Source organism: Ursus arctos, unplaced genomic scaffold (genome assembly GCF_023065955.2).
Source record: "Ursus arctos isolate Adak ecotype North America unplaced genomic scaffold, UrsArc2.0 scaffold_18, whole genome shotgun sequence".
In the NCBI taxonomy this organism is placed as follows: Eukaryota; Metazoa; Chordata; class Mammalia; order Carnivora; family Ursidae; genus Ursus; species Ursus arctos.
Window position 1 is genome coordinate 8,699,869 of NW_026622852.1, and position 144,179 is coordinate 8,844,047.

Here is a 144,179-nt window from a genome sequence, read left to right on the forward strand (position 1 = left end):
GCACCAGACATATGTACTGCTGCTCTGGAACACAGCAAAGGGAGAGCACAAATATGGTACCCACCAGTCTCTGTTCCCAAAGTATATTCCAGCAGGCTCCTAGTTGTGTGTGCTAAATTAAACATCTGCCCCTCAGGCCGACGCTTTACTATAAGCAGGTGAGCCTCCTTCACTTTAAGTCTGGGCATGATCGGCTACCTCTGAGTTGGGCCCTGGGGCAGTGGAATCAACACCTGAGTCCCTAAAGAGGCTTTTCTCAGATCACTACCATCTTGAGTGTCCTGGGACAAAATTAAATATTATAGGGCTCATTTCTCAGGTTTAGGTCCTAAAAGTTAAGGTGACCAATGCAAGGTTTGAACATTTCATTCCCCAGGGAGAAGCTCCAGGTTTGAAGACCCTTCTAGTTGTGGGTCACTGTGCTGGGGGTGGGATTTATGAGGAGATTGTGTCCCAGCCTTTCCTACCCACTTGATGTGGTTTTGTTCTCATTTGCTGGTCATGCAATGGTCACTTAGTTTTTAGGTTTTAAGGGAAGTTGTTCCATATGTAGCTATAGACTCGGCGTGTCCATGGGAGGAGGTGAATATTGCCATCTTGAACAAGAACTCCCCCCCCCCAAAATAATTCTATTTATCAAAAGGGGTCCTACAGCTTTACAACCGCAGTTCAGATGTGACTCTGGAGAGACAGGTGAGGTCAGCCTGGCAGCCCCTTCACCACATCAACACTGAGCTCATAGGTTTGGCTGTGTTCTGTGCAGGCTATGGGCATCCCCCAACAGACAGCAGACGTACTGGGGAAGAGTAGTACCTCTCTCTCAAGATTCACACAATATGGCAAAGTCATCTGATTGAAATATCAGTAAACCATCCCAGACCACTTTGTTTCCTTTAAATATAGTTACAGTAGAGTTCATACCCAGGAGTGGAACTACACAGTAATTGAATACAAAGTTTGGTGGCCTTGCCCGTGGCCTGCTGGGACAGGCCCATTTGAGCTCTGCTTCAATTCTGTCGACTGATCAGAATTCCAGGACAGGGCCAAAAGTTCCACACGTGAGCACATAGGCTTTTTTCAGTCAACAGGTGGGTGCTGACACCCACACTCCCACCCCACCCCCACCCCCAGGCCCTGGCAATTTGGCACACATGGCACATAGATAAGAACCCAGAGGGGCAAAAAGAGCCTGGCAGTGTTGCCAGAGCATCTGAGTTTGAGGACACCCTCTCTAATCCTGTTTGTGGGCGTTCTCTGAACCAAGCTGAAATCTGCTCAAATCCCTCTGTCTCACCCCTGTCCCAAGACCCAGCCAGCAGCCAGATGGAGACAGAGAATATTGGCTAAGAGTGTCCTGGTTCAAGATGGATGGACTGGTCTTCCACCTGCAGCAGAACAGTGACTGTGGGTCAGGCCCTCTGGGGCCAGGGACAGCAGCGGCCGGTGACAGCCACTCCACAGCCAGACCAGCCTGTGGGCCTGCCGACAAGAAATGAAGCTGCATCAACTTCGTATGCCTTTCAATCTGCTCAAAACAACAGGGGCATTTTTAAAAGCTTTCCTGAGTGGGTCTTTTGAATGTCAAAAAGATTTTCTTTCCCAATATAAAATAAGAAAATTACTCACGTAGTAAAAATATCAGAGAGACTCTTTGTTCATAAACCCTCAGGAACTGGTTTGGGGTGGGAGGGAGAAGAGGAGGATCTGAGGAGTCATTTGCTGGGCAATGGCCAGCCCACGCCCATCTTCTCAGACCCAGCCTCTGGATGTGCCAATGGGCCAAACGCAGACCCTGTATGGAAGCAAAGCAATTTTGCTATCAAAATCCTATTATCTGAAGTACTCAAGGCTTTGACAGAGTTCTACCTTTGGTGGCAATGAAAAAGGGGACCTGAGAGTAGAATGGAGATGTTAGGAAAAGAGCCAGCTAGAAAAATCATAGGGCCCTATGCTGTCAGGGCTGGGGCAGACATATTGTCTGGGAAACTGGGTGTCTAGAGTAGTGGGGATTTCTCTCATCACACCAGGCTTTACTCCCCTCTGACAGCAGAGCTACTCCACAATAGGAGAACGTGCTTGCACACCGCAGTCTCCTATGGATGACCTCAGCCAGCCTGTGCGGGCAGATGGAGATAGCTTTCTGCTGCTCGTCCTCCCCACCACGTCCTCCAGGGGGGCTCTACCACCTACAGCTCCCCAGGGCTTCCTTCGAACTAGCCCTTGTTCAAAGCTCCCCATCTTCCATTCCAATGTTTCCTAATATTCAGTAATTTAGGTACCATCCTTCATGACTTTCAACATTTCCAGTTATCATTGATGCCATTATTTTCCAAATGTTTTCCTTTAACTGACTAGCTTTAACTTAAATATCTGCATTTTTAATGGAAACTTTTCATCAGTACTAAATGGAAACCAGGATCACTTTCCAGCAATAGAAGAGAATATGAAATACTGGAGTATAACAAGAAAAAAGCATTTATTCAGGGACCCTCACCCCCCAAAAAAAGCCATCATGCTTAACATCTGTGATACTATATTATTCTTTGGGAAGTACTCTTCCTGTCTGGGCTTACTTGAGCCAACTGGCTAATCTCATCAATTTATTTGAGGGGAGATATGTGCATCAGTATTCTTTATCTAGTATCCTTCCCAGATAACAGCAGCATATTCCTGGATACCTTCATGGTAATCCAGAGGAGAAAAGTAGAAAAGCAAAAATTCTCAGAATTGAACCATTGAGCTCCTGTGACTGCTAACCCTCTTCCTCTCTTCTCTAAGCTTTACCCTTGAAGACTGAGGAATGAATGAATGAGTGAGTGAGTGAATACAGGAATAGGTGAATGAATGAACATATGTTACTGAGCAGAGTCATTGGGAAATACGTTTTTGGACTATATAAGTTTCTGTTAAGTCCACTTACAAGTAAGGACTCTCATTATGCAACCCACCCATAAATATTGGGCTTTTCATTTCTGTTGCAAGTATCTACAGAGTTCAGATGAGGACTCAGGCCTGGTGCCTGAGAGCTCCTAGAAATTCAGCATGAGAACTCCCAGCTTAGCAGAGGAATAACCAGACTTAGGGAATCCCAAACAACCCCTTGAGTTTTGTCAAGCCTGATAACCTTCATAGGTAGAAGCAAAAGACTATTCCGAGGTTCAATTAACGTGCAATCTTAAGATCTGAAATTCAAGTCTCCAGCCCAGAGCCTGGCTTCCTGCTGCAATGGTAGTCAACACACAGATACCAAGAACAGCCTGTCCCTGCCCTGAGAATCCAGAGCCTGTCAGGGGCAGGGGTATCTGCCTGATGGATTGCTCACTGTCAGGAAAGGTGGCCGCACACATGGATGAGATACACAAGGTGGCTCGTAAAACTTATGAGCCATGTTCTGTGCTGTGACCTGGGTGAGAGATGGTTCGGCTTCAGTGGAGGGATAATTAAAAACAATTAAGTGTTACTGGAGAGATGGCAGAATTCAGCTCAGCCTTCAGGGGTGTGCAAATCTGCTCTGGGAGAGGGCCAGGAGCCTAAGGCCAACACCTCATTTACTTAAGAAAAACAAAACCACCGCTGCTGCCACCGCCACGAACAACAACAGATTGTTGAGCTCTGGGAGAGCCCACGTATTGACCAGTTGGTGCCACCCACGAGGCTTCATCCAATGGGGCCTGACGAGCATGGTTGCCCTCCTGTGCTTGCCAAGATGGTCGACTGTCTGCCTGTTGGAGGCACACCGTGGGGTGCCTTCACTGTACTCCCAGACAACCCCTACACAAAAGCAGAAAGAGCCAGTCACACCCATCATCTCATTCCTTTCTCGATTTCTTGGCCATCATCTTAAGGAGAAGGGTCCAAGGAAATGAAACGAAAAGAAGAAGAAAGTGATTCAGAGAAGCAAGATGGGAGACAGTATTTAAGGACGGAGATAGGAGCACAAGAAACATGGGATTCTGGGGGATAAGGTGGAAGAAAGCCAGGACAATCCTGCAAAGGCAAGGAGTGGGTTCTGATTTCCTATCAGACCAGTAGGAACAATATATTGCCTTGGCTTCTTAGGAAACTGGGAATACTACTACTCAGAAGGCAGTTGTGGGTACCTAGCAGGTGGTCAATAAATGACAGCCATTCTAACAATCATTTATAATTACCATTTTGTTGTTCTTAGTACTACGACTTACTTGATAACTTTGAGTCCCTCTCTAACTATAGGCTTTTTCCTGGGAGGGGTGGGAAATAACAATGGTTATCATGCCAGAATTATATAAAGAAGAGGAAGGCCTGGATTAAGATTAACTAGACCAAAAATCTTGTAGAAAGCATGAAACTAGGGATTCCAATTGTCTGGGCTCTTCACTGCTTGCATCCCCAAAGGAAAACAAGAGCAAAGTTTTTACACACACGGTGTTAGTTATTTTCATCACCACCTGCTTAGAGTTCAACCGGTGGGGTGGTAAGGGGGTGTGGGGGGTGTATATCACAGCCATCAAAATATATTGCAGGTTGTATTCCTTCTGACTAAGGAAGGCAAAAATGTATCCAGCCCCACCCCAGACACCTCAAAGAACTTCAAAAGCTTTTAAAAACTGTCAATAGAGAATAGAACCTTTGTCTTATAAACATAAATGAAGTTCTTTCTAAAATAAACAGGAGTAGTCTTATAAGGAGAAAGTACACATAATACGAATTATATGTGGAATCTGTGAGAGTAACTATGGCGTTGTATGAAAGGCAAAGGAAAGCCTGTGAGAGTAGATGGGTCTGTGTCTATAGACTGAAGGGAAAATCTAGAAATAAAGTCACTTTTGAGTTTCTCTTTTATCTTGCGGGGGGGCGGGGGGGAGCACAATAGAATTCAATCACGAATCCATTAACCACCAAGCCCTCCTAACTTCACCTAAATGTTTCTCCAGTCCATCCATTTCTCTTTTTCTTTTGCTGCCAATATGTTCCAAAAAGGTGCAATCAATTATTTTATATCCCACCGTGAATGCTTCCTAACTGGTCTCTCAACATTCATTCTTATTTCCCTTTCAACCCATTTCCCACATGCCTGTTGGAGTCGTAAGGTAAAATTTAAAACCCAAGCCTCACGCACTCGATTAAAATCCTTTTCAGACACATCATTGTTCTGAGACTAGAGACAAAAACCCTTCACAAAGCACTGCAGGACCCAGGCTCCATCTACACCTCAACAGCTTCACCATCCCCTCGCTGCCCAGCACCCATGGGGCTGGATCTGGATGCCAGACCTGTGTGAGAACACTTCACTGGACCTAGATCTCCCTCCATTTCCCTGTTCCCTTTCACCTCAACTCACTTCTGCCAGGAAGTCTTCCTGACTTCCCAGCCCTGGTCAGGTCCTTCTCAAGGTACTTTGTACTTCTCTATTCGTAGCATGTATCCCAATTTAAAACAAGTCATTATAAAATTAGTATTTGCATGTCTATTTTCCCCTGATATGACAAAGGACCTATTAGGGCTGGGATGGTGTTGGTCCTATCACAATTTCCCCAGAGCCTAGAAAAGGGTCAGGTACATCGTAATAGTCACTATTTATTGAGTACTTAGTATGTGCTAGAAACAGTTTTAAGAACTTTTATGTATTAACTATAATAACCCTCATAAAACCCTATGGGTTATGTCTCACTATGATTCTGGTTTTCTATTTGAAAAATGCCTAAGCACAGGGAGAATAAGAAATTGATCAAAGGTCGTGTAGCTTTGAGTGGTAGACCTAGAATTGGAATCCAAACAGATGACTTAAAACCTTTCTTAATTACAATTCCACATCACCACGGAGTTGGCATTCCATAAATATTTGTTAAATTGATTTGTCTGTTTGGCAAAAGATCTTTATCAAGCAAGTTTGCAATATTTTTAAAAGCTAAAAATCTATGAATCCTCTTCGCCAAAAAGTGGGCCTCTGGCTACAAACACGAGCACATATGCCCTCACAGAGTCCATTTTGCCTTCATTTGCAGGGAGTATATAAACTTGAGGCAAATTTGTAGATAAAAAGGAGCCTGAAGTAAAAATTTCTGGTCCAGATTAATACATGGTGACAGCATCTCTTAGACCAATACTGGTCAAAATTTTATAGGCACATGATTGACAGATTGACTCAACAGATGAACTTGTTAAAAGCACAGGTTCTGATTCAGGAAGCTGGGGTTGGAGCCTGAGATTCAGCATTTCTAAAAAGCTCCTAAATTCGGCTACTGCCACTGGCCCACAGACCATACATTGAGCAGTGAGGTCAGAGACAACCCTCAAATAACAGTTTGAGACTTTTGAGAAGACCGGGGAGTAGTTAATTTGAAATGGATCTCTGTGGGTAGTACCTTGAATCCAAACTCCCAGTAACAGTAATGGAAGAGAATCATTTGCTTTAGTCACTAGATTATCCAGAAACACCAAAACATGACTGGATTTCTTGCTGTATGGGAGACCACAACACCTATGCACAGAGGTGGACTTTGCAAGAATCTGCACACACAGCCAACACTGTCCACAAGAAGCATGTGGATTTGCTTAAATACTTGAGTACCCAGTAGAGGCCCAAGCATTTTCTGCCATTAAAATAGGGTTTTCAAACTATTCTTTGGCAGCTACAACCACTCTTCATATTAAATCTTTAATGGACACCAAATCAATAAAATAAATTGAAAAGAACAAGGCAAGAATGTCTTCTCACCACTCCTTTTAAACGCTGTACTCAAAGTCCTAGCTAATGCAATAAGACAAGAAAAGGAAGAAAACTGACAACACTGAATGCTGGTAAGGATGTGGAAAAACAGAAATTCTCATTCATTGCTGAGGAGACTGAAATGGTAATGGCCACCTTTTTTTTTTTTTAAACCACCTTTACCCATTTCACTCCTATCCCCTCCTTGTCTATGGCAACCAGGAATCTGTTCTTGAAGTTCAAGGTTTCATTTTATTTTTTAAAAAGACAATATTACCTTTTCAAATAACTGTTAGAAATTACACAGAACAGATGACTTCAGCTTCCTGGTGAAACAAAGGAAAGGAGAAAGGAGGGGAAAAGACCTCGGGAGACAGCTTGGAAGTTTAACACAAAACTAAGCCATGCAATCCAGCAAATTGTGTACCTTGGTATTTACCCAAAGGGGTTGAAAACTCATGTCCACACAAAAACCTGCACACTGATATTTATAGCAGTTTTATGTAGAATTGCCAAAACTTGGAAGCAACCGAGACGTCCTTCATTAGGTAAGTGGTCAAACTGTGGTATATGCAGACAGTGGAATATTATTCAATGCCAAAAAGAAATGAGCTATCAACTCATGAAAAGACATGAAACAGCCTCAAATTCATAGAACTAAGTGATAGATGCTAATCTGAAAAGGCAACATACTGTAGGATTCCAACTATAGGACATTGTGGAAAACACAAAACTACGGAGACAGTAAAAGGATCAGTGGTTTCCTGGGTTTCAGAGAGGTAGGGATGAATAGGCAGAGCGCAGGACTTTAAGACCAAGAAAGTACTCTGTATACTGTAATAGTGGATACAGGTCATCGTATATTTGTCTAAACCCATAGAATGCACAACATCAAGAGTGAACCATTATGTCAACTACGGACATGAAGTGGTTATGATGTGTCAATGCAGTTCACCAATTGCAATGAATGGACCACTCTAGGGAGGATGTGGATCATGGGGGAGGCTCCGTGTGGGGGCAGAGAATACACGGGAAATCTCTATACCTTCCCCTCAATTGTGCTGTGACCCTAAAACAAATTTTACAAGTAAATTGAAAAGTAAAATCGCTTTCTTGTGGCTGGGGGAACGTGGAGAAGGAAAGCCACAATGGTGCCTTTCTGGAAAGACCTCCCCAAACGAGCAAGCAAACACAGATTTGAATACAGAGAACAAATTGGTGGTTACCAGAGGGGAGGGGCTGGAAGATAGACAGAATAGGGGAAGGGGATTAAGAGATACAAACTACAAATAAGTCATGGGGATGAGAAGTACAGCATAGGGAATATAGTCAATAATATTGTACTAACTTTGTATGGTGACAGATGGCAACTACACTTATCATGGTGAGCACTGGGTAATGTATAGAATTGTCAAATCACAGGTTGTGTACCTGAAACTAATATAATGTTGTAGGTCAACCATACTTCAATTAAAAAAAAAAACAAAAACCTCCCCACTCAGCCACATTGATACCTCTAGGGTGCCTCTTGAAAAACTCTCCCAAGCTCATGTGAATGTCCCTTGAAAAACACTGCTAAGTCACATGGAATGAATCTGCATTACTAGTAGTCACTTCCATAGTTGGTCTCTGAACGTTTGGCTTGGGGTGCCAATGCATTCACTTCAGGAATTGAAGAGTTAAGAACTCTAGCTGCAGAGGTCCTTCCTCCTCCAAGATTTACATCTGCTATTCTAGAAGTCTATGATTCCATTCTTTTCTAACTAAATTAGGGCCGGGAGTTTAAATACAGCATCAAACATTGTGATATTTGTCCATCCTTCCATCTCCCTGGGTAAAGAGGCTGTTTTGTTTAGGGGGCTCTGCCGTGCCAGAAGTCACTGGTAAGGAGTCTGGTAATTATGCTCCTGCTGCTGAGAACCTAGACCTGCCCATTCTTTCCCCCTCTTTCAACTCCAATGTGTGTTTGGGGTTTTTGCATTTTTTTTTTTTTGAGACAATATTAACTTTTCACGTAACTGCTAAGAATTGCAAGGAGCAGACAGCTGCAGCTCAAAGTCGTGAAACAAAGAAACGGAGGCAAAAGAGGGGGAAAAGCTCCACTGCTGAGGCTGGGTGGTTTTTTTTTTTTTTTTAAAGGGAGGGAGAAAAAGATTTTGTATTTCATAACAGAGCATTACGACGATGTAGCCACACACAATGAAAACCTTGTGTTTTATTAAAATGAAAAAGCTTGCTCAAGGCCTCCATTACTCATTTCCGGATGGAATGGCAAAACTTCAAGTTTGAAAAGACTCAAGTAGCTACAATCAAACTTTCCCTGGTAGCAGCTGATAACACAGCACTTTCCAGAAATCCATTTTGTAGATTGTGCAGCTCAGCTCTTTTCAGGACCCGGAGGCTGAGCTCTGCACAAAAGGGGTGGCAGCAGAGAAAGCCCAGAAATACTTTGGGCTAGAAGAGGCTGTCCCCCTGTTGTAGGGCGAGAACTAATGGGGGTGAGGCTGGGTCAGTGCATGTAGACGTAACTACCATAATGCAAAGGTCAATGTTTCACTACCCCCCCAACCTCCCGCTCAAAAAAAAAAGAAAAGAAAAGAAAAAAGGAGGGCAGAGACGCCCCAAAGCCTACTCACCCAGCTCATTTTCCCCATCAACCCGAGGGCCAGTGTTCAGAGACGCAGAGGAAGACGTCAGGTATCAAACAGCAAACCTCATGCCAGTTCCTCATTTAAGTTGGAGAACAGGCACCTGGTCTTCATTAACATTGCTGCTGTACTTAATGCGTTGCAGGTGTGAAAGTGTGTGGCTGAAATCTGACAAAACACCTGTCTTTTGTGGCACCATTAGATCTGCCTAGTGTGGGACACGACCCCCTCGGGTGTGCTTTCTCCTGCCTTGAAAGCCACAGTAAGCATTGTCCTGTAATTACAAAATCAGAGTCATCATTGCTGGGAAGAATTCCTTAACAAATTATACCTAATTAGTCTGAAATTACCTTTAATTCATGGTGAAACCATAGGCTTAACTGTGTTCTATAACACCTTCCTTTTTATCTTTATGCAAATATGATTATACACTATCAAACTGGCACCACCAGGCATAAAAAACAGCTGCAGCTAGTTCTTTGGTTACTAAATGGGAACTGGACGGGTGCCATTGATTATGTTTTCTGGAATGCTGCATCAAAAAAATAATAATAATATCAGCCAGTTCCTTCCCTGCGAACTCCAGTCTTCTTCCCCGCCCACGGGATCCTAATTGAAAGCTGTGAGATTGATGTCGCTTGCCCAACCCCCCCCACCTCCTCACCACATTTACTGCAGACACATGTGTACATCTTGCTGCCGCCCAATCTTTTAGGATGTCATTAAGTGTCAAAACATGTCTCATTTCATTTCTGATCACGGCATCTTATCAGATGGCTTCTTCAGTTCTCATTCCCATATCGGAGCTTCAGGAACCTTCTGATTCAAGGCTCTTTGGTTCACATACTTTGGTTTCAAAGATGGTTTGCAGAGAAGGCATTCACCGAAGAGCTTTACATATACTCCTTATTTGATCCTGGCTACAAAACTAGGCACTTGGACTACTATTATCATAAGGCTTTGCATACGAGGAAACTGAGGCAGAAAGAGCCTTGCATGAAGTCGGCCAGCCGGAAGAGACAAAGCCCAGATTCTGATTCAAACCATCTGTCTCTGGTTTGCTCTCACCCGCTCTAATACACACTCCCAGTGATGCCCATGGTCCCTCTGATCGACACTGATCATTTCCAATACTCCTGCAACACTTCTGAACATACCATTGTAGGAATTTTTTTTCCAGTTAGTTGGCATGTGATGGTGTAAAGTATCATTCTTATCAGAGGAAGAAATCATGACTAGCTCCTCACTTGGTTCCTTACAATTAGTATAGTAATTATATTTATATATATAAAATTATACATATCTTATATATATAATTATATTCTATTTCCTTCTCCACGCCCCATGAAAGCATTTACAGAACCAAAGCTGTGTTTTCTGTTTCTAAAACCAAACAATGCTGGGTGTTATCACTGGTACTGGTGTGTGTGTGTGTGTGTGTGTGTGTGTGTGTTTAATTAGATTACACGTGAGTAACTTTTGCTCTAGTATGAAGAATTTTTGAGATTCTTTCTCAAATGAAGCCAGAGTTCAATTCCTCAAAAAGCAATCAAAAAATACAAAATGCTTTTTCAGATGTTTAAGATTTGCTTCTTCTTCCTCCATGCATTGGATAATTCCTTGGAAAGTCGGCATTGGCTTCCAAACAGTCCTTCCCATCCTGACAGACCATCATATTCCTGACTTCAACCCGCCCCCAGCTTCTCTGAAGATTGCTAACTTTAAAAAAGAAACTCAGACCACATCTAGGTTACTTTCCAGCAAGCTATGCTTTTGCAAGTTTAAAAAAAAAGAGAGAGAGAGGGAGATTAATTTCTTGAACAATTTCAGGCGTGGTATGCAAAGCCAAACACATATCAGGTGCAGACATTGTACCAGGCCGCTCGGCAGGAGGTCCTGACAGTGGCCTGGAATGCAGTGGTGAACTGGTTAAAAAAATAATTGCAACAGGACTGGCAATAAGGTTTTGGCTGAATACTACTTTTGCTCAGTATCAATCAATTAAAATAAAAGCATTTTCTTGATGGTTGTTCATAACAGATATCCAGACCCATCTGTGGCTATTTTATTTATGGCATAGCTGTTCTTCGCCAACAACAAGTTGGCTAAAAATCAGCTTTTAGAATCTTAATCAGAATCAAAACATTGTCTTCTCATTTGACGCCTCCATTCAAGTTCATGTTACTGCCATGCAGAAAATGGAATCTGCTTTCTGGAGGCCGACCCTCACTCCTGCACCATGGTAATCTCCACAGCCGGCCCACAGCTGCGGGATGAGCTGTATTTCTTTACAGTATTTTTATTAGGCTGATTCCCACAAGTTTAAGAACGTTGTAATTGGAGACACTTCAGGGTCACATTAGATTGAGCCCAATAAAATAAGAGGAGGAAACTGAACTCTCCTAACCCCTTTCCGTGAAGTTCAGAATTTTCAACTCATTTCAAAGCAGAGGATGTCCCTTTCCAAGTCTTTCAAGTTCTGTAAACACTGCAAGTGCTACTGGCTTCCTTTTAATCAGTGAGGGCCACCAGCTTACGCTTATTATTCCTAATTATGAGGCCCTCCGCAAGAGAACATTACTGCTGACAATTTGCGCTAGCAATGATTCAACCCAATTGGTCGCCGGTGCAATCCCCTGCTTTTCTCCTGCTCTTAATGTTTATGATCACCTATAACCTTCACACTTTGGGGTGCCATGCCCCCCAAATAACTTTCTGTGACGCTAGTTAACAATTTGTAATTACTGTAACCATGTAGACCATGGCTGGGTCTACTTGATGCCGAAACATCCTATTGGAAAGGGGGAGATTTGGTCTAACATCTGGATGTTTGAGCTGCACAAAGCCAAACATCTGGATGTTCCCAAATATTTTTTTTTTTCAGATTTTTGGAAACATCTACAGATTTTCCCTCATGTAGACAAAACATCCAGATGATAAACTGAAATGTTTCTCTTTTCATCTGGATATTTGACCACTGAATTTTCTTTGAGTCTTCTAGGTGAGAATACCCGTCTAGCTGGGTTGTTTTGTTTGTTTGTTTGTTTTTTAAGATTTTATTTATTTATTTATTTATTTGAGAGAAAGAGAGAGAGATCATGGGTGTGCTTGAGCAAGAGGAGGGGCAGAGGAGAAGGGTGAGGAAGAGGGAAAGAATCCCAAGCGGACTCTGCACTGAGCACAGAGCCCACCTTGGGGCTCAATCCCACAAGCCTGAGACCATGACCCTAGTGGACACCAAAAGTTGGTCACTTAACCAGCTGAGCCACCCAGGCCCCTCTAGCTGTTTTATAAGGCCCTTATTACGCCAAAGTAACAGGGGAAACACATCCTCTAGCTCCAAGGCACATCTTTACAGTTTTTCAGTAATTTGCAATAGCCTTTCAATAATTTCGCCATTCTGAAACACAAATTAAATCTTTCATTTTTTAAAAAAGATGTATTTATTTATTTGAGAGAGCGAGAGCAGCGGGGGGGGGGGGGTGCCAGAGGAAGAGGGAGAGAGAATCTCCAGCAGACTCCCTGCTGAGTTCCGGGCCCAACCCAGGCCTCAGTCCCATGGCCCTGAGATTATGACCTGAGCTGAAACCAAGAAGAGGCTGCTCAACTGACTGAGCCACCCAGGCGCCCAAATCTTTCCTTTTTAAAGAAAAATCTCTTCACAACCTAGTCTATCCTTAAACCTAGGAAGAAAAGAGTTAAGTGTTGGATCACAGAGAAGGGAGTTTCTTATCCAGTTTTCACACCTTACAAAAATATTTTTGTTGCCACTAAAAGTTATTTTTGAGGCTTCTGTCTCTATTTCTTTCCCAGGAATGCTCGTTTGGTTGCCTCCGACGGTCTTGCATCCAGAGACTGGCAGAGCTCCTCCAGGAGGCGGGTATATTAGAACATACAACACTCTGGTTAGATGCACTTCATTCAAACCTGTACCAATATGTAAACTAAAGAAACTGCAAATTTTTTTTAAACAACAGCCTCTGACCCAGAAATTGGTGGCCACACTAAAATATGTGAATTCCCTGAAACGATTTATAAATACTTTTATAAATACACATTTTGTGGGGAGGAGAAAGAGTGCTGAGAGATCACCTCTGTCTCTCAAGGAGAGGTTTTCAACGTGCGCCTTCTCCTTACTTGGTATATTTTTTAAACTTCTAAAATTATTTGTGAGTGGGGAGAATAGATGCCACTCAGTGTGCAAAGTTGTCCGTGATGAAAATTCCGGTGTACTGTATTCCCACTGTTGGACTGCATTCAAAGATAATGTGAATTCAAAGACGTCAGAGGCACTTTGTATATAGTCACCCAATTCATTTATTCCCTCCCAGCGGAGGTTGGTGATTGCAGGAAATTTTCCACTCAAGCTCTGACGGACCAGAGGCTGAGCTTAAGGAGTCGGAGGAATGTCTTGGAAACAAATGGCAGGAAATAAAACTGGGCCCCACGAGTGACTAGAACTAGGATCTGTGAAGCCATTTCTCTTCTCTGTCCCTCTGAGACCATGAGGCCCCTTCTCCACACGCTGCCCATCTTCTTTCTCTCATAGAAGAGGAAAAGAATAATATCTACGTTAAAGGTAGAGCGCACAGAGAACACCTGTCACATAATGAACACGAGTAAATGGCACACATTGTGGTTGTGATTAATTATCTCTTCACAAACCAACTCTTCTGCTTGCTCCGCGCAGATGACTTCTGAATGGCCACATTCAAATGACAGCCCTCAGCTCCCCGGGTTTGTCTGTTCATATGATTCTCGTGCTTGGTTAACTGACTGGTGATTCTGAATCTCAATTTGCAATCCTCAGGGGAGCGAGCGGATCTAATGAGCCCAGCTTGGGCCAGGTGTGTTCCTCTGGCCCCATCAGCTGTCACCTGCCCAGGGATGCCATGTGCCCACTCACTCAGTCACGAGTTTGCCCGGGCAAACTCCTAGGGAAAGAAGAGTAGGACGGGGAGAACACAGACGACATTCCCAATACAGGTATCCCAGTTCAAAGCTTTTCATCATATGTCTTTATAGTCTAAAATTAGAACATACGGGCTGGGCACCAAGAAAAAATTTTTAATCTCCAATTTCTACTCAGAAAACATAGATCTAAATATTTTGATATATATTTTTTCATACATTTTATACACATATTTGTGCCTTTTACAAATAAAAAATTATATTCTGCTTATTGTCTGTGCTCACTTTTTCCCACCTAATAACATACTGTGAACATTTTTCATGTTTTTAAGTATTTTTCTGCATTATTTTTCTTAATGGCAGGATAAGATTAAGTAAAAATAAAATATATAATACAATAACGTATTACTGAACAGTTAGATTGTTTCAATTTTATAACTTATAATGGGTACTCTAACACAACCTCTTTTGCATTAATCATTGTACATGTCATTTTTCTTTATTTTTAATTAAACAAGAAGTAAATGTATGCATGATCATTTTATTTTCTGTTTTAATTGGACTATCTAGAGGTTTGTGTATTTTCTTTCTTCTTTTTTTTTTTTTTTAAGGAAACACTTCTTGGATGTATTTATCATCTGCCAGTCATTTAAAGAGATTTCAATGGGGGGGGGGGGTCAAGCTAAATGAGTGAAAGATAAAATTCAAGGACATAGTAAGATTCCAGGATCTGATGAGGATGTTTGTTGACTATATTATCATTATTATTATTTCAGTGAAATTAATGGTCTGTTCTGACCACATCAAACTTTCTGAGGCTCTGCAAACCTACTCTGCTCTCCATCATGGCTATGTCATCTACCCACTTATAGAGTGTAAAGATTAATATCTGATCAATAAATCAATAGTGTCAATTATATTACTTGGACCCTCATCTATTTTGCCTGATCCATGTGTCAAGTAGAGAGGAGAGGCCTAATACAGTCTTACTATTATCGGACCTGACAATTTCTCCTCATTTCCTGACGTTTTCTGCATTATCTATGACAATGATATATTCAGAACCTATTATACATTCATCGCAGATCGAAATTTCAAATACCTACATTGACTTTCTTTGTCCTATTCTTTATTACTCAACATAAATTCTACTCAGGCATATACTGATATTGCTAACCCTATTTTTTTGTGTCTGAACTTGCCCAAGTGATTGCTACCCAAACTTTTAATTTAATTTAATTTAATTTTATTTTATTTTATTTTATTTTATTTACCTTTTTGGTTCCTTTAATACAGCAAAAACTATGAGGCTGCTTTAATTCTGTTCAATATCTTTGTGTTTCTTCTACTCAGGATTCACCCTATTTATACAAATAAGAACTGATTCATTTCACTAAAAGAGAAATCTCAAAAAAAATTCTATCATGGCTTTCCTACAAATACAGAAATGAGCACGTGTTACAGAAGCGATTGAACTCATGAGGGAATGGGACAGATGTTATAACAAGTTCAGAAGAGAATCTGGGGGCGCTTGGGTCTCACAGTTGGTTAAGCATCTGCCTTTGGCTCAGGTCATGATCTCAGAGTCCTGGGATTGAGTCCGGAGTCAGAGTCAGGCTCCCTGCTCAGCGGGGAGCCTGCTTCTCCCTCTCCCTCTACCCACCACTCCTCCTGCTTGTGCACTCTCTCTCCCTGTCAAATAAATAAATAAAATCTTTAAAAAGAGAGAGAGAGAATCTGAAGAACAGGCACATTTATTTATCAGGAATATTAAAGTGAAGGTGCAAATTCAGGCCAACTGGTTTTGGGGGGGTTGTGAGGGTAGATCGGGTCAGGACAGAATTTGTGTGTCCATAGGTAAGAATTAATTTGCATTGCTATCAGTTACCTACAACTTACAGTTCTAAAATAACTCAAACAAAATGAGAGGCTAGAATTAGTTCACCTGGAAGGGCATGCTCCATGGAAACAAGGCCTAGATTTCCAGGAAAGCACACATTTCCCTACCAAGTTCCTCCTGTCGTTTTTGAGACTTTTTGTTTTTTCAATCCTTCCTTGATGTTTTATTTTCTATCCATTTTATTCCAGTTATTTTTCTCCCTCTCTCCCCTCTAGTTATTTATAAGAAATTAACTCCTACTTGTTACATTTTCAACTATTTAAAAATTATTTTCCTCTAATTATTAACTTTAGATAGAAACAGATGCCTTCGATGAGAAAATGACAGCTTTTATTTCTTCCTACCAGTTTTTGTAATATAGTCCAGGATCTGAGGTCTACTTTCTTGCTTTCAAATCATCATTCTTACTTTAATATATATATATTTTTAGAATTATTAACATTTTATTATTTCCTTAATTTACCATTAAAACTTATGTTTTTACGATGATAACCCTCATCTCTCTGAATTTCATTACTTCCCCCTTTTTTTTTTTTTGAAGATTTATTTATTTTAGGGAGAGAGAGAGAGAGAGAGTATGAACGGGAGGGGCAGAGGGAGAGGGAAAGAGAGAATCTCAAGCAGACTCCAGACTGACCACCAGGCCACCGAGGCACCCCTCATGACGTCCCTTTTCTTGAGTGTGTGTGTGTGTGTGTGTGTGTGTGTGTGTGTTCTCGTAGTTGTTATAAAATTTGGTGTCTATTTTTAAAAGACAACACTTTATTCTTTGTGGGCTTTTGTATCTCTAATAAAGTGTTTCTGGGGGCGTCTGGGTGGCACAGCGGTTAAGCGTCTGCCTTCAGCTCAGGGTGTGATCCCGGCGTTCTGGGATCGAGCCCTACATCAGGCTCCTCCACTATGAGCCTGCTTCTTCCTCTCCCACTCCCCCTGCTTGTGTTCCCTCTCTCGCTGGCTGTCTCTATCTCTGTCAAATAAATAAATAAAATATTTTAAAAAATAAAAAAATTAAAAAATAAAGTCTTTCTGTTATTTTTGAAAGTGAATAAAACCTAACTACAGTATAGAAATCTTCAGTTACAGTCTTTTCTTTTCCCTTTAAAACTCTTAGGAAATCACTTCACTGGTGCTTCTTAGTACAGAGGAAATAACGTGAGTGAGCTGGATGTTTGGGTGGGTTTCTTTCTCTTGTAGATGACCAGTCTTTTCTGCCTAGATGCATGTCAGCTTGATTTTTCTTTTCATCTTGAATGTAAGACTTTCCTCAGAATATATCCATTAGTTGAATTATTTTTATTAATATTTCCTGGGGTTTGTTGAGCTCATTCAGTTTGCAAAACCAGAACTTTGTCCACTAGCCCAGCCAAGTGTTATTTATTTTTTTCAAATATTGCTTCCCTTCTATTTATTCTGACATCCTGTTCGGTAACACTCACTCTCTCTAAGCCAGATCTCAGTAATAGAGCCTCCAAATTACTACCTCGTTTAATTGTCCCTAGTTCTTTGTCATTTAACTGCATTCTGGGAGATTTTTACTTTAGCATATATTGTATATACCCTTGATTTGATTTACTATGCTGTTATTTCTACTCCAATTGCATCTTTAAACCCTGTTCTTCACTGTTTACTTTAAAATAGTTATTTTTTCTTGTAACTCATTTTAAATTTCTGCTTGCCTCTCAACTCCGTTCCAATTTCAAATCTGTTTATTATATTATCATCTCATCTTACAAGTTTTATTTTATAAAGCTCGTGTTTTTCCGATATTTGCAAAACCACAAAATAGTTTAGGAAATATATTTCTGTTTCCTTCAATTCAATACCTTTTTCAAATACGTTTTTCTGTATGAGTCACACGATCCCTGTGGCGTGTGTACATGCATGTGCACGTACATGGGGTGCGTGTGTTTGTGTGAGTGCATTTGTATGTATTTGAAAAGCTGAAACCTAAAACTGGAGGAAAAGAACAAAAGGAACCAGCAAGATAATTTGTAGCACATAACCCTAGAAAGCTTCATACATTGATTCTTCCAGGTACTTCTAAAAATAGAACCGCAAGAAAAAAACAAAAACAAAAAACTGAAAGATAAGGCTAAAAACAGGAACGATGTTGAAAATTTTTGTAAGAATTTCTTCTGACACTCCATTTATCCAGCCAAGACAATTATCCTACCCTAGACAGCACTTCCTGGGGAGACCATGTCAAAACCAGTGAGAATCCAGAGTCAGGGTCCTCTGACCCAGCCGAGGATAAAGGTGAGATACTATTCTGAAAATGGGATTGGGAGGGCAGGCAAACAACACTTACTGAGCTAAATGATTCCACCCCCCAGCATCCACACAACAGATTGGAGCTTCCTCTCTAAAAACGGCCCCCCAAAAAGACCATCAGATAATGACACTCCAAGGCCACCAGCTGACAAGGCCCTGCCCAAGAGAGAGAATTTTGATTTTCATTTTACATATGAACGTACGGCCAAAGTTCACCACACATTTGAGAAAAGCCTCTAACAGGAAAGACCGGCCAAAATAAACAAATAAAATACACTAGGAGGAAACAAGGACAATGCAGCCAGCAGGAAAAAAAAGTTTAGAAAAAATTTTAAATAGTATTAATAGTCTCAAAGTAATCAGAGGTTTTTACATCGTGAAATAATAACATGCTGGCATTTTTTAAAGGAACATTCAGAGAACAATTAAATTTAAAAAAAGGTTTTAAAAGAAGGGAGGATAGCTAAGGAAATCTCCAGAAAGTGAAGCAACCACACAAGAAAAGATGGAAAGTAGGAGGGAAAAACGTTTAATCAAATCAGAGAAGGAGTCCCAGAGGTCCAACATCTAAATAATAGGAATTCCAGAAGAAGGAAAATTAAAAAATAAAGAACAAGAAATCATTAAAGAGATAATACAATAAAAGTTGCCATCTCCAAAGAAAATGGGTTTCCAAATTATGAAAGTCCAAGCACCGGCATAACAAACAGACCAACTACAGGGCATGTCTTTGTGAAATTTCACAGTACTAGGGATAATGAGATGAGCCTAAAGGTCCCCCAGAAAACTAGTAAGTCACTTCAGAAAAATGGAGAATGAAAGTGTCATTTGACTTAGCAATGTCAGCAACTAAATGATAAAGGGGCAAGATCTTCCAATTCTGTCAGGAATTATTTCCAAGTCAGAACCCCAAATTCCAGCCAAATTATAAATCAAATATCAAAGCCAAGTAAAAATAATTTCAGACTTTCAAGGTCTCAGAAAATGTCTCTCCCATTTCTCCAAATTCCTCTCCCAGGAAGCCATTTGTGGATGCCTTCCATCAAAACAAAGGAGTAAGCCACAAAAGAGGAAAACAGAACTCTGGGAACTGGAGGTCCCATCCAGTTAGAGACTAAGAGAAATGTAGAAAATGGTAAAGGGATATCCCAGGGTGACAACCGTGCTGGAAGCTTAGAGGGAGACAGGAGAATAGAGTGCCCCCAGGAGCTATATGCCAAAGCTGTTTGACTGTAATAAGGAGATTTACTTTTAATGTGGAGAAATTAGCAATAAATTAGTTATAGGTACAGAGAAACCAAGCAAATAAACAGAAAGAAAGCAACCGTCAACTCCAGACAAAACAAAAAGTTGTATAAGAAAGAAAATGATACAAATGATATAAAGGACATGATACATAAGTGGCTCAACTGTGAACATTATTTACATAATTATGCTAATGTAAATACTAGTTAATAAAGTGTTAATATGACTATAATGAGAAATGTGGGAGAAGGAACCTATCTTCTATAGTAAGAAACAATATCTAAAAAATTAATGGCATAATGTGTGAGTTAAATTTGGAGGTAGCTACTAAATGATTGCCTTAGAGGAATGAGAATTGGCAACAAGGAAAAGGAGACTGGCATAAGTCTTTTTAAACTACTATTAAATATATTACTTTGATAAAAATTTAAGTTTAAATTTACAAAAAGGGAAAAAAACTAAAAGGAACACACTCAAAATACATTTTTTCCTTCAGATTATTTAAACTATATGTTCATTTCTTTCTGATTCTGAATTATTTACAGAACCCATTTTTTTCCCCTAGTTTCTCATATTAAAATAGTAAAAAGCCTATTCAGGACTGGTATTTCCCTCAGAAACAGGGTGGGAGACTCACCTTGGTCTGTGGTCTGAAGACATCTTTTAGATTTTCACAGTGATGGGATAGAAGAACATAGGACAGAGATAAGGTCTGGCAATGCTGGCTGGGCTGGGGGAAGGGGTTTCAACAGAGGATTTTATCCACCTTCCCAGTAAAGCTGCTCTTCAAGTTGGACCTGCTGTGGGGCAGCTTCCTTGCAGGAGCAGAGAGATGCTCTTCCTGACTGTTCAAGAGAGTACTTTTACCTTCTTTGTCATCCCTCTGCTTCCAGTGACCTGAAGTTCCCAGGCCCAGTTCTCCAAGCAGCTCCTCATCTCATCAGGGGAGAAATGTGCCTTCTTGGGAAGCCGTTCCTCTATAACAAATGCCACTGCAGAAGCTGGCATTTTCATGTGACTGCCCACATCCATGAATCTGTACATCACATTTCTTCACGAAGCTCCCTGCTGCATCACTTAAGGTCATTTCAGCCTAAGAAAATGACTTTCCCAGGGCTGCTGCCCCCAGTGCTTCTGGAGGCTTCTGCTCCGGTCATCCCACCTTCTGAAACTCTCACCTCAATTCTATTGGTGATGGGTGGAAAAGGGGCTCCAAATGCTGCTTTTTCTACTATTTCACACCTTTCCGTCTCTGTTCCAGCCTCTCTAAGTTCTCAAGTTGCCCGTAAAGAACCAAGATTTCTTCCTCTTGCTTCTCACCAAGTCACAAAACTCCCTTGGAAATTAAATAGTATTCCACTTTGAGAGGTCCTTTGTTTGGAACTTGGTTGAATCTAGTACGAATTTCTTATAGCTTCTGACATTTGAATAGTTCTATTTTCCAACTGTCAATGCTGAGGAACACTTTTTTCATGAATTTTAAATTTTTCTACATCTTTTCCACAGAGGGATATCTAACTATTAATGTCAGCATAAATTAGGAGATAGTATCTGTTTGAATTAGGTTCAGTGGCATGTTATAGGAAATGCATAACAAGATAAACATTTATTCCTCCCTCACATGAAGAAATCAGGAAGTAGGCATTCGTAACCTGTTCTGATAATCCTTTGCATCTCATTGCTCTCCCATCCCTAGGAAGTGATGCTTTAACTCATGATCCCAAATGGCTGCTAAGATTCCACACATCAAATCTGTGTTCCAGGCAGGAGAATGGCAGAGGGAGCAAGAAACGGGGTGAACATTCCCTTTAAAGGACACTTTCTAAGTTATCACCCAATTCAGCTTACATCTCATTGGCGTGAGTTTAGCCTTGCAGCTTCACTGAGCTCCCAGGGAGACTGAGAACATTGGAGTCATCAAAATTTTTTAGACATCAAGTGAAAACTGGTGTTTCTAAGGAAGCTAAATGTATTCTATGAAAAGTTTTTTAAAAGGATAAAAGGAAAGAAAAAAAAAAAAGTATGTGACCTCCAGGATTCACAGGCTTTGATCTATCATGAGATTGAACCACAGAAGAAAATCAGATAATATAAAGAAAAGCGTAAAGGACAAGTCATGGAAAATGTGCTATTTCCACAAGAAAACTAAGCTTCCGTTCTCCGGGTCTCTCCATAATTGAGGTTGGGTATATTCACACAAAACCAAAATGGTAACCCTTATATAAATGTAACATCTAAACAAGCAATCATAATTTGGTTAATATATATTTAAATTAGTATATTTTATGATTTCTGTCAAACTCAACTCTTTTTTTTATTTTTTAAAGATTTTATTTATTTATTTGACAGAGAGAGACAGCCAGCGAGAGAGGGAACACAAACAGGGGGAGTGGGAGAGGAAGAAGCAGGCTCCTAGCGGAGGAGCCTGATGTGGGGCTCGATCCCAGAGCACCGGGATCACGCCCTGAGCCGAAGGCAGACGCTTAACAACTGCGCCACCCAGGCGCCCCTGTCAAACCCAACTCTCAATATTGAAATAACTTCTTACAGCTTAATACCTCCTGCACCTGTAGGGCACCCGGGTGGCTCACTTGGTTAAGCAACCACTTCTAGGTTTCAGCTCAGATCATGATCTCATGGGTCATGGGATCAAGCCCCACACTGGCTCCATGCTCAGCAAGGAGTCTGCTTGAAGATTCTCTCCCTCTGCGCCTCCCCGATTCGTCTGTGCATGTACTCGCTCTCTTTCTTTAAAATAAATAAGTAAATCTAAAAAAAACCAAAAAATACTTCCTAGACCTTAGTAAAAATCCTGCTAAAAGTAGAAACCTAATAAATTTATATTAAATGAATAGTTGAGTAAATGAAAATTTCATATATATAATATACATTTGTAGAGACAATTATAAATATATAAATTTATGTGCTTATAATTATATATAAGAAATTATATATAAATGTGGATACATATTTATAAATCATATCTGTTGACATCATAACTTTAAAAAAACATATTGCCATGTGCTAGTTATCAAGTATTTATGAAATGTCTTTTCTATGCATGATATAGTAACATATGTAAAATATTAAAAAATGGAATACTTGGTTTATGCTATCCTGGATCTTAAAACTTGATCATCCTTGGAGTACTTTAAAACCAATGTCAGAAGGCAGGGTGCCTGGGTGGCTCAGTTGATTAAGCTCTGACTTGATTTCAGCTCAGGTCATGATCTCAGGGTGGTGAGATTGAGCCCCACATGCACTGTGGAGCATGCTTAAGATTCTCTCTCTCTCTCTCTCTTTGAGCACCTGGGTGGCTCAGTTAGGTGTATGACTTCTGGTTTTGGCTCAGGTCATGATCTCAGGGTCTTGAGATGGAGCCCCAACTCTGACTCTGCGCTCAGCATGAAGTCTGCTTGGGATTCTTTCCCCCTCCTCCTCCCTGCCCCTCTGTTCCTACCTCCACTTGTGCTCCCTCTCTTTCTCTCTCCCTCTCTAAAAAACAAAACAAACAAACAACAACAACAACAAAACAGTGTCAGGAGGCAAATACTGTCAGCAGCCTTATCTTCTATCGCCAAATCCCAGGGATGAATGCCATCAACCAGTGATAAACCAATATATTACGTAGATCAATGAAAAAAGGAGAAAGTGCAAGAAATGTAGACTCTAGTCTCTGGTCATTTTTCGCCCAAATGCATAGATTCTGATAAACTTGAATATCAAAGCATAACCTATCTACGACGGCATTTTTATGCTGCATACAGCTGTGGGACTTTTCTCACCATGATTATGCTATTAGCATCATAAGGTGTTTACAATGGTTCCCAATGAGAGCAAATGATAAAGCTTCACAACATAGGTAAAACGTACCCCTAAATAAACTATTCTCTTTTCCTTGGTTTACACTTTCTTGTGCTCTTATCGTAGTATCTAATCCTTCACGGATCCAGACAACATTCTAGAGAGCTCCAGGCTTCACATTTGAACTCTGCCACCTCAGCTCTGTCATGGCTCTTACAGATTCACAGTCTCCTTCTGCCAGTCTAAAGGGCCAGAGAACAAGGTTGGGAACTGAGACATCAAGTGAGCAAGAGAGCCTGAGTCATCACCATTTTCACATGTGGCTCCAATGAGTAGCACCCTTGTCTGACCCATATAACAACCCAAGTGCAACATATGGGTCAACCACACTCTAGAAATGGCTTCTGCCACTCCTGCAGCCTGATACTTTGATTGCATTGTGGTTGCTCTAAAAGCTCTAATGCAGAGCTCTGTGGATTCTTCTCTTTACTATGTGGTTTGAAGCTGGGCGGAGGGGAGGAGACATTGGAAAGAAAAATTGCCCAGTGCACCATGACAGCTGGATAATTAGGCAGAGCAGGCCAGTGCTTACGGCATTTGTCATTCAGCAATTGTTCGCCCTCCAGGTTCTCTAGCCAGGTGCTCTGAACAATGAGGTGATAATAATGTCTTCATGTGACCTGAGCCCAGAGAATGTTCAAGCTCAAATAGGCCAGGCAGCATCCCTAGTGGAATAAAATGAGGACTACATTATTTTCGAAGTGTTCACTGGTCTATTTGCCATCAAAATTAAGGAACTTACATGTTACTAAAAAATAGGTTCAACGAAAGGAGAGTTCTAGAAGAAATTTGTAAATTTTGGTCTCTGAAAATTTGAGATTCAAGGTGTGTGACTTTATTTTTGAGAAGAGGGATTTAATGCCAACTAATTGGTGGTGGGCTGGAGAGAGGAGTCTCTGTAAGAATTTATGAGATGCTCGTAGCTTCTTCTAGCTTCTGTTTACCCAAACAAAGAAGAATATCTCCCATTTTTTAAAGAGATTAAGTACTGTAAATTCTGGCTATTTTGTTAAATTGTTAAATACTACCAAGGCACCTTGGTGGCTCATTTGGTTAAGCCATCGACTCTTGATTTCAACTCAGGTCGTGATCTCAGGGTCGTGAGATTGAGCCCTGCATCAGGCTCCACACTGAGCTTGGAGCCTGCTTAAGATTCTCTCCCTCTCCCTCTACTCCTCCCCACTACTGTCTCTGTGAACTCTCTCTCTCAAAAAAAAAAAAAATGTTTTTAATTGTTAAATACTATGAAAAACTCTATTCCCTACCAGTGCTTACTTCCTCTTCCAGCTGTACACAGAGGTGATAAGAAAGGCCATCACAAGGCTGTTTTAACACTCCTCCCTCTACCCCCCTCTTTCCCCACTCTGGACTATTCCCTTTCGAGCCATTATCTCCTAGGGCACTCAGCATACACCCTGTTTCTCATGGTGAAAATTCAGTTAATTCAAGTCTGCATCTCAGTCCCTTTTTGCTCTTAACTATATTGCTTTGTGGACTTATTTTCATTGTGTTTCCTTTCACAACACTCCATCTTGGCATGGCTTACCAGTAGGAATAAGGTAATTTTCTTTTTTGTTGCCTTCTTTTGCTTTCAGGATCCCTCATGGCACATTCATGCTCTGAACTACACTGGATACCTTGGGGCAATGGATACTTTAATATCTCCAGACCAAATACACTGTGACTATTTAGGATTTCAGGATTCTTACCTGCACTTGACCCCTATTTTGAAAATGAACCTAGCTCACCCTCTTCTCTAAAAAGTGTCCCTTCTGCACCATCAGTGGTCAGCTCCCACAGCCTTTGGTATTACTAGGTGACCCCCCCGCTCATCCTCTACTCCCTACAGCTGACGGGCATGGGATTCAAGGCCTTCAAGCAGGTTCCCTCACCAGGAAATTTGGAAAAGTACTGAGGATGCTTGAAAACCTGAGCTGGTGTCCGTAACTAGCTATGTGAATTTGGAAACCATGGGGAAGCCATGGGGCAGCCATGTGCATAAAGAAGTAGAAATAGCCTGTCTACTGAGAGATAGCAGGATGTGGGAATAGAGAATATGGTACAAGAAGCATGTGGGCTCAGACAAAACAAGACCAGAAAATGGCTGACTTGGTTGCTTTCTTATTCCCCCTCCAGTCCTCCAGAAGCCAACCTCTCTTCCTACCTACAGGGACGATCTGGGAGACTCCCCTCCGATCTAATCATGATTTCTGGGGTTTTATTAATTCTACTTAAGTCAATTTGAAGGGGGATACCGTTTCTTATTTTGACACGGAGGTGAAAGTTTTATTTGAAAATTTCTGAAGAGGAAATTGTCTTTGTTTTGGAAAAGACCTTGATGAACGAAAGGCTCAGATTAGAAGATGAGGTCCACGGACTTGGCAGGTGTTAAGGCAACAGAGGAGAGCACTTAATTCTTCTGTATGAGTAGGATTTTTTTCTCTTCTGAAAGAGAAGGAATAACAGCTATTAAGATGGCTCCAGTCTAAAAGACTTCACAGAGTCCATTGAAAATTCCCTGATTGTGGAGTTAGGCCATTTTAAACATGATGACATCCAATGTTCAATTTGAAATTCTTTGTCACTCCAGGGCAAACACTCCCCTTGTCTACATTCCACCCTCCTACCTTCTGTACCTCCCTAAGCTTTGTTTGTGTGTGAATTTTTATAGAGATTGAGCAATGGGATGAGTTTCACATGTTTATTATGACATAGAATTAACTGTGAGAGATCAGGAACCCAGACATGGAGATAAGCGTAATCTCCTGGTCTAACCTTTTAATTTCTACATAGTGTGACTAGGGATTAAGGGCCATCTTATTAGAACCCACTGAACCCTGCCTCATGTGTGCAACCCATGAGAATTGAGAACATTGATTCAGATACAGCCCCTTAGCTGCCTGCAAATTCATTTGATTTGCAAACCTACTAAGCATCTCTAGTTTGATTCAAGTCTGTGTGGTTGTCCAAATCTCACTTGAATCTAAAAGCAACACTTCGAACACATTATTTGCAAAGGCTTTGGAGGTCTTCAGGTTCAATGTGCTGGAGAAGTAAACAAAATGAGGACCCCAGTTGAAATAAATTTACTGAATTACTCCATGAACTTGAAGCCAAGATATATATTAGAACTGAGATTTCACTTTTAAAATAGATTTTTTTTTTGCTTTCCAAAAAGATTTGCGCTTTCACTTAAATAGCAAACTCATCTAATGCATTTAAAATATGATTTCATTTTGCAAAATTGATTTACAAGCAACTTTTCAGGAACCCATCTATTGACTAAGGAAAGATATATCTATTATGCAAGGCACCATACTTAAGTATGTTAAGGACTAATCCCAGTCCATTATTTCTTAGCATATCTAGTGGGTATTTTGTTTGTTTTATAGCTTTTTTCCCTCTTTGATTTACATTTATGAGACAATCGAGGAGAGATGATGTGAAATGGTTTTTATTTTTATGAGCCAAAGGAACCGCACCGACCACAAGTAGCAGAATGCGGCCACAACTGAATTATGTAGGTCTCTCTCAGCAGACTGAAAATTAAAAGAGTATATTGTCCCTCCTTTCACTTCTTACGGTGAAGGCATGCCCTAAGGATGTGCACTGGACAATTCCGCCATAAATATGAAGTTGTGGTTGCACCTACCATTGCTCATGTTACCAACATAATCCAAAACCAATTTACATGTATTAAACTTCAGCTAAGTTTTGGGGGTTTCATTTGTGGTTATATGTCAACCACTGATATGACCCCAATGAGTCAGCCAAAATATTGAAGAATGGCCGAATTCACTTCTTTCACGACTCCATGATAATATATCACAAGAGTGTTAACATTTAGGTGTGCCCACCCTCCCTAAAAGAACATGAATATCAAGACCATGCATATTTGCCTCAGGTTACCTAAACCTGTGCACGAATGTACTGAATTGACTCAGTAAATATAATCCCTTCACTACTGCTACCCTAACTTGCCTATTATACACACACACACACACACACACACACACACACACACACCCCAACCTCAGATGGTACAAACTGGCAGCACGTGACCAATGCCAGCCCACAAATGAGCCTTGTTTGGTTCATATGTTAGAGACCACACCGTTATAAGAGCATTTGAATTCACGTTTGAAAATTAGGAAATGGCACACAGAAATTCACGTTTCTAGCTCCTCTTTAAAAAAATCTGGCAGCACTTGGCAGGAATTCCACGTGGCAACAATCGGCTGGAGCTGAGATGCAAAATCCCCCAGGGGCCCTCTCGGCTTTGCCAGAGTCCCCACCATACTTCATTACGTTGTCCACGTCACACGTTTAGCTTCCCTGCCTCTGGACATTTGGGCTTGCATCCTTTGTCCCCCAGTGTTTCCCTCCTCTGTGCCTTCTGAAAGCCCCTTCTCTCTGAGCTTACTAAAAGCTAAGCTGCTTCAATCAGAAAACCTCAGGAAATCCGAATCCCGTTTTTACTTTTATATTTCTAAAATTTCAAAACAGCATCCCTATCTATAACTGGGAGCCCTGAAACACAGGTGCATGCCACTTTAAAAAACACAGACTTTAATCATAAACATATTTAGGCATTTTTGCTACAATACAAGCTTTCATCTACCTAATTGATTTTAATCCAATTGATTAAAAAAGTAACATAATTGTTTAAAATTATTCTCTTTTTGGAATCTCACATCGTGGTAGAAAAAGGAAACATTGCACAGATAGCTTATCATCTAGTTTGAAGAACAGTGTGCTTTTTAGTGTGTAACAGAAGGTTAAAAAGTCGACTGAAAGTATGTAAGAGAAAGGAGGTATTAACAATAGTGTTGGCTACGTTTGGGAAATGAAAGCTATTATTTGCAGGAAAAACTCAGTGTAATCAAACGTTGGGTATAGCCAGTAATGCTAAGGTGTTATAGACATTCACTCGTAGCTATAAAACACCTTGACTATTGAAATTCCTGAACCCAAAATAATAACTTTGTTATTGTGCCTCTGAAATGTATAATCCCCAATCTCTTGTTTTCCCATTGAAGCAATTGCTCGATGCTGCCTGCTTTCCAGACAGTTCTCCTATTGCTCCTCGGCAAAACATTACTGTATTGGAGAATATGGTTTGCATCACAAAAATGTTATTTTTACTCCAATTAGGGGCTGTAATATTTTTATATTGAGATTTCCTTGGTATAGTCAAAGTATACCTCATTGAGGAAAATTTATTTTTACGTAACTTTTCAGGTTGTTATGAACTCAGTAAAGTACAGCTGAATGACATTGTGCTTTCTGAGGAGTTCCAAGTCCCCTGGAAAACATCTCCTTTGTTCTCATCAGACAGACAATGAAACGCACCATTATTAGCCTATTTCAAATGAGAGAAGTAAGATTCCAAGTCATCTGCTGAGTTTCATATGGCAAATTCGTGAAAGAAAGATTCTCTGGATTGAAGGCAAACAGTATATCTAGTTCTCAATCTTGATTACCTCCAGATCTAAACCTTTTTGTAAACCATTTTAACATCAATATGTCTGCACAGAAGGACTGCAGTTGTTGATCCCACAGACTAGGGGCAAAACCACAGGCTTCGAAGATGGATTTCCCTAGAAGGGAATCCAGCTAGGTGATTTAATCTCCTTAAATCTCAGTATTCTCATCTATAGCGTGGGTGTGATGATCCCTTCTCATTAGTTTGGGCAGGATAGGAATAAAAAGACACACTGGTTAAATCTCTCTGTTACAGCAGACTAATCTTACCCTAAGTTAGTGGAGTAGTTAGCTACTTATTCAGTACGTTGTTACCCTAAATAACTCCCTGGTTCTCAAATGTGAGCGTGCATCCGAACCACCTGAAGGGCTCATGAAAATGCAGATTACTAGGACCCATCCCCAGAGTGTCTCATTCAGGAGCCCTGAGAATCTGAATTTCTAACGAATTCCCAGGTAATGCTGAGGCATCCAGGGTACGCCCTTGGAGAAGTACTGCTTTAACACGGTAGCTAAGTCACTAAGCGTAATGCCCGGCACGGCGGGCACTCAAAACAAAATCATGATTACTTCTTTTCTTATTGAAATCCTATGGGCAGGTACAAAATTACTTACAGGTTTTCAGAAGAAATTCTAATAAAAATAAGGATAAAATAGAAATATCGGATGTCCTTTAATTCCTTGTTTATTCAGTAAAACATCCATTTGACAGTGTAGTGAGTTATTACCTGTCAAAGCAACATGCTGACTTCACCATTGTTTTCTATTTCTGTTTCTATAGGCAATTCTGGGCTTTCTCCATTCTGGCAATTCAAAGGAACTCATAAAAGATAGGTCCACCTACTTTACTAAATAGAATCCCTTGGCATAGATGACACTTGATTGCTTTTATATTATATGAGTGCGTGAATACCTCTGGCACTCAGAAATGATAATATTCTCCCCTCCCACATCAAATCAGGAAGCCGGGTGCATTAAAAGCGTTTAAAAACCCGCATGTCTAAAGTTAAAGCATGACTAATGCATTGGAGAAATTGTTCAACAACAGTTCATCCTGGTAAAAATATGACTTCTGTAGCTATGCCAAGGTTAGTGTCGGGTTAGGTTATCTGCACTTCAAGGGCCAGATACGTGTGCATGTGTGGGCGCGAGCATGTGGGCATGCGTGGTGGACGTGAGCTGCCCCTTAGACAGTTATGGACACTCCCAGGCATGACTTTATAGAAAGATTCCCTAGAGGAGAGCTATGTTCAGCTCTCTGGGTAATTTGGGGTAATTTTGTGCCCTCCATATTCTCTCCCTATCTTCTCCTGACACTCTTTGTCGCGCTAGCTACTGTTTTTCTCCAGCCCGCTAGGTTTTCAATAAGTTTCCTGTTGTGCATTGGGATAGCAGTGTTCATGGAAAATTGCTTTGCCTAGGTGATCTGAGCCAGCTCCCTCCCACCTTTTCTTTTCTTCTCTTTTTAATAATTTAGAGACAAGTAACGAAGTGCTTACGGTGCAAGAATTTACTCCAGAAGTCTCCAGACCATTCACTGACATTTTGCAGTTTAATCCCCTCTTCAATTTCATAACTGGTGCTCAGAGCAGAAGCACACAGAGGTGTGTGCTTGAAAAGACATTTGGAGCCTTTCGTTTTAAGGTTTAAAACCATTAACCAACAAACTCAAAATGCCCTCAAATTCATATGGACAACTAGTACATTAAACTCTTCAAAGAACTTGGAGAATTAAAGCCAAGACTGGTTCAATAAGTACTTGTGAAGGTAACAAAAATTGAAATCAGAATTTTTATGGGAGCCTATTATTAGTAAGAAAACCTTGAGAGTTAAAGTAGTTCCTTCCCCAGGCTCCAGACAGGACTCTATCAAAAAGTATCACTTTCTAAAAATAGCTGTTTTGGCCTCTGTGTCAAATTATGTGATCAATGGCACTTATGCAAAATGACAAGATGTTAGCAATAACCTAACCTTACATGTGTTAATTCTACAAAATCTCAAACCTGTGACTTAAGTTCTATTATCATCCCCACTACCCACGTAAGGAAGCAGAGACTCAGAAATGTTGAATAACTTGCCCAAGGTCACACAGCATGTGAGTGGCAGAGCCAAGATTTGAACACAATTGTTGTAGGTTGAGAGACTCTCACAGTGGAAGCTTCTGAGGACAGAGGGGAGAGAACCCCCAAAAATTCCTCCCCAAACTGCATCCTGGGAAAAAAATAATGAAATACATTTAAAATAAGCAGAAAGCCCTAGCCTCATCTCTTTTAACTTGATTGGTGATCAAATTCCTTTCTGGTCTTCTGAGGAGGTTCCTGAGAAGCAGCAAACGGGGACAATACCAATCACCCAGCTGTGCTTCTTCCAGGAGACTGGTCAGCCATTTTACCTCCTCATTTTAGGGCCTAAATTGGGGCAAGGACTAGAGGCCTTGTGGCCACTGCCCTCACACCCCTACCCTCTGGGTCTCACAGCTCTTGAGGTCCAGGAACACAGAGAGAAAGCCACCAAGAAGGAAAAAACTTTGAACTCTGTGTTCCTCCAACAAAAACTTCATCCCCCTAGTACGGTAGCTTCATTGTATGACCTGAAAATTCCATGTAGACCTTTTCAAATACCAGAAACTTCCTTCCCGAGTTTAGAATAATGAGGAAGGTGTTGTGTCAGTAGCACAAGGGAAGAAAGAGTGATGCCAAGGTCCATCATTCATGTCCCCTGAAATCATCTGAGTAGCTCAGGGTACCCAAAGAGCTCAGGTCCCACCTTTGACACACGTGATCATTACTGAAATACCTTTTACGCACTCACTTATCCCACACATATTTACTGGGGGCCCAGGCCCGCTGTCCATGAGTTGTTAGGAGGCTAGACTTCTCTGTGCCTTGTTTTCCCTCAGCCGGAAACAAAAACTACCCGCCACTCCTTCCCAAGGGTGCCACGCAAACTTCTGAGATATGAAAAATGTGGGAAAGAAAGTTTCTGCAAAGCCCCGAGCCTTAGAAAAGCACACTTTGCCGCCACAGCACACACACGCTCCAGCATCGCTGGCTGCCAAGTAGCCGGCCAAGACAGACTCAGCAGGAGCGCTGGTGTCTCCAACTAATGGCCCGCTTTAATTCCTCTCTTCCCTGAACACTTTTAAACTTTTTTTCTGGAGTCAACCCAAGCTCGGCAGAATTTCCAGATCCGTGGAAGTGCAGTATGCAGGCAGCCCATTTCCTGACAATGCTGCAAAGCTTCAGGGAACACATTTTGTTATTTCCACATTTATGAGTCGAGCCCGGGCCCTGAGCCTGACTCCTGACCAGGCCGTCCCCCACCTGGGAGTCCCACAGGGCTGACGGGGGGGAGAGGGGAGAGGGGTGACGGCGCGAAACAAAGGAAGGAGCATGCGCAGACAAGTTAATAAAAATAAATGTTCCAATGGCTGCCTAGACAGCAACACTGGCATCCAAGGGATCTCTAAAAGGGACTGAGGTGTGAAGATCATTTTCTGAGCCCTATTCAAGACTCTTCCCATGATAACGTCCTGGCATTGGTGCAAAGAAAGCGAAGTTTTGAGAAATGTGGTTCAAACTAAATGGCGCATTCTCTAAATGAACTGTTTCTTAAAGCGACATGAAAAATGAGACAAAGAAAGGATACAGTATTTCACCAATAATAAAAATACTCAGCACTTATATACACAACATGCTAGGCACTGAGCATCGTACAAATGCAAACGTAATCGGGAACAAATTATTTTTGAGCAATTACAAGGCGTCAGACATTGTGTTAGCTACCAGCAATGCAAAGACAGATAAGACATGGCTCCAGCCCTTTGAGGAATTTTTAATCTGGTTTTAAAGAAATCAAAGAAAAAGGAAAGTTGGCCATGTTGACGGATGGTATTTAAGAATCAGGAGTTCTTTGATCTACTCTTGGTTTTTGTGTGTGTGTGTGTGTGTGTGTGTGTGTGTGTGTGTTTTCTATTTTCTGGAGAACCATTGTTGATTGGTTGAAGGAGCTTGTCAGGGAAAGAAAGGTCTTCTTGTTGACAAGATAATTAGGAAGGAAGGAGCCCCCTCCATTTCTAAATTATAACTAAAAATCTTTGAATGGAGGGGAACAAATGTTAAAAGGTGAGTCAAAAATAAAACCGGACCCAGCAGAGTACTCGTTTCTATTGAACTTTACTGTGACAATATGGCTGGCTTTGTCAGTATGGCTGATCCTGCCATATACATGGAAACTGTTACTTATCATCCATATGTATCATGATGTCAAGTAGGACTTTACCTGTTGCCCTGAGATTTCTGAGCACCTGGGAGTAAAATTCCAAAAATTCTAGTTTCAAGGAATTATGGACCATTTACTTCCTTATGACTTACTGAGAAATACCAGAGCAGAGCCAGGCCCACAGACAATACCTCTTTCTCCTTCCACTATAGTCCCAACGAAAAGAAAACTGAGAGGTGAGAGGAAGTGGCATCTGTGGGAGGGCAGCACTGAAGAACAGAGATTAATTCCTGTCTTTTTGTTGCAAAAGGGTTGCACAGGGCTTCTTCCTAGTGGGAGAGGGACCCCTGGCAGGAAGTTGTTAGGCAGGGCATTGTTGGGGCAAAATCTGATGTGTGGAAGAAGAGAAGCTGGAATCAGAGAACCGTGGAGTGGGAAGCTTCTATAGGTCCTCCAAAGAGCTCAACCCACCAAAGCAGGAACATCTGGTTGATTATCTGCAATACAGAGAGACCACTGATGGATGCCACAATCTATAGATCACACCAAGGAGATGTCTGCCTCCCCATCCCACCTTCCCACTCTGACAACAGATGGTTAGGACAGAGAAGAGGAAGAGGTAGGGTGATCTTATAATTTGTTATGTAAGCCAAGACAATTTTGAGAATTAAGGGAGTTGCTATTAATAACCATACCAGAACACTGGAAATACCCCGAAAACTGAGATGTATGATCACCATGGTGGGGACAAGAGGTATATAAAGAGCAACAGTGGTGTTCCTCCATCTCCTACCATCCCTGCTACAACTTCATTCACTTGACCAGAAGTAGGCTTCATCTATCCTCGGGGGAGAGCAGAGGAAGAGTTTCAAAACAAGTTTGAGACTGAAGTTTACCAGTGAACAGAACTGAGCTCAGGTATCAGAATGAGATTTTGCTAATGACAAATGTGGTTGAAATTGATAGGACCTGTCCAAGATGGCACTAAGGAAGCTACTACCCATAGGGAAAGGTGATTTTCAACACAAAACCATTGGAGAACCGGAAAAAAAATATACGTCACTTTCAGGTTTATACTAAGAAGCTGGGACTTCAGTAAATCAGTTTCAAGTACATAGCAAAGCACAAAAAGTACTTATTGGCCAAACAGGACAGTCAATGTAGTGTAAAGGACTATAAATGTACACTGATAAATATAAGGACACCAATCGAATAAGAAGCAAACAGCAACATATGTAAATGCATTCCTTAAGAAATGAATAAGACATAAATACACAAAACTCAGTAGAAGTGCCCAAGCCAGTACATGCAGTTCAAGCTCTAGCGTTTTCTGTTTCTCACTGGGGATCCTTATATGACAGATTTAACCCCCTCTGTTTCCATTTCCATATCTATAAAATGAGAATCAAATCATTGCCTCCAAGAGTTGGGAAGTTATATAAGAGCATTTAGAAAGCCACTTGACGGTAAGGGCTAGTTGTGGTGTGTTCAACAAAGTCTTCAGCTTTCTTTTCCTCTACTTCCCATAATAATACTCCAAAGTTCTTTGGAGAGAGAATGGAATAATGTGCTTTACAGTACCCAGCACAGCGCCCAGCACAACAACAATCGATTCCCTTCTCACCCGGATTGCTGAGCTACCATGCAGCTAGACTCTTGACAGCACCCAAAGAGTGTGCCATTTCATGTCCTTTTACTGTGTTCCTACAAGTCTAACACCCTGGAACAAAACTCATGAACATGTGTGTGGACTTCGGAGTGGAAGGAGGAGAAAGTTGCAGGTCCTCAGAAATTCCTCCTCCATAATGCTCACACACTGCCATCAACCCAAGAAAGAAAACAGGTGAGAAGGAAGGGATCAGCTCTACAGGACTCAAGGAAAAGGACATTAATATATGCTTTCTTCTCCCAACAAAATCCCACACACAGGCAAGACTGGTTCAATTAGAATCAGTTTGAGTATACAAAGGGAAAGTAAGATCAAACAAACAAGCAAGGGTACAACGTTCAACCAGAGAACTATGTGGAGATGAGGTAAATCTTGGTATTGGAGATGGCTGTGGGGATATCTGGATGAATGGTACATAGATGAGTCTGAACTCTTTCTTCTCTTGCATCTACTTGGGCCTCCTTTGTACATTCCCCAGTAGAATTCACTTGATATTGAGCAGTGGCCATTCATCTAGTTTCCAGTAACATCTACTGAGCAACTACGGTGTGCCAGACACTGTGCCAGGTACTACACATACTTTGGCCCATCCCAATACAGATATGACTCTGTAGGGCAGAAGAGAGGAAGGGGTTGCTTCTATCAAGGTAGGACTCAAAGTAGAAGCAACTCCTAAAGGAAAGACCACTAACTAGTTATAACATTAAAAGGTAACAAAGCCTGGACTCATTTCTAAATATTTTATGAGAAAATGACACTGCCTAATTCACATGTTCATTTTTTATTTTAAGGGTATTATGGCTATTACCTGGTTAAGGTATAATACTGTGTTAAACATTTGATGACCCAAACTGGGCAATATCATTTGCCTCTGCATGCATTTATGTATCTATGGTAGGCGCGGGGAACAGTGGTATGTCATCATGAGACGCTCTAGAGAACACCACCTGGGTCTTCAGTAATTTTCATCCAGATGGGGAGGTTGATAAAAGTAGAGAGGTCTTCTTGTGATCAAAACTGAACTGGAGATCAATGGAACAGTATAGAGAGCCCAGAAATAAACCCACACTTACGTAGCTCATTAATCGATGATAAAGGAAACCAGAATATACAATGGCAAAGCAATAGTCTCTTTAACAAATGGTGCTGGGAAAACTGGACAGCTACATGCAAAAGAATGAAACTGGGCTACGAAAATACACAATGTACACCACACACAAAAATAAACGCAAATGGATTAAAGACTCAAATGTGAGACATGAAATCATGAAACTCCTAGAAGAGGGGCACCTGGATGGCTCAGTTGGTTAAGCATCTGCCTTTGGCTTAGGTCATGATCCCAGGGGCCTGAGTCAAGCTTCTTGTTACTGAGGTATCTGCTTCTCCCTCTCCCTCTGCCCCTACCCCTGCTCATGCTCTCTCTCTCCCACTCTCAAATAAATAAATAAAATCTTTAAAAAAAAAAAATCTCCTAGAAGAAAACAGACAGTAATCTCTTGGACATTGACCTTAGCAACATATTTATGGGTATGTCACCTGAGGCAAGGAAAACAAAAACAAAAATAAACTATTTGAGGCCACATCAAAATAAAAAGCTTTCACAGCAGAGGAAATCATCAACAAAACAAAAAGTCAACTTAATGAATGGGAGAAGATATTTGCAAATGATATATCCAGTAAATGTTAATATCCAAAATATATAAAGAACTTACACGACTCAGTATCATTAAAAAAAAAAAACCCAATTAATCCAATTAAAAATGGGGCAATTGCCCTAAATAGACATTTTTTCAAAGAGGACATACAGATGGCCAACAGACACATGAAAAGATGCTCAACATCACTTATCATCAGGGAAATGCAAATCAAAACCACAATGACATAATACCTCCCACCTATCAGAATGGCTAATATCAAAAAGAGAAGAAATAAGAAATGTTGGTGAGGATGAGGAGCACTGCTGGCAGAAATATAAATTGCAGAAATATAAATTGAAAACAATATGGAGTTTCCTCAAAAAACTAAAAATGGAAGTGCCATTTGACCCATTTCTGGGTATTTACCTAAAGAAAATGAAAACACTAATTTGAAAAGATATATGCACCCCTTTATTCATTATTTACAATAGCCAAGATATGAAAGCAACCTAAGTATCCATCGATAGATGAATGGATGGAAAAGACATGGTATGTATGTGTGTGTGTGTTTGTATAGATAGGTAGGTATGGTATTTGTCTTTCTCTAACTTATTTCACTCAGCATAATATCCTCTAGGTCCATCCACGTTGTGAATAGCAAGATCTCACTCTTTTTTATGGCTGAGTAATATGCCGTTGTGTGTATATATTGTGTATATATGTATAAATAGTGTATATATAATTATAATATACACATACCATATATATATACACTACATATACATATATGCATATATGGTATGTGGTAAATATGTTATATGTTGTCATGAATAGCAAGATCTCATGCTTTTTATGGCTGAGTAATATTTCATTTTGTGTGTATCTGTGTGTACTACATATGTATGTGTGTATATATTCATATATGCATATATAGTATATATATGTGGTATGTGGTATAATATGCGTAGTAATAATACACATACCATATATCCATATATACCTACACATATATACGTGTATATGGCATGTGGTAAGTATGTGGACATATATATATGGGCGTGTATGTGTCTGTGTGTGTATGTGTGTGTACACACAATGGAATATTACTTGACCATGAAGAGAATGAGAATTTGGCATTCAGGACCGCATGGATGGGCTTAGAAGGTATTACACTAGGTGAAGTAAGTCAGGCAGAGAAAGACAAATGCCATATGATTTCACTTACATATGGAATCTAAAAAACAAAACAGATGAGCAAACAAACAAAAAACAGAAACATTCATAAATACAGAGAACGCACCAGTGGTTGCCAGAGGACAGTGGGGTAGGGGGCTGGGTAAAATAGCTGAAGAGGATTAAGAGGTACAGACTTCCAGTGGTAAGACAAGTAAGCCAGGAGAATGAAAAGTACAGCATAAGGGTGCCTGGGTGGGCTCAGTTGGTTGAGCGGCTACCTTCAGCTCAGGTCATGATCTCAGGGTTGTGAGATCGAACCCCACTTAGGGCTCTCTGCTCAGTGGAGTCTGCTTCTCCCTCTGCCCCTCCCCCCAACTTGTGTACTCTCTCTCTCTCTCTCTCTCTCAAATAAATAAATAAAATCTTTAAAAAAAAAAAAAGAAAAGAAAAGTACAACATAGGGGATATAATCAATAATATTTTTTTCTCCATTTTTAAAAAATTTTTTTTATTACACTATGTCAGTCACCATATGGTACATCATTAGTTTTTGATGTAATGTTCCATGATTCATTGTCTGTGTATAACACCCAGTGCTCCATGCAATACGTGCCCTCCTTAATACCCGTCACCGGGCTAACCCAGCTCCCCACCCCACTCTCTTCTATAACCCTCAGTTTGTTTCCCGGGGTCCATAGTCTCTCATGGTTTGTCTCCCCCTCTGACTTCCCCCTCTTTAACAATTTCGTGTGGTGACAGATAGCAACAACAGAGTGGTGAGCATTACGTACGTAATGTATAGAATTGTGAAATCATTATGTTGTGCTCCTGAAACTAATAGAACATTGTATATCAAATATACTTTAATAATTTTTTTTAAATGGAACTTGGGGTTACTACTGGCATTTAGCAGACCAGGGCCAAGAAGGTTAAAAGCCATGCGATTCACAGACCTGTCTCAACGAAAGGAGGGTTGAGGGAGAAAAAGAAGACCTCTTAAATATATGTTTTAATACCAGCCATTTATCAGATGCTGCAGTTGGAACTTATATAATCTAATTTAGTCTTTAAAACAAGCTATGAATTCTTCCATCAGATATAGCAATAGCTCCCCCACTGAGAGATTCTTCGGAGTCTAAATCAGTGTCCATCACCAGATTCTTTCCAATGGACTAGGCATGTCCCTCAAATTGGTGCCTGAAATTGACTGAGAAAGGATTTCACAGACCTATGTAAAGGGAATTATCTGCTTTCACCATCATTTCATAAAACAAGAAACACTGAAACATCAAACAAATAAGAAGAACATAATCTCAGACTAAACGATGGTCAGTATTGGATGGGTTTAGTGTTACGGAAAGCTCACTGGGTTATTCGTTTTTCTCACTCCAACCCAAAGCACTGACAGCCTCATCGTGGTCCGTGTTCCCTCTGCGCACCAGCATTCGGTGACCGTTGACCTAAACATCTTGGGCAATTTGATCTTGGCAAGACTACTCCTTAGAGAACGAGGTAAAAAGTCAAAGACTAATTCATAGTTCAGGGAATGCAGAAAGGTCCCAAACCAGTGACCCTGAGGGAGCTGGGTGGGAATGACAAAAGGCAAACAGCAAGTAGCCATCTTTGAAAAAAAGGATATCTAGGGTTCCCCGGAGCTTCCGTCTGCTTTTTAATAGGATTATTAGAATTAGAAACCTATCCTCTGGAAAATTCACGCCTTAGGAGTACTGTTTTCTTCTTTCCACACTTTGTCAAAAGCTTAAAGGCTTTTCTCTGACTCCCAGTCTTTTGTGATTTCCTTTGGCTTCCCTTCTTTCTTTCCGCTCTTTTGTTCTTCTCTCCTCCCCTCTACATAATAGCAGTGTTTTCTTGGTCATCTTGTAGTAGTCTTCTGGCTCACCAATAGCTTCTTAGAACTAACTGCGGTTTAGTGAACACAGTCAGTCAAGGCCACTGGCAGTAGAGATAGAATGTACTAGCAGCAGAACAAAGAGTCCATGGGTTTCAGAATAAGTGGGGGTATCCTGGTTTTGAACCGCAGCTAGAGGACTTCGTGATGGCCGTTACCTAAACTCTTTGAGCCTCAGCTTCCTTATTCTACAAGATGTGTTTAGCTTTATCCAGCTCACTGGGATGAAGATGAAATACTGTATATATCGAGCATAAGTTGCTTTCAAGAAATGCTAGTTTCTTCTTCATCTCCCTTTTCCCTCCCTTCGGGATTTGTGAGGAACATTCTGCCATTTGCCTATCTGGGAGGTCTTTGCAAGGCTTTTAATTTTTTCATCTCCTGTCACTCTATGCTCTCTGTGACAGAAGATAGGCAGGCTCCAGTCCAGGCAATCAACCAAGACCCACTGGTTTGCATAAATAATTTTCAAACACAGCTAACAACTCACAGCCTGCTTCTTCTTGCCTTTCAGATATGTTCCCAGATGAAAGGACCTCAGCTTCAGTTCAGCATCCTAAATGAACAATTTTTAAGGGCTCATCTAAAAAGATCAAACTGGGGAGAATTCAGTATGATTTTATCTGGATTGATATAATTTGGGATTTTTCTGTTTGTTGGGGTTGGGTGTTGCTCTTGTTTTTGGGTTTTGTTTTTTTTTTTTTTAGATATTGAATAATAGCTCATTTAAGAGAAGTATTCATTAATTCAATGTAAAGGAACTAATTCTTTTCTTTCTGCCTGTATTTTTCCTAATGAGGAACAGTAAATCGATACCCACTTCTTATGGAGAAGCAGTAAATCTTGGCAGTAAGCCAGACTGTTTGGGTTTAAATGACAGTTCTGCTACTGACTGTGTGACTGTTAAAACTACTCCATTGCTCTGTGCCTAGATTTTCTCACCTGTATAATAAGATAATAATATTTATCTAGGAAGTCATTGTCAGGAATCAAAAGTAAATACAAGGGAAGTATTTAGGACATTGTTAGGCCATGGTATGCACTCAGAGATTATGACTATTGTTAGGTAATAGCTTTTCAACAATTAGTGAGTACCTACTAAGCATTAGGCACAGCCTTAGAGACTACGAAAAATTAAAAAAAAATGGATTGCCATCTCTGCTTTCAGAGATACTGTATTTAAGGAATAAGGGAACTGTTGGAGACTATTTATTAGCTTACAAAGCGCTTAACACAGGCAAGTGATACAATTATTATTATCCTTGTTATTTTGCACATGAATAATGGGAGGCTTAACATTAAGTGTCCTGTTCAACATCACTTAACTAGAGAGCATCAAACCAACATTCTTTCTAGGACCTGAGGCTCCAGATACTCTGATATTTCACTTCCAGCACTTTGTGGCTCACAAAATGTCTCAGAGAATATCTCACTTTCCTTTACCTTTTTAAGAATTCAGTTGGTGCCGAATAATCCAAGTGAAGCCATAACAGTTATGCAGAGAGGCTCTTTATCCCCAGTTGTGTGGGGCTCAGTAGCCCAGGGCATCCTTCCACTTCAGGGAGGAGCACCTGGCAACAGAGACTTGGCCTTGTCTGGAACCACTGTCAAAAGCCTTCCTTGCCCACATGAGTCTGAAACTGCAATCAGCTCTCTAAAGGAGCATTAAAAGCTTTGGATCGATATTGAGATTGAATAATTGAGCCTTTAAATGGTGCCTGTCTATGGGAACAAATGTATTTATTGATGATAGCAGAAGAAAACACCATGATAAAAGAGGCAAGATTCATGTGCTGTTTCTTTTGGTGTCTCCAACTCATGCTTTCACCATCATAACAAACCCAGTGTCTAGCACAGTGCCTGGTACACAGTAGGGGCTCAACAAATATTTGTTGGATGAATGAATGACTCTGTCCTATACAAACTATTGAAAAAGTCTTGAAAGTCAGCTTTTGACAATATTAAATGAGAAACATGGTCAACTTCTAAGAATACTTCGTAGAATAGGGGTGCCTGGATGGTGCAGTTGGTTGAGTGGCAACTCTTGGTTTTGGCTCAGGTCATGATCCCAGGGTCCTGGAATCGAGGCCCATGTTGGGCTGCCTGCTCAGAGCAGAGTTTGCTTCGGACTCTTTCTCCCTCTCACTCTGTCCCCCACTCCTGCTTGCACACGTGCACATGCCCTCTCTCTCTCTCTCTGTCTCAAATAAAATAAAATAAACAAAACCTTTAAAAAATGAGAATACTTTGTAGAACTGTCCAAGCCTTATGACTGGGTTCTTTTGTGACATGTATTAACACATCCTCTTCAGGTCTTGGTTTTCTATTTTGTCAAGGGCAAGAGCTGGACTAGGTTAGTTCAGCTCTCACTGTCTGTGCATTCAAGTATAACTTTTATATTTACATGACCTAAAAATTAGGATGAAAAAAATGTCTGATGAAGGTGAGATAGGCAGACATAGCCCTGTGCACCTCTATCCTTCATGGGCAACCTCTCTCTGGAGCTTGCTCTGTCCTGACTAAGGTCCTTGCCCACTAAAACCTGTCCTTAAAAAAGGTGTTAGGTTTGGGGCACCTGGGTGGCTCAGTTGGTTAAGCATCCAATTCTTGATTTCGGCTCAGGTCATGATCTCAGGGTCGTGGGATCGAGCCCCACGTTGGGCTCCAGGCTCAGTACAGATTCTGCTTGTCCCTCTCCCTCTGGTCCTCCCCTGCTTTCTCTCTCTCTTTCAAATAAATATAATAAACTCTTAAAAAAAGTTTTAGTTTTATATTAGTTACCAATTGCTGCATAATAAATTACCCCAAAAGTTAATGGCTTAAAACAACAAATACCTAGTGTTCTCACAGTTTCTTAGATGTAGAATCTGGGCATCAATTTAGCTGAGTGCCTCTGGTTCAGGGTTTCTGTTAGCTAGGGCTGCAGTCACGTCAAGCTTGACTGAGGCAGAAGAATCTGCTTCCAAGCTCACTCATTAGGCTGTTACCAGGCCTCACCTTCTTGCTCTGTGGACCTCTGTGTAGGCTGAGTGTCCTCCTGACATAGCAGCTGGTGGGCCAAGAAGGGGGAGCCACAGACCGCCCAGACAGAAGCCATGGTCATTTGATAACTATCCTTGAAAACGACATGCCATCACTTCTACCATATTCTATGTGTTAGAATCAGGTGAATGAATCCAGCTCACACTCCAGGGTTGGGGATTACACAAGAATGTGAATACGAGGAGGCGGGACCATAGGTGGCCATCTTAGAGCCTGCCTTGCACCGCCATTGTTTACACACTAGAGTGAACTTTAGATATTTGTGTTAGTCAGGGCATCGTACGTAGTCTGTTCAGGCTGCTACAGCAAAATACCCGAGACTGGGTAACTTATAAACAGCAAAGATTTATTTCTCATGGTTCTGAAGGCTAGAAGTTCAAGATCAGGATGCCAGCATTGTTAAGCGAGTTACAGACTTCCCATTGCATCCTCACATGGCAGAAGGGCAAGGGAGCTCTCTCAGGCCTCTTTTATAAGAGTATTATTCTCATTCACCAATCACCTCCCAAAAGGCCCCACCTTTTGGTATCACCCAGGTATTAGGATTTCAATATATGAATTTAGGGGGAACACAAATATCCAGACCATAGCACAGGCAATATTTATTTTAATTGTGGAATGCCAGCCTCTATCCACTCTACAAGGAATTTACGCATATTCCTTGAATGCAGGGCACAAGTTAGGTGATAAGCTAGGAAATAATGTGGAAATGGAGACAGAGAGGATACGGTTCTCATTAAAAGTGAAACCATAGCCATATTTATGAGTCCTACCTTATGCTAATCACCATGGTGGGCACCAAGCAGATATGGTTATATAAAATTTAGTTGCCTTCCCCAAGGTAAAAACCAAACCTCCACAACCCCACAAAGAGAATTAACTGAAAAAAATTTCTCAACCTGTTTGAAGACTAGAGGTAGAATGGTATAGTGAATGGGACACACATCTCTTGCACCACCCCAGTCATGAGTACATCATTTAAACTCTCTAAGATTCCTCATCTGAAGATAAATGGTGATACCATTCAAACGATCTATTTCATAGACATATAATGTGTAGTTATTTCTGAGAAAGAGCTTTAAAATTTAAAGCACCAGGGTCATCTGTCTAACTGAGTGGAGCATGCGACTCTTGATCTCGGCGTTGTAAGCTCGAGTTTCCCATTCGGTGTAGAGATTACTTAAAAATAAAATCCTTTTTAAAAATTAAATCATCATTCAAATTTACAAATATAATTATACCATTTTTCTTGGGCACAGTGAAAGAAGCAACTCTTGACCTCTCCCCATTTTTCAACAGATGTGTGCACTTAGTCATTGGGCATCTACAGAAACATGTCATTCTTATTGAGATGTGTGAGCCCGTCGACAGGGCTCTGCTAGTCAGGATTGCCTAAATGGTGCTCTGGTAACAAATAACCCCCAAATCTGTATGGCTTAAAACCAGAAAGCATTATTTTTCTCTCACACCCTCTGTTCCACCCGGGCTGACTGACGCTCTGCTCTGCGTCATATTAATTGGATGGGTCCTGGACTAATGAAGAACAGAAACACATACTGGCTCCTAAGTGACTCTGAAGTGACACATACCATTTCCCCTTTCACTACGTTGTTCAAGATGAGTCCTGTGATGGTCAGGACTGGCTTCAGAGGGTAGAGAGTCGATCTTCCCCTGTGCCCAGGGAGGGAGGTACATTGTGGGCATCAGGAAGCAGCATTAACGTCTTCCACGCTGCCTTCTGAGAAAATAGAGAGCTTGTATTTTCAAGCTGCAAGAGACAATGAACTTGTGACAGAGTTCTCATTTGTAGGCAAAGCCCTCTTATATGTGAATCATCTAAGATGACTTTTTCTGCAAAATGGGCGATTATCCCAAAATATTTTTTATTTTAAAAAAACACAGGGTTTATTAGGCAATCTTACCATCATCACCACTTTCTACAGTACGTCTCGAACTCCTGTTTTCACAGAGAAGTGGTCCTCTGTGCGCATGTGTGCGTGCCTGTGTGAGTATTTTCTTGGGACGCTGGGAAATGGAAAGATGTGATTGGCTTAAGGTCAAGTGTAGTCAATGCTTGTAAGTTTCTACTTGCAAGGTTAATGACGTAGCACCTTCTAATTTAGCAGCACTGAAACTTGTTATAAATTGTTAGTTCAGTTGCATCTGGTTTAGATCGGCCTTCAAATCACAGACTACTCACACACCCTCCCCAGGCTTCCTCTCCTTTGGATTTCTATCACCGTGCTAATATCCACATGAACCCCGAGTGGAGCCTCCATTCGTTCTGGCTTCCAGTCCCAATTCTGCTATTAACTGCCTGCACTGCTTGGGGAATGCTGTTCCTCCTCTCCCGGGTTTATGTCTAAAACGAGGGAGCTGGCTGGCAGAATTCCTTCCAGCTATAACTATTTAGGGTTCTAAGTCAGCTGTGCAGCCAGAGAGAGCTTTGTATGTTTCCTCCTTTTCCAGAGTTGATCAGCAACTGAAGGAGCTCTCGCAGCAAATGCCGGGCCCCCTGATGTACAACAGAATGCCTTTGAAGATGACTCATGTTTCAGCACCTCTCAATCTATTATTTCCTGGGCTCCCTCATTGTCAGCTTTGGGGTCCAGAACCTCGGCAGCCAAGTGTAATTTACAAGCATGGTCCTTTTAATACCTTGCTCCTGACTTAAAACAAAGATGAAAATACACAGAAGTTGAAAACTATTCCTCCCATTAGTCTTAAGAGGTTTTGGGGTGGTGGTGACGTTGTTGATCTTAAGCACAGGTGAAGAAAGTCAGTTAGGCCTTTTAATTGTTTATTCTTCTAAACACTTTTTCCAGCCACATATGTCATATTGATGGGTTCAAACATTTTGGAGCACGTGTCTAGAAGAATACAATCATACATATATATGGTTTTGTTGATGTGAGGTCATAAGGGAAACTATTTTTGTAGAAGAAAAATGTTTTGGGGGTGCCCAAGTATAAATAGCTTTCTAAAAAGTGGCTTCATGGACAAGTTAATGTTTTGCTTGGAAATGTCTTCCAACACTTTGAAAATGGTTGCTCTTTCCTGACTTTTCTGGGTAACTTGGAAAGTCTCAATATTTTGGAGTCCCATCCATTTTGAGTCGAAACCGTAGTGACCAAGTAACCTTGCGCAAGTTACACTGACTCTCTGAACCTCAGTTTCTTTGTCAACAAAGTAGAAAGAATACCTCCCTAACAAATGTTTGCAAATAGTAAAGAAATGAACATAAGTAAAGCCCAGAGTATAGAGATTACACATGACAGATGAACAACGTCTTCGTTGATACATAACTATCAGGATAAGATGTGTAGCGTGAGATGAGGTTTGCAATGTTACACGTGCAGCCCATTCCAAGCACGAATCAGAATATTAGGTCAGACATTTAAAGAGGAGGAAAGGAAAAAGGATGCCTTGATTTGGGCAACTATATCTAATGAGTTAAGACAAACCATGTCTTTGGATTTTGTCACAATTTAACAAGAGGGTTTGAGCTCTCCATTGATCACTGTGTAATATTCATTTCTGATTTACTTTATCCTCTGACAATAAGTTCCAGAGTGTACACAGAACTATGGTATATGCCCAGAGCAGAGAGGAAAGGGATCTGAGGCATCTATATTTTCAATGTACCCCGATCTCAGGCTGGCCAGCATGAAAAAGAATGCATATGTAAGTCTTTTTATAAATTTTATCAACAACTACAGCAGTTTATTCTCAAGGAGCAAGCATTTCACACCATCGTTCAAGAGATAACTCTGAGAAATGTCCTTCCAGTATATCTGAATTAGGCCATACATCATCGTGTACTTTCAGTGTTTTTTAATTTTTTTAAAGATTTTATGTATTTATTTGACACAGAGAGACAGAGCACAAGCAGGGGGAGGGGCAGAGGAAGAGAGAGAAGCCAGCTCCCCACTGAACAGGAAGCCTGACGTGGGGCTCAATCCCAGGACCCTGGAATCATGACCTGAGCCAACGGCAGACACCTAACCGACTGAGCCACCCAGGTGCCCCTTTCCAATGCTTTTAAATAGAAATCCCAAGAAGACACTAAACAAAATACAATTTCACACTAGCCAAGTTCTGTCTGTACTTCAATGTAGGATCCAAGAGATATTCTTTCCTAATCTCCATTGGTCCAGTTTGGAATTCATTTTTATTTTTATTCCACATCTTTAGGTCTTTCCTTACATACTTTTATAACTTCTCCCACCATTTGCTGGGGCAAGGAACCGAACCTACGTCTCCCGATTTTATGTCTTTTGAAAAAGCTCAACCCAGAGGTTTATTTCCAGGTCTCTTCACGCTCATATACTAAGATGTCTTGCTTCAATACAGTCATCCTCCTGCTTTCATTTTTGTTGTTGTTGTTCCTCTTCCCAAATTCAGTTTTGTTTCCTCAGGCCCCTGATACAGAATCTTTATGCTGGAAGAGATCTCACATATTTTATAGCCTTTTTTCTATGCATGGGGAAACCAATGCCTTGAGAAATAACATGAACTATTCTTTCTAGTTCCCCATCCTTTTTAGTAGGAACCAAGCTCTACCCCTCTTCTTTCTGACAAAATGGGAAAAGCCCGACAAAAAAATCACTTGCTTTAATGAGAGCAGGTAAGTTTGATTCTTTAACTTCTTTCTTCATGCATGAAGTGTGGGTGTCTGAGTGGATGGGCACTATGGAGGGGAATCGGGGAAAATTAGAAACATGGCGGGATGAAGATCATTCGCAAGTTAAAAACCCATGGTTTGCATCTAATGTAGTCATTTAATCTATCTAACAGGAAGGGGAGATATCTGACAGGCTTCTTTCTTTTTGCCCAAGTGCCACCTTCCAGCTGTGGTCTTGTGGTAATATGGCTGGTACAATTAGAAACCAAAATTAGAAACCAAGCAACCACAAGAGGAAAAGTCTCTGGAACAACTCTAGGCCCTGACCCAGAATTTCTAGCCAAGGACACTGCGGGGGCCCGTGCTTTGCTGTGCATATGGTCTCCAGCCTGCAACTCACTCTCTGAACAGTGGGCAATCTCCACATACCTCACGTGCATACCTGGAAACCTTCATGCTCATTTAACTGAGACTTTTCAACGAATCTCAGAGAAAAAGAAAACTAGATAACCAGTTACTTAACTAAAGGCCATAACTCAACTCATCTTTGGGTGTCATTGACAGTTCTACTGCCTGATACATGTTTTTCATCAGAACCACTGATACAAGCTTCCCTGACGTTGAGCTAGGGGCTTTATTGTTATTTTAAAGAAAAAATATTGTCAAACACATGAATTTTGAAACATCTGTTTTCATTCTGGATTCCTTTTTCCCAAAAAGTTTCATCAGTCAGAAGTATCATCGGACACCCAGGAATTTGAAAATATTCACAAACTCATACTCCAAAAATAAATGAGTTGTTAAAGTCACAGATTGGGAGGGGGGGGGCGTGAAGGAGAGGAAACTTGCAAACCAGTCCCACTGGTGATCTAGCCTTAGGAGAGCCAAAGGTGCAAAAGGACTTACTGAATTTTTCTCTTTCTTGCCAGTTGTGCAGTGACATAAGGATAAATTCCAAGATTCACCACCGATTTCAAATTATTTCATGATGACCTTGGGTTGTCTGAGATATACATCAGTATCATCTCCCAGGGAGTCGCGGTGAATCAGAGAAACACTTCCGACCCCTGGAGTCCCAAACTCCAGCCCCTGACCCACCAACGACAATCAGCTGGGTCAATAATACTTGCCTTCTAAAAAAATACAGGAATGCAATATTACTCCTTTATTAAAACAGCCTTGTGAGCTGCTCTGTTTATGTGAATTAAAAAAACAATGACATTGTGTTGGTAAATTATGTGACAATTAGTGAAATTTCAGGAAAGAAAGCATGCAGGAATCATATTTTATGGCCATGCCACACCCGGGATATTATTGTTAGTGTCTGATTTATCCACAATCTGCTAGAGAGATGATATTCTCCTTCTGTGTTTTTAGGAGAGTTGGGGGGAAGACTAAAACAGTTATTATATGGCCAGAGACGGATTTATATTTTTATTTTATTGCTTCCCATGGCAGTCAAACAATCTTGAGTAAAAAGGGGGAGCAGGGTCATGATAACAGTACAACTTCGTCGTAAGACGTGGAGCCTTCTCTTTACACAGAGTTTCTCAATGTCCAGTTCCATGGGGCGTTTGATATTGTGACTGGACTTTCAAGTCAGCTGAAATCACAGTTGTCATGTAATTACCAAAGGTATGTCCTTTGCAAACCACAACATGATGACGGAGAGCAGAGGGCCAAAGACACCTGGGGGATGGAGACGCGTGAAATCCTTGTGTTTTTGGTTTTTTTTTTTTTCCATTGTAGCTACAAGCAAAATAAGGACCAGCTCTCATGCCCATGGTTTTGACTCAAATACCGGTAACACATGGGTATGAAGGATACCACCGAAATCCAGCTCGGGTCTGTTGTTAATCCTGTGTCCCCAGTGGTGTGTCTGAGGCACAGAGCCCCATGACCAGGGACAAGCTTAACTCAAGTGACACTGTGGTTTGGAAGAACACGCCTGCCAGGATCCTAATGAACTTGGAGAAGCTAGGGCTGGGCTGAGCGAGTGTCATGTGGTCTCCTTGCAAGGACAGGAGGCAAAGGCTATTTTAAGAACAATATGGTTTGGGGGATCTCTGTGAAGTTTATGAGTAGTCAGAGAAGAGAACATAAACCTCGTTCTACACATGTAATTAAAATACAGGGTAACGAAATTCATGTGTAAGTAATAGGAGAGCGGAGTGGAGCCAGGGGATCATAATAAGCATCCTGGTTGAAATGAAAAGCAATTTGTGGTGGGGCTTTCAAATTCCTCCTTTAGTGGACAGATTTGGAAAGCTCACCGAAAGTCTTCCTGGCTGGGTAGGTTCACTTTCATAGCCCTTTCATTTACAAAATGTCTCTAAAAATAGCAGCTGGGTTTGGTTTTGTTTTTTTGTTTTTGGTTTTCTTTCCTGCAGGAGAAATCACAGCTTTATACATGAATTCGTTTCTTGGGAACAAACAGCAGTTCGAAGGTGATCAGCGCTCCTCTGCTCCCATCTGTGGTGGGGCGGGGAAGTGACTGGGCCCTCCACCGCATCGTCTCCCACACTATTCTAAATGCGGATTTATGAAATGAAGACAATGGAATGGGGGAGGGGACTTGACCAAAAAACCAGATGTTACTATCCTGGGGTTTGCAGTTATGTGGGCCAAACATCTGTAGGGTGAACCGAATTATTCCTTTTGTCCCGGGGCAGTGTGGTGTCAGGGACCACCCATTCCTTCCAAGCAGAGGTGGGCAGTTGGGCGGGCTCCACTGTTAGTGGTATGAGGTGCTACTGTAAAGTGGTGGGCCTCCCACGTGAGCAAGACTTCCGCCACATAGAGGTTTTGGCCCGTTGTTTCTAGAAAGCCCTCTAAAACAGACCCCAGATAGCCATGGACCAAATTTATAAGGAGCTTGGGCATGGTGGGAACAGGAGGATGTGAACAGATTATGAAAGAACAAAATATCCACCACATGGTTTTATACTAGAAGTGATTTCTGAAAAGAATAATCATAAAAAAAAAAAAAATCCTAGTCATGGGCCATGGCCCCAAGAATCTCAATGTCTAAACCATACGGGCCTATTCTGGGGAGAACCATCTCCCTTCTTCTTAAGTGAACCATTAGCTTAAACCATAAACTCTCCCGAATAGCAGAACGAAAGAGTGCAAGGAGTCTTAAACTTTATCCTGACTAATCGCATCATTTCCCCTCCTGGGGAAAAACATTCAAAGACGCAGAGCAGACAGCTTTCAAAACTGCAGACCAGTCCTCTGTGCTTTAGAAGCAGAATGTCATGGTGAGTTCTGGATCAGACAGATCTGGTGTCAGGCCCTGGGTCTGTCACTTCCTGTCACTTCACCTCTCAAAGTCTCCGTTCCTGTACCTGTCAGGTCAGGGTAAATCAGGGTAACGAGATCGAGGTCAGTCAGCAAAGGCCGCTCCACCACAAGCGTGGCACCAGCCCCTGCCAAAGCAGCATTAATAATAAGAAATGTGTTTGACTTAGGTAAAATGAGAAGATTCCGGGGGAAAATAATAATAACTTTTAGTGGATTGGCAGAAAAGGGGAAAAAAATCAAATATGCTGCTGTCGAAGTTTTCCCCCAGAGCCCTGGGGTTTCTCAAGCCTGGTCTTCCAAGACCACAGGGGCAACGTGAAGCTGGGAGGGCCGGCTTCCAGGACCTCCCACCCCACACCTACTCCCTCCTCGTCCAGAGAGACTTTGCAGCTTTCCCTTTTCCAAACTGGCTTACACCCTACTGGAGAAGATACAGATAGATGTAAGGACACGTCATCCTCCCCCACGATACTCCAGTCGTTTCTGGAAGGCACAGCACACACATGACTGAATGTGCAAGGCTGGGCAACCTGAGACAAGCCAACTACCATGTGTGCATCTCGCCTCTGCAATGAAAGGCTTGGACCAACCACCCCCCAGGTCTCCCTTGGGTGCTAACAGCCTCACCTCTTCCCCCAAATGCAGAGCCCCCTGCATCATGGGAACAAGGGCTTCCTTTCCCTTCTAGATGGAGAGAAGCCATTATACACCTCCCACCCCCGTTAATGCAAGAGACTCAGACCGGGCCACCCCATCACTCACTCCTCTGTGCCACCTGAAGTTTTTCCTGCAGCCTCTCCTTCCCCTGAGGGCTGTGAAGAAGAGGAGGGAGGGAGGGAGGGAATTTCAAAAGGAGCCAGGTGTTTCTCCTCGTTCTAACTCCCACTAGGGCCCCCGATATCATCCTGGCAAGGAGGGAAGAAGTAGGGCTCACTCTGCACGTGGGGGAGGCAAAGCGGCTTTGAGCAATCCCGACGACGGTTGCCATGAAGCGCCGGCTGCCCATGTTTGTTGAACTCGGAGACTTGAATAATATTGTGCGCTTTATCTTTATAGCCTCTTTTATGCTAACAGGCCTAGGGGTAGCCAAAAAGGGCAATGCACTGTGGTCTGCTAAAAGCCTTGCCGTTTGATTGCTTCATAATTCCTCCATTCATCTAATTTGGAGTGCGCATTCGAGCAACAAACCTGTCTGTCACCCTTAACAAGCTCTTTGGGACAGACCGGGAACAATCTCCCATAATGTAAACAGCCTTCTCCTTCGGCAGGGAAAGAAAGCACACAACACGTTTTTAACACTCATAGATGTAATTGCTTTGGACTTTCCACTCGTGGTATTGGATTCCTCAATTCCCCGGACTCCTCATCAACGGGCATCTTTGAAAACCTGCTTTCCCCTATTCTTTCCTCCAAGCTGTTTCATGCACATTTTCTTAACACCTTCTATGCACAAGCCACCACACCAGATGAGGGGGAAGATGGGACCCTCTGTAAGATTTGAGCTTGACTTCTTGGAAAAAGAGCCACTGTACTAAAGGGTAAGGAGAATGTGGTTTTGACTTCAGGTCTCCCACTCAGTGGTTGTGTGACCTTGGCAAGTTAACTATCTTCTTCCATCTAAGTTTTGTCATTTGTAATGTGAGGTCCAAATGTTTGCTACACATTGTGGAGATCAAATAGGATATTTCTGCTCACCCACCTATCCACCCACCTCCACTCCTCTCTGACCAGGCATTCTTCATAAACATGCAGGCACAGACACACTGCAAGGGGAAGAGAGAGTGAGGGAGAGGGAGAGGGAGCAAGAGGAATTTCCCATCAAGTAAATATGGATTTTATTTCAGTTCTTCATCCGCTTCCCAGAAAATCAAGACCCTCCCTCTGTTAATGGAATGTCTTAATTCGCACGATGTGATAGCTGACATAATTGAGTAGAGGAAGGATCCAGAGTAGACCTTACCCCAATTCAATCAATCTGAGTAAATCGTCAAACATCTGTAGGTACAGAAATGGTTTAAAATTAAGACAATGCTCGAAAAAGAGATCTACCAAGTCACCTGGGGGAAATTTGAGGCATGCCAAATCAAAGACGACACTGCCAATTACGTCCTAAAGTTGGAAACCAACCTGATCGATTGATTTCACTGCTTTGACAAGATTGACCATTTGTTTTGACGTCATAAAAAAACAAAGGCTCTATTGCAAATGTCATGAGAGTCGTGGGACCATTTCTTGACAGCCATCAAAAGTGGGTAAATAAGGGATGTGCCTCCTTTTTGAATGAGTACGTGAAGAAGTCGGTGACAGAGGAACACTAAAAACGTAGGGTATGAACAGCTTCTTTACTTTATGGAAACGGTCGATGGCGCTGAAATGATGAGTGACAGAATGAAATCTGAACTAGATACATAACCGTAGAAGGATAGAGAATGACCAAAGGGTAGTTAAGAAACTTCATGGAGTCTACGTAGCTGAGCCTGGAGCTAGGTATTTTAGGGAAGTTAAGAAGTTAACAGAGGTAAAAGGGTTTGTTTGTTTGGGTGCTCCATTTTGTTCTGCTTTAGATCTGCTGGAGACCACAATTATAAAATTGTGTCTGTCACGCTTACCAAACCAAGAGGACCTGGAGGGCTAGGATCTGCTATTAGCGTCCCAGGGTCCAGAGCCAGGCCCAGCTTACAGGAAGCCTTTAATAATGATGATGCCAGAGACTATGATGACAGCAATAAGAAGAATAGTAGTTATTGCAACTAAAATAACAGTATTTAATATTTATTCAGCTCTTACTATGTTCCAGACACATTTCTAAGAATTACATGTAATATATATGCCTATACAAACACACATGCACACACACACACTTGCATTTAATATTTACAAACTCCCTCAGTAGAGATAATACTAGTTTTCTGACACTTGCAGAATTTAATTTAATATCCTTTTGTTCCTGAGAATACCCAATTCCTTGCCAGTCCATTCAGCCACTACCAAGGGCCGTGGCTGTCTAACTGAGCTCGTAGCAAGTCTCCCATGGGAGAGAGAAAGGACCCTGACAGCAAGAGGGAGACACTGCCAGAAGGGATGAGAAGGCCAGCTTTCTCTGCCCTGAAGCCCATAAAGCCCAAATCTTAATGGGGAGCGGTCCCTGAACAGAGGGATTACGAGTCATTTTTATCTTTCCCTTTGTGTGTGGTATTCTAAATATTTAACAATGAAACTGTATTACTTTTAAAAGACATCAAGAAAAACATTGAAGAACCATTTTTTAAAGAAAGAAAGATGCTATAGTCCATGACATGAATTTGATTCAACAGTAAAATATATGATGCCAGGACACGTTACAATCAGTGTCGCAATGGCAAGACAAGAAGTAATGTCATTACAAACACTGGCCGGGACTTACTTGATTTTTCTGTCCAGTTTGAGGCCTGACCTGTCCAAGCCCTGAAAATGGTAATAAAAATGATTTGGGGGAAGAAAAACAGGACCTCTCTAGGAAGGTTAAGAAAGCTGGGATGAAGGAAAATAAGAGAGACAACTTATCAACTGAATTCAAGTGTATGAAGATTGTCATAAAAATGACATTGGCCAGCTGTTCACCAACCCCATTTGGGACAACACAAGGAAAAATGTCTCACATGGCAGTGAAAGGTGGTGTTCAGCAAGACGGCCTTCCCGAAGACAAATGTGGTAGACACTGAAAGCTCATAGCTCTCTGTCCCTGGAAAGACTTAAAACTAATATAAACAGGCAACTCTTTTGGTCTGTACGTGATAGTTTTGCATGGAGCCTGACATGTTACAATCTTGCAATTCTAGCCTAGCTCTGATGGACTTAATCTACTGCATTTGCATTGGAGCTAGGATGCGAGAGCTTCATGTGGTGTTGTAAGCAAAACAAAATTTCTCCCTGATGTGCTTAAGAGTTAACTCACTTGTAACCACATTACCATCTCACGAAACAGTTGAAAAAAACAATCTCCTCCAAAATGTTCCCTCTGAAAGCAACTTTGTAACAGAAACAATTTTAGAATAATATTGAATCTCCACTCATGATTTCTTTCTTGTTGAGCTGTATTGAAAACTGGAATTATAATTGGACATGGTGGAGTCATTCAACTGGAACCCATTAAATTGATGTTGCCAAAACCATGGTATTCTGGTTTCCTTTTTAGGGGTAAATTAAAAGAATATCCATGTTCCTGCACAAATAAACTCAATAGGTCTAGTTTCCTATATTTCATACTTACTTAGTATTTAGTCAACGAATGTTCATTAGACATATTACAACAGGCCAAATATGTATGTGATATTTTATGATATTTAAAGAATGTCCCTATGTATAATCTTATCTGGTCTTATAACAATATTGCTAAGCAGGCCCAGAATATTATCTTTTTAATGATTCTGAAACTAAGGTTCAGAAAAGTTAAATGACTTATTCATGCCCACTCAGCTCACAAACATTTAAGACTAAAACAGGGGCCATAAGACTAATCTTTCACATCTTTTTGTATTCCACCATGCCTTCCTACATTCTCCATCCTTTAGGGTTTTACAGAATACTTGGTGACACGCAGTTGAAAAGGTAAAGAATATTAAGATTAAATAACTCCATAAGGCAATGCAATGTCAGAGGAACCCATACAATCAAACAGTTGAAGAGTGGCATAAATCACAAAGGCTGCTAGAATTTAGAAAGCCAAGAAATCATGGTGACCTGAAGGGTCAAGCCCTAATGAAGGAAATGGGACTTGATATCCTGAAATGCAGATAAAGTTCTGTAGACTAAGAAATGAAGCAGGGAGGAAATGTTTCAGGTAAAGTAAATGGTAGAAACACTCAGTGGGAATATCACTGGCGTTTCAGAGGACCATGATGAGATTCGTAGGAGTGCAGTGTTCACATGGTCAGTGGGACCTGGAAGAATTTTGAATGGAGGCAGAATTCATATTGTACTGAGTGTCTTACTTGAGGCACTTTATTTTTTTTATTTTTTTAAGTAGGCTCCACTCCTGGCACAGAGCTCAACCTGGGCCCTGAACTCATGACCCTGAGATCAAAGCCCTGAGATCAAGACCTGAGCTGAGATCAACAGTCAGACTCCTTACCCAACTAAATACTTGGGGGCCCCGAGGCACTTTAAAAGCCTGATATCACTTACATCTTGAAGTATGCTAGAGGTGGTTATATTGCCTATTTTCCAAATGGGGAAACTGAGGTTTCAGCCACATTAAATGGTTTGTCAAAGGTCACAGAGCTGTTATGATGGGGGGGGACCCACAAATTCCTGCTGTCCTGGAAAGCATTCCTCATTTCATTTTGTCTTTACCTCTCCTTCCGGAAAGAAATGTACTCTTTCTTCTTCCCTTTAATCAGGACTGGATTTATGATGGAAATGTGGCAAAAGTGACATTTCATGACTCCCAAGTCTAGGTCTTAAGAGACCTTGTTGCTTTGGTTTTTGTCCATTGAAACATTACTACCCTAAGACCACAATATAAAGCAGCAGGCCTAGCCTCCTGGAGGCTGAAAGGCCACATGGAGCAGAGCCGAGGCACCACAGCCAATAGACAGCATCTCTTCCCAGGGATAAGTGGGGACCTCTGGGACTTTCCAGTCTAGCCATCCCTCCAGCTGAATGCAACTGTACCGGTGAGCCCAGGTGAACCCAGAAGAGGAGCCACTCACCCACCATGCAGAAGTAATAATTCTTGGGTTTGGGGCTTTTTGTTTTGGGGGTGGTTTCTAAGCCAAATTCTTTCTATCATACAATGCCACTTCCTGAAATTTCAGGCCAGTGAGATTGGACTTTATCCAGTTATTAACTGAGAATTATTGAAGTATTTGAGCTATGGAATGAAATGAAGAGAATACTCTTGCAACAATTAGGTTGTCATTCTAAGCTTCTGGAGAAGAAAGCAGAGGCACTTCATCAGTGATTGTAATAATCCAAGGTCTCGTTCATAAGTATTAAAGAGGTAGTTTAGACCGAGAATGCTAATTGCCTACTTCATTTTCCATTCTCTCATTCTTTCTTAATAGAAACCCCCAATTTTTCTGATCACATGGCCATCCAGAATAAAAGCTACAGGTCCGAGCCTCCCTTGTTTATAGTTATGGACATTAGACTATGTTCTGGCTGTTCAATTACAGCAGAAATGTTATATGGGAGTTTCTTTTGCCCCACTTTTCCTTGCTTTTTCATAGTACTGTCAGCCTAAAGCACAGATTTGCAGACTCACACTGAGCCACCATCTTGGATCATGAAGACAAGGGCCACACATGCGATACAGTAGAGCTGACAGATACCTGCTTCGCTGATGTCCCCATGGTGCCACTATCCCAACCCTCCTACCACTGCTTTATTCTCATGTCAGAAAACTATTATCTCAATTAAACTACCTTTACTTTGGAGTTTTGTCACATGCAGGTCAGCAGCTATCCTGAGAAGTGAGTGCAGGGAAGATGTAGGGAAGGAAACACGAGAGAACCCTGGTGTCTGCTGAGGTAGAGGAGATCAAGTTGATATCCACAAATTTAAAAAGTTTTGGGTCTGGGTGATGAAAATCACTAAGCATTTTCCCTCTTTTATCTACTCAGTTCCTACTCCACAACCAACACACCAGCGAGATATGCAATCGTGGGCATTTGCACAGTCAGCCTTCTCATTCTGTGCTCTGAACCCCACAAGGACAAGTTCAGAATGGTTGTCCAGTCCCAAATGCACCAAGGTGGGAAAAGTTCATGGTACGCATAGCACGGTCATAAGAGAAGGCTGACCAAGGTCAACATTTCAGTTCCTCTCTTATTAGAAATAGAGTTTTAAACCTATACTGTTTCATTAAAAAAAGTAATGTTATTTGGGGTAGAAAGAAATGGGTCTGAAGGTGACTGGGACACATCAGTCAACAAAAGAAACAAAGACACCTTCCTTCACAGAGCTTGCATTCTGGAAAGGAAAGGCCAGCGAAGAGCAATACACATGAACAGTAAAGTCAATGATATGCTATGTTAGTGATACATACCGTGTAAAAGAGGGGGGGGAAGAGCAGGTGGGACCAGCAGTGTCCTCAGTGAGACTGGGTAGGGGGAGAAATATTCATTCAGCAAGATCCGTACTTTGCTAGAAGGCACATTTGCCAGAGTATATGGAACATTCTAGGAAAAAAGTTTGTAAACATCCAAAAAAGTTGTGTATTTACTCTAGATTAATTTGCAGGAATAATAACAAATGCATTTACTCTCTTTGGGTCAATGAGATTACCTGAGTAGTTGATCTAAACATGTGTAAGAACTTCCTAGTTTCGAAAAATAAAAAGTTCAATAGAATTAACATTACCAAATATACTGTTTAATAATTAAAATCATATAATAACTACAATCATTTTAATATAGCTCATGTTTCTTGAGCTCCTACTGTGCTAATTGCTTAACAGAGATGAACTCTCAGAGGAGATGGTCCTTGGGCAGCAGGACACCCTACTGAAGCACTTTTTAAGAACAGAAACGGAAATGTGTTCTTAATTTCCACAAAAACACGTGTGTGACTTTTCGTGTGTGTGTGTGTGTGTGTGTGTGTGTGTGTGTGTGTGTGTGTGTACCAACCCTGTAAATACTGGGGTATGCTTGCCTTGGGCACCTGGAGAGTTTAGTAAATATTTAGATGCCAGCTGGCTAAAATAACATTAACTAAAACCTTTTTGAATATGCTCTGGGCTGGGGGATGGGTTGTGGTATAAATTTATTGGCTGCTATTTAAATGAAAAGAATTACAATGCACCATAATGTTCATTCTAATCAAGTGATGCCCAGAGATTGAATTTCAGGCTGTAAATGTGGTGTGCACATTTGTCTCTGAATGGGACCTTGCGTCCCAGCTGTTGAAACATTTGTGGGAAGGTGAAAGTTTTGTGGACTAAGAGATTCCTGCGGCGGGGCATACGCTTCATGCAGCCAAAGATGTTTTCACTGAAAGACAAATCATCTCGTTCTTCGTATAACACAGTCATTCTGGGTCTGCGTAAGCAAAACTTATTCTCCCAACAAGAGGGGTCTTGGACGGTGCAGAAGATCTGTCAAGAGAGGAAGAGCAGTTTCTCCTTCTGAAACAGGGGTAACTTAGAAGAGCAGGATTTTGGACAACCTTCGAGATATTAGCCGAGAGGACCTCAAGTGTTTTTAAGCAATTATTCAGTTGCCCTGAGATATTATTTTATTTGTGGCAGGGGTAAGCAAAAATAGACAAATGAGGGCGTTGACAAAGTGCTTAATTATCTCCTCAGAAATGATGCTGAGTTAACTCCACCCCAAATCTCTGTAGAATGAAGCCAAACCAGAATTTTAAGTGGCTCATCAAAAAGTCCATGAATTTAGTTACTGCCAGAATGAGGATCGAGGCCCAGGACATCTGATTCTGAAGTTAATATGTTGGGCCAGCATGCTTACCAACACACCCTCACACAGGCTCACTCTCTCGCTCTGTCACACACACACACACACACACACACACACACACACACACACAGGTTCACACTGCATACATACATTATGGAGCTGACTGACCAAATTTCCTTTTGTCCCCTTTAAACATCTAAGACTCCTGCAATAGATGAGTTTTGGACTGTTGTTTGGACAAGCAGCCTCTGTTCCCTCTTCCTTTAACAATGGTACCCAGATCTTTCTCTTAGAAACAGCCTTTTCCCAGATCAACTTCAGGCTGCCTTCTACTCCAGCTTCAAGAACATGATCACTTCAGTCTTGGCCAGAGACCTGCATTCCCCTGGCCACAGGGCTGGTTCATGGTTGTGCATATGAACTAATCTAAGCCAGACCTGGTGAGACATTTTCTGGGGCTACAAGGAGAAAGCCAGGTTCTCCTGCCTTGCCGACATGACATTGGAAGGGACTAATTCAGTCATCATGCCAACATATGGAGTTTGAGAAAGAAACCAGACTTAGAAAAAGCAGGTATGGGTCAGAGATGGAAATGGACCAGCTCCCGAGCACTTCTGAGTCCTCAATCCAGCCCTGCCCCCACACTTTTACATGAACTTATAAAACACCATTTTATATAAGCCAATTTAGACTGTGTTTTCCATTGCTTCCAACAGCGAAAGCCCCAAGGGATACAGTTCTCCTTCCCAGGAAAGACAGGATAGGAGAGGGACAGGCCCAATTAACTGAGCAGAGCAGGCCTCAGCATCTTAAAGAGGGGTATAGAACAGAAAATGTGAGTTCAGGGGCCAAGAAAGCTGCAAAAAGTCGTTCCTGAAGCTCAGCATCCCCCTCCCCAATTGTACAGCGAGATGAGGGCTCTTTCCTCCCTACACGGTCTCCGTCTTTAGGTTCCTGGAGTTTCGGGAAACAGCAGCGAGCTCAAATATTGTCATTGAGAAGATAAGGAGCATAATCAAGGGGCAAAAGTTTTGTTTGGCTGTGTAGTACTCTCTCTTTTCCCTCTTCTCCCTCTCTCTCTCTCTTTCTCTGTCTCTGTCTCACATACATATCCATGCAACCTCCAGACCCCACTATAAAGGAACTTTGAGAGGAGACACCACGCCTTTTCCTGTTTCTCTCCTCTATCTCCAAACTGTACAGAGAAAAATATCCCAGCATCATGATGGCTGTAACATAATCCAGGCTAGATGCAGAAATTGCAAAGCTGAGGCTGAAATCGACCCCACATCCTTAACTCAATCTTACCGAATCTCTTTAAAACAAAATAAGAAAGGAAAAGACAAAGACAAATCATCCTGGGGAGAATGGTCGCCTAAGTAAACCGTCGAGTTTGGTTGGTCTGTCTTTTGTCAGGGGGGCCCAGACTCTGCCTGCACTGTCAATGTACTTCTGTTGAGAATTATCACTGGCTGCATAAACAAGGCATATCTTTTCATGGCAGCAATAACACACACACACTCCCTCTCTCTCTCTCTCTCTCTCTAGTGCTTTCTGGCTGTTCTATTGCTCTGTCCCAGACTGCAACTGCAAGGTTCTGTGTTCAGAATGACTTAAAGGGGAAACAGTGTATTTCCTAAAATGAGGGCATCCTGCTGCCTCTTCTCCTCCCTTTACCTCTAGCCTCCGAGGCTTCGAACACACACCGAGGCAAACAAAAGCTGGGAAGCCAGGGCAACTGCCCGGCAAGGGTTAAAACCAGATCAAAATCCAACAGCACGCTTCACCACGTCTTCTGCATGACTGGGACTGCAATCGATCTGCGGCGGTTCATTTTCTCCCTGGAATCTCTGCCGACTGAGAACAAACACAAACACAGGTGAAACCAATAGGAAGCAGACTAAGGGCTTTAAGAGTCCTGACCAACCTGTGTCAGAGAGCTCTCCCTTCGCAGATGGGGCAATTAATAAAAGAGGAGAGCGGTATGCCTCTGTCAAGGTGCCTTTAAGTGCTAACAATCCTCTTTTGTCTTCTTACTGCAGCGTAAAGATGGGCTCTGGTTCAGAATAAGGGCTGTATTGTGCCCCAGTTGACTCTTACACAGTGTCCCAGTAATAGCAGAGGGCCAGGTGTCCTACCCCCCCAGGTTCAAAACAAACATGAAACATATTTTTTCCCCTGCTAGCATTTTAAGTGCTGATGTGACCACTAATCTGGGGGAAATTCAACTTTATAAGTTGATTGGCCTTTCAAAAGTATCTGAAAAGGAAGGACTTGCCATCAAAGCATTTGCCGGTTTGGGCGCACAGATCTTGCTGCTTACGGATGCTGATTGCAAATGTGTAATCCCTGCCCTTCAGACGACGGCTAGGGTTTATTAAAGTCATTTAAGACTGAACCTGTAGCAGGTGGAGAAACTGAAGTGTCAGGGTCACAAGCAGAAGAGGAGGGCATATGATTCTTTGTGCCAATGTGAGCCCTGGTATTCTGGTGAATTTCCAACTTAGCTGACTGCCTGCTGCCTCAGTCCCTCACCCCTGTCGTCGGGTCCTGAAGCCACTGCCATGGTAGACAATAACCACTGTTCTTCCTTTGTGAGCCAGGCCCAGGACATCGGAAATGTGTCTGCCGCTCCCAAGGCAGCTACATGAAACTGAGAATGTGCTCTGCTACCCAAACTCAATGCCAGCCAAGGACCTGGTTTGCGCCTAGTCGACATGCCAATCTCTCATAATTCCTGTCCCACAGACATCACAATACCACAAGGAGAAGAGCACATTAGATATTCCATTGTGTGCTCCTTACCTTGAAACCTTTGTGATGGATGACTCCAGGTGGCCATTGGCTATCCATGGGCCTTCTCTTGGAACTTCCCTGTGGTTCACCGTTCAGAGAAACGGGTTTCTGGAACAGGCATATAAAGAAAACTCATCTCCTCAGACAGCTGAGTAGAGTTCATAGAACATTCAGTAGGCTGTTGTTTGTTGTTGCTTCTCTTTTGATGTTGGGGGGTGCACTTCCCATGTGGGCTGAGGGTCAAGCAATGATTTACCGAGCTAGAATTAAAACCAAAAATTTAATTAAATTCAACAAACATCTCTTGAGTTCCAACCTAACTGGTTCCCACCTTCAGTTTTAATGCCTATTCAAATCGAAGTACATTTCTAAACTGAAAGGAAACTTCCAGTTTACCTCGTTGAACAACCTAATTTAGAGGTGAATGCCAGAGAAGCCAAGCAATTTGGGAGAAATCATAAACCTAGAGGCAGAGCCAGGGCAAGGCCAAGCTCAGACCTCTTGACCCAAAAGACACTAGGGCTCTCTCTTCCACACTCCTTCCTCTCCATCTCTTAGCCTATGACATTCTTTTTTTTTTTTTTTTAATGCACTAAGTCTCACCCTTAGTGAGACTTACCCTCCCCCCAACCCTGTGATTTGGAGAAATAAGAAGGAGGAAACCGCTCTGTTAACTCCTCATTCAAAAAAAGTTGAGAACAACTCATTCACAGTTGTTCTGACAGAGCAATATCCATGTTTACCTCAGGTGAGGAGTACGTAGGGAACAGAAACATCAACTATGTTCAGACAAGAGATCACATCTGTTATAAAAGATACCATGAGAAAACAGCATTTCCACATGAAGACTAATATAGTTGTTGGCTCACCTCACAGTAAAATTCTCTCTCGCAAATTATTTGCTGTTCAATTCCTACCATAGTTGATGGCCCTCCGCGGTTTTCAAAAGAAAGTTCTAACACCTTACCTTAGTGCTCTATTTATACGTGAAATGATTTCTGCTTCCCACCCTCTCCTCCTTACCTATACTGGAAACATTATCCCTAAAACCTGTTCTTTCTTTCTTCTATAGAGTTGAGGCAAGGCATGTAAGTTAGAAACCTGACATTTTCCAGCATCCTTGGTTGCTAGGTATGACCCATGATTAAGTCCTCCCAATGCGAGAAGAAAGGGTATGCGAAACCCAGGTCTGAGCCTTAAAGCAACACATGTGTTCTCCCACACTCCTTTGCCCCTTCCCATGGTCTGGAACATAGTGAGAAAACTGCTTCAACCAGTTAAATGAGGCAACAGTCAAGGAAGGGATGAAACAAAGAATAGAAGGAAACTGAGTCCTTGAATAACCACAGGAAGCAGAGTTGCATACCAGCCGGGACCACCCAGACTCTTACACTAGAGAGAAATAACATTCTTTCTTACTGAAGCTATTTCGTGTTTAGCTCTCTTTGAGAGAATAACGTAGCCTTTACCCTAATACATACCCATTTGTCTTAGGTTGGGTTTCCTAGGAATCGGATTCTGAGATATATATATGCAGGGGATTTATTGGGAAGGACTTTCAATATTAAGAGGGAGAAGGGGCAGAGCATTTGGCAGAGAAGGATTTGAACTACATGCAGTAGTAACAGAAGCCACAGGTAATTCTAGAGGAAACCCTGAATTTGAAATGGTTCTTCTTGAGGCAAGAAGACTAGACATTGAGACCTCGATATTGACAGATCATTACAAGCCGGTGACTCTTGGAGAAGAGAGGGGAATACAAGTAAGCATCCTGTCTTTGGCTAAGGAAAATACCTGGATATGGGCTCAGTCAGCCGCCTAGAGCCACCAACATGTCCAATAGTTGAGGCTGAGCACCTCAGCTCTGGAGGCAGATCTGGATAACGCACCAACAGCAGCAACCACTTCAGTGCACCCCGGGCATCTCTCAGACCCACTTGTTTCATATCACAAGTTCTTAGAACAGCAAATCCTAGATTCTGGTTGGTCTCTTCCCTTGCAGAAACTTACTCAAAAAAGTACACAACTTCAGCCCCAACCACTGCATCTAATTCTTATCATCCCCTCTTCTGTCATTTTTTCAAAATCCCCTCACTCTCAGCTAATGCCTCTGCTGGTCTAGATAGCTTAATGATTCAGAACTTCATCCCTAAAAGAACTTCTGTGACTCTGGTTTCCAAGCTCTTCTCAGGCTTTTGCCATAACTTCTGTCCCTTGGGCAAGGGCGTACTATGAGATACTCCCTGGATCGCCTGGTAAAAAATACAGTTCTCTGCATTCCTAATATAACAACATCCCTGCTTCCCCCTGATAGTTAGGGTCAACTACTCCTGGGAGGATGGTGACTCCATTCTTTTGCCTGTCACTTGGTACAAGGAAGCCTAGTGATCAGATGATAACAATAGCCTAAAGTTTAATGGGGCTTTTGCTGTGTCTCCTGGTGGAAGCATTTCCCCCTTGAAAACCAGGAATCCTAAATACACGGGTCCCAGTGTTGCACAGAGAAAAAGTACAAATTTCCCAAGTGGGTCCCTGGAAGTGATGATAAAAAAATTCACTTCTGCTTCCACTCATATATTCCTGGATTCATGCATTCTTCCTGTTGTAAACAGAACAACATTTAATCATCACTGATACAGAGTGGGTAGTACGTCTTAGAGGATGATGCTCTATTCTTCCTGGGTATCATCTCTAAACTAGTGCTTCACTTGTGCTAGGCCAATGCATAGACCTGTCACGTTGGCAGGTGGGTATGGTGAGTGATAGAACCGGTGTATTCCATGGTCGTATCCTACCACGTCACTTCCTTTGCTGAAAAGTGTGCCTTGGTCTTACATGATATTATATGAGAGTCTTTGTTGGTGTTTGTATACTGTAACGATGACTAAGTCAAACTCATATATGAATATGTGACAATTCCAGTCAAGACAAATGGTGTCCCTTCCGGGATGTAAGATTCCAGTGCAACAAACTTGCCACCACACAGGACCTGCTCTCCTCAAAGGACTGTGTTATAGTAGCAGTGATTGCTACTGAGCATTGATCTACGTTGCTGACACATTGGATATTAACCAGCAATAGCTAGGTCAGCCTTGGTGAGTTGCAGTCCATGCAATTGAGTCCATGAAGAGCCTTTTCCATTCCAATATAATTATTCATTCATGCATCTACTACGTTGATGAGAGAGAGCTGGCTAACGTCAACTGGTGAAGTCTATTGCTTCTTCCTTGGTGGATGCTTTCTGGAGGCTTTAACACATAACACGAGGGTAGTTACTCCTTGTACTCCATTCCATAGGTCTGTACACATGTCTCTTCACCAGATCATTCTGTACCACATCTTCTAACATTTCCCTTTCCAGGCCCTTGACCAACCAACCAACCCATTCACCACTACCCATGAGTTTGTATATATTTTTATCTTGGACTCCTTCTATTTCCATGAAAAGAGATGACCGGATACACCATTAGAAGCTCTGCTCTTCGGAAGGGTTTCTTTTCACTATGGCCCCATTAATGTCCTCCCTGAATGGGACTATAATGCAGCCAGAGTCTATTTTTAATTTGCACTCACATGTTGAGCTGACCCATGCATGAACCAAGATTAAGCTTTTCCTCCTCTTTTAGCTCCTGCTGTATATCTGGCATGTCTTTCAGGGCTGCAGGTCCAAAATCTGTCTCAGGTCTGGAGATGAGGCAAGGGAGTTGGCGGCACTCAACCTTCTGATCATCCATCCTTAATTTCTTTTGACTGTAAGAGTAAGCAGTACTCTTATTGGGCTTTCCATCTGTTTTGCCCCTAGGGTCACTATATTCCATTGACCATCTCCATAACTTCCCCACCAAGCTGACATTCTGATCTTGTGACTCGATATAGAAATATCGTTGCTGGGGCACCTGGGTGGCACAGCAGTTAAGCGTCTGCCTTCGGCTCAGGGCGTGATCCCAGCGTTATGGGCTCGAGCCCCGCATCCGGCTCCTCCGCTATGAGCCTGCTTCTTCTTCCTCTCCCACTCCCCTTGCTTGTGTTCCCTCTCTCACCGGCTGTCTCTATCTCTGTCGAATAAATAAATAAAATCTTAAAAAAAAAAAAAAAGAAATATTGTTGCTTCCAATATTGAATGTCACCCCTGGCCTCTATTACTTAGAATTCTACCATGCTCAGTGCCATCAGTAAACCCAGTTTTCTAACAACATCCCCTACCATTAGCCACCACTGAGTTTCTCAGCGATGCTGGAGCCTGTCTTACCAGCATATTCCTGATCGCTTAAGTAAACAGGGTGTCCACCCAACCCTCCTGATAATTATAGTCAGCTGACAGGTTTTCCAGCCTTATATTTCCACTCAAACATACCCATTTCTCTGAACTTTTTGATCCCTTCTCGTACCTTTTGCCAGAGGACACCAGCTGTGAGAAGTGTGGTGAGCAAAAATAAATAAATAAATAAATAAATAAATAAATAAATAAATAAATATTTTAAAATAAATTTTTAAAAATTAAAATTAAAGAAGTGCGGTAAGCAGGATTAGATAGAGAAGTTGAATTACGGTGCAGTTACAGCAGAGGCTTCAGAAGATCTTACTGGGAGCTTTTGAAATTGGGATAGATATTCAGAATTGTCTATCTTGAAGTAAGGAGGACTGGTCTTCATATCACGGTATCTTGGATACATACTGTCCCAGGGGAAGGGATGTAAACTTGGACAAGGCAGCTCCCTCTGGTCCACGAAATTCCCAAAAAGGTTCAGCTGAGAACTTATAACCATCACCCCTTCCAGCACCCAACAGAACATATGTTTAAATCCTGAAGGGGGGGTCTGAGCTGTATGTAGCAGCCCCGACTACACCAATATTCACTACACTGCACTCAAAGCTTGCCTCTCACATCATGCCAAAACCATTTGCTGCTGACTTCACCCATGTTGCTCTCCCGTCTCGGCTCTTTCCATATAAGCTAACTCCTACTTTTTCTTCAAAACCAGTCAAGTATCTTCTGTCTTCTCTGACCTCCCTTGGGCTACCCTGCTTTACGGCCTCTCCCTTTGTGCTCCCATAGTCACTTTTATCCTAATTTTATCACGTTATATTGGAATAATGACTTAAACCCACATTAAATTGCAAACTCCTTGAGGGAAGGGACAGTGTCTTATTTTTCCTTGATGCTGACATGCTGTCTGACATGTAACAGACACTCATCCAATGTGATTTATTAAAAGTGTGAATGAGTAAATGAATGAGTTAATAACTTAATGAATGTTCACATACGTTCTCACTTTATTTCCAAAAAGAATTTGAGGCAGCCAAGTTCCAAAACCCCAACATACTGCAGCTGATGGAGGAGTAGCTCGAAATACGCAAAATCTGGCAGAAATGCATGTCTCACTCTATGGAGTGGTGCACTATTGGGGTATAAATACAAGTCTTGGAAAAACCCTCATTTCAATGCTACAGATACCCAGATTGGTGACAGCAGGGTGTCTTCTCACAAGGACAAGAGTTCCCAGCCAATAGCACTTTCAAGAATGTGCAAGGAAAGAGTTAACAGTCTCACAGCTGCCTTTCACTGGAGGTGTTAATGAGGTGACAGGGGGGAAAGATTTTAAAATGAAATTGCCTTCGCTCATTCCAGTTAAATTCCAGTACATTGGAAAGACCTGAACCTCTCTCCACATAGTCTCTCCCCCCCCCCCCCCGATTCTAATGGGGTCTGACCTTAGCTCTGTGGTTGCATGCCTTGGAACGATCCACTAAGAACTTGGAACTGCCCACTTGGTTTCCAAACCTCGGGTTGCCTTGGGGAAGTAACCAAAATTTGGTTACCAGAGACACTTACTTGGGTTAGGGAAAATGATTCAAAAAATAATGTGTGGTGAGACAGAGCCGAGATGTCATCTGTGCAAGCAATCAGAGACTTGGGCATGAAGTCATTCCAACGTACTTTCTGCTTGTTTATTTAGAAATTCTCTGTTTCTGTGGCATAAATCAGAAGTAAAGGACAATATTTGAGAAGGAAAGGATCCCTAAGATCCTGACAGAGTCTTTGAAAAAGGTCCCCAACATGGCCAAAAGACAGGAGAGTCGCGCCAGCTTCCCACAGTACCCCGCCCCACCAAAAAGTCAGAGATAAAAGGACGCTGCAGTGGGAGATATTGCATGGCACACTGATGATTTACATTTCTGAGGAGATCATTCCTTCAGGGAAGAGGTGGGTAAACACCAGTAGGACACAGACAGAGGCCATGGTCTCGGGAGTCTGAGAACCACGTTCATTTGAACTGGCAAACAATTCACCACAGTGAGTCTCAAGTAGGGCTAACGAGACCACCTCAGTGAGTTACTGCAAAGCTTAAGTGCGGTGAGATACAGGAAATATTCAGCATAAAGTAAGATGATGATGTTTATTATTGTTGCGGAAGAGGAGGAACATTTGCTGAAGTATTCTCTATTTTCTTTTCACAGAATGCACATTCCATTTGCATGCACCTGCTAGTAAATTACCCACCAGACTGAGCGTAGAGGCTGCTGGACTTTCTCAGGACTCGCTAAAAGCAAACGTGACAAGAAACCCTAGTTGTTCAACCGGGATGCTTCACACTATGGAGAAATGACTTAATCTCTCTGAGCCTTAGTTTCCTGATGAATAAAATGGGGCTCATAAGATAGAGTTCATAGGGTTTCTGTACTTTTCAAATGAGTTAGCAAATACAAAGCCGCCAGAGCAGTACCTGGATCACGATAGAGAGTTTTGTTGGGACTTTTTCTGGCTTTTTGAATCACTCTCTAGTGATTTCAGTGGTCTTTATATCTGGATACTGCTGAAGAGGTCCATGTTTAGGAAAACAGAAAGAAAAAAGGAAAACAAAGAAAGACTACTCCAGTCAATAATTTGACCTAATTTGCTAATTACTTGTTCGAAAACAAATAGCCTTCAATTAGACCCAATTTTCTAATAAACAGATTCACATTTCTTGAACTATGTCTATTCCAGCTCCTTACCAACATACGATAAATGAAATTTTCTCATGGTCATCAAGAATGGTGTAGGGGTTAGGAATTGACCAGGGCAGGGGCGCCTGGGTGGCACAGCGGTTAGGCGTCTGCCTTCGGCTCAGGGCGTGATCCTGGCGTTATGGGATCGAGCCCCACATCAGGCTCCTCTGCTATGAGCCTGCTTCTTCCTCTCCCACTCCCCCTGCTTGTGTTCCCTCTCTCGCTGGCTGTCTCTATCTCTGTCAAATAAATAAATAAAATCTTTAAAAAAAAAAAAAAAGGAATTGACCAGGGCAGCCGCTATGCAAATAACATTTAAGCACACTTTACACAGTAGATGGAGATTGCTGAGAGGGAAGTGTAACGGGCCTCTTTTCCAGCTATTTACTTTTCCACTTACATAAAACAAACAGACAAAAAAAAAAAAAATCCAAGAAAAGTTTAGGCTATCAAAGGAGAAACGTTATCTTTTAAGGATTGATAAATCAGAAAAAGTTTTGTCATGTTTCAGTTTAATATTTAGAAGAAGCTCTGTACCTTGTGTCAGATTTTTCTGTTCACCTAAAACTGTTCTAAAAATTAAGCCTTTTAAAAAATAGAAGAAGGAAAACTAGGTCAGTCCAGGCATATTTCACAAGGAAACACAACCTTCAATTTTCCTTAATTTTAAAAAAATTTTTCCAGGATATTTGTATTTTACAATTTTTTTATTCTTTATTTTGAAATATTATATAAATGCAATTAATGACAAAGAGTTCCCTCAAGAATAATAAGAGCATTTGAAAAGGTTCGCATACCTAATATTTTATTTTGTCTTCCTAACAATCCTATGAAAAAGGTGAGGTGAGATTTTATTCCCGCATCTTTACACAGCTGGGACTCAGGGAGACTAACAAGAAGACTAAGATAATAATAAATTACCAGAAGATTCGGAATTCCCTTCCAAATCTCCTTACTTCTTACTTCAGCCTATCACTTGCTGTATTTCAGACAGAAGGAATATAATACAAGGAATCTCTTAAAAACTAGTTGGAAGGGCTGAAGAAATGAAACAGAAGGGAAGCAACACGAGTAGAAAGTGGTGAGTATTCTTGTGGTTAAAGTTGTTGGAAGGAGAAAAGAAGAATGAAGCGAAAAAGAACGAGATGTTCTTAGAGTCTGGTGAGAGGTCTTGGTGCCAATTCACCATCCAAATATATGGTTTCTCAGGAAACTCAATATCCACATCTTGTGACATTTAACCTGGCCTCTTTATTGATTCTTGCGTTAGAATAAAAATACAAAAAGAGAAAAAAATTAAAAACACAGTAGCATAGCAACAGTGCATATACAAGATTTAAAGGCATTCTTAAGAAATAGAACGATCCTCGGCAATCTGCGCCTCTGAGCGAGCTGTGACAGACCCAAGTGGGGAAGGAGGACCCAGGCCCACCAAAGTACTTTGGGAAAGGGGGAATCTCTGGATTTCCCTTGTTTTCAGGGGCTTCTTGACCTGGACACAATGCACTGTTGGAGGACTAACTGTCCTTAGGGAACCACGAAACTGAGACACAAGCATACACGAGTGTTAACCATATATTCAAGCACAACCTAAAATAAAAATTGCAGCCATGGTTTCAAATAACTGGGTTTTGAACATATAATTGATATTTATCGAGCTGACTCTGTGTCAAATACTTTACTAGTTGCTTTTATATATAATCTTATGTAATACTCACCCAAACCATGTATGGTAGTTACTTTTACTATTCCTATTTTCTGAAGATGGGGACATTGAAGCTAAGAGGTTAAGTGCCTTCCCCAAGGTCACACGACTAATGAATGGAGCTGTGATAGGAACCCAGGCCGTTTAATACTAAAAACACGTTCGTAACCAGTGCTGTTTTCTTCTGTCATTGAAAGGATGACTATTTTTTTTTCCAGTTCCTGTTCTAAACCCCTCTGTCCTTCTGAACATACGAAAGTCCTCTATTGTTTTACAATGGAAAGTCAAAGGGTATAAGCCACACTTCGCTTCCTGATTACATTATATTCATATACATCCTGTCAATTACAGTTCTTTACACCAAGCAGAGAGTTGCTTCCTTTTTGTCTACAGTGTACTCTTTCTCATAAAAGTACATGGCATAGAGCCGGTACAATTGACTTGTGTAGCAACTAACATTTCCTGTAGTTTGTCTTGTTGATGGTTTTATTCCTCCTGGAGGAACCCAGTCCTAGCACAACCATACGAGGCTGGCCTAGAAGTTTGAGTGAGGGAATTAAGAGGACCATGTACAAAGGTACCTACTGTCAGCTCAGGACTTTCTAGAAAGACTAATACAAAACTAGCAAAAGGATCAGATGAGCTATGAAGCTGAAAGTCTAGGGTTCGATTGATTTCAACTAGCTTCATGCCATTTGAGGGGTTTTGTTTTCTATTTTTTTGTTTTGCTCTCTCCGTTATGTTTGTTTGTAGGGCACAGCTGAAATGGTAATCTGTTTCCTAATCTTCTGTTAATACAAGAGAGTTCCTAATTCCAACCCACGGTCATTACAGTGACCGTTAGTACTGTATTCTACCAACGAATTTGTTAGTTACGAATTATTACATTCTCCAGACATAGTTGATGGACATAAATTGGGAGAAATCCTATCAGGAAAGAAAAGAGAAATTTAGTAATGGGAACATGCCATCTTCCGTTTGGTACTCGGGAGATTTGCCAAAACAAGATAAGTAAGCTCACCAGAATTTCGACACCTTCTAAGTGTCAAGGATTTTCACCTTTATTACTAATGTGCAAGTCCTCCTCTTTCACCTCCTAAACTCTTGCCAGTGCCGAGACCTACACTGCAGCGACGGGGAAGCTATTATCCTGCCCTAGAAATCACCCTCTGCGCAGTTAAGCGTTTGGCACAGCCTTGGATTCGGGAGCACGGAAGGGCTTTGCAAACGTAATATTTTAATCAGTGCTTTTTTAAACATATGTTTAAATTGCATTTTCCAGCTAAGGAGTGGTCTCAGCTATCATCCCTATCCCACTTACAAAGGAAAGTTCTCAGGCCAACTTGGCAGCTTCGAGCGATTTGGTAGATCTGGAAATCTTTCAGCTCCCTAGTTAACATTCTTCGTGTCCAAATCCAGGTGCCAAAACTTTCACTGAGCGAAAGAACTACTGCTGAACTGCCTCTCTCACCTGCTACTGTCATGGACCTCTAACTACCACTATGTTTAGAGCTCCTGCAGGAAAAGGATTGTCAAGCCATATGCTGCAAAGTGACTGCTACATGTCCCTCTGCTTCTTCAGTTAGTGCAACTCTGAGGTTTGCTGCCCAGCAACAGCGTTGTGCCCCTGAGATGGATCTGTTAAACCAGGGATTCAGCTCAGGACTAAGAGCACATTTGGGTAATCCATGTACCAGGAGTGACCACACCCTCACTTTGCCCGAAACAGTCCCAGGAGACACCGACTTTCCAGGTAAAATTAGCGATGGTGCCCACATCCACTCGCAAACTCGTACCAGTTTGATAACTGTATGGTCACCCTGATTATACCTCTAAAGATCAAGGGACCTGGATGAGAAATTTCTTCAGCCGAACATCTACACTGGTAACCTTCATAGCTCACCTCACCTCCCTCTTGGCAGTTGCCAACAATTCCACTGTTCAAGTGTCAAACCATAACTTATCGTAGCTCTAGCATTTGTCACACAGTCTGACACAAAGTCTAGCAACCTTATAATTTCGTGGGATGGAAAATGACAAGTCACAAGGCATGTTGCTTATCCATGCACTCCACACATGTGGATTGGATCTCCACTGTTTGCAGGCGCTGTGCGAGGAACCGGGGATCTACAATGAAGCAGGTCAAGGACAAGACTCTGTCCTTAAGGAGATTGTAGTCTCATGGGAATGGCTAATTTAAGATACAATTCTGGTGCTTGAAGTGGTATAAATATCATGTGTGACTGGGTGTACAGAAGGGCCAACTAACGGGGCCTTGAGAAGCATAAGGAGACTTCCTGGAATATGGGACCTGTAACTAAAGGGGAGGAAATGAGATAGAGCAAGGTTCTTTCCTCCATTTTATGTACAAAGGCACATGAAGAGAATTGGCAGTCTTTGGCACGTCTATGGTAAAGATGCTAGGACGAGTGGTGGGGCTGGCAGTGGGGACATAGAGGGGTACAGAGCATGCTGCCTGTGTCATTAGGAAGATTGGACTTGATCCCAGACTCAAACCAGGACCTTTATAGAAAAGTGACTTGATCAGATTTGATTTTCGAATGATCACTCTGGTTACAACATCATAACTGCATAAAATTATGAAGTATTTTGTGTTCTCAGGGAGGGCAGGGGACATCACTTTCGTGTTTTATTTGAAGCTGTTGAATCATCTATGAAGAATGGTCTCCTTGATAAAGTCAACCATGACTCAACAGTAAGGCACTCTGGCTTTAGTTACGAGTTCCAGGGTTTAATTTTCTGGTGTCCTCAGCCAAACCACACTAGCCTTACTTGGACCTCAATTTCCTTGTCTATAAAATATGGACTGTTGTATTCACCTTTCACAGAGAGTGATGTGAGGAATCGCTAATGAAAAGCAGCCAACTTAGAAAAAAAAAAGTGTTACAAAAATGCTTAATAAGTCCAAATTACAGCCAAGAAAGATGAACTGTGCGTGTGTCAAACACTCAAGTGTACAGTGGAAGGGTTTCAACTATAAGATTTAATGATCTGGAGACCTGTTTTCACGAGGACTCTCTGTCCTGGCTAAATCTGAGGCTGGGGTGACAGTCTTGCTCACCAATTAAGAGATGACAATCTGAAATCACCTCAGCTCAAAAGCATGTTCCTGCATCTCGCTTGGGCTCACTTTCACAAGAAGCTTTCCCTGAATCTGAGGAGACCAGCCCACAACTTATCAAATCACATTCTGCAACTAAGCTCTGGAGGAAATTAATGTGTGGTTTAAATGGTTTGTTTGGGTTTTTTTTTTTTTTAAAGACTTGAATGGGGAAAAAAAAGAATTGGATGTAAGAAGATAAGAGAGAGAGACCATTGAGTCTTTCCATTACGCTCTTCAGATGTCACAAAAGACCAAACTCTTTAGATTGAAACAAAAGACTTATTGTAACAACAGCCACCACTCATTGAGGCCTGGCTATGTGCAAGGTGCTATTCCAAGTATTCTGCAAGCATTTGCTCATTAGTTCCTCTCACCAGAGAGTTGTAATTGTTCCCTAGTATATCTTAGTTCCCAAAACTTGAGTTTGGAGAGGCTAGGTCCTGCCCATCTATAAAGCCACAGAGCTTGAATTACAACCTAGGCTGATATAAATTTAGGTGTATGCTCGTTGCCTCTGAACTGCTCTATTAAAAGGCCTATCACAGTGCTGTCTTCTTGCTGGGCTCTTGCTTTGTCACCCCTACCCAGCTCTTCTGCTCATCTCATCACTGGTATGTGAAGTTGCTGTTTCCAAAATGTGAATCAGTCAAGATAGGAAGGTTAATTTATTTTGGTGGATGTGTCAGTGACACTATTTTTAAAAAGTACATCATGGCGACTTGCACATCACACAAAATCCCTTCATTGGGTCATGCCAATAAAACCCTAAAAAGGAGTGAGTGCTCTGTGCCATTGCACATGTTCCATCAAGAGCACCTGTCAGCAATTGTTGGTTCACATCACATATTCAACAATACAAGAAAAATCCAGACATTTTTCTGAGAAATGGATCCAACAGGAGGGAATAAAAATATCATTAAGATAAGCCCCTTTTGGGTATGAATTGCTAAATTCTATAGTTTCTTCTTGCCATACCACAGATCAAAAAAAAAAATTGGTCGTGATAGTTGTATCAAGTCGTACTTTTTACATCAACAGTATGCTGAGTTTTAAAACTGAGCTCCATGCAAGTTCTGCAATTATAGCTCAGAAATTCTGCAAGAATATGATTCAAATTCATGTTTAAATATATTTCTTAAATTATTCTAAGACAATTTTAAAACCATATGCATATTCAAATTCACACAGCACACACACACATCCATGTTGAACTCCAGACTTCTGTATCCAGCTGCCCACTTGACATCGATCTTCACCGTCACGTGTGCAAAATCATATTCTTTCCCACCCTGTCCCCAGACTTGTTCCACCTGCAGTGTTCCACGATTCATTAGGGGTAATCCATTCTTCCAGTGGCTTAGCATCTTTCCTAACTCAGCTCGTCCCTCGCATTTCACATGCAAATGCACCATCACATGACCAGTTCACACCCCCTCCACTGCCCTGATCCTGTGCAAATCACCAGCATGTCTCACTTGGAGCACTGCAATCGCTTCCTCATTGGTCTTCTGTCCTCTGACCTTTCCCTGTGATCATCTACTCTCAACCCAGCACTCAAATAGATCCCTTTAAAAGTAAGTCAGATCATGTCTCTCAGATTATATCCCTCAAAATCTTCCAAAAGGGCCTCATCTTATTTTGAGAAAAGCCAAAGCCCCTTTGATGTCCTACAGGAGCTTGCCTATTCTCATCCCTTTTGCCTTACTGAACTCATCTTCTATGCCTATCCCCCCTTGCTCACTCCACTCCAGCCAGGCAGGTCCCCTTGCTATTACTCAAACACCTAAAGTATGCTGCTGTCTCAGGGCTTTTGCACTTGAGGTTTCCTCTTGCTCCTCCCCAGAGAGTAAGTCTATTTCTCACCTGCTTTAGGCTTTTTTTTTTGTTTTTTTGTTTTTGTTTTTGTTTTTTGGTGAGACCTTCTCTAAGCTCTCACCGTACAATTTATTTCTTTTTTCTAATCACACAATTTAAAGTTGAAATCTTTCATGTTAATCCCAGTGCTTCGCATTTCTGTTCCCTGCATTATTTTTCTCCACAACACTTCCCACTACCTGATAGACTATGTACTTAATAAGTATCTATTCATTGTCTGTCTCCTTAACCAGAAGGTAAGTCCCATGAGACCAGGATGTAGAATTCTGTTGTTCTGCTGCTCTCTTACCCAGGACATTCTGTGGCACAGATATTTGTAGAAGAGAGGTATGAAAGAAAGTAGGGTAAAGCGATATTGCAACAGCAGTGGGGACATGAGCCTATGACTATTTTAAAGGGGTGTTCAGAAAAGGCTCTTTGAGGACATAGCACTTGAACCCAAATGTTGAGAAGAGGACAGCTATGCAAAGATCAGGTAATAAAATATGCCATGTGTGGAGACTTTAACTCAGGATACGTTTTTGTTCAAAGAACAAAAAGAACCACACAGGTAGATCATGAGGAAAAGCTAGACACAACTATTTGACAGACCTGGAGAAGTTATTGTCTACTGCAGAATACAAGATACAAGATACAAGATACAGATACAAGAAAAAATTTTATCTGGTTGCAGCAGCCAAGATTCAATGGAGGACTAGACGAGAAAAACATGGTAATATAGATTTTTAAAAATAGAGAGAAAAATTTTGCAATTCATAAATAACCTTATAAACAGTGAAGAACCTGTTTTACTCCAAAAATAGAAAAAAGAATCTAAAATTTGAGTGTCAAAGTGGTGGAAAGATCAAGGAAGTTGACAGGTGCTATATCATACAAGCAGTAAGAAAATGATTGAACTTCATCCTTCCGGAAACGGTGGCTTTTGGAGCATTTAAGCAGAGGGGAGATGTGATTTGAGATTTGATTTACATGTTTAAAGGATTGTTTTCACTCTCTAAATAATGGATATGGGGGCATAGCAAGAGTAGACTGAGAAAGTCACTAGGAAGTTATCACGATTTAGGAGAGATATGATGGTGGATTAGAGTCTGAAAAGCAAGGGAGTAGTAGTGTTTAGATGTGAGGAATGTGTTGGAGGCAGAGCTGCACTGTTGATGGATGCAAAGAGTGAAGGACCTTTAACCCAGATATGCAAAACTGGTCCAGCATTTGAAAGTGTAGTCCATCATATCAACAAGCTAAAGAAGAGTATCACATATCATGTCAATAGATGCAGAAAAATCATTTGACAAAATCTAACAACTATTTGTGATGAGAATTCTCAGTAAACTGGAAATAGAGGGAAATTCCCTAGATTTGGTTAAAAAAAAAAATAGCCACACACACACACACACACAAAAACCCTACATCTAGCATTACACTTAATGATGAGAAACTCAGAGCTTTCCCAGTAAGATCAGGAGCAAGGCAAGGGTGTTTCCTTCACAAATGCTTTTCAACATTATACCGGAAGTCCTAGATAATGCAATAAGACAAGAAAATATAATAAAAGGTATGTAGATTTGGAAGGAAGAAATAAAACTATCTTTATTCACATATATCATGATCGTCTTTATAGAAAATCTGAAAGAATCAACAACAGAAAAATTCCTGGAACTAAGAAACAATTATAGCAATGTTATGGGATACAAGGTGGAAAAGTCAGCTTTCCTACATACCAATAATGAACAAGTGGAATGTGAATTTTGAAAACACAGTATCATTTACATTCATACCAAAAATAAATATATACTTAGATAAAAATCTAATAAAATATCTATGGTAGCTATAGGAGGAAAACTATAAAATATTGATCAAAACTCTGCTCAAAATTCTTAACTAAATCAAAGAACTAAATAAATGGAGAGACATTCCACGTTTATAGATAGGAAAATTCAATATTGTCAACATGTCAGTCCTTTCCAACTTTATCTATAGATTCGATGAAGTCCATTTAAAAATCCCAGCAAGTTAATTTGTGTATATTAACAGACTGAATTCAAAGTTTATATGAAAAGACAAAAGACCCAAAATAACCAACACAATATTGAAAAAGAACAAAGTTGGAGGACTGATCTTACCCAACTTAAGATTTACTATAAAACCACAGTAATCAAGACAGTGTAGTATTGGTGAAAGAACAAACAAATCGATCAATAGAATAGAATAGAGAGCCCAAAAATAGATATAAATAAGTCATAAGCATAGCCACTGATCTTTGACAAAGGATCAAAGGCAATACAATGGAGAAAAGATAGTCTTTCAACAACTGGTACTGAAACAACTGGATATCCACATGCAAAAAAATGAATCAAAACACCAATCTTATGCCCTTCACAAAACTGAAAATGGATAAAAGAGCTAAATATAAAATACTAAACTATAAAAGTCCCAGAAGATAACACAGGAGAAACTCTAGATGACCCTGAGTTTGCAATGATATTTTAAAAAGTCATGGTCCATCACAATCTCAGATTTTAAGATATACTACAAAGCTGTAATAATCAAGACAGTATGGAATTGGCACAAAAATAGAAACATAGGTCAAAGGAGCAGAATAGAAACCTCAGAAATAAACTCATGCTTTTATGGTCAATTAATCTATGACAAAGGACAAAAGAATATATAATAGGGAAAAGACAGTCTCTTTGATAAATGGTGCTGGGGAAACTGTATAGCTACACAATAAAGAATAATACCGGACCACTTTCTTACACTATACACAAAAATAAACTCAAGTGGATTAAAGACTAAATATGAGACCTGAAACCATAAAACTTCTAGAAGAAAATGTAAGCAGTAATTTCCTTGATATTAGCCTTCACAACATTTTTCTAGATATCTCTCCTCAAACAAGGGAAATAAAAACAAAAATAAACTATTTGGATTACATTAAAATAAAAAGAGTTTGTATAGCAAATGAAACTATCAACAAAATGAAAAGACAGTCTACTGAATGGGAGAAGACATTTGCAAATGCTATATTCAATAGAGGTTAATATCCAAAATGTATAAAGAACTTACATGATTCAACATCCAAAAAAAAAAAAAACTGACTTAAAAATGGGCAGAGGAGTAGACGTTTTCCCAAAAAAAAGTTGTATGGATGGTCAAGCAACACATGCAATGATGTTCAACATCATTAATCCTCAGGGAAATGCAAATCAAAATGACAATATCACCTCACACCTGACAGACGGTAAAATCAAACAATACGAAATAACAGGTATTAGCACGATGTGGAGAAAACCCTTATGCACTGTTGGAGGGAATGAAAGCTGGTGCAGCCACAGTAGAAAACAGTACGGAGGTTCCACAAAAGCTTAAAAATAGAATTGCCATGTGATCCAGTAATTCCGCTACTGAGTATTTAGCCAAAGAAAACAAAAACACTAATTTGAAAAAAATATACGCACTCCTATGTTTATTGCAGCATTATTTACAAGAGCCAAGATATGGAATCAACCCAACCGCGCATCGACAGAGGAATGGATAAAGATGTAGAGTGTGTGTGCATGAGCGTGTAATGGAATATTATTCAGCCATAAAAAAGGATGAGATCTTGCCATTTGCAACATGGATGGACCTAGAAGGTATTATGCTAAGTGAAATAAGTCAGAGAAGGATAAATACCATATGATCTCACTTTTATCTGGAATCTGAACAACAACAAAAAATGAATAAACAAACAAACGACAAAAGTCAGAAAGAGACTCATAAATACTGAGAAAAAACTGATGGTTGTCAGAGGAGAGGGGATGGGCAGAATGGGTGAAGGGGAGTAGGAAATATAGGTTTCCAGTTATAAAATTAATAAGTCATAAAGATAAAAGTGTTATGATAGCATTGTATGGTGACAGATGGTAGCTATGCTTATGGCTAGTATAGCATAACGTATAGAGTTGTTGAATCACTATGCTGTACACCCGAAACTAATGTAACATGGTGTGTCAATTATACTTTGATTAAAAAAATAAAATAAAAGGACAGAATCCATGAAACAAAGAATTGATAAGCTGCACTTCATTTAAAATTAAAAATTTCTGCTCTGGGAAAGACCGTGTCAAGAGAATGAGAATACAAGTCACCCTCTGGGAAAAAAATGTTTGCAAAGGACACATCAGATAAAGGATTGTTACACAAAATACAAAGAACTCTTAAAATTCAACAACAAAAAAACAAACCACCAGATTAAAAAAATGTTTCAAAGGCCTTAACAGACACTATGGCAAAAAAAAAAAAAAATTACAGATGGCAAAAATAAGCACATGAAATGATGTTCCAGGGATGCGTGGGTGGCTCAGTTGGTTAAGTGTCTGCCTTCAGCTCAGGTCACGGTCCTGGGGTCCTGGGATCACTGCTCTGCAGGGAGCCTGCTTCTCCCTCTCCCTCTGCTGCTCCCCCTGCCTGCGCGCCCTCTCTCTCTCTCTCTCTCTCTGTCAAATAAATAAATAAGATCTTTTTTTAAAAAAAGATTCTCCACATTACAGTCAACAGGAAAATGCAAATTAAAACAATGATGAGATATCATTATATACTTAGAGAATGGCCAAAATCCAGAGCACTGACAATCCCAGCTGCTGACCAAGACGGGGAGTTACAAGAACTCTAATTCGTGGCTGGTGGAAATGCAAAGTAGCTCAGACACTTTGGAAGACAGTTTGGCAGTTTCTTACAAAACTAAGTATACTCTTACCATACGGTCCAGCAATTATGCTCCCTGGTATTTACCCTAAGGGTTTGAAAGTTATACCCACACAAAAACTGGCACACAAATACTTGTAGCAGCTTTAGTCACAATTGCCAAAACTTGGAAGCCACCAAGGTGTCACTGGGTGGGTGAGTGGATGCGTAAACTGTGGTTTCAGACAATGGAATATTCCAGACAGTGGAATATTATTCAGCACTAAGAAGAAATGATCTACCAAGTCATGAAAAAACATGGAGGAACCTTAAATGCATGTTACTGAGTGAAAGAAGCTAGTCCGAAAAGACTACGTACTAAACATACAATTCCAACAATATCACATTCTTTAAAAGGCAAAGCTATGGAAATAGTTAAAAGATCAGTGATTGCCAGGGGTTGGTGGGAAGAGAGGGATGAACTAGCAGAGCACAGAGGATTTTTAGGGCAATGAAACTACTCTAAATGATTCTATACTGGTGGCCACATGTCATGAGAAATTTATCAAAACCCACAGAGGGTGCAACATTCTATGGACCCTAATGGAAACCATGGGTTCTTGTTGATAATGATGCATCAGTTTAAATTCATCAGTTGTAACAAATGTACCACTCTTGGGGGGAGGAGGATAACGGGGAGATGGGGTATATGGGAAATATCTGTACCTTCTAAATTTTTCTGTGAACCTAAAACTGTTGTAAAAGTTAATTTTTAAAAATGAGAGACAAAAACTAAAGATAACACCTAGATTTTTTTTTACCTGAACAACTGGCAGAATGTTCATAGAATGTTGTACACAATTCTGTTGGGGGGCAATGGAGAAGAGGCAGGTATTTGGGGCTGGGGCAAGAGTTCCACTTTGTAAATCACTCTATAAATTTTAACCCTTTATAGACAAAGAACGCAGGTCATAAACATGTGATTGCCAATTGTACTTTTCTTTTTTTTTTTTTTTTGGTCTAGACTTTGAGATAACATTTCTCCTTCTATCTTTGTGCATATACTTGAATTGTTCTAGATTCTTCTGCATATCTACACATACAAAGAAGGACACTCTGATAGAGATTGCTCACCTGTCCAAGGTACGCTCACATTAAGAAAGAAATTCAGTCTAGGGAAGGAAGAGGAATGTCAGAGTTGAGGTTGGAAGTTCCATGCTGGTGTGGGTCCCAACAATCCCTGAGGCAAACCCCAAACTAAATCTTGGAAGAAGATAACTACATAGAAGTCCCCAGACAGGTTTAAGGGCCTGAGAGCAGAGACACTGTTGTCCTTCTGATTGAGACCCAGATTGCCCAAAGACCCAACTGTCCGTAGCACCCAGAGCGTGTGGAACCAGGAAGGTAAGCTGCAAATACTCTAGCAGAAGAGCCTTGGAATGTCCCCACACATCCATCATTATGGTGAAGTGGTTAGTTTGACAAAATGCTTCCCATGTGCCAGAGAAAGACACAACCACAGGACAGAAGAGGGAGGGGGGAAGGAAAGGAAAGAGGCAGAGAAGTTTCAGGAGCTGAGCTTCAAGTGGCCATACAGTTGGGCCTGGACTGGAAATGAATGACCTGGGTGAGCAAGCAACCAACTGTTGGGAAACCAGCAGGGATGGTTGATGGTAGGGAGCCATGCGTTCATCTCCCCACCCTGCCTGGGCGCCCTTCAAGCATTCAGAAGCTACAGACACAACCCCAGGAGGGAGAGAAGACCCTGCATTGCCTGAAATTTGCATCGAGCCTCCTGGAGTAATAGGAGGCTTGAAATACAAAAATAAATCCGGTTAGAGAAAAACAAAATTACGTATTTTGCACCCCTGGTTACATGGAAACCTCACATATGCTCTATATAAATGGTGTTAGTGTTTCCCAAAAGACTGGGGTCTGTTTGGATTGACAAGGAATGTGAGCAGGTCCTCCGCTCCAAAAATTTGCTCTTCACCTTCAAAACAAAACTTTCCTATTGCTCTTCTTTCAGGCTTATAATTCAGAATATTTGAAACATATCTTGAGAATGGCAAGGTGAGATCGTTTTTAAGTTATAATCTGCAACTACTTACACGTGTGAATCAAGATATCCTTCATACACTGCAACCAAAATAAAAGGTAGGCATAAGCAGGATGCAGAAACAGGTATGGGACAGACACTGTTATTTAACTTCCGGCTAATTTATGTCCACCAAAACAAGTGCGGGCTGTATGTCAATTGACTTTTTAATAACTGATGTGTATTTAAACTTATCAAATGCTTCTAACCTTAAAGGCATTTATTTTATAAATCTGAATGGTTTGAAGATGTCATTTAAAAAAATAACTATTGCTAAAAATATTTACAAGCTACTGTTCTATACACTATTGAAATTATTCATTTTAAATACAAGATTTTGGCAAATGTCACCTTTATTATAGAAACTGATTATAGATATCATTGTGCATACTAGCTAAATATTACTGATAGTGATTATTTTCTTTTTATATTGTGGTAAAAACACTTAACATGAGATCTACCCTTCTAACAAAAATTAAGTGTACAGGACAATATTGTTGGCTCTCAGTACAATGCTGTACAGTGGAGCTCCAGACCTTCCTCATCTTACTTAACTGAAACTTTATGGCTTTTCATTAATAACTCCCTAATTCCCTTTCCCTTTAGCCCCACCGTTCCACTCTTTACTTCTATGAACTCGACTGTTTTGGTACCTCATATAAGTGTTACTATGTAGCAACTAGGTATGTTGTCTTTCTGTGTCTTGCTAATTTCACTTAACATGATGTCCTCAAGGTCCATTCATGTTGCCACACGTTAAGAAATTTCCTTCTTTTTTTAAAGCTGAACTGTATTCCGTTGTACGTATAAACCACGCTGGCCTTACCATTCATCTGTCATGGACATTTGGCCTGTTCCCACATCTTAGCCATTGTCAACAGTGCTGCAAGGAACATGGGAGTGCTAACATCTCTCCGAGATCCTGATTTTAATTCATCAAATAAATACCCAGAAGTGGCATTGCTGGCTCATATGCTATTTCTATTTTTAATTTTTTGAGGGACTTCCACAATGAATAACTATTTCTTGTTTGCTGCTCTGTACAAGGAACAGTGCCAAGAATGTGCTTCTATTCTCTCTGAATCTTCCTCTCAACTCTGTGAGGCAGATCCTCCTGTTACCTCCATTTTAACACTGGAAAAAAGAGACTTAACTAACTTGCCCCAAGTCAGAGAAGTCAGAATATGTGGAGCTGACTTCAAAGCCTGAAACTTTACCCACTACGGAGTTGTTTTTCAATAATCTGTCAAAGCCTGATTTAAGAAAGAAATGAAAAAGCCAGTAAGAGAGCTCTAAACACCAAATTAAGGGGCGCCTGGGTGGCTCAGTAGGTTAAGTGTCAGCCTTTGGCTCAGGTCATGATCCCATCTTCCTCGATCGAGTCCTGCGTCAGGCTCCTTACTCAGTGGGGAGCCTGCTTCTCCCTCCGCCTGCCGCTCCCCCTGCTTGTGCTCTCTCTCTCTCTCTCTCTCTCTCTGTCTGATAAATAAATAAAACCTTAAAAATAAATAAATAAATAAACACCAAATTAAGTCCACAAGACATGTGATCTTGAGTCACTTTAAAAAACAATGGAACTTTATTAATAACCGAGTGTCATTTTTTAGGACATGGTTCCTCTCTTGTGCAGGCCTCCTGGATTGCAATGGTCTGACAGAAGTTCCTCTAAAACAAAATCTTCCCACACCAGATGTCAGGGAGCTCTATGTTTCTCCATGGAATAACCAATAATGTAACCACTGCCGTGAGAAAGGACTTTGAGATGCCAAAATAAACCGAGAATTCCCCCTTTATGACGTGAGTGAGGAAGAAAAGAGCACAGTTGGAGGAGAAAAACTAGATATTCCCCAAAATAGGCTAGCTCCAGGGAAACTGGTTGTGCCTCAACATTTGACTTCTACACGTGGGACCGTCTCAGTGGGGCCTGCAGACCGTGGGGCCCGGTCCCCGCAGGATACACACTGTCAGTGTTCTCACCACCAGCTCTGCACCTCCAGGAGAACCAACAGACCTCAAGGCAAGGAGCCTTGGCAAAGCCTGGCAGTCTGCGTGCGGCACTGTGCCGCGTGGCAGAAGGATGGATCGCAGGTAACCCTGTGGCAGATGGGGCCCCTTTGGATTCAGATAATCCAGGGTGAGTTCCTGTGAGTTTTTCTCCCCATCTGTAACTGAATATAGCATTGTCTGTTACTGTGCCTATTAAATGACATATAATATACAATTCTCTTGCTTTTCCTCCAGCCTAGATCGATCTCAGTATCCCTCTCTCTCTCTCTCTCTCTCTCTCTCTCACACACACACACACACACAAACACACACATGACTCCAGACTCAACTACGGAGTCGTCAAAGTGAACTACTAGTCTTCTCCCCAGATCGTGCAGGATCCATGAGCCTCACCCTATCAGTGAGTGAAACACACGTAGAAAATCAACAAGAAAATTTCATGGAGAAATGCCAAAATTTTCATTCTTAACTTGTCTTTTACTCTGACAGCTGGTGCCCCAACCGCTCAGGGAATCCGGTCCCCTTTATGAGCACACCACATCTGGAATCGAACCAGGAGGTGCATGCCCGTCCTTGCTGTCTCACGACCACCCGAGCCATCATGGTTTCTCTCCTGGATTACCACAACAGCCTCCCCTTCCTTGGTCTATTTCAACACACCATTCGGAGTCACATGTTTAAAAACACATGCTCAACACCTTGCCATGCTATCCCCATCTCACTCTGAGGGAATGACTGGCACGTCTCCAGATCACCTGTGTGGCCCTCCCACCTCACCTGCCATGCTCCAGCCACACTGGAAGTCCCCAGGCACACTCCCACCTTAGGCCCTTGCTCTACTCGTAGACTGTGGTCGGATATCTCTTCCCTCAATAATACTGGGCTAACTTCCTAACACCTGTAAGTCCTCGTCAAACATCACCTTCTCCATGAGGCCCTCCCTGACTGCCCTATCTAATCTACAAAACTTCTCTGCCCCCTGCACTCTTAATCTGCATTACCTTGTTCTACTTTTTTGTTTTTGCATACTTACCCCCTTTTCATTTAGGCACTTATCAAATTTTTCTTATGGTCCTATTCCCCTGCTAAAAACTAAGCTCCTAGAGGTCAAGAGTCTAGGCCTGCATTGTTTCTAATGGATCTCAAGCACCAAGAACAGAGAGCAGAGTAGGTATTCAATAAATATTAGCTGAATGACTAAAACAAATTGGATAACACAGTTTAACACACAATAGATGTTAATTTCCTCTCCGTTCATTGTCTCATGAACATTGGGCCATTTTCCATAGAGAGCACTAAGAAATTCTTAAACCTCTCTGGGTAGCTAAAAGAGCAGAATCTAGAAGCCTCTTAATTCCTGAGGAAGACCCTGGGACAAATCAGATAGCTTCCATATCTTTAAAAAACATTTCACATTTTACTGAAATAAAATGTTTGATAATTTAACAAGTGGTTGGGAAAACAAGCATTCTCACACATTTCTTGAGAGAGTAATAATCTTTATAAGGCTATTTCTAACACCCCTCAAAAATATAAATGCATAAATACTCTTTGACTCACCAATTACACATCTAGGAATTTCTCCTACACATATACTCACCTATGTATCAAACAGAATATACAAGAATATATGTATATTCCTTTCAACACTGTTTCAACAGCCAAAGGCTGGGAACAATCTAAATATCCATTGGTAGGAGACTGGTTCAATAAGTTTGGGGACACTTATAATGGAACATTCTGCAGCCATTAAAGAGAACAGGTGATTTACACATACATATATGGAGTGATATCCCAATGAAAGAAACAAATCACAAAACACTAGGCGTCACAAGCTTCTGCTTGTATAAAAAAAGGTAGATACCCATTGAATATCTCTGGAGAAATAAATAAAAATACTGGTAATGATTGTTACATTGGGGGAGGGGAACTGGGCTCTGGGGAGCAGTGCTGTAATGAAGGCCCTTGCTCTATGTACCCTCTGCACTGTTTGGAATCTTTTGCCAAATGGAAAAGCCATTTATTTAAATTAATTACTTTTAAAACTCACATCTCCCTTGCACACAATGATTTTGGAGAGTCACTATTCCTCAAAGTTTCTTTAAGTCAATATTTGCTTTATAAAATTGATCTTTTCAATTTCTCTAAAACTAGTCCTATTGTGGTTTATTGCTATTACCACAAACCACATGTTATTGGAACGGAAGCAGTTTATTATTTTCTCCTTCACTATTTTTCGTGAGCAAATGTGATGATTGACGCTGATGATTCAGGGACTGATAATAACCTTGACAATCAGGATCTAATCCTGAGCATACAGGACGGGCCAGGAGTGGGAGTCCTTGGGATAGCAACACCAGTCCCTTTTCTAGTCACTCTTCCTGGTCTTGTGGGAAAAAAAAAAAAAATCAAAACACAGCATGTCAAGACAGCATACTTCCGAGGCATGGAAATTGTTTTGGGAGTTGAGATGTAGTGGCTTCTAATCTTTATTTCCGGGCCTCTGATGATCTCACTCAAAACTCTCCTAACCCTGCCCGGGCCTCTGTTTTCCTGTTTGCAAAGTAAAAAGTTTATACCTCTAAGTTCACACAAACATTGTAAGGTAATGAGCATAATTGCCAAATATAATACACACTACTGTTTCTCAATCCAGCAACAAATGTGCCAAAACAGTGGCAGGAAACCACGTCTTAGAAAACAACGCTGAAAAAAACCCTTAAAGGTCAAGGATTACAGCATTGACTCCCACTCACTCTAGCCTTTGCTTTCTCAAAGGATGATGTCACTGAAAAGCTGTGGACTTGGAATCTGACAAATCAAAGTAGAGACCCCTCAACTGAGAGTCCCTTTAAACCAGGGGCTGGGTATCATTTCTGTGGGGCCTTCAGTGCCTCCAACAGAGCCTGCAATCTGGACTTACCCAGAGGGCTCCCCGGACCGCCTTCTCCGTTCTCATGGCTTTCATAACTACCCCTATGTAGATCCACAGGGTTTTCTTTCTTTTTTTCATAATAATTTTTTTATTATCTTAGTCACCATACAGTACATCCCTAGTTTTTGATGTAAAGTTCCATGATTCATTACTTGCGTCTCATGGTTTTCTATCTCAGGCTCTCATTTATTTAAACCTCAGTCAAGGGCTCCTGGGTGGCTCAGTCATTTGAGCCTCCGATTCATGGTTTCGGCTCAGGGCATGATCTCAGGTTCTGAGTTCGAGCCCCGACTCCGACTGTGCGTTCGGCATGGAGTCTGCTTGTCCCTCTTCCTCTGCCCACCCCCCGCCCCAGCTCTCTCTCTCATAAATAAATAAATAAAATCTTTTTAATAAATAAATAAATAAATAAACCCCAGGCATATTTATGCAAATTAACATCTCATCTTAGCTATCTAAATGATATCTTACAATATATTCAAATCCATTGTTATAAATGTCCACCTCAAACCTGATCGTCCTCACAGTTCCCTGAACAACGAACGGTCCTACCATCCAGCAAGTTTTGCAGGCAGAAATTTTAGAATCTTCTGTGTCACCTTCCTCTTCCTCATCCCATGTCCAATCCATCAGCAAGTCCTCTCCATCGGACCACCTAACTAGCTCTCTAACCAGTCCCTGTTCTCCATCGACCTCCCGGTGCCATCCCTGCACTAGGCCCACTGCTTTCTCCATCGCCAGACCTATTACAGTAGTTTCCTGCCTGGTTTACTTTCAACCACTCTTGCTCTTCTTCTGCCTGCCCTCCACATTGCAACCAGAGTAATCATGTCACGCCCATGCCCCAAAGTCCCGAATGCATTCACTGTTTTCAGGAGAAAGACAAAGACAAGCAGAAAGACTTGTATTCCTAGCTTCAGACCTCATCTCTCTCTTTTCTCTCTCTCTCCCTCTCTCCCTCTCTTCCTTCACACCCCCCCACACACACACACACTCCAGTCACACTGGAATCTTACAGTCTTTCTTACTTGACATGCCTCTCTCTACCACAAGGCCTTTGCACATGCCTCTCTGGGTATGTTCTTCCTTCCCTCTTCATTTGGTTGACTCTTACTTGTCCTACACATCCAGCCCAGGTACTATTATTTCAACAAGAAAATCTTTCCTTCCTTCTCTGATCTGGCTCAACAGCCTAGCATTCGTTTTCCCTAGAGCAGGTATCTCTATCCAGCTTCCACAGAGTTGCACTTTTACATTTACTTAAATCATTGTGTGGTTTGTGTGTATTTTTCCACTCACTGAAGTACCATGAAAACAGGAGCTGGGTAGATTTTTGCTCATCATTACATCTCTACTGCCGGACTCGTGGAGGCATTCCATATGAACATTTGTTTTCATGAATGTTTCAGTGAACGCAGTGTTGTGGGGGGAAAAGATAAGCAAGCTCTGACATACACTCTGTGTGATCCCAAGCAAAAAGTTCAAAACTTCTAAGTGAAATATCTTTATCTGTAAAACTAATATTAAACATAACACATTTACCAGATTTGAGGAAGGGTTAAATCAAGGTGTGTCATGAAACTTTCAGCCCTGTGCCTAATAAATAGTATCTTAATAGAGATCAGCTTGCTTCTCTATAACCCTTCATCTGGTAGATTGAATAATGAAAATGATCTTTTCAATAAATAAGTCATTTATCAAAGACATACGATTTGCTTAGATAATGCAGTGTTTCAAACAGCTGGAGTAACCAAAATACAGAAGACCAGTTTTTTCAGGCTCTTCTGGAAGTTACAAGGCAGTAGAAAATACAAAGTAGAAAAATGAAACGATAATGTGAGTCACACAACAATATCATCCAACAAAACAAGCTTTTTCACAAACCCACGCAGGATTAATTGCCAAATAAGCTAAAAGTGCTGTGAGTTCAGGGAAAAGGGACATCATTCAAGGTGGAGGTGGGTAGGACTTGGGTGGGGTGCTATAGGAGGTAGACTAGAAGTGGGTGAACAACTGGGAATGTGTATGAGTAGGGGAGTTGCTCAGCTTTGGTAAGATGCGGGAACAAGAACAAAGGGAGCAAGATGGCTCCAAGAACAATGGGGAGACCAAATTGCCTGGGGCAGGGGAGTCAGAGTAGATAAGGTTGGGAGCATAGTTAAGAACCAAGTGTATGAAGTTTCCAATGCCAAGGTATGGAATTTTGACTTTCTTCTCTGAACGAAAATAGTGAGAATATAAACTTGTACAAATCTTGACACAACCATTTTGAATTTAAATACAACACAATACAGCTTCCTCGGTTTCCCTAAGTTTCTCCAAAACTGCATTTCAAAAGATGAAAGGGAGGGATGGAAGGAAGGAAAGAAAAGAAAGAAAGAAAGAAAGAAAGAAAGAAAGAAAGAAAGAAAGAAAGAAAGAAAAAAGAAAGAAAGAAAGAAAAAGAGAAAGAGAAAGAGAAAGAAAGATGGAAGAAAGGAGGGGAGGAAGAAAGGGAGGAAAGAAGGAAAGAAGGTAGGGAGAGAGAGAATGAGGGAGGGAGGGAGGAGAAGGAAAGAGAACAGACATCTGGCAAACAGCCTATGCCTCATAAAGGTTTCACGTTGCGTATAAATGTGTGGTTGAATCGTATCTCCGTGACTCCCTAAAGTATGCAGATAAAGAGCATATTGGCTTTTAATGTCTTGGGGGACGTCATCTGTGCTCCAGTGTCTGTCTCTGGCACTCTATTCACTGGATCTCTCCAAATCACAAGTTACTTGCAAGGCCCACACACACAGCGAAGGGACACAGGGCCCCAGATGGGATGTTCATGTGCAGGACAACAGCCCATGAAATCTTTTGTGAATTACCCCTAAGCATTCTGATTCATGGGATGAGTCTGGGTGACTTATTCTGCCTGTTTCGCTGCCTCCTCCACCACGCCCACCACCATCCATTGACCCTTGTTTCTCAGCAATCCTAGGAACACCTAAAACAAAGAATAACTAGTTTTCTACAAAGTTAAGGGGAGAAGTTCACTGCAAAGAAAAGGGTGTGTGGGGTGTGTGTGTGTGTATGCATGTGTGTTCATGTTCATATATATATGAACAGTCTTCTTCATATAGACATGGGGAATTTCTGGGTAAATGCAACTTGAAAAAAATCTGTGAATTTCATCACCAGCCTTCAATGCTCTACTGTTTTCCTAACTGAGTCTGCAAGAATTTGAGTTGTGCACGCTTCCATGTTTGATCACTTGGCTTTTCTGAGATTCTACCACATGAGCAAAGTCAATAAAGTCAAGCCCTGTTATGAGACTGCCATTCCTCTACTCCTTGGTGGAAGATGAATTCCCATCACCCCTCGCCTCCCATGAACAACAGCCATAGAGCTTCTCTTAAGGGGCCCTGTGGCCACCTGACCTCAGGAACTCTTTCAGATTGATTTAACTCCTTTCTCTGAAAGTGCACTTTGACTGCTAATCACTACCCATCAGCTCCCCTGACCAGCTCAGGTCCACCGGCGTTATGTTTACATAGCCCCCTAGACTTTTTTTTTCATGATGTTTATCACCAATCATGATTGTATATTTTGTACATTGTATTTGTAATGTTTATCTTCCTCAATGGACCATAGCTCCATAGGAGCACTGTATCCTCAGTGAGTATCCAAGCAACCAAACACTTAAGTGGTACTCAGTAAATCCTTATGGAAGGAAAAGAGAGAGGAAGGAAGGAAGGAAGGAAGGAAGGAAGGAAGGAAGGAAGGAAATAAATATTGGCCAGAACTCCCTGCCTTCCCAACTGGCTCCTTCAATGCTACTGCCTGCTCTTTTTTCTTACATCAATTCATGAAATCCCGATAGAGCAACTACTGACTAAAAACAGGCAATGATTCTTGGTGATTCTCAAAAATAGACAGATCTAGAAAGGAGGATTAAAGTCTAATATTTACCTAAGTGGGGCATCATCAAGCTATCAAAAGACAGGAGTAAATTTAAATATATTGTGTGGGTTACACATGGATTAATAAGAACTAGGGATGTTCAGCTTTGAAACGACATATGCTGATTATAACAGAAGTAAACACAAGTTGCTGTGAGACTGGAGTGTTGGGAAGGTGGGATCCCACCTGGGGAGTGAGGGAGGCTGGGATACATGAGCTCTTTGAAGACGCCAGCATTTGGACTGGGCTTTGAAGAGTCGGCAGTTGGTTGTGTTAGAGAGAAGGAAGAGAAAGTCAGGGTAGCAGAGGCAACAACAGGGAAAGACCTAGAGATGGGAAGGGGCTGATGAGCCAGACAGCCAGGAAAGGTTTGGGAAGACTGGGAAGGGAGGTATAAACTGGAAGCTGTGGGAGACTGAGCTAGAGAGATAAAATCTCTTTATATTCCCCACAGGAAAGAAGCAGAGAAAGAAGAGAGCAGAACCTGGGCCGGTCCTCCCTAACGATGGAGGACACCTCATGGTTTAGGGGGAGAGGGGAGAGTCCAAAGGACAGACGCTTTAATACCAGTTGTCCCACAGTCTAACTTTGTCTGATTGAACAAGGTTACTTAACCTCCCGGAGCCTCAGTTTCATCATGAGAAACAATTATTATACCAGCCTCAATATAAAAGCCCGCAATGAGACCAAAAGCAAAACAAATATGCAAATTCCCAGCCCATAGCTGGGCTTTAAAACACCTCCCTTTTCTCTTCCTTGTGAGTTTCACTTCACTTCCTTGAACTTCAGCCCTCTGGTCTCTCGGCAGCACCACCCGCGTCACACCGGGTACCCCACCCCCCACCCCAGGGACCACTGTTAGCTTTGGTCATAATGCCTGTGGATGACTCTTTTTGGCCACTGTCTGATTCAAGCCCTCATCCCTGATCTCTGCATATCTACTTGTTCCTGTTCCTCAAATGGGAGCATTATCAAAAGGTTTCAGTTAGTTCTCTGTTGGTAATTGCTGGGTTGAATACTAGGTTCTTTTCACCTCCTGCCCAGCCCACATCCTCCCTAACTCCCACCACAACCGACATTCAAACTTCCACGCCAGTAGATGGGAAAAGGAATGTGTGACGTTCCCTGGGAGCCTGGCTATTGTTTGGGGGAACTGGAAGCCACGGTGCTCAGAGTGTCCATCCTCCCTCCTCACCGCACACCCTGCTTCCTGTCAATCATCCTGGAACACCGAGTGCCGGCCCGACAATTTTGTCCACAGGATGTTTGTTGCAGGCGCTGCCTTCCAAGTCTCCAAGCTCGAGACTTCCGCTGCCAATCCAAACACCAAAATGGGAAAGGGGGGAAAACCCTTGGGCCGTTCTTTTAATGCCTAATACAGTCTATTTATATTCAAAAATAGCAACAGGTTATCTCAGCTTGCAGAAACTGAAGAGGCTAGGAAGCCTGATCCTTAAAATCCCGAGCCCCTGGGAAGTTGAACTATAGGTTTCCGAGTGTGGACACTGAAAACATGTCCTTAAAGCACCTTTTGCATATTCCAGGGTCAGCTTCCATAAATGATCAACCCCTGTTTTTATGGGCACTGCTTAGAGGGTAAATGCCTGGCTACTAAGCCACAAAGCCAAAGAATTTGCAAGACACATGTGCACAGAAATTCAAGGTGTTCAATCAAAGCTGTGGGATAAATTCAATAGCCTGAGGTCACTGTGTAAATTTCTGCAATCCTTCCAGAGTTTGTAGACGTTCTAAGAAATGTTATGTTCGAGACTCTAATGATTACATATGAACCAATTACGTTTGAAAAATGACTTTAAAACACCGTGATCGATGTTCTTCGGGGAGCAGCGAGCAGTTTTCCTACATGTTAATAATGAAAAGATCACCCAGTTGTCTTCCTGAGTCACTCAGTAGTTTACTCGAGAGCCTTGACATGTCTATTCCTACAGCTTCTATATAATTACTGCACAGGAATTTGAACCTCTGCACATTTAGCAGCTACCACTTACAATCTTTGTATCTGTGGGGAGGTGACTTAATCTCTCCGAGGGTATTTTCGCCTGTAAAAATGGATCATTATACACAACTCCATTGGATGGTGCAGCTGAAACAAGACCAAGTGTGAAAGGTACCTGGCATGCAACAGGTGCTCAATAAATGGTAACCTAGAAGATAGAAAAGCAAGGGGGAATTTGAGAAGCACTCCCAGGAGTGGCTTTAAAATGGCTCCAATGACCACTTTCAGCCTCTCAACCAAGTATTAAGGATGACCTGGCAATAATCCTGGTACATGAAAGAAAATCCCAGAGGTCTTTGGTAGGAACAGTTTTGACATAACACAGGTAAAGATGAGCAACGCCTGGGTGGCTCAGTCGGTTAAGTATCTGCCTTTGGCTCAGGTCATGATCCCAGGGTCCTGGGCTTGCGCCCCTCATTGAGGAAATCCCTGCTCGGTGGGGAGCCTGCTTCTCCCTCTCCTTCTGCCCTTCCCCCTGCTCATTCTCTCTCCCACCCCCCTCGAATAAATAAATAAAATCTTAAAAAATAAAAAAAGGCAGGTAAAGCTATCCAAAAATGCATTATGTAAAGCCTCCTAGGTTCAAAAATGGTTTGTCAAATGAGTTACAAGTTCATGAGCAGAATCAAAAACAAAAAGCAGTCTGCCCCAGTCTCTCTGAACCATTAACATACACGTGGGGACGAAGGCTACCACCAAAGCCAGACTTTCACCATCCTTGTGAAAGACCGGCTTGCACTGGGCAGACGGAGTAGGCCCTGAGCTACACTGACTTGGGAGGTTTAAGATCCCCTACGTGTTGATACCACTTGCTCAAGTTCTGGTCAGATTTCCATACAATACTCAGCGGCTCTCATAGGAAGTTAATTCCCAGGTTGTCAAAGGGCCATGTGTAGTCCGAGAGGTTTCAAAAGAAAGGTCTAATAGAGCAAATGTGGGTCTGGGGAAAGCTTCCTAAGCCAAGTCACTGAAAGCTCAAAATTGGCAGACTACATACAAGACAAAAGGATATGTTGGTTTAATAATTAAAATAATGCTGATTAACATGAGAGACTATGGACTCTGAGAAACAAACTGAGGGCCTCAGAGGGGAGGGGGGTGGGGGAATGGGATAGGCTCGTGATGGGTAGTAAGGAGGGCACGTATTGCATGGTGCACTGGGTGTTATACACAACTAATGAATCATCGAGCCTTACATCAGAAACCGGGGATGTACTGTATGGTGACTAACATAATATAATAAAAAATCATTAAAAAAATAATGCTGATTAAAATTACTTTTATCATTTTATATATATTGAACTGCCAACGATTTAAAATATAACCACCAACCACCAGAATACTAAAGTATATAAGGATGAGCTTGGCACACACTCGACCGAAAGCAGTAGTAGTAAAACGGCCTTATAGGCTTTTTAAACCCATGTGCAAATACGCAGCAAAACTGTTAAAATCGGCTCATAATTTTTGACCTAGTCATGCCAATTAATGGAATATCTGTCCTAACAAAGCAAACAGAAATATGGCCAAAGCTCCATAGGCAGTTACTTATCACATTGTTATTTATAATGACAGTTCCATTAAAAATGGAAATGCCCTCAATGTTCTATAATAAGGAAATGGTTACATCTATCATGATGTTGCCATAAATTATGGAGCCGTTAGAAATCATGTTTTCAAAGAATATGTAGACATTGAAAAATAATAATGATGGACGAGAACGTGGAAACCCAAGTACGCATTTAGAAGACGAGCACACCAACGTCAACAGAAATCTCTGCGTTCACTGAGAGGCCATCTCAATATCCTGCAGCAATATCCCCACTCGCAGTGTTTTTGAGCACAGACTACACTGTGCTTTAAATTGCAGTTAAGTAAAATATCAAGTCAGAGGCCGAAAGGATCTTGAAAGGAAGGAATAAATGACTGCCTTTCTAAAACTTTTTGGGGTCCATATTGCTTTATCTAAGCAAACTGAAAAGTGCCCGAGAGCCATATGGGAGATGTACTTCTTCACAGCTGCAAAGGAAACACTTGCAGAACAGAAAACACCCGAAATCACAATATATTCTTAGTCCTAGTAGACTGGAAAGCACATGAAACATTTCAAACATGGAGTTGAGATTTCATTTTTAAATATTTTAATTGCCAGCCCAGCACCGTTCTATTTTCTTTCAGAGCTCCGGGGATGACCAGCCAAGGGCGGGGAGGAGAGATTGGAGGACAAAACAGCCATCATTAGAAGTGAAAACGACCCCTCACAAACGGCAAAGAGAAATGAAGGTTTTCTTTAGCGGGATCGTGTTTTGTTTCTTGCCTCAGTTCTGTGCTATAAAATGAGGCATGTTTTAGACTGTGTGCGCTCTCAGAAAAGCCAAACAGAAACCAGTCATCATGGTTTCGAGAGAGAGCAGGGCCTCCCCTTTCTCATGTTTCAACGACACAGTCTCCACTTGGGCTGGGGAGCGTATCATATATCATAAATCACTCTCTGATAGATATTTGGCAAGCACTCAGCCCCCCCAGGCTATGCAACAACGTACAGTATGGAAAATTTTTAAGGTGGAATCTTGATTTTGTAACTTAAAGACTTAATAGCACCTCAAAACATTTTACTACTTCCTGGTACACACGCACAAAAAGCCAAGGAAGCAGAATTCTCCATATGGTTTTTGGTTTTATAGGATATATACACAATAAGCCATACAACTGTAAACCTGGAGGCGTTCATTCTCTTGCCGTGGTTAATTCCACTCCGGTGAAAATGAAAAAAATAAAATGAGAGAGTGTGAGCCTAACGCAGCCGCCTGAAAGAGTCAAGTCCCCGGGAACTTCTAGAATCTGCTTTTTAACTCTCCATGCCCCCCCCCCCGATGGTTCACCATTCGACACCTTTGTGGAAATTGGGGGAGCAGCAGGACCAGGGGGTTGGGGACAGATTTTATTGTAAGATAATAACATGCTGTCAAAGGCACTGTCAGGGATTTCAGCAGGAAGGCTTAGAAGTTGATGAGGATCGGTGAAACCCCAATAGAGTCTTTCTCCTGATTCCCGGCCCAAATCCGAGCTTTCGAGGGCCCTGAGCGTGCACTCCCACCTTCTCAGATGTTGCACACCATTTCAGACTCGCATGTTCTTCTTCGGGAACCTCTTTTGACAAATCGGGCTTTTTTTTTTTTTTTTTGAATTTGCAAAGTGCAATTAACCCCTAAGCCGCATTACCAGGACAGCTACCAGGGGCCCCGTGGGAGCACAGCAGCTCGGGGCCCAGCCTCCGCTGCCAAGCCAGGAAAGCCCCTCTGTGCATGGAGGGGTTAATGCCACGGTGCTGGGGCTGGGACGTGCCCGAATGTTCTCAGTGTTCTCGGGTTGAGTAATTCTTAGAAGGGCAAAGCAGAATGGGGGTGGGGGGCGGACTGCGCGGTGTGGCCTGGAGCTCTCGGCGGGCAGGAAAACAATGCATGGAAAAACAAAAGAAAGAAACTGAATAAACCCTTTCTCCGAGTTTAAAATAACGCTGCTTTTGTTGGTGGTGGTGTTCACAAATTAGCCCGAGTTCAGCCAGGCTAAATATAAAACTTGCAATGCAGTTTATTTAGATTCTTTCTGTCCAATCCCAGTCAATCTGAGGAAGAAAATTAAAGCAAAATGTAGACAAAACGGGGGGGGCGGGGTACGTGTGTGCACTAATTCAAAACCAGCTTATCTTTGAGTAAGGTGTTGCTTTCCATCCCTCCTCTCCCTGTTGTCACCAGTCCGTTCTTTCTTGAGATTGCGTGGCTTCCTAGCAGCGATGTCCCAAACCCGGTGCTCATGAGCTCAGAGGCTCCCCGCTCCCCCACAGCCACTTGAGAACCAGCCATCAAGTTCAAGACTTGACCTCCTAACCACTTCTAGAAGAAAAAAAAAAAAACATTTTGTAAGGAAGCCCTGGGGAATGGTCCTGCCCAAGCCTGACACATCTAAGATCCCTCGGCCACCTCCTTTTCCCCACCTCTTAAATTAGTGGTTCTCTGCCTGGGCTGCAAATTAGAATCCCCTGGGAAGCATTTAAAAATTTCCAAAGCCCAGGCTACATCCCAGACCAATTATAGCAGAGTCTCTGTGGGTGGAACAGAGGCATCAGTATTTGTTAAAGCTCCCCGGGAGATTCCAGGTGCAGCCAGAGTGAAAACCACCATTCTGCCTGTTGTTGGTGTCCAGTCTGGCTCTCCTCCAAGCAACGATCCCATTGTAGTTAGGAGCGGGGTTTCTAAAGTTACGTATCCGGTCAGGTTTTCTCCCTGTTTAAGAGGCCTTAAGGGTTCCTTGGTGCCTACAGGAAAATATCCGAATACCTTAGCAGGACCATGGAGTCTTCCCGGCTTCCGTTTCCTTCTCTAGCTGCACTTCCTGCCAATCCCTGCCTCCACACTCACCAACCCCACCGAACAGAACCACCTGAACCCTCAAGTGCACGCATCCTAGCCTGGCAACAGGCTGCTCAGTTAGGCTGGAAGATTCTCTTGCCCCCGGCCCAGGACTTTCTCGAATCTAACTTCTCATTCACTTTGGATTCAAGTCTGGTGTTTCTCCTTAGGAAGTCCCACACAGGGATAGCTGTTCACCACCACTAGTATGGCCCCCAAACCCTAGATTTATCTGGAATATAGGCAAAGAACACGCCTATCGCCACTCGTGTTCTCTCCAAATCCCGTGTTTAACTCTAGTCCAGGTAGAAAGACGGCCCATTTACGTGCTTTCTCTTCCCTTGGCTTGTAAACCATCGGGAGCAAAGTGGATGCCTTGCCCATCATCATGTCCTTGGCGCCCAGTTCGGCACCTGGCTCGTGCTGAAAGCACAGAATGAGCAAGGGCTGAGTAGTCTCAGCCAGCTCTTCCCAGGAAACTTCACTTTCCAATTCAGCGTTATACCATTCCTAGCTGAGAATATCTCCGGAATACTCGAATCGTTTCAATGAAATCCAACCTACTTTCCCTACGGTGCCTACACATGGCCAACATTCTGCAGCTCTGCGAAAGGACAGCGGTTAGCTTCGGTGTCAGCAGTCAAAGGGTCTTGCAGACCCCCTCCTAAGAAGGTAACGACCTCTGCTGCATCAGTCAGGACTCGGATCATTTTCGTGGCTTGCAAGACTTCGATCCAGCTTCTATTGGACTGATTCTCACTGAAGAGGATAGAAAATGCCTCCAGATGGAATGGAGCATGGGAAGAGAACATCAAATCTTTCTCTGCCTTTGTGACAGCCTGGGGTTCAGCATATGGATGGTATGAGCATCAACGTAAATGAAGGCTTGTCGTGAATGCTGAAAGCCCCGAGCTCTTGAAAGCCACACGGCTTGCCCCAGGAGTAGAGGACGGGTGGGTAGCTCCTAAAACAGAATGCCCCAGGTGACTTGCTGAAAGCATAAAGCCAAGCAGGTGGGAGCTGCTCTGCACACCAGGAAGAGAGGGAGAGGCAGAGACAGAAAGGAGGAAGGAAAAAAGGAAAGGCAAATAAGAGGGGGAAATGAAGAGGTCTGAAAGCGTTTAAAGATAAGATGCCAGAGAGGACAGGGTGAGGGAGGGAGGGAGCCAACACGTATGAAATCTGCCCCCATCCTCTAGGGAGTATTTTATTCTCATTTTACGGAGGAGCAAAATGCAACAGAAAGCGGTTCACGCAGTTGCACCAACGTGTGCACCCACTAAGCAACGGGAATAAAAAGAGGAAAGAAAAGGAGATCCTGAAGAGTGGAGAAGTATAAGGAGGAGGGGAGAAGGAATGTACCAGAGGAGGGAAGAGGAGGGCAGGCAGGCAGAATAGACCAAGAATGTCATTGAAGAGAAAGCGCTGCAGGGACATTTCTCAGACGTTCCGCATAAAGCCCACGCGGCCCTGGGACCACACCAGCCTGGCCCTTCCCTGAGCGTATGGACCTTTCTTGGGCCGGAGCCCAGGAGCCCATCTGCTACCTGGCCAGGTTGTATTCTTACTGTACGGAATTTCAGAAACAGCTTCGGGGGCCGAATTCTGCATCCGGGGTTCCTGGCTAAGCCCTTGGTAGACTGCGGAGAGTGGAAGAAGGCAGAACCTGTTCTCTTAACTCGTGCCCCAGGCCCCGACCTCAAGAAAGGGCAGCCAGGCTCCCCATCTCCAGGCCCTTTGAACTGAGACAGGAGGGCTTTCTAAGCCACACCCGCACCCCAAACACAAACTGCATCGAAAACCTGGTGACACGTTTTCCCATCATCACGGCTTTGGCTCTCTTGGCCTATGTTTGTGGGTTTCGAATGCTGATCTGAGTTTGAAGAACCTTCTCTCTCGTCTCCTTTTCTGATGGGTTGACACAGAAGGGTCACAGCTTTCAGAGACAATCTGGCTGGCTGGGCGGGAAGGATAAATTCAGGCTGGAGGTGAGTAGCCCACAAATTTCTCACATTCCTCTTTTCGGTTATCAGCCATCACTTTTCAACAGGTTCCCATAATGTGCCAGCCCGACCGCACAGAGCTCCCAAACTATATAGCTCTTTGCTAGGGGAATGTTACTAAACCAACGAAAACAAGTTGGAACCAAGTACCTAGTTATATCAGGCATTGTGGGGCTAATAATATCAACTGTAACAATAATAACAAATTTTATATGACACTCAACATTTCACAGATGGCTTTCACAAGTGTTATTTAATTCCGTTGTCATTAGCAATCTTAAGTGGTAGGTGGGGCAAATATTTTTCCCCTTGCCTAGATAAACAACCTGAGGTCCAGACAGGTTAAGGCATTTGCCCAAGTTCACATGGTTACTCAGGGAAGGGCATGAAATTGAAACATCTAGCCTTCAGCTGCCTGCTCTTTCCACCATATTAGGGATTTTGATACATTTATCTCTAGGTTGAGAAAAAAATCCCCACTGTAATTCCCACTGGGTGGTATTATTTCTGATTCCTAGAGTTTAATGGGAAAAAAAAGAAACAGTTTCATGTTTGTTTTTGTTTTGCTTCTCGAATAGAACTTGAAGAGCCTATTGTCTTGCTGACAAGGCATCTCTTCTTCAAGCTAAATATCACCATTTCCTTCAAGCGGAAAGATCTGATGAGGTGAATAAACAGATATGGAGGAAAAGCCCTAAGACATCCCCATCCCTGGAGCCCTAACTTCCTACCTTCCTAAAATGAACTGATCCTTCCCAGATCTGGGAAACAAACTGAGGGCTTCAGGGGGGAGTGGAGGAATGGGCTGGTGATGGGTATTAAGGAGGGCACGTATTGCATAGTGCACTGGGTGTTATACCCAAGTAATGAATCCTGGAACTTTACATCAAAAAATTAATTAATTAATTAATTAATTAATTAAATTTAAAAAACTTTTTAAAAAAATGACCTGATCCTTTTAAACAATCCAAAGGCTACTGATCAGCTCTGTTCCTTTCCAACCTTGGAGGGAGTAAATTATTCTTTTTCTTTTTTTAGTGTTTATTTTTTGCTGTTTTTATTCTCATCCTTGAGTATTTGGTGACCGCATGTGCTTGGCTGATTTTTAAAATTGTGTTTATAATTCTTGAAAAAGCCTATCCCCCAGGAATGCGTCATCTGCTACAGCAGGTGGATTTTGTCGGCACGCATTTTGTTGGTGTATAACGTATTTTCGTTGTAATCATGTCAGTGTAAGTTCTGCTTAAAGTAGCATTTCTTTGTTGTAAAGAACTACCTGGGTTTCCTCCACAAAACTAAAAAAGAGTAAAGGGACAAGGCACAGAAGGGTGCATGCCAGTGAGTTACTGCGAGCACACAGCTTCTTCAGTAACTCACCGCTGAGTGAATACCCTGGGGGCAGAGACGGTGTTTATCCACATCAAGGCTGTGTGATGAAGCCCAGCAGTCCTGGGTTCCAGCCCAACTCTCCTCACTTACGAGGTTTGATCTTGGGTAAGTCATGGAGCTTCTCTGGAACTCAGTTTCCTCATCTGGAGCATCAGGTTTGCAGAGGTATTGTGAAGACTGTGTAAAATAATGAATATACAAAATAAATATTCGCTCCCTGCCCCATTATTCATCTTAGCAACCCCACCAGGCAAACACTCAATTACTTGTTTGCTAATGCTCTGAGTATGTCAAACCCCTGCTTTGGATTTTGTTTATCTCTTGATTTATATTTAAAAAAAAAAATGAGAGGTGCCTGGGTGGCTCAGTCAGTTCAGCGTCTGCCTTTGGCTACGTCATGATCCAGGAGTCCTGGGTTCAAGCCCTGCATGGGGCTCCCTGCTCAGTGGGAAGCGCTGCTCCCTCTGCCCCTCACCCTGCGCTCTCATGCTCGCTCTCTCTCTCAAATAAATAAATAATAAAAATAAATAAAAAACCACAAATTTTTAAAAAAGAAAAAAATGATCTAAAAATAAGGCCAGGTGGTATTAAATACAATAAGAGAATGCCGGATGTGGAATTGGGGGTAGAGAGCAGCTCTGGGCACATGTTTGCCCAAATTTGAGCTCATCTTAAGGTTCTAGATACAGGCAGTAGATTGTTATCATCTTGGGTGCTTTTTTTTTTTTTTTTTTTGGTCTTATAAAATAGCAGTTATAAAGCGTAAGGTAAAATGAATGATATCAGCTGACCTCAAGAATCAGAACTCTTCATACCCTGAGTATCTCCTTTCACACAGACCCATTATATAATTAGCACCAAATATTTAAGGCAAAAGGTTTCAAATTATTTTTGTCACAGAATGTTTAAAGTACTGAAAAATTAGAAACAATGTAAATGTCCAAACATAGAAGGATGACTATATAAATTGTAATGACTCATACAATGGAATACTGTGTGGCCGTTAAGAGGCAGGTCTGTATTGGGGGCGCCTGGGTGGCTCAGTCGTTAAGCGTCTGCCTTCGGCTCAGGGCGTGATCCTGGCGTTATGGGATCGAGCCCCGCATCAGGCTCCCTGCTCCACTGGAAGCCTGCTTCTTCCTCTCCCACTCCCCCTGTTTGTGTTCCATCTCTCGCTGGCTGTCTCTCTCTCTCTGTCAAATGAATAAATAAAATCTTTAAAAAAAAAAAAAAAGAGGAGGTCTGTATTTACTGACCTAGAAAAATGTTCATAATGGTAAATGAAAAATGCAGGTTACGAATGCACCCATACACATAAAATGAACAATTTTAAATGTATTTATTGGTTAACTTGCACAAAAGATCTGGCAGATTGTACAGTAAGTGATTTTCCTCTGGGTGATGGATTTAGAGTGAATTAACTCATTTTTTTTTTGTTATTTCTTACTTTGGTCTACTTTACAATATTATTCATTGCTTCTGTGATTTAAAAAAGAGGGATGAGGCACACAATTCTTTTTAAGTAATTATTTGTCTACAGCTTCTCATTCCTGATGGTCATGCTTTGAGATAAGCCAGCCTGAATCATCTGAAGGGCTCTATTTTGGTCACCGGCATTTCATTCTTCTCCTAAATATACATTTGAAATTTTATATTAGATTTGTAGGAGAAAAGAGTAAATGATTCCTGCCAAACATGAAACATGATCAAGATTTTAAGATTTTAGTTGCAGTTATTTGCAGTGAATCTGCTTTTTGTGATGTAATTGATACAGAAATGCTAAAGCATAGTGTACCATTCACAGAGATACAGCAGCTAGTGAATCAGCAAGACTTAACATATTTACATATAAAACATAAAAAAAAATCAAAACCAAGCAGATACTTTTAAATATAGTGGCTAAAAATGTAATCATAGTCACAATAGAAATAAAATCTATCTCTAAAATTCGAGTTTGCCCAGGCAAACTAATAGGTAAGGTCTACCTATCTTTCAAAGGACAGATAATTTCTATGTTGCCTAAATGCTTCCAGAGCATATAAAAAGATGGAAAGCTTCCCAGCCCAATACAAAAATCTAGATAATCCTTATATAAAAATATGTAAGGACATTTATGGAAATGTATAGAGGAAGACTTGGAGGGATATACTTCAACTAGGTCAATCTCATTTATGTGCATAGAGGAATAAATCTTAAAGTATAAGAAAATCCAATCCAGCTTTGTACGATAGCAATTGCAATGAAATAAGATCTTCTCCGAAATATAGGAATAGTTCAACATCAGGAAATCTATTACTGTAATTCCATGAAATGGAGAGATTGAAGGAGAAATTTTTAAATTACTTGAAGAAATAGACAAAAAGTATTTAATTTAGGAAAAAGGGTTTTTTTTTAATCTGAAGAAGAAAAGATATATAATTAAAGCAGCAGTAAAGTGACATCACCCAGACGACTACAGAGGTCATTCCTGACTTTGCTCCCCCTCACAAGAAAAACAACTAACAACTACTCAAGAACAAGACACCATTGAAAGAATCCTAGCACCTGGGGTGAGGCTGAAGCACCCCCTTTGCACCCCAGAGACCAAGACAGACTGCATTAGAAGGGTAAGAGGAGTGACTACACACCGACCCATTGCCCCTCCCTTAGAACAACACAACACCACACAGAGAGGTGTCTCCCAAGCTGCTAATTCTTCCAGGAGGGGAAAAAAGATCCAAGAGGACAATCAACCTCTTCCAGCATTGTGGGTTGCTTTGTGGGAGCCCCTACTCTGATCTCACAATAAAGGGATTATAGGGGAATCTGTAAAGCAGAACCACTGGGAATTGACTGTGACAGAGAAGGGAGGAGGAGTTTTCAACAATCACCATGTGGATTTTGGCAAACCGAGTTCATACTTGCAGCGCCCAAGTAGTAATATCAACCTGTGGCTTTCTTTATTCATCTGCAGAATCAAATCCAGGGAACCTAGCCAGAGCATGTGGGAAGCTGAATAGCCCACCCAACAGCCCTAAGTACAGTGGTACTGGAATAGAGAACACAGTCATGGCTTCTCCCATGTGCAGAGCAAAACCAGAGGCTTCACCTGACCTGGGAACTCAGAACACACTCAAGCCTAATTCAGACTCTCAAACAACAAACTGTATAGGCTCTGGGCCCTGACTTGATGCCCCGCAACGTCAGAGAAGATAATTATTAGCCCCATCTACTACTAAAACACTATCCCATCCTGAGCATCCAGTAAGACTAATTGGAGAATTCAGACAACTGTAGGCCTTTCCTACAACATCACTTGGGTGAGGAACAAAGCCAGTAGTCCTATTCAGCCCTTCTCAGCCAGCAGTACACTCCCCCATCCCCACCCTCAGAGGTCAAGCAGGTGCCCCACCCAAAAAAAGACCAGAATAGCAGACCCCATCTGCCCAAAGACATTATCAGCACACGCACCAAGAAACCCAAACTAAGCAGACTGGTGAAGAACTGTCTCTGCCAGAGTAAAACTGTAATGTCTGGAAGAAGAGCCCCATTACTCAAATACGCAGATACCAACATAAGGAATCAAGGATCATAAAAAAAAAATCAGGTAAGTATGACCCCACCAAAGAAAACTAATAAAACAACTAATCCTAAAGAAAATGAGTATATAAACTGTCAGATAAAGAATTCAGAATAATCCTCCTAAAGAAATCTAGGGAATTAGAGGAAAACAAAGACAGACAAGTTTGACAAGGAACTAGCAATCATCAAAAAATAAGTAAATCAATCAATCATAGGGGTGAAAACTACAATTACGGAACTAAAAATCCAACAGAGAGTTTCAAAAGTAGACTCAACCGTGCTTGGAGAATGAGGCATTGGAAATTACACAGAGGAACAAGAAAGGGGAAAGAAAAAGAAGGAAAAAGAGTGAAGAAAGCTTAAGGGAATTGTAAAACACAATGAAAAGAAAGAATATTTGCATTGTAAGAATTCCAAAGGAAGAAGAGAACTAGAAAGGGACAGAAAGTATTTTTGAAGCAATAATGGCTGAAAACTTCCACACCTGGAAATAGAAATGGACATTCCGATCCCGAGACCCACAGGATTGCAAAGAAGTTGAACCTGAATAAGGCTACATCAAGACACATTATAATTAAATTGTCAAAAGTCAATTACAAAGAAGCTTAAGAGCAATAAGAGAAAAGAGAGAAGTTACATACCAGGGAAGCCTCATAAAACCAAGAGGATTTCTCAACAGAAATTTTCAGGCCAGGAGAGAATGGGATGAACACTCAAAATACTGAAAGGAAATAACTCTCAACCAAGAATTCTATACCTGACAAACCTCTCCTTCAGAAACAAAGAAGGGACAAAAACTTTCCCAAATAAACAAAAGCTGAAGGAGTTCACTACCATCAGATCTGCCTCACAAGAAATGAATAGAAGTAAAAAGAACACCAATTAACATCACAAAAGCACACAGAAGAAATATAAATATTACAGATAAGGTAAATATATATTCATAGATCTCCAATATGGTAATAATGGTGCAACTCACAACTCAAGCTTAAAAGTAAAAAAAAACAAAAAAAAAACAAAAAAAACCCCTACACAGCAAAAATAACTATAAATGCAGTAGTCTGTTATTAGTTACACAATATTTAAAAAAACATGTAAATTACAACAGCAATAATCTAAAATGTGAGCGGGAGAAGAAGTAAAACCGTAAAGAAAACAAATTCTATTCAAGTTAACCTGTTATCAGATTAAAACAGAGAGTTATAAGTTTCAGATTTCTTATATAAGCATCATGGTAACCACAAAGGAAAATCTTATAGCAATTACACTACAGAACACAATAAAAATATCAAAGAATACGAGTACCAAGAGACATCAAAAACAAACAAAAAAGATCACAGGATAAGAAACAAGGAACAGTGGATCTACAAAACCACCAGAAAGCAATTAATGGCAATAAGCACATATCCATCAATAATTACTTTAAACATAAATGGATCATATAGTCCAAGCAAGAAATATAGAATGGCTGAATGGATAAAATATAAGATCCAACAATATGCTGCCTATAAGAGTCTTTAGCCTGAAATATACATAGACTGAGAGTGTGGGAAAAGACATTTCAAATATTTTATTTATTTATTTATTTATTTATTTATTTATTTATTTATTTGAGAGAGATAGAGAGAAAGAGAAAGAGTGAGAGCACAAGCTGGAGGAGAAGCATTGGGAGAGGGAGAAACAGACTCCCCACTGAGCAGGGAGCCTAATGCAGGACTCGATCCCAGGACCCCGAGATCATGACCTGAGCCAAAGACAATCGCTCAACCAACTGAGCCACCCAGGCGTCCCAAGGGAAAAGACATTTCAAACAAATGGTAATAAGAAAAAAAATTCAGGGGGCGCCTGGGTGGCACAGCGGTTAAGCGTCTGCCTTCTGCTCAGGGCGTGATCCCGGTGTTATGGGATCGAGCCCCACGTCAGGCTCCTCCGCTATGAACCTGCTTCTTCCTCTCCCACTCCCCCTGCCTGTGTTCCCTCTCTCGCTGGCTGTCTCTATCTCTGTCAAATAAATAAATAAAATCTTAAAAAAAAAAAAATTCAGGATAGCTATAATTATATCAGACAAAATAGACTTTAAGTTAAAAGTGGCAAAAAGAGGAGCACCTGAGTGGCTCAGTTGGTTGAGTGTCCATCTCTTGGTTTTGGTTCAGGTCATGACTTCAGGGTGGTAAGATCAAGCCCTACATTGGACCCCACACTCAGCAGGGAGTCTGCTGAGATTCTCTTCCTCTCCCTTTGCCCCTTTCCCCCCTCTAAAATAAATATATAAATCTTAAAAATAATTAAAGTGGGAAAAAGAGACAAAGAAGGTCTTTATATGAAGACGAAGAGGTCAATATTTCAAAAGGATATAAGTATCTATGTGCCCAAAATCAGAGTATCTAATTATATAAAGCAAAAACTAACAGAGCTAAAAGAGGAATAAACACTTATACAATAATAGATGGGGACTTTAATACCCCACTCTCAACAATGTATAGATCATTCGGACAGAGAATCAATATGGAAACATCAATTTGAGCAACAGTATAGAACAAATGAAACTAACAAACGTGTACAGAACATTCTGTCCAATAACAACTGAAAAGACATACTCCTCAAGCACATATGGAACATCTCCTAGGATAGATCATATGTTGGGTCACAAAACAAATCTTAGCAAATTCAAAAAGACTGAAATCAAACCAAGTAACTGACCACAATGACATGAAACTAGAAAACAAAAACAAGAGGAAAACAAAAATTCACAAACACGTGGAAATTAAAAATCACTGCTCTGAACTACCAATGGATCAAAGAAGAAATTGAAGGGAAAATAAAAATTTCTTAAGACAAATGAAGATGAAAACACGACATACCAGAACTTAATGAAATGCAACAAAGGCAGCACTAAAAGGGAAGGTTATAAAAAGAAACACCCACTTTAAGAAGTGAGAAAGATCCCAAATAAACAACCTAACTTGACATTTTAAGGCACTAGAAAAAGAACAAACTGAACCCAAAGTTAGCAGAAGGAAGGAAATAATAGATTAGAGCAAAAATAAATGAAATAGAGAACAGAAAAATAGAAAAGAATAACAAAGCTGAGCTGGTTCTTTGAAAAGATAAGATAAAATTGACAAACCCTTTGTTAGACTAATCAAGAAAAACAGAGAAAGGACCCAAATCAACAAAATTATAAATGAAAAATGAGATATTACAACTAATACTACAGAAATTCAAAGGATCCTAAGAGGCTACTATAAGAAAGTATACATTAGCAAACTGGATTATCTAGGAGAAATGGAAAAATTCTAGAAACATACAACATACTAAAACTGAATCAAGAAGAAATGGAAAATCTGAATAAACCAATTACCAGTAATGAAATTGCAACAGTAATGAAATATCTCCCAATGAAGAAAAGCCCAGGACCAGATGGCTTCACTGGTGAATTTTACTAAATGTTTAAAGAATTAACACCAATCCTTCTCAAATTCTTCCAAAAAATTGAAGAGGAGGGACCACTCCAAACTCATTTTACAAGGCCAGCATTATCCAGATATCAAAACCAGAAAAGGATACTAGAAAAGAAAACTGCAGGCCAATATCCCTGATAAATATGATATGACAATTCTCAACAAAACACTAGCAGACTGAATCAGCAGCATATTAAAAGCATCATTCACCATAATCCAGTGGGATTTATCCCTGGGTTACAATGATGTTTCAACATACACAAATTAATTAATGTGAAACATGACATTAATAGAATGAAAGAAAAGAAACAATTGTCTCAATAGATGCAGAAAAAGCATTTGACAAAATTCAACATTCATTCGTGGTAAAATCTCTCAACAAAGTAGGTATAGGGGGAACATACCTCAACATAACAAAAGCCATATATGACAAGCACACATCTGACATCATAACAAATGATGAAAAGCTGAAAGCTTTTCTTCTAAGATCAGGAAAAAGACAAGGGTGCCCATTCTCACCACTCCTGTGCAACATACCACTGGAAGTCTTAGCTAGAGCAATCAGGCAAGAAAAAAAAGATATCAGAATCGGAAAGGAAGAAGTAAAATTGTTTCTATTTGCAGACAGCATGATTTTATACACTGAAAATCCTAGACTCAAGCAAGAACTGTTATATCTATGGAAGAATTCAGTAAAATTGCAGGGTACAAAATTAACATACAAAAATCAGTAGCATTTCTATACACTAACAATAAAATTTCTGAAAAAGAAAAAAGAAATCTATCTCATTTATAATAGCATTAAAAACAATAAAACACTAAGGAATAAATTTAACTAAAAAAGTGAAAGATTTCTACACTGAAAACTAGAGGCATTGAAGAAAGAAATCAAAGAAGACAGAAAGAAATGGAAAGGTATCTCATATTCATGGATTGGAAGAATTAATATTGTTCAAATGTCAATTCTACCAAAAGCCATCTGTAGATTCAACGCATTTCCTATCAAGATTCCAATGACTTTTTTACAGAAGTAGGAAAAAGACTTCTATAATTTATATGGAATAGCTAAAGAAATCCTGAGAAAGAAAAATAAAGCAGGATATATCACAGTTCCTGATTTCAAGCTATACTATGAAGTTCTGTCATCAAAACAATATGGTACGGCATAAAAACAGACAAATAGACAAATGGAACAGAATCGAAAGCTCAGAAATAAACCCAAGCATAGTCAACTCATCTTTGATGAGGGAGCCAAGAATACTCAATGGAGAAAAGACAGTCTCGTCAATAAAGGGTGCTGTAATAATTGAATATTCACAGGTAAGAGAATGAAATTGGACCCATCTCTTATACCACTCATAAAAATGAACCCAAAATGGATTTAAGACAAATGTAAGAGCTGAAAGCTGACCTGAAACCATGAGTCCTAGAAGAAAACATGGGAGCAAGCTCCTTGAATGGGGTCTTGGTAATGAATTTTGAATATGACACCTAAAACACAAGCAACAAAATAAAAAATAAACAAGTGGGACTACATCAAGCTAAAATGCTTTGACACAGCAAAAGAAACCACCAACAAAGTGAAAAGACATATGGAATGGGAAAAAATATTTGCAAACCATATGCCTGATAAGGGGTTAATATCCAAACATATAAAGAATTATACAACTCATTAGCAAAAATATTAATAATAATAACCCAATTAAAAAATGAGTAAAGAATCTGAATAGACATTTCTCCAAAAAAGATATATAAAAGGGCAGCAGCTACATGAAAAGATGTTCAACATAACTAGTCATTAGGGAAAGGCACATTATATCCACAATAAGATATCATCTCACACCTGTTAGAATTGCCATCTTCAAAAAGGCAAGAGATAACAAAACCCGGCGTGGATGTGGAGAAAAGGGAACCCTTGTGCACTATTGGTGGGGTTGTAAATTGGTGTAGCTGCTATGGAAAGCGGTATGGAGGTTCCTCAAAAAACTAAATACAGGTCTACTACATGATCCAGCAAATCTACTTCTGGGAAATAGCCAAAAGTAACAAAAACACTAATTTGAAAAGATATTTGCACCCCCATGTTCGTATCAGCATTATTTACAATTACCAAGACATGGAAACAACCCAGTTGTCCATAGACCGATGAATGGATTAAAAAAAAAAGTTGTGTTATATATACATACACATATATGATATATATATATATATATGTGTATGTATATTATTCAGCCATAAGAAAAACAAGGACATCCTATCATTTGCAATAACACGGATGGACCTTAAAGGCATATGTTAAGTGAAATAAGAGAGACAAAGGCATATTGTATGATCTCATTTATGTGTGGAATCTAAAAAATAAAATAATAATTAAAAAAAACGGAACAAAAAACACAAACTCATAGAAAAAGATAAAAGGCTTATAGTTACCAGAGGCCAGGGAGGGGTTGCGGTGTGTAGGGAGTGGGGTAATTGGAGGAAAGTGATCGAAAGTTACAAACTTTCAGTTATAAGAGAACGACGTACTAGGCATGGAACGTACAACAGGATGACTATACTAGCACTAGCAACTAGGAAAGTTGTAAAGAGAGTAAATCCTGAGAGTTCACATCACGAGGAGGAAAAATGTTTTCCTTTATTCTATGCTTCTCTCTTTTCTTTTAATTGTATCTGTGTGAGAAGATAGGTATTAACTGAACCTACCGTGATAATCATTTCACAACATATGTGAATCAAACCATCACGCTGTACGCCTTAAAGTTAGGCAGTGATGTATGTCAATTATTTCTCAATAAAACTGGAAAAATGCATTGTAATGCAAGATTGCGCAATCAGATTAATGAAATAGAATAGAGAGTTCTAGACTCATGTCAATGGAAATTTAATATACAAAATGCTATATTCCACAACAATGGAAAGAACTAAATTATTAAATAAAATCATGTTGGAATAATTTGCTATTTTCTGGCCACCTATTTAGGGAAAAAAATTGAGTTATACTCTTAATTCCTATTATACTCAAAAATAAATTCCAGATGACTTAAAAAAAAAAAAGCACACACAAAAACTAAAAAACAAAACTCTTAACAAAACAATAAAAGTATTAGAAAATTAGAAAAGCACATGGGAAAACATTTTATAGACATCATAAAGAAAAAAATAATGAAAAATTAAAACTTGTAATGAAATGATATTAATAATTTAAAATGTGTGTAATAGACTGGAAAAATATTTATAACATATGCAAAGGACAAGGTATAGAGATCTATAAAAATAGGGATGTTACAAATCAGTAAGAAACAAATTAACCAAAAAATGGATGAAGTATATAAGAGGCAATTCACAGAAAAAGAAATGAAAGCACATATATAAAGCATATATAAAAATATGTTCCACATCCCTGTTAACCAATGAATTATTTTCTCACCCAATACATTAGCCAAAATGTACATATTGATAATGTGCAGTGTTGATGAGGGTGTAGGGGAAGGTCATTTCATGATTTGTTGATGGGAGTGCATTTTGGAAAACCTGAACTCTCTACCTTTGGAAGATAACTTGGCAATATGTACCTAATTACATGTAATAACTATTTGCTTGATCAGTTACATTCTTAGAAATCTCTTTTATAAAAATACTCCCACATAATTACACAGAATCTAAAACAACTTAACTGTCAATAAGTTTAAATATCTGTAATAACATTAATGGCATTTCTATTCTATGGAATAATATGCAACAATTCAAAAGAATTAAATAGGTTTTTATTTACTGCTCTTTAATAATCTGCAAGGCATGTTGTTATGTTTAAAAAAAACAAATTTCAGAGCACAAAGTAGAGTATAATTATTTGGTTTTCAATCCCCAAATATTTGTGTAAACATATGGAGAAAACTGAAAAATAAACTCTAATCCAGCAAGGGGTGTGTTGGGGGCGGAAGGGTGAAAGTCACCAGCCAGCCGACTTGACCTTGTACGTATCTCATCAGCAGAGTCAAGATGTTGAGAAAGAGGGGCGCCTGGGTGGCACAGCGGTTAAGCGTCTGCCTTCGGCTCAGGACGTGATCCTGGCGTTATGGGATCGAGCCCCACATCAGGCTCCTCCGCTATGAGCCTGCTTCTTCCTCTCCCACTCCCACTGCTTGTGTTCCCTCTCTCGCTGGCTGTCTCTCTCTCTGTCAAATAAATAAATAAAATCTTTAAAAAAAAAAAAAAAGATGTTGAGACAGTGATTGATTAACAGAAATCATTTCATTCTTGCCTCGAGATCCCTGTTACTGGCCCAGATCACACTGGTAGATTTCTTCTGAGTTTACTTACAAAAGACTTCAACAATAACACTTCATGACTGTCAAATACTGTACAGTTTACAACCTACTTTCTTCCTCATGATTGCCTTTGGTCAGGAAAACTGAGCCAATGCTCTTACCTTCATTTTCCAGGTGAGGCAGGATTAAATGATGGTCTAAAGTCCCACAATTGGAAGAGCACTGGCCGCATCTCCATTGCCTAGCATGCACCCGAGTGAAGCTCACTGAATGGAACTGCTGTGGTTAATAGACTTTATATATTATGAGTCTGTCTTAGACCCGACTGAAGGAAGGCAGTTATTGAGGAACACAAAGTTCCCACTGGGCATTTCTACGTATAGCACGGCCCCAAATTATGAAGATAGCAATAGTTGTTTACCGAAGAGCCCGAGAATTTAAGTGACTTGCTCAGTACCACGTGGCTAATTAATAGCAGAGTCAGGTCTAGACCCCAGCTCTCCTGAGCCCCATCCAGATCCTTCCACCATGCAGCTTTCACCTTTCTACTGCTTTCCTGCTGCACAGTTCATCTTTATGTTTTGTACCTGGGTCGTTGCAGGTGTAGAATATACGATCAGGGATGGGTGCTATACAAATTTCAGTCTCCTTTTCTTCCCGAGAACCTCAGTCCCATGATGTAGGGACAGAGCCAGTTCAAAGAAGCCTGGGGCAGAAAGAGGCAGGAGAAAATGGATTCCAATAGGTTTATTTTATTTTTTTTAAGATTTTATATTTGTTAGAGAATGCGTGCGCAAGCATGAGTGGGGAGAGGGGCAGAGGAAGAAGAAGCAACAGACGCCCCCACTGAGTAGGGAGCCTGTAGCAGGGCTGGATCCCACCTTGTGAGATCATGACCTGAGCCAAAAGCAGACACGTAACCCACTGGGCCACCCAGGTGCCCTTAGATTTATTTTTCAGATGAAGGAATGAATGGAAGCCTAAGGAGATGAAGTGATTTTTTTCCATGCTCAATCAGGAAGCGTCATAGACAGTCGCAGAGTGCTGTTCCCCTCCCATTTCCCCATCCTGTCTCACAGATGAGAAGATTGCACCAAGCATAGGAAATTCCAGAAAGAGCTGAGAGATGAGAGGATGTTCTCTTGAAAATTAGGAAGAAAGGAGAATCCAGGTTTGGAAAGCTATGCTAAAAGGATGAAGAAGGAGAACTAATGAAATGAAACTGGTGTTTTAAATGCAATCTCACATCTTTTCTTTTATCCCTGGAGTTCAATCCACTTATTTAGGGTTTGAACCTGTCATCTGACTCTTCGTTTTCTTTTTTCTGCCTATTCTATATTTCTTTTTCACCCCTTCTTGACTTCTTTTGGATTAAATATTTTCTTGACCACTTTTCCCTTTATTCGCTTTTTGCTTCTGTATTCTTCTACTCTTTTTAAAGTGGTTCTCACAGACGATGCTATGTGCCCTGCATTGGCACCATCCAAAACAAATTTGTATTTTTGTCCTTTTCCAGGCAATGGGTCTTTAAACACTTTAACTAAATTTACCCTCCTCACAGCTTTTTTGTTCTTGTGCTCATGTGTTTTCATTCTTCATAAATTTTAAATCCCAAAGACATTTCTATAAATTTTACGAAATTTACATTTTTAAAAAAAAGTTTACTCAAATATTTACCCTTTCTGTTGCTCTTCTTTATTTCCTATATTTCCACTTTCCCGTGTGGGAATATATGTCCCCTCACTGAAGAACTTCTAGTATTTCTTACAGTATGGGACTACTATCAAGAGTTTTTGAAAGTTTTTGTTTGTCAGGAAATGTCTTTATTTTGCCTTCACTCTTGAAAAAAATTCCTTGCTAGGTGTATAGCGTTCTAGGTAGAAAGTTATTTTCTTCCAGCACTTCAAAGATGTATTGTCTTTACTGTTAAAAATGTCAGACTTGTTGTCCTTTGCAGATAATGTGCCTTTTTATTGGCTGCCTCCAAGATTTTTCCCTTTGTCTTTGTGTCTCATTAGTTTTACTAGGATGTGTCCAGATGGATCTTTCTTGGCATTTATCTGCTCGGGGTATAAAATGCTTTTTGAATTTTGAGTGTAATATCTTTCATCAGTTTTGGAAAATTCTCATACATTATCACTTCAAATGTCTTTATGTCTCTGGTTTTTTTTTCTATATTGGTCATTATTTTTCTTAATCTGGGTACCTTTTAATAAAAATGGGCTATGTCCAATCTGCTGTTAAATCTGCCTTCCAAGTTCATTTTAGTTACTGCACTTTCACTTCAAGAACTTCTAGTTGACCTTTTATAGATTTACTGTTGAAATTATTCATAATTTCATCTCGTTTTTAATATGTTAATTATAGTTACTTTAAAGCCTGCAACTGCGGGTCTATTTTTACTGGCTGGTTTTCTTGGGTGTGTTTGTTTTTGTTTTGTTTTGTTTGTTTGTTTGGGGTTTGTTTTTGTTTGGTTTGGTTTTTTTGTCTGAGAGAGAGTGATAGCAGGAGTGAGCAGGTGTGGCAGGGGCAGAGGGAGAGGGAGAAAGAGATTTTTAAGCAGGCTCCAATGCTCAGCCCTGACGCAAGGCTCAATCTCATGACCCCGAGATCAAGACCTGAGCTCCAATCAAGAGTCAGATACTCAACCAACTGAGCCACCCAGGCACCCCTTTACTGGCTGTTTTTATTCCTGGTTTCATTTGGTCTTGTTTCATGGCATATGTGGTGTTTGAATATCAAACACTGCATATTAAAAATTGTACAGGACCTAAATGCATCTTTAACTTTTGTCAAGCAGATAGAACAGGGTACATCACCTTTGTCCAATCAAACATGAGTTAGTTCATGACGAGATTTCCTTATTTTTGAGACTTGGCTTGTTTCCAGTTTAACCGTATTGCTCGGGCAAGACCTTCAGATGTCCCAGCTGAAAGCTTCAGGTATTCACCGGTGACCTCTCTTCCTTGGCAGAACCTGACCTTGAATTTTTATTTCTGCTTCACCTTAAGACAACTAAGAGCTCTGTTTGGTTCCTTGGCACTTCTGTGTTCTGAGGACCTTGGCACCCCAATTCCTGGCTATCTTCATAGCCTTAGATTTCAATTTTTGTCTTCCAAGCCCTGAGAGGAATGAAGCTCTTATCAACATCTCTCACCCTTAGCAGATGCTCTATGTTTGGCTTCCTCGCCTATCAACCCACACCCCTTATAAATCAAGGGGGGAAAGTTGCCTAAAATACCAACCTTACCTCAATATGTTTCCCTTCTTTATAGGATCTTGGACTCTCAAATCCTGGCTGCCTTGGTAGTTCTTTGATGCCTTAAAACAGATTTGTTTTTAATTTCATAGAGCTTCTCTAGTTGTTCTCACTTGAAAGTCTGATCTGCTATGAGATATTATTATTAGAAGCTGAACTCCTATAGGAGAAATTGATGTGAGAAAAATACTATATTAAGTTTTGTGTAACCCCTAAATGCAAATTTGGTTAATCTTTTTATTTGAAGAATACGTTTTCATGCAATTATACCTATGATATAATTACCTTGAACACACATACAAAGAAACACAAGAAGAGTGAAATCTGAATAAATTCTGTGCCTCAGACCACTATCGGTCTCCTGGTTTTTACACTGTACTATAATACAATGTCAACTTTGGGGGAGGGATGCTGAAGAGCCATTTACCCAAGTTATAAAGCTAATAAAGTGGAAAAGTTAGTATAAAATTCTTCATTAAATGTTCTTTTGCTTTGATAACAAGAATATTATTTGCTCTCTGTAATAGAAACACATAACATAGGAAGTTAAACTCACTTACGTACCGTCATCCAAAGGAAATCACTGTTAACAATTTGCTGCATATTTATCTGACTTGATGTGACTGGTCATTGTGGTTTGCTGGATAATTTCTAAAGTCACAGCTCTTAATTCTTTTTCTTATGACTTTTTAATAATGTTTTCATTTGTTTCTCTTTTTAGTTTCTTTATAATAGACTCAAGATGTATTTTAAATTTAGAATTCTCAGGGCACATAACTGTTTTATAGATTTTCTTTCTGACATCTTTTTAATCCTTAAATACTCAAGTCCTTCCTTATTTATTAGTTGACTTTCATCGATCATTTATTCTTAAAATGGTCTTCAACTACTATGTACGGAGATTTAATGTTATGACTTCCGTTGTTACGTAACACAATTAAGTGTATATTATATGTTACATTTTTAGGCTCCTTGCTCTTATGTGTATTTATACCTACTTTTTTGTTGTATCTATTATGAGTATGCTAGACATATTGTCTATGGGAAACCCATGTGAAAAATTTGTGTCTCCCTGGACATCTCTCAGCCACTTTCTGTGAATATATACTTATTTCAAAATTAAAAATTAAAAAATACATTTTCCAAAAATTATCAAAAGAAACTTCATCTTTGAGAATTGCCCCAGTCTTGGTCAAAAGGCACCCTTCCTCACATTATAGGATAAACTTTTAAATGATTTGCTCAGAAGACTTTCGCTTTATGACATTTAAGGTGTTCTCCATCTAGACTTAAGGAAGAAGCAATTTTGCTTTGCCATATAAACAAGTGAAATTGTGCAAAGGGAGCTTAAGTAGGTTGTGGGCCCTTTAAGACATATTTTTTAAAGAAAATAGACTACGCGAAGTCCACTGTTTTCACAGATCAGTCATTTTTGAGCATGCCAATTCAGCTGGAGTAATTTCCTTTAGCCCATTAGAGAAAAGTTATAGAGAAGCCCGGTGTAATCTTCTGAATTTATGGTATCATCTGAGAAGGGATATTCTGTGACTATGAAAAGTTATAGTAGTTTGAGGCTAAAGGGAGTGGAGGCAAATGGTATGATTACGCCTTCCTTCTTGAATCAATTCCAGATGTTGCCATTAGATTCTTTGAGTGTTGAAGGAAAAATATATATATATATATTGGTGCTACAGACACCGTAGAGTTAATCTAGTTGAAGCTTCTCCTTTCACAGAGGAGGAAACTGAGGTCTGGAAAGACTAATTGCATGTGCAGGTCCTACAGTCAGGGGGGAATGGGTCTAGAACCCAGATCTCTCTGTCTAACCCAATAATATTCCAGTTACTGGGTTCTCGTAGACCTGGGCAATCAGGAAGTAGAACACAGACAGCTTTGAGACAAAAGTGCTTCTTATCCCTTCACAATCAGCACATAATATGAATACTGCTTTGTGACATTTCAAACCCTGTGTTATATAGATGCCCAAATAAGAGAAAATGATGAAATGAGGGCTTGGGAGGCACATTAGCAGAATAACTGAAAAAGATCTAGGGTCTTTCGTGAGAACACAACCAGAAAGATACTAATGAATTATACTGTACTTTATCTCTTTTTAAATGAGATATCCTCTAAAATTTTACTTTTCGTAACTTTCTCTAGTAGAAGAAAAGGTATCAAGTATGCTTACCTAGATCTGTTACTCACTTAAATGGTTTTAAAACACAAGCTATCGCTTGAACCATTGTGTCGTTCTTCACACGTCTAATTAAATTATTTTGCCTCATCTCTCCTAGAATATTAATATTGTGATATATTGATTCGGTGTTTGTTTATTTGGAGACATTTGGAATGGCTCATCGATCAGACTCTTTTAGAATGGCCACTTTACAAATGGTGACCTGCCATTCTTCTTTCCCAGAGGGACTAGAGTCCAACCAGAAGACTTCACACAGCTCGGAAAGCACAATTTGCATTTCATGAAAAACAACGCTGAAGTTCCGTATTCTAGCAGAGGGGGCAAGTATGAGGGCTTGGATCGCGGAGGAGAAATATGAGGAGGTGAAATCTCCATAGGCAGGACTTTGGTTCACTCCAATTGGGTTACAGAATTGCCAACTGATGCTAACTCAAGTTCTAACCTGTGAATTAGATCTGGAAATCTCCCTTACCATCTTATTGCTGACATCTGAAGAAGTAACTTATTCAAGTATTAATACGAAAAGCGAATACAGGAACGACTTGATCTCAAGGCACATTTTATAATTCTACTTTGCTAAAAACAAACGGCTTCTGAACTCCAAGCATCAGTTCGGTCAAAATAATGCATGAAAAAGAGCTACTGGAAAATGAGTGGACTGTTGTGGGTTTGTTGTATTGTTGTTGTTAACAATAGTCCCTCATCTTATAACCACAAAGTACCTGGTTTGAAACCATGGTGCTTATTAACATTTTCTCATTAATGTTAATAGGTAGAAACTTTAGTTCTTCACAATAACAGAGCACAGAGAGAGGAAAACATGAGGCAATAGCCACAGCCATTTCACACAACAGATGAGGTGGGTGTATATAAGACTTCAAGCATTCAGAATGCCCAAGGAGAAAGGAATACCTGAGTATTAGGCTTTAAAAAGGTGCAGGAGGGGTGCCTGGGTGGCTCAGCTGGTTGAGGGTCTGCCTTCAGGTCAGGTCATGATCGCGGGGTCCTGGGATTAAGCCCCGCATCAGACTCCCTGCTTCTCCCTCTCCCTCTGCCCCTTCCCCCTGCTTGTGCACTTTCTCTTTCCCTTTTTTCTCAAATAAATAAATAAAATCTTAAAAAAATAAAAATAAAAAATAAAAAGGTACAAGGGACTGATAATTCATAAATTAGTATTAATCTAGAATGATCCTACTACACCCCAAAGAGACCATATTTTTGTAGCTTATATGACAACCAAGTATGAGGGGGTTTAATACAACTTACTAGTAAGGGCCAAAGTATGAGTGCACATTCGAACACAGACAATATGGAGAGAGGACATCAAGGGATACACAGAAAAGGTAATAATTTGAACTACAGAAGACGCTGGATATTATTAGAATCCGCTCTACAGCTGATTCATTTTGTGGTACTTACATATATTCAACAAATTCTACCCAAGGGACATTGCAGAGTATAAGATCTGTCTTACCTAAACCTCCTTTGGTTGGCTTCATAAACTCCAAATTTAAAAATCTATCTAGATGGTGATAAGAAACTAGATAGTCGGGCTGGTATTATAACCAAGATGCTATTACCGAGAAATGGCAACACAAAGGACACAGCAGCCCTTACAGAATTGTCCCTATTTCGTGCCATCAAATCCAGTTCTTAAAATTTCAACATGAATCATACTCTAGTAGGAAATGTGTCAGTAGACACTTTTAAGCACTGGCCAAAAAAAGCTTCATCTGGTAAGTGTTCCTTCCTTCAGGACTTACTCGGAAATAGGTGGCAATGACATTTGCATTCTGAATCCTCTTGGAAACTTTCTCTTACGTTTCTCTCCTAGGGCAACTCTCCAGCAAAGGCTCAAGGTAGGTTCAAGCCTATGATCTGCCTGTGCTCGAGTGAATGAACAAAGGACTAAGTGATTCTTATCTGTCAGGAAGTATCGTGATAGAAGGTACCCGAACCCCATGGTCACCTCAATCTCTTCCATTTGCAACCACTTTAAGACTTAGCAATGACACGGTCGCTGACTCTTAACTACTTTTCCCGATGTACCAGGAAGCTTTTACCCAAACTAAGTTCATCAGGACCCAAAGACTGTAGCTTTGGAAATATGCATCAAGATCTTTAATCTAGGAAAAAAGATTCCCCAAGCTCCATTGAATAAAAGACTTCCAAGAGAGAGCTCACTGGGAAAACATATCTTTCTTTAAATATTTTTTTTCGTAGTGCAAAATGATGAGAACACCCAAAATCAGACCCTGGCAAATTCAATCAAGAGGGAATGTACGTTTTGAGGGGCAGGAAAGTGTGCTTTTTGGAAAAGGTTTTAGAAGGAAAAAGCAGACCCGGGGTTTTTTGGTGTTTTTTTTTTTTTTTTTTTTACATTGCCTTCATTGCCCAAAGCTGAGAATTTCTCAAGAAGTGTAGAAAAAAGTATTGACCCAAACATGTGTCCTTTCATACTCGGCTTTGTTTCCACTTAGAAAAATGTAACATAAACATTATTTTCGAAAAAGCTCTAAGAGTTTTTTAGAGCAGTCTCACAAATAGCCAGTGGATTTTGCTCAATGATGAGTGTCAAAGGATCAGCCCCAAAATATATTGATTCAATTTCCCTTGTTTGTATCCTGTGACTAAACTGGACTGCATCAGACATCAGTAAAGGAATAGTAGAGAAAGGCAGCAGACAGGATATAGTTGAGCTTTTGTGCTTCTTCTTGTAATGAAACGTGTGTTTGTGGTAGTTCGCTGATGTGAAGCGGAGCTGGATTCATCTCTGACCTGAATGTTCCTCTCAGCGGACAGGGATCTGGAGTATGGTATAATGTTCTCATAGTTCCTCATAGGAGGGAGATTGGACTATCCGTTAACATGGTTCTGTGTATCGATAGCGAAATAAAATCAACTACAGACCCTGGGATGAAATCTGGCTTTACCACAATTGTTAATAGAGTTACCAAAATTGTCAATAGAGTCCTCTATGGTAAACAGAGGAGATGTCTGAAACGATTAAGAAGTTGGAACCCTTTTTACAACTAGGTATTTCCATTTTAGACAATGTCCATCAACTCAGCTTTGAAACCTAATGTGCCTTTTCTTACTTTATACTTCCTCTCCCCTCCCATACTTCTATTGTTCCATGTTTGCTGCTTTGTGCTTGTACGAGGTCAGTGTGTATAACTTCCATTCTCCTTTCTGCAATTGCTGTTCTCTGGTCTGTCTCATCTTAGTTTCATATTTAAATGAATGCAGTGTTTCTCTCCATTTTTCACCACAGCTTGTTTCGTCCCAAATTCTTGATTTTGACTCAGCTTGTTTGGAGTAATTTTCTAGCAAGTGCTTTTTTTCAAGAAGGACTTATGGACGCTATGTCTGTTGCCTTTGTTCATATTTGAGGATGTCTGGAGTAATCTTTATATCTGGATGACAGCATCTGGCTTGATAAGATTCTATCGTTCCCCCGCCCCTGGAGGTCGGTAGATGCTTATCCATTGTTTTCATATTGACTATTACACATCACACCAAATTTCTCTTGATAAACAGGATGCCCTTTAGAAGAAATTTTCTTTTATTACATTTATAAATACTTTTCCATTTGCCGGGCTCTCCACCTCAGAAACCGAGAGAGAGCCCTTTGCTGAATTGTCTTCTCTGTCTTCTATGTCTTTCATCTCTGCTTTAATTGTTTTAATAGCTTTCTTGTTTTTTTTCTCTGAATTCCCTGGAAATAGCTCAAGTCTTCTCTACAAGTATACAACTTAACTTCACGTTCAAGTCCTTCTAAATACATGAAAGAATTATTTTAACTTATGACTTCATAAAAGCAATGGAAAGGACCAATCGATGAGAGCTGATGCCACGCTAAAGAAGGAACAATATCCAGCTAAAATATATATGAATGTCTCATTTTGTGAGGATAATTTGTAGTGGAAAATTAAAGTAAAGTAAACACACTCAAAATAAGGACATGACTGAAAATTTAAAATTATGGAGATAAGTTTGTCTCAGTTTAGTTTATGATCTGTTAATTTGTTTTTTAAAGAGATTTATGTATTTGTTTTAGAGAGAGCGCATGGGAGGGAGGGCCAGAGAGAGAGAGGGAGAGAGAGAATGTCAAGCCGAGTCCCCACTGAGCACAGAACACCACGGGGGTCTTGATCCCATGACCGCGAGATCAGTATGACCTGAGCCAAAATCAGGAGTCAGATGCCTAACCAGCTGAGCCACCAGGCACCCCTGATCTGTTAATTCTTAAAGGATTGACTCTTGGAGTTTAAGGACATCATTTCTTGAGGAAATTGTGTGGTTGCTTGTTATAGCGCCCTTCCCGTCAAGTTTGACCTCAGTGACATGATCATAAGGAGAGCTATCGGTAGAAAAATATGAAGGAGCTTCATTGATTCTTCTAAGAGCCTCTCTTATCCCTTTGACATTTAAGTCATTGTTTTCCAACATACCTACTATATCATCTCTACGTTGATTTTCTATTTTCTTCAAATGTTAACTGATCTAAAGCCGTGTGATGCTTAAATGTTGTGATTAGAGTGACTTCTCAACATTATTTTCATGAAATCCCACACCATTTGCAGAGTTTTTTATTTAACTTTGCAGTCAATTCCTACTGAATTTTGCATGTTACTGCTAAATGCTATAAGAGGCAGACCAATCCAGACACTGATGTGAAATATACCAGTGTTAATGTTTGGGTGCAAGAGAATTTTACACAAGATGGGTTTTGTGAATGCCCTTTACTTTCCATTTCCCTATACAACTTATAATTCCAAGGAACTAATTAACAAATTCATTATTCAGACACTTTAATTAAAGACCATAAGGAAGACGTTTAGGGAAGATTTTCAAATGAAAGATTTCAAGAGAAACTACTTCAGTGGGGGTTTGGCAGGAGGGGAGAGAGATGACACTCAACATACAACAAGGACAGGTGGAGATTGATAGCCAAGGGGCAGGGCAGGGGCAGTGGACAGAAAATTATCAAGAGGAAACACTGAGGCTTGGGGCACGCTTGCAAGACCAACTCAACAGGACTCTTGCTAAAGAGAGGCAGGGTGCTAAGATACCCAGGGTGGGAGATGAGGAATTTCATCAGATATTGACTGCATATCAAGGGTAGGAGATTTCCCTAAACAGATTCAGCAAGATTCTTCCTAACACTGGACTGAACAGGACAAGGACAGAGCCCATTGTCAAGGCCTAGTCAAAAAAGAGGACTCAGAGAGAGTCTCTGTCAGTGGGCAGAAGGTCTTTGTCCCAGTACTGGCCAAGGCTCTCTCCTTTTTTCATGTCGATAGTTGTACATTGCCCTTTGACCAACTTTGTCTGTAGCCAAGCTTCATATTGGACACATCCTTTCTTGAAATAAGGGCTATTAACCAATTTCAGAATTCTGAACCCCCCCCCACCTACAATTACCGTGGCTTCCTCTATTTGCTAGTTTATGAATCCACATCAGGCTAGATCCTCTAAAGAGGTCACTTCATCCAGGGTAAAAGTGTTCTTTTACTTATCTCTGCAAAATGTCCCTTTTTCCATGCTGCCGTGGAGTGTGGAGTTTTATAAACCTCTCTGGATTTAGGTAGGAAAAGACTACTTTCAGGCTGATGGCTAACAGGAAGACACCCCCATTTTTCAAAATTCCTTTTCCTGTGGCTGTTTCCTGACTGACTCCCTCTATCAGATATCCCCCTGAAGCAGCTGGAATCAACACTCCTCTGCCTACTGGCTTGCCTAGGATTTCCTTTTTAACTCTTTCACGTCCAAGGGTGTTGTGGTTAGCTTTGGGCCAATTGTAGTGGGCTAAAATTGCGAGAGACCATGAGCCTAACTTATAATCGGTCTACTGTCAGCAAAGGGAAGTATAATAGCTCTATTACAAATGACTTCTTCATGCGGAAAACGTATAAATCATGGCCAGGATGGCGTAACATGAGCTGTTCTTTGGTTTATTATTTCCATTTTCAGAGTATACTTAGTTATGCTGTATGCTAGGTCAAGATTCCCAAGGCATAACGAGACAATGGATGCATGAAGTCTTTGTAGACATTTATACGTAGATTCAAATTTGGGTTCTGTCACTTACCAGCTTTGGGAATATGACAAGTAATTTCGCCGACGTGCACCTCAATGACCGCATCTCTAAAGTGGACGAACGGTGTGTCCTTCACAAGACCCCCGGGAGGATCAGGACTTTCTATGTAAAGGACTTAGTTAGCACCACCTCTGCCTTTAGCAGACTCTTGATAATTGGTAACTATTCTGAATTCCAACTTATATGTTACAGGTAAAACTCATTTTTTTCTATAAAGAAAAACTTTAAAATTGTAACCAGAATTTTCATAATCAAAGAGCTCAAACGAGTTGCTCAGCCCCTGCTCTGGGTCCAGTTGTTTTGAGGACACGCTGGAGAGCGCTTCCTTCGTCATATCTCACCCGCCTTCTTGCCAATGCAGGTGCAAGCCCCGAACCAACCTGAAGCAACAGCAGCTCCTTGAACTCAGACCTCTCGTGGCCTCAGGCTTCCCATCCGATGGACTCCCTCATTGAAGCCTCTGGACGCATACTTAAAAGAGATAAACATCTCACCTTAAGGGGTCTATGACAACCAGCTAACAAATAACCCAGTGAATCTTCAATCAGTCCCCAGCACACCCTCCCACTGGACAAAATGTGAAAACAGAAACAGAAAACGCATTTTCCCCGCAAGAATCCCTGTTACATATACTACCTTGACCTGCGCCTTAACAGTTCAAATCATGAAACTGAGAACCTTTTACGGTTACTGGGAAAATTCATAGTTTATCATATTTTGTGGGCTGGAGAGGAAGAAAAGAATTGGCCAGGTTCCTGGGGGAAAGATAGCCTGTCATATTTGCTGAGATTTATTTATGAAAAAGCACTCAGGATGATACTTTCGTGCAACACGCTCTCCTCCTGCTCAGAGCACCATTAAATGCAAAGCGAACAGGAGAGGCTCCCAAACTGCCCGGACTGAAGGTAAAGGAGGGGACTAAAATAAAGGGGTGGGGGACACTCTCAACTGGCATCACTTAAACCTCTTGATTATTTAAACTTCTGCAGAATAATGATTGCATATTTGAAAGTAATACATCTGTTCCTTTCCCTCCCCGCCCCCATGTGGTTTTCTAATCCCGAGGTAATTACGTTTTGACAAAAATTTATTGGGACATCTGTTTTTTCCCTTAGATCTGCAGGTCACTGTGTGACTCTAACAGCAGCCCAGCGGAGAGCCGCGCTGGGGAAACCGAGCACAATGGCTGGCGAGATCCAGGGCGCGCTGGGCGGTGTGTTTCAGTGTGAGACAGAAAGGACAGTCCCCTGGTGCCACCAGCCCATGCCCCGTGTGCCGCCTGGCTTGGTGCTCAGCGGGGGATTCTGGCCTCCGAGGGGAAGGGGATCCATGATATGGCAGGGGAGGGGAAGGAGGGGAGGGAGAAGGGCTGGCTGGTAACAGGCTGGCAGTGTGCATCAAGATTCATGCATTTTCTAGGTTGGCATCCAATATAAAAATAATTCATGGAGGGAAGAAGATGGGGATGCAATGCACAGGCCATATGTTTGGAACCCCTGCCCATAACGGCTGGCTGTGGTTACCAGCGTCTGGCGCCACCAACTAGATTAAATGATGGTACCCTACGGAGGCACAGAAATCAGGAAGAGTCCTCTAACTTCCAGCATTTGAGAAAACAGGATAACCCAGGAACTTTAACCATACCTAAAACCTCTCTTTGAATTTTTTAAAAGCACAACTTCATGTCAGTCCACTCTTTTTGGTGTCTAAACGGCCAAAACTTGCTAACTTCTATTTTTTTTCTGCAAATCTCAGCTCTCATAGGAAATGCCTATATCAGAATTCCACAGGGAGTGCCTTTTCTCCCTGTTTTTCCACCTTTGAGCTCTCATAAGGAAGTCTGTTTTCCTGAGGTGTCCAACCCAATATCTAACGTTTAAAAAAGAGTCTGACTGACTTGCCTCTGTGCCAAATGAAACTTTGGAACATCGTGAGGTGTTTCTGCCATTAAGAACTTCATTAAGAATTTCAGTAAGTAAATAAAGTTCCATTTCCCTTTCCTCTAGTTTATTGATTAAAAAAATACAAGGAATCATAACCAAGATATTTTATAAGGACACAAGACAACACTCAACCACTTCCTTTTTTCCTGAAGAGGATCAAAATATTATTACAGTGATTATGTACAAATATCCACTCCCCCGAACCAAATATAAGAAAGTAAGATAGCTCTGGGTAGAACAGCACATCTCTTCCGTGAATGGATAAAAGGCATGCTATTTCTTAAATTTCTCTATGAAGTACTGAACAAGAGAGTTTCCAGTTTTCAGATGGGAACATTGAGACAGAGAGGCAAGGAACTAAAGGTCGTTAAGAAGAATGTTCGTCTGCCGTGCTGGGCATAGAGCTAGGCTCTGGATCTCAGTTCTAGGCTCCATTCTTTTGATTATCAAAGTGTCCAATGATAAGGAACCATCCAGTGGATTCTACAGAATCCTGGTTTCCCATGAGGTAACTGCTAGTCTGTGGGGAGAAAAAAAAAAGTTTTCTTTAGAATGAGTTTGGAAATACTGAGTTAAAACCTTAAACAGCGGCGCCCGGCTGGCTCAGTCAATGGAGTGTGCGACTCGATCTCAAGGTTGTGAGTTGGAACCCCACGCTGGGCGTAGAGATGACTTAAAAATAAAATCTTAAGGGGCGCCTGGGTAGCTCGGTCAGTTGAGCATCTGACTCTTGATTTTGGCTCAGGTCATGATCTTAGGGCCGTGAAATTGAGCCCTGCGACCAGCTCCATGGTCAGCGAGGGGGAAGTCTGCTTGTCCCTCTTCCCCAGCTCTTCCCCTTTTGCTCTTTCTCTCTCGATCTCTAAAATACACGAATAAAAAATATTTAAAAAATAAAATCTTTTTTAAAAAAAGCTTACACAGGTTCTTTAAGGCTGGGAGTCTTTCATTTTCCGTGAATTATGGAGCTCAAAGACAGGAAAAGTTGATGGGGGTATCTTAGCTCACATTGCCATAGCAGGACACCAGAGGGTAGGATGGGGCTTAAACAACAGAAATTCATTTCTCATAGTTCTGGAGGCTAGAAGTCCACGATCAGGGTTCCAGCATGATTGGATTTTGATGAGAGTTCTCTTCCTGGCTTGCGGCTGGCTGCCTTCTTGCTGTGTCCTCACATCAGGGACAGAGGGGCTCTGGTGTCTCCTTCTCTTCTTCTCAGGGCACTCATACCACTGCGGGGTCTGCATCCTCATGGTCTCATGAAACCCCATTACTTCCCAAAGCGCGCACCTCCTTATACTATCCCATTGGGGGTTAGCACTTCAACACGAATTTCTGGGGCGACACATTCAGTCCACAGCAGGGTGTTGCCAGAACTTTTTGACTGCAGGATAATGCGGTTTAAGAAATGCCGAACTAGACTCCCCATCATTTGATGATACAAAATTAATATCCTAATTGTATCATGCAACAGAGCACATAGAAAGTACTCAATTATTTTTGGAATGAACTCATTCACTCTTCATGATATTTATTTTTGTACCAGAATGTAGAAAATGAGTCATGGCAGCAGTACTAACCATGGTCAGGGAACTAGAGAGCTCGGGTGTGTGTGTGTGTGTGTGTGTGTGTGTGTGTGTGTGTGTTGGTGGGGATTAGGCTGAGGGAGGATGTTGCAGTCCTTTCTTCTCTGTTGCCTTTTTTTTTTTTTTTTGAGAGAGAGAGAGTGCGTGTGGGGGGTGGGCGTGGGGCAGAAGGAGAGGGACAGAGAGAATCCCAAGCAGACTCCACGCCCAGCACGGAGCTGGAGGCAGGGCTCGATCTCATGACCTTGAGATCATGACCTGAGCTAAAATCAAGAGTCACATGTTTAACTGACTGAACCACCCAGGTGAACCTTCTCTGTTGCTCTTCTAACTAAGGCTTTATTTGAACAAGAATTATTGGGACTTTTGAATTAAACTTCCTAAAAACCATTGTTTTACTCTTTTGGTATCTCACCTATTTTTTTAATTCTTTCTTTTCCTCATCCTAATTTTCTCACTTGTTTTTTGTTTTCTTGTGGTATTGTATTGGAATTGCCTAGTTTATTCATAAATGCAGACACAAACCTACTTTACTACAGTGGGGTTTTTTTGTTTGTTTTGTTTACTTCACTTCTCCAAAGCAGAGGAATCAAGTTCGATATGTAGAACAAGAAGAAACTTTCGGGATAATAAATTTTAATTTCTTCAGGCTAGATCTTGTAGAAATAGTTGGAAAGAATATTGACTCAGGCTTTTCACTTGGGGGAAAAAAAACCCAAATCTTTAGTAATGTGAGCTTCCAGAATCTAGGATATTCCTCATGCTATTTCTTAACATGAAACGCTGCTCCCTCTCAGTTCTTCCCATCAAATCCTAGCCATTCTCTAAGAAGCAACTTAAACACCTCTCCCTAAGTCTTTCCCAGGTCCCCAGGGGAACCCACCGTTCCTCTCTGGTGCTCACGTCGCTCCGCTGTCTTCCACTCTGTGCCTCACTTGAATCATCCACGAAATGGGAATAATAATATTGCCCCTGCATCGCAGTAAATCTTGTACTCTACAGTCTGCCATGCGTCATCGGCGCTTCCCTGCTCCCTAAGACACAGCATGGTACCAGGAAAGTGCTAGGTATCTAATGAACGATTGTTTGTGGAGACCAGCAGAGCACCGAGCTAGGAATTAGGAAAGCGCGGTCGGGGCCCTGCCTCAGCCTCCAACTCTCTGCTTGACATTGGGAAGCTCACTCCACCTCTCTGGCCCACACGGGCTCATATTGGAGACGAAGCAGTTGCGTTGGGTGATCTCCACCTGCAGCTGTACCCGAACGTGGCAGAGCTTTCTATGACTGAAATGCACTAACATTTCCTTCCCAGAAGGCAGTCAGTCCTGCCCCATCAGAAAACAGCCAGTAGCCCAGAGAGGACACTTGGTGCACAGGTCCCACACTGACATTTAAGTAGAATACAGATGAAAATCTCTCCACGCCCAGATGAAAATCATCTGGTCTTCCCCGAACTTATTTTCCCGTCACCCACGTATTCGCAATCACTGTTTCGATTTTCCCCTCTTAGACGTCATGGAGGCATCTTTCAAGAAAAACAATATGCGCGCAACCCAGCAGCTTGCTTGGAAGCGCTCGGATGTGCTCATGGGAGCATGGGGGCTCGTGCGTCTGAGCTCCCTCCGCGCACAAAGGGCAGCAGCTGGATGCGCAGCCTGCCGAGGGCGAGCAGAGGGCCCTCTGCCAAACGCTTCTCCTTTAATTCACCTAAACGCTGACCTTGAAAAATTGCCCTTTATGGGATGTGATGAGGTGTGAATTCAATCTCCATCCTCACTTGGGTCTTGTCATTTTCTGTGCCGTGATTGCCGGTTGTCCCAGACAACATCAACTGGGCCCGCAGAGGGTTGGGGAGATTGACAAGGTCCTCTGGGGAAGGCTGACATCAAAAGACCCTGCAAACTCATTTCAGTCATGGGCCTCTCTCTTGCCATTATGATTTTTTTTTTCCTGGCTGCAGTCACACCAGGTTGGTACCATGTCAGTGACATCACCCGCGCGGCTTAACTCTACCTTCTTTGATGAGCGAGCAAAAGGGGTGCTCCTCTGAGATGAGGCTCAGGAAGGTTCTTTGTGTCTTCCCTTTTAAGAATTCTCCAGCTCCTGACCCAAACCAACTCACTGCACACTTATTCTGAATGTTCCAAAATGGTGAGAGAGGGGAGCAGGCATTCTGCGATTTTTCTTGCGCTCAAAGAATCAAATGCAGTCAATTTAACTTCATCAAATCACTGACAACAGACGCTGATACAGAGGATGGAAAATATGCGAGGCCAGAGAACAGCCAAAACCCTACAGTTTCTATCAGTATTAAAGCCAGATGTTCCACGGGCTGTTCAAATTTGATAAAACCCACCAACGATAAAGGCTTCTCCTGGGATCGGTGGGTCCCGGGGCCCATTCATCAGTACGTGGGTCACATGGCAGTACACCAGGCTAACAGGCAACATTTACTGCAACACCGGGGTTTCTGGAGCGGCCAGACGGGTCCTCCTTTGTCTGTGGGCTTCTATAGGGTGTCGTAGATCTGTTTATACCACACTCGCCATGGCGACGTTTATCTGATATGGACAAAAGTCATTTTGATTCTTGAATTAATAACACTTGAGTCAAGCCTATGATTCAACAAGAGGTATTCCAACAGTGTGAGTGAAGGCAATGTTTTCTTTGAGGCCAATCAATACAGCAACAAACGTTTGGCTGAAGTGACCCAAATATGCAGCGAGGAAGTGTTACCATGCTCTGAAAACCATCGAGCCATCCTTACAGTGAGTGAGTGGATGGGAAGAAAATAAGTAACTGCCCATCCTGTCTGCATGGACCTCGAATCAGAGCCCAGGCAAGGTCACATTTGAAGGAGGACTCGTGGAGGTGGCTTTTGCTCAGTCTGCCAGCCTGTCTGACCACATTGGAAAGTACGAGAGGGCCCTGCACACAGCAGTGACTGTGAATTCACCTTAGCCCTTCCTCCTTGTCCCTGTGATGACTGCAGGCTGCATTTGGCCCCATCCTCTTTGTATCTGCCCCCAAACTGTAGCCCCCACAAGGGTCAGGTGACTCGATTTCACGGCAAAGCTTTTCTGGGAAGCAGATGGAGCCCCAGGGGCTCAGGTAAATGGCTTTCCCTCCTTCCTCCTCACAGTTCCCAAACAGAGGTTTCCTTTTCTTTCCTCCATTGAAAAATTGCCAAAACCACTCCATACTGTACAGCTAACCCCAAAACAGGCAACGGAGAATGATGTTAATTTAAACTTCTGCCTTATTAAGTAACAAAACCCAGAAATAATGTGATCAAAGCCAAAAGACACAAACTTCTGCCATCTTTCTTGAGATAAAAGGAGCAAAACACCCATTAACCGAAGGAGGCTTGGACACTTAATAAAAATAGCTAATTAAGTGTTGGAGTAACTTAGCATTTTGCCTCCTGAGCCCTGCAATACTCAAGACTAGCCTGTATCCCCTCCAATCTCACTCCTTCCTGCTGTGACTCAGGCCGTCACATAATTCTTTTCTCGTTCCCTTCATTGTGTGCCAAGGACTGTTGTATGCGCCGGGAGCACAGGAGCCAACAGGAGACCCGATCCTCATTCTCGGGTAGCTTAGGCGAGGGGTAGTAGGGGGGTGGGCAGGGCAGGTCAAGCAGGTGTTAAGTGCTTGGATGAAAATAAATGAGCGTGAGAGGAGTGAAGGGCAGTGGGACAAGATAGAGGCTGCTTGTTGGCCATCTCATCTGAATCCTGAAATGCGCACAAGAATTTCTCTTGGAACAGAACCTTCTCCTCTTGTGTGTGCCGTTACAAGCTCGGTTTTTCAATGGTGTGAGTGAACTCCTTGCTTCAACTCAACACGAGCTCTACTTGCTTTTCCCATTTTAATCTGCGAATAGTTTTGAACCCCTATCCTACACCAAATATACGGCCACAAAAGAGGGCCGGTTCCACTCAACCAGAGCCCATCGTCTGGTTAGGAAGGCAGACTTGCACATCAGTAACTCCAGTGGGTGTAAATGTGGCCCCTTAGTATTCAGGGCCACAGAGTCATCTGGGTGGGGAGTTAAACTTGGGGATGCCTGGAATCCAGCCTAGGTCTGCCAAATGAAGATCTCCATCTGGAAGGGAGCCATGGCATTTGCGTTTCAATCAACTGCCTCCTTCCCTGAGATTAATTGTAACGCAAAACAAAGACTGAGAACTACTGGGGTTGAAAAGAGAACCTGGGACTTGGCGGTCAGTCACTACAGCTCTTTAGGGCAGGTCCGAGGCCCTATCTGTTTTGCAGTTCTGGGTTTTTAATATAGTACCTAGTCCCAAGTGCGACTCTACCAATGCAAACATTAATGAGAGAAGATACAAGTTCAAATCAAGGACACACTTGATTAGGTTCCTGGGTAAGGGAGGAAGGAATCTCTCCCCCGATGAGTGTTGTGTAATTGAAATGAAATAAACTCAGGAAGAGCAACTATCACCGTGCTTTTCAGGTAATAGATGTTCTGAGATGGTGAGTTTTCACTAGCTGTGGCTTCCCTCTGCAGAACCCATTGTGATAAATGCTGATATATAGCAGAATGTCCTCAGGATAATTTCATTTGAAGAAACAATTCTATTATTAAAGATCATTGAAAAGCACTGCTCTACAATGTTGTGGTCTTTTCCTCCCAGGTCGTCGTATCAGTTTCTTTTCCACCACTGAACTTACTACAATCAGTATCGGCAAACAATAGAAGAATTTAGACGTTGTACTTGGAGCCTAGCGCTTGCATAATATCTTCCCATCCAAATGTCTTTCTTCCTTATAAGAAGATAAAAACATGATCAGACTTTTACTGAAAAACTGTAAGAGAATAAATGAATCCAATGAGACCCCATGGGCTCTGGATTACAAGTGCTCAGGGGAGGGCAGAAACCAAAGAAAGGCCAATACGCATCTTCTCCAACGTACTGTTGAAGATTGAAGTATGGTTAATTAGCTCTTTATTTTTTACAAAATATTTTAAATCTGCTTACAATTAGAAGATTAATTAACTTTTCCGTTTCCCCCTTATGACTTTTTAACCAACGAATCAGTGAAAATTCTAGCTAAGATGGTTGATGTGTCAGAGACTGCTACTTGCCTACCAAGTAGCCATTCTCTCCTTATGAACAAACATTAATTTTATTAAGGAAGGAAATGGACCCATTCAAATATGTAAGCGACCTCCCTTACAACTAAAGTATATCATGTGAAAGCATTAAGATTGATAGAAGTGAGTACAAATGGCAAAGAGGAACTTCAGAAAATCTCTTAAAACAAGACTTCCCACACATATATTGCCCTTTATGTATCTAGTTTTCTCAGTCTGAACATGGACATGATGGCTGGCACACCAGCAGTCATCTTGAGAGCACGAGGTCAAGCATTACACCCAACAGATGGTGGAGCACAAAGCCAGAGGGACCCTAAGACTTTGATACCAGGCTGAGTACCCATCTCCAAATATATTTTATAGGAGAGAAAAACAAACTCCTAATATCTTCAAGTCACTTCTGTGTTTTACTTTTTCATTTCTTTTACTGACAACCAAACAGAATTCATAACTAAGACAGTAGGAAAGCCAAAGTACAATAAATGAAGCTAAGTTAAGAGTATTTCCTATATAACAGGAAGCATTATCTGCCAGAAGTCTGCCCACGAAAGCATGTTCAGGTGAGATTTCCTGACTTTTTCATGTTTCCAGATCTGAAAGTTTTGGAAAGCGTATATGAACAGTAAAGTACATGGGCTGTTATCCAGAGAGAATCACGTTGTGTTTGCCCAGCACTGCACAATGAACAGTGTTAGATATGAGTTGTCAACGATTCTAGAATGTTACATTTTAAACCATTTTCAAGAGGGACACATTGTATATGAAAAGGCCATTTAGGGTCATTAGCTGAGATCATTTTCAGACTTGCCATATGATTGTAACACTAAATGTCACCCCTACCTACCGCCTCTTTGCTTAGCCTTTGTATCAGTTCTCTTAAGCAATATGGACTAAAGAGCATGAAAGCACTGGGTCCCCATTAGGCTTCCCCCAAAGCTATGCCAAAGCATAGGAAGTGTGCATTGAACACATTTATATATGTGTCAGGTATAGAAAACAGCAAACTTAAACAGAGCATGTCCTTTGAAGTCCTGAAGTTGACTAATGAGCTGGATGGGGAATGGCACTGAGAATATTTCCCTCTGGCTTTTGCAAGACAGAGGCATGCAGCCAGGCTCAGGAAATCCACTCAGCAAGGCACTGGGCAAAAGGAGATCAACCGGGATCTTAGAGGCACTCAGACAAAGCCATCAGCAGACACGGTGGCAAGCTGGAGTGCCAAGAACATGGCCAGTAAGTGCTAGAAGCAGCCAACCTCAGAGACCCTCGGTAAACACCCCAAATGGCAGCAATCTTGTCCTGCACCTTCCTTACCAGTAGGGACCAATGATGCAGATGGACGTGTAAAAGATTGTGATTTACCTGGCAGCATTCCTAATTTCTGTAGGCAGGACACACTCTGTACGTACATATAGACATGCAAGAAGTCCTTTTAGTTAACCAAAGACAGTGATGCTTAAGGAGGTTAAATCAGTTGGCCAACATGACACAGCTTATAAGCAACAAAGCCAATGCTCGAATTTGAGGCTGTCTGCCTCCAAAACTCATATTTATAACTCCCATGCTATGTAGGCTCTCTGAAAGGAAGACCTTCCCAAAGTTGATGGCCAATGGTCCTTACTGAGAATTCGTAAGAAAAAGAAGAGTCCCACTGTTTTGATGAGTAGGTTGGCTTTAATCTTATAGGCAAGGCTTAATTTTCTTGAGCTTATTGAAATATTGAAAGTAGTTCATGGATTCCTACAAAGAATGTAAAGATTCTAATTTGGAAAACAAGGGACCCAGGGGGTGTGGGGAGAGGTGGAGTGAGAGAAGTCGCTATCACAGGGACAGTCAAGCTTTGATAGTTTGACTGTGCCAAGCGATTTCTTTATTTTTCTAATTATGGCTTCCCCATCTCCTGAGGTATAAAGTCCAAATTTCAGTATATAGTTACAACTGCCCTAAGAAAGCAATAAAATATCTTTATATACCTTGACTGGAGCCTAACACTTGCAGGATATCTCCCCACCCACTGTCCCCATGGACCTCATGCATCAACTGGAGAACTGGCTAGATAACTCAGTCATCCCAGAACACACTCACACTGGTGTCCCAGGACCCCGCTACATTCCACTGCTTTGGATTACTTTCTATCGTCACCTAAAATGGCCTTCCCCTGTGCCCAACATGGCAAAACCTTATCTGTTCTTTTTTTTTTTTTTAATGTTTTTTTATTATATTATGTTAGTCACCATACAGTACATCCCCGGTTTCCAATGTAAGGCTCGATGATTCATTAGTTGCGTAAAACACCCAGTGCACCATGCAATACGTGCCCTCCTTACTACCCATCACCGGTCTATCCCATTCCCCCACCCCCCTCCCCTCTGAAGCCCTCAGTTTGTTTCTCAGAGTCCATAGTCTCTCATGCTTCATTCCCCCTTCTGATTACCCCCCCTTTCTTTATCCCTTTCTTCCCCTACCGATCTTCCTAGTTCTTATGTTCCATAGATGAGAGAAGTCATACGATAATTGTCTTTCTCTGCTTGACTTATTTCACTTAGTATTATCTCCTCCAGTGCCGTCCATGTTTCAGCAAATGTTGAGAACTCGTTCTTTCTGATAGCTGAGTAATATTCCATTGTATATATGGACCACAACTTCTTAATCCATTCATCTGTTGAAGGGCATCTCGGTTCTTTCCACGATTTGGCTATTATGGACAATGCTGCTATGAACATTGGGATGCATATAGCCCTTCTCTTCACTATGTCTGTATCTTTGGGGTAAATACCCAGTAGTGCAATGGCTGGGTCATAGTTATCTGTTCTTTAAAACAACAACAAAGAAAGGTTTATTTATTTATTGACGAGGGAGGGAGGGGGTAGGGGCAGAGGGAGAGGAAGAATCTCAAGCAGCCTCCCCGCCTTGAGGGCAGAGCCACACATGGGGCTCCATCCCACGACTCCAACACCATGACCCAAGCCAAAATCAAGAGATGCCCAACCAACTGAGCCACCCAAATGCCCCAAAACGTTACCTGTTCAAACCCCACTCAAATACCAACTCTTCTGAAAGCTTCCCTCAAGCCAGATGTCTTTACTTTACCCCTTTATTGCCCAAACTGAATTGGCCCAAGAGAATTTATCACCCTCAGCACTTTGCTTAGGTCTCTGTTTGATAACACTGTAATGTTTATTCATTTTGTTTGAGGGTGTCTATGAGCCAAGTACAGTAACTTACTCATCTATGAGTCTCCAGAGTCTTACCAGTACCTGATACCTCATGGACAGTCAAGACTGAATGCAGGGATGAACTGTAGTGATGAATTCAATAGAAATCAAGTTAAAAAAGATCATATTTTAGCATAATGTGATTCAGATGTTTTCCTGGGTTTGTTAGACCTTCACAATATAAAATATTTTGTGAAAGTCTAAGAGCAGAATTCTATTTAAAACAAAAGGGAATTATGGGGCGCCTGGGTAGCGCAGTCATTAGGCGTCTGCCTTTGGCTCAGGGCGTGATCCCGGCGTTCCGGGATCGAGTCCCACATCGGGCTCCTCCGCTGGGAGCCTGCTTCTTCCTCTCCCACTCCCCCTGCTTGTGTTCCCTCTCTCGTTGGCTGTCTATCTCTGTCAAATAAATAAATAAAAAATCTTTAAAACAAAAGGGAATTAATTCTACATACCCCAAAAAAGTTGCATTCATTTTCTTACTCGCTGTTTTTCCAGTAGTTTCCTCTAAAAGTCTGCAATTTCTGTGGTTTAAGGTCTTGGTTCATAAAAACCCTTCAGGAGCCCCCATGGTTGGCTTTTGAATGCCTGAATCACTGATTCATTGCATCTAATATGGGAACGTACCTGAGCAAGAATTTTGGACAAACTTCTGGATTCCTGGTACACTCTAACATCTCTAATAACCAATATTTATTGAGTGTTCATGTGTGTTGATGCTTTTCTAACACTTTCCATGTATTAACTCACCTAAACGTTTAGAGGCTGAGACAAGGTCCAACTCTAACAGAGGTCATTACACATAGCGAAGAGAAAGGAGACAGATAATACAGGAATTTCAGCTCAGGACCCCTCAAGTTTCCCCAGTAATAGTAAGATTTTCCAGAAAAATCTACCTGATACCCAGACCAATATCAGTGCTCAAAATACCTACTGAATATAGAATTTACTTCATCTTGAAGAGTTTTTGAAGATACAGTAGAATTGTTACGTGAAGAAACAAATACCAGTATCTTAATTTTTTTTTAATTTTTAAAAAATATTTTATTTATTTATTTGCCAGAGAGCGAGCACAAGCAGGGGGAGTGGCAGGCAGAGGGAGAAGCAGGCTCCCCACTGAGCAAGGAGCCGGATGTGAGACTCAATCCCGGGACACTGGGACCATGACCTGAGCCGAAGGCAGACACTTAACCGACTGAGCCACCCATGTGTCCCGACAAACACCAATATTTTTTTTAAAATGAGCAGAACAGAAACCCTCAGACCAGGACAGACAGCAAAGTGAGATCGGGGAGACCTCAATTTAAACTCTTGTTTCTGGCGGTTGGTAACCACAAGGAGAAAGTGACTTAACCTCATTGAGCCTTAGTCCCCTGAGCCCTCCTGCTACAGATAGAATAGCTTAACCGTCTTACAGTGAAGGCTCCTTCTAAAATGCTCGTGACCGTGGGAGGTACTTTCAGACGTGGAATGAATGTATTTCTTTCCCTGTCTCCTTCCGTGTTGGTTTCAGCACACAGGGCACTGCTGCTGGGTCTTGGGTGTAACCAGCAATCCAGCTGCTCCCCTTTGAACACACACCATTCTAACCCTCAGGGGTGAACTGACTGGCCAAGAGATGCTCTCGTGTGCTGCTCATTCGTTCCATCTTCCACTGACAAACAGTCTCCCTCAGACTTGATAGAAACGCCTCATCTCCTTATAACTTCTAATCCTTAGTCCTAGTTGTAGACATTTGACCCTAACAAAACTAGTCACGCCATTCTCCCATGTGATAGAATTTCAATATTTGACAGTGGTGGGTGGCCCAATCCTTCCAGACAATCCTTCGAGGTCAAATAGCAGGTGTCATCAACCTCAGTTTTCCTTGATACTTATAGCACCGAAGCTGAGTTTCACAGTAGCTCTTGAGAGTAAAATACGGTTTTCTAAAAATATGAGGATGTCACAGCTACATCTTTGCAATGAGACTGGAAACTTGGTCAACCATTAGTGTGCAGGCTTTCACACGTGTGTGGAATTTCAAAAAGAGCACCTTGGATGACAAAGGCCTCACGGGAGACAAAATGTCTATCATTTCGTGTGAGGCTTTCTGTTTGAGCTAGTTGACCAGTTCAAAGAAATGGAAAAATCACCCTGGAAGGTTTCCTCTACTTGTCCTAAAAGATTATTTTTAATATCCCCTAAATTATTCTCTGATGCTGCTCCAGAAAGGAACCTAAGTAAGGAAGCCTTCTTCCCTCCTCCTCCTCTTCTTCCCTTTCTCCTTCTCCTGCCTCCTCTTCTTCCACCTCCTCCTCCACCTTCTCCTCCTCTTCCTCCTCATCCTTCTCCTTCTTTTATTTTTTTAAAAGATTTCATTTATTTATTTATTTGAGAGAGAGAGAGAGCACAAGGGGGGAGGAGGGGCAGAGGGAGAAGCAGACTCCCCACTTAGTGGGGAGCCTGATGTGGGGCTCGATCTCATGACCCTGAGATCATGACCTGAGCCAAAACCAAGAGTCGTATGTTTAACCAACTGAGCCACCCAGGTGCCCCCTTCTCCTTCTTTTAAATTAGAAGGCCGGGAATATACTGCTTGAGTGAGATGACCAGACCACACTAGACAGTGTTTGTTGGAATAAAGAATATGTAAAATGAAAAAAAAAATGCTTGATTTGTTGCATGACTCAGATGAAACATCATGTTTAATTATCATCAAGCTTCCATGACCATTTGGGATCCTTCTGTGGCGAATGGTAATGGGCTGGGTCTCCAACAGTGATTCTCAACTGGTCGCACAGTAGGTTTACCTGAGGAGCCTTCCAGCTGGCCAGGTGCGTTCCCCCATGAGGCTCGAATGTGTAGAGAACCACTGGCATAGAAAGAACATGGTGACCTGTGGAAGCTGGGGTCGTTAGGGAACTCAGGAAACCCCCCAAGATGGAGTCCCCAGCCTCAGCAGAGAGCAGCTAATTCTGCCCATTACCAAAAAGGCTTGGTCCACTGAGCCTCTTGTCTCCTCACCAGAATGAAACCCTTGTGGCCACAGGTGACCACAGGAGATACATGTTGGTATTGACCCCAAACAGAACAGCATCTTCATCTCTCCTTGTTTCTTCCTCATCCTTTTTTGGCTTCACTATCTCCCCAGGGGCGGCCTAAGGCCACAACACTAGTGAGCAAGTGGATGAAGGCGGCGGGGGCTCCCACCTTTGTAGGCCTCCTAACATTCATCTCTCTCTAGGACTGGTCTGAGGTCGAGATAGACCAGCCCAACAATAATGTCCACATTGATGATATCTAAAGTGTCTTTCTTGTAGTACCAAGCTAGAAGCTTTGCATCATTTCTAAAATAGACATTACCTTCACTCTGTAGATGGGGATAACGAAACTCAAAAGGATTACGCAACTTGACTCCACACGCATGGCTGGGACCCAACTCTATCTGGCTCTGGAAGCCATGTTTTTCTAGACCATGCTTTTGATCTCTAAATCTTGCCCCGTACAGGGTTTCTTTCCCCTGTGGTGAAATTAAATGAAGTCCAATCCAAGAGAAAACAGCTCTGGGGAAGTGGAGAGAAAGGCCAGGGAGAACAGTGACTAGTCAACCATTCCCACCGTTAGTGTGTACAAGTCCCGTAACCCCCCTATTACTGCTGGTGACAAGGAGGAAGGAATAGGAGCCGGGCAGAGGGCGGGGTCAGCTGGGACCCTTGTGAAAACCAGAAACTGCACAGAACCAGCCATCGAAGAGGGAAGTAGAGTGGGAAGAGGGGTTGGGGTGTCCCAAGAGGTCAGGTAAGGCCAAGGTAACAGGCAGAAATTTTACTTTGTTTTCTCCCCCTTAGGACCTGCTCCTTCTTTTGCTCCTGCCAAGCAAAACTCATTGAATTCTTATCAGATTTTACCAAATCATAGGGAAGGCCCAGAAGTAAAAGGCAGTGAACTGATTTCTGGTTTCATAGTAACGACATCAGAAACCCAATCAGAATGTTGATGAGGAGAAGTGGGTCGGGAGAAGTAGGGGAGTGTGTTTGGGGGCCAGAAGTGTTTTAAGTAAGGAAAAAAAGAAAAAAGAAACAGAAGTTAAGTTTTGCTCTGCGCTGGCTTAAGTTCCATGCTTCGTGACCCTGGCTGGAGAGAAGGCCTTCGTCCCACGGCAGCTAAGGGGAGGGCCGGCTCCTGAGGTTCAAGTTAAGCCCAAAAGCGAAAAGCCTAACTTTTGGTTTGAGCATGCAGTGTTTTTTCCTGAGATTGGGTCAGGTCCTTCCCTGTTCTCCTCCTCTTCTCCAGGCAAGGGGAGGCTGGCACTCATGCTGACAGAGACCCTCCCTGGAGACCAGATCTGCACACGATTCTCAGGCTCCTCCTTCAGCACCATCAGAAGCCAACTGCAGGAAGCCAGTGGTCAGACGGACTTTCCCACAATACCCAGTTAGCACAACGTCAGGTCAGAAGGGTTCTCTGGAAGCCAATACAAACAGAGCCAGGCACATTTTCCCGGGAAACCTGACATCCGGCTCCGTTTCTCAGCCTGGCTGCTGCCCACACATCCATGCTTGTGAGCCAAACCCTGGGGTTGGTTTTCAAATCTTTTTCAAGGTAATGACAAGCCTGTTCCTCAACAGGGACTTAGAATGAGGGTGATCTTGAGAATGGGGGCAGGAGAAACCCCTTTGATGACACCCACCTGTGCCCTACTCTTGTTGGGCAAAAAGGGAGAAAAATAACATACTGGAACATGAAAAAATGCCTAAGGAAGGCTCACTGGAAGAGAAGAAGCTAGAATGGGTGCTAATGAGACAAGACTGAGAGTTTTAGGAAACCAAAGTTCACTTCTTGTGGACTTTGAAACTCCACGTGACAAGCTCTTGGGGGCACTGAGTATGGTGTCAGTCCATAGGGCTGTCCATAAATTCAGCTATAGAAAGACACAAGATCATCAAAACTGATAACAGGAATGACTGGCACTCTTTCTGGTCAATTCTATAACTACTATGCACTGTGATGGGTCATCATCCATCAAGCAGAATCTCATTTAACCCCCCACCACAACCATTTAGGGTTGGTCTCATTGTTCCCATTTTACAGATGAGGAGAGTGAGGCCCCGAGGGTTTTAGTAATTCACTCGGGAAGTTTGGCTCTCTGCCGGGCACCTGTCGTACCTGGCCTCGCTTATTTCAATGAACTGAAGCTGCTCTCAGATGCTAGTTGCCAGGAAATGCTGAAAAGGCACAAGGAGCCCTGTGACAAGGAAGGAGGAAGACCCGTGGAAGGAGGAAGCCAGTTTTGCTTCCTCTTCTGTCCCCCGAGCAAATCACCGGGCTGGCACATGGTTGCTGCCAATAAAGTTTTTTGGGAAAATGAAAGTGGTCATCTTGGCCTCAGCTTCAAGGTGAATTATCTTCCACGACTTGGAAACCAGGAAGCCTGAAAAACTCATGTCCAAGGATGGAAAACTTCTGTAATGTCGTTCATTAAACATAACTAATTCTATGAGATTAATAAATGTTTCATAAGTGGGTGGATGAATACATGAATGATTTCTCTCTCGAAAGTGCTTCAGAGCGAGGCTGGGCTACATTCTTAGGCTCCTTCCTGCCCGATTCCTGTATGTATTGCCCTGTCTCTGTGCCTCTGCTTAGAAGCTTTGGGCTTAGAAGAATTGGGCCCGAAGACAAAGCTTAGCCCTGCGAGATTAGGCACCTAGGACGTCCTGGCTTAAATCACAGTAATGATTTTTTTTACAACATGATTTTAACTTTTAATTTAAAAAAAATTCCAGGATATATTTGACTCTCTCATCTCTATTTATTTCTTCTAGAAAACAAAAAAATTTAAACTAATCCAAGAAAGTTTCTGTGATTCTTTTTGCTCTTTTACAGGAAAGACAGTTCTGCAGACATACCTTCTTTAAGAGTAAAGGGCAGGTAATTTTCCACATTCAAGACTTAGAGTTCTCTACTTGGGGAAGATGCTGAAAATAGACATCTCTTCCATAATCTCAGAGCTTTAGAACTGAAGTGTCTGTCCACACTCACAGACTGGCCTGTTGCAAGACTGCAGGTAATTGGCTCTCCAGTGTGACCATGATGAATTGAGTCGGGAGGAGGAGGCCATTTTTGATCCTGAACCCCCACCTGGTTATGCCTCACCGTTGCCTTCCTCACCTGCCCACAGCAATATGCGTTGGCATACCGCTTTGGCATGTGCAGGGCCATGCGCCGCCATCAATGGAGTCCATTGTTTCGCAGCCGGGCACCTGCACAGCAGGCTCAAACAATGAGGCCATACCAAGAACCCCTCCTTTCTCCTCAGGGCACCCACTGTGAAAGAAAACTTGTTGAGGCCTGGAAGCCCACTTGCATCATAATTAGACTGTTTGGCCAACAGTTAACCACCAACGTCTCCAGGTGAACACACGAAGATACTGTCAAATCTCAGGTAGCTGCAAGGCCACGGGCCCCGCAGTGTTCGCGTCGGACGTGCGAACGCTTCGCCTCCGAATGAATGTTAGGTGTCACGGATAGAAATGCCCGGCCGGCGCTATGATTCTGGGTGCTTTGGTTTTCACAAGGGCACAAGCACCCTTAGGCCATCCTCAGATCTCTAAGATCCTTAGGAGCGAGACCCAATAACCCACCCGAAGCAGGTTTTAGCCCGAGCCACAAAATACCGAATCCCACCCTCACAGAAGGGCCTTCTCGAAGGAGGCGTTAGTATCGTTAGGACAGTTAGTATGATTCGGTTTAAAAATGCTCAATTAGGACAATAAAAATGATTCCATTTAAAAATGTTTTCCTCTTCTTCATACCTCTTATTTACCTGTTGGTTTATTTGAATTTAACCGACATAACAAAGAGGTAATTAAGGATCGTGGCGTTTGCAGTCAGGCATACCTGCGTTTTCAGCTTGGTCCGCCACATCAAAGCTGCTTGTGAATTTAGACTAAATTGCTCAATCTCTGAATCTCTCTTTTTTCATCTGCAAAACGGGGATAATTATAGCCAAACTACTACTGAGAATTAAATTAAATAACGTACGTAAAATATTTAGCCCCGACCCTGACCCCCACTCAGTAATACGTTCTCGAGAGCCGGTGGCTACCATTCGTTCTCTGGTTTCATTATAAGCCCAACGGCCAATGAAGAAAGAATCTGACGGCAGAATAACTGCTGCCCTATTGAGTTTTGAATGTCCACCCTCCCCAGAACTTAATGAGGTTTATAATTTTGAAATTGAAATGGATGACCAAACTCTTAGACCTCACACAAATCCTACGAAACAAGGAAGGGCGATGGTTGCTTTAACCTCTAGTTCAGATCTGGGGTTCAGAGAATTCTAAAGTCTTCAAGTTCTGTACCAATCAAAAAAAAAAAAAAAAGATAACCAAATGATTTCATTGGCCCACATTTTAAGCGAACTGTGAAGCAGTTTGGGTCCGCTGGCCGGATGCTGTGTAAACCCTACTATTTCCCACTATTTACTGGAACAAGTCACCTCATTTCTTGGTGCCCGCGTTTTCTCCTCGGTAATGCGAGAATGTTATCAGTACTTCCCTTTTGTGTCTTCTGAGGACTAAACAAATAGAAGAGAAGTGAAATACTTAGCCCAGGGCCTGACTCAGGCATCATTCAACACATGTCAACTCTGTCCACTCCGGTATCACCGCTCACAAAGTGGTCTCCCTCTTTTTTGAAACCTTTCCTGCGCTCGCTGTCCCCTGTTGGGTAGCCTTGTCGCTGTGATGGGAAAAGTCTTGATGTTGGTGGCTTGGTGGGGATTTTTAACATGTGCTATTAATTTGACGTTTCTCCACGCAAACCTCCTTCGAACTGGATGGAGAACGTGCCCTGAGACTTGTCACTGGAGGGGCTGCCCCAAGGAACGGCGCTGCAGAAACAGAAAACAAGCAGAGAGCGCAGGGCCTGGGGCCGCCCGGGTGGATGTCCTTAGCACCAGGCAAGGCGCTCACACTTGAGTAAGTCCTCCCAGGAAGGACGTCAGCTACAGCGCGGCCCCGTTTGGATTTCAGGCTACCTGGGCAAGAGGTCAAGGAGAAAACCCATAGGATCTCCACTGACCCAATGGGTTTCTGTTCTCTGGGACGTGAGATCATTCCAGTATCTAGATTTGGCAGTGCCCCTTCTATCACCCACCTTAAAAATAATCTGGGTCTTTCCTTCTTAAGGACTGCGCTTACATGCAAAGTTTTATAAGCATATAAAAGTTAAATGTAGTTATATGGTTTAGGTAGTTTAACTGATTAATCAAAATTCAGAGTAGATAAAGTCAGAACTTGTCTGAAAAAACTGAAGATCCGTTTATGTTTTATTTGTGAGGAACCCATAAATGTATCAGAAAAAGGCATGGACATTCAGGAGTCGTTTAACTCTGCCGTGCTCCACCCACTCTAATTATAATTCGGGGACTGTCACGGGGCTGGGTCAATCAGGTAACCGATAGGTTTATATTCAAGTCGCTGTGGTCTTCATCCTTTCTCGTGACCTAGGAGCGACAGCCGCATTTTTATATTCTTTACTTTTTTCCTAATTT

General features: G+C 41.5%; 1 long non-coding RNA gene across 1 annotated transcript; it reads right to left on the reverse strand.

The window, feature by feature from the left end:
• Positions 1-57,533: 57,533 nt before the first annotated feature.
• LOC130544013 (uncharacterized) lies at positions 57,534-109,440 on the reverse strand. The gene is made up of 4 exons (XR_008959864.1): positions 109,359-109,440; positions 101,016-101,102; positions 61,794-62,044; positions 57,534-60,845 (listed from the first exon to the last, which is right to left on the reverse strand). It is a non-coding gene; the product is annotated as an uncharacterized LOC130544013 (long non-coding RNA).
• Positions 109,441-144,179: the final 34,739 nt, after the last annotated feature.